This window comes from Vidua macroura, chromosome 1 (assembly GCF_024509145.1).
Source record: "Vidua macroura isolate BioBank_ID:100142 chromosome 1, ASM2450914v1, whole genome shotgun sequence".
Lineage (NCBI taxonomy): Eukaryota > Metazoa > Chordata > Aves > Passeriformes > Viduidae > Vidua > Vidua macroura.
Window position 1 is genome coordinate 149,220,474 of NC_071571.1, and position 143,195 is coordinate 149,363,668.

A 143,195-nucleotide genomic window follows, 5' to 3' on the forward strand; every position below is an offset into this window, starting at 1 on the left:
ATTTTCATTCATTCATTCATTTGCCCCCACATAAACAGCAGGGACAGTGTTACTGAAGTCTTCGCCACTTGAAATCTTGGCCCAACTTGAAAGTTAAAAAAAAAAACTGTATTCATGGTCTGAGCCACTTAAAGAATTACCTTCATGTTTCCCACCTGCAATAAGTTAAAAAGAGATCTCAATTTCTTTCCCAAGTCACAGGCAAAATCCTCTCCTTATCATCTTCCCCACTGGAGGATCCTAAGCTTCTGTGAATGCTGCTGGGGCAAACCTGCCCCTCAGAGAACAAAAACTGTCATTAGAGAGAAGAGTGGTCTTAGCTGTAAGGAACTGGCCAGGGTTTGAGAGCAGTGTGAATGTTTCCCAGACGTGTGATAGGGATGCATCTTTCAGAAATGCCATGTAATTTGTGATTTTCTAAAATTATTATTCCAATATACTTATTTTAATGTCCATTTTGTTTATTTCCCCACGCAGATTATAACAAGGAAATATTTTTCTATCTAAAGGCTTAGGACTTCAATGCATACTACTACCACCACTACCACCACCAGATCACTACACATTTTTTCACTGTTACTGGAGAAAACAATCCAATGCCTGTTATAACTCTGCTCCTCTGATTCACTGATTCTATTCTACACCCTTCCCTGAATCAGTGAGTCTGTATAAATCAACTTTCACCATGTCCTGTTCCAGGCACAAGGCTGGACTGGATGGTCTCCTAAGGTCCCGAACAAAGTGAATTATCATATGATCCTGTTATATTGCTCAACTGGCTAATGATGCTTGGGTGACACATTTTATCTGAAGAGGTGACACATTTCTGGTTGTTGTGGTATCAAAGACCTCCAATTACTGAAGTAAACAGTAAATACAGAGCTCAGTCAGGTGCATTCTGATGTGTCAGCCAAGGGCAACGTTAAATCTGAGGAGAAGGGAGCAGTGGAGAAATTTGGCTTTCCTACTTATTATAAAAAAAAAAAAATCTATGAAGCAGAATGATCTGCAAAAGGATGCAACAAAAGTAGGATAATTTAATTTACCTTTCCTACAGACTAGGCAAAATATACAGAGTGAAAGGAAAAAGGAAGCTTCTTGAAGTGCCCATGACAAGGAAACATAAAATAATGGAACAATTTAGAGTAGAAATGGAACTTGATCATCTAACCTCTGAATAAAGCAGAGCCAACTTCAAAATTAGATCAAGCTGTTGAAGAGCTTTTCCAGTCAGACTTTGATTATTTCAAGGTTAGCACTGGAGCAACCTGTTCCAGGACTTGGCCATTCTCCTTGTGATGCCTTTTTCCCTGGATTTCACTTTCTGCTGTTCATATCTGTTTCTGCTCATCCTTTTGCTGCACAGCTCCAGCTGGAGTCTGGCTCCATCCAACCACCCATTCCATGTGGGAATGGTCCCATCTTTTTAGTGCTGGCACATCTCTACTGAAAATCAATTGAATTGCCCTGGGCTAAAATAAAGGGACAAATGTACCTTTTCCTTTTGTGGATTCACAGGGTGTTGAAATTTTCTCCTCCTCTGTGTAATAATTCTACAGTGTCCCCTTGTCATTCCCAGCTCGCTTTTCTTTACGCATCGATCTCAGCATTGCCTTTCATGATGCAGAGAGAAAGAACTGTTTAATACCTCATATCCCAGCATCTACTCTTGGTACCTCACTGGGATATTGCCATGGAAACAGGGGAAGTTTGAAATAAAAGCGAATACACTCACTTTTCTTATTTTTCAGTAGGGACTTCAAAATTTACTGCAGTGTAAAAAAAGCCGTGTGCCATCTGCTTATTCAAAATTGAATGCAAATATTTCTTTTCTTTCTTCTAGAGCAATAAATCACTGCCACGGTGTATCCCTTCAGAATTATCCCTAGAGGTGGTGATGAGTTTTTGTGTAACTTCCTGTCCAGAAGTTAAGGTAATAAGAAGCATCCTTGTCCTTCAGCCAGGGATGGAACAGATAGAGAACAGACTGAACCCAAATGGAAGGCAACATGTACTGGAGACAAGCAGAACTGTGAAAACAGCTGCTGGAACAGAATTTAGGCTCTATAAGTCACACAACCTCCCAGCTATTTTAGGGGAAAGGTAATTTTTTACCTATGACAGGACTATGTAGGAGAATCTTCACAAACACACCAGTATAATTTTTCCTTCTGTGGTCATTTTTTCTGTGGATCAATTGAGACACCACTGAACTGGAGGGCTGAATCTTCTGTTTGCAGCAGCGTGAGGCTCTCAGCTCTTGTGACTGTGATTTATTCACACTGCCTTCTAATAAGAGGCACCAGAGAATGGTTCTTGATAAAGTCAATGGAGATAAGGAGCTATAACATTTAATTCAGCTAGCTGGAGAAGATGATGGGTCTGTGTAAGGCACCATTTCTTGCTGCTGACATCTGTACAGGATCTCAGATTCCCTTCATGTTAGTGCCACAGCAGAGACCTAAATCCATGTCAGGAGGTGGCTAGAAAGAAGATCATCTCTTTTCACATTCTTGATCTCTCTTCTTGTATTGAGATTTCTGCTGAAGAAATTTTTGTCAAAATTTTGCATATTGGTTTTATGACCCAGACACTTGCCTGTCAACAACCTGTCTCTCTGAGGTGGGGTTTTGCTCTCTGCACTGTCATCAGTGTTTTGCTATACAAGGAAACTTCCTGTCACTGGGGGAGATAGTCCAGACACACCACTGAACCTCTGACAGCTTTCCAGGGGAGAGAAAAGATGTGGCAATGCTGATGAGTGCAGTTGTTTCTTTGCCCCTGATCTCAACAGCCCTTTCTCCAGTCAGTGGTTAAAGATATAAAGATATAAAGTTATATAAGTGGTTAAAGATATAAAGGTTATATCTCTTTATGTATTTCCATGGGCTCAGGTTGGCCAGGAGAGGCTGACTTACAACTTTTCTTTAGGTACAGGGTCACCACTTCCTCTAGAAGCAGAGGAAGCAGCACAGCCTCCTGGGTCTTGCACTCTGCACATAACTGCTTCACAAGCAGCTCACGGGGCTGCAGCCTTTGCAGGGCCATCCATCTCCTGTCTGACTTTGCCTCTCCCAGAGCTATTTCTGGGAAAAGGAAGCAGTTGCAACCAGACTGTGTCTTCTGTTGCTGTTTCTCTGGTAATCAGACAGCTACACCAATAATCATGTCCTTACAACCCTGGCTCCTGCTTATCACAGGCTTGTCTGGGAAGGAAAGCCTGCTGTGCCCTGTTCACTCAGCCATCCGTCACCTGGCTGTCCTCAGTGATTAATGTCTGCCTACCTGAGCCTGCACAGCTCTCCCTGGGAGGCACTGAAGCTGCTGCATTTGCAATGTTTTGGGCCCACTGGAAGACGGGTATGAATAATCATTACTAGGTAAGTCCAGGGTGCTATGAAAATGTCCATAAATGACTGAGGTTTACACAAGATTTAAGTGTGCTTAGATTATGCTTTGTTTAAGCTTCCTCCTCATTCACGGATGCCAGGTCAAATCTTCCACTGTGTCCATTTGGAGAGACAGATCCATTGTGTCTGGAGAAGTGTTGTTGATACTGAGAGACTATATTTAAGTCACTGCTGTTATATCTATGGGGTAAGTCTTGATTGCAGGTGTCTGCTTTGTGTTACACTGATTCAAACACAGAGTTGCAGTCTTGTTCAGGCTGGGAGGTACTTCAAGAGGTTTCTAGCCCAGATTCCCGCTTAAAATTGGAACAACACTTAAATCAGACCAAGTTGTTTACAGCTGTTCCCACGTGGGTGCTGTGGTGGGTTAACCTTAACTAAGAGAAAAGCTCCCACTCATTTGCTCTTCCACTTCTCAACACAACACGGTGGGGGGAAAAAAAAGCCAAAACCAAGGTCCAGAAGTCTTGTGGATTGAAATGAAGACAGAGAGATCACTTATCTCTTACTGTCATGAGCAAAATAGATTCAAAACAAGGTAACTAATTTCTTGCAAGTTAAAAGTAAATTTGGATTATGAGAAACAAACTGAAACAGCACCTTCCCCCCATACTTTTTCCAGTCCTGCCTTCACCTCTTCATTCCCTGCTCCTGAGGAGAGGAATGGGAATGAGGCTGAGGTCAGTCCTTCACAGCCCCTTTTAGTGACCCTTCACTCCTCACATCTCCCTGTTAGGAACCTGCTGGGTTGGCTAAACTGTCTTTAGGTTTTCAGCCTGTGTAAGGATGGACACTGTGAAAAGGTCTTTGAAGAAATATAATTTCTTATACACCAATTTCCTGCAGAGGATTAGCTGGAGTAGTGAAGGTCATGTAGCTCCCTAGTAAATCTGAGGTAGAATAAATGCCTCTATGTATTTGTCCAGAAACACACACTCCATCAGAACTGACTGGAAACTCCATGCAGCAGCACAGCCATGGGCTGACGAGAGACCTGAGTCCCAGTTTACAGCTGACCTGCTACACAGCAGCTTGGTAGAACCCTGACCTCATGGTGGATGCGAACCCTTGTGCTGTCTCTCTGGCTGTGGGACATCTGGAGGGAGCTCAGAAACATCTCCTGATCATCACTTCCTTCAGCTGTTCCACTAAAGGCCAAGATATACAAAATATGATGATTTTTATTTTTACTGCAAGATGACTGAATCCTTCTGTCTCTCCGACTCATTCAGCCCTGGATGATGTCAGATTATCTAATGAAGCACAGGGAAAAAATAGCAAATTTGAAAATTCATCTGCTAAAAGAAACTACATGGTCACTCAAAGGTGAGACCCTTGCTCCCACTGTCAACATGGGATGGATTTAAATTATCAAAGGCAGGCCAAAATCATCTTCAAATTATCCAAGTGCAATCAATTGTGTTTGGGGTGCCACTGCCCAAGGGGTCTCCCAGAGCTCCCTCTTTCACTTAAACAGCATCTGGTCACCTCTTACTCTTCTTGTTAGCAGATCTGCAAGACTTGACTGACTTGTTTGCATTAGGACTCCTGACAAAACCAAGTCTGGCAAAGCCCTTTTGGCCTACAGGCTGCTGCAAGCAGGTGGAGAATGTCCAAAGGACAACAAACACTTTGTGATTTGTGTTCTAGATTCCTCCCGCTCTCTCTCCATCCCTCTCCCTCGGGGGAGCAGACACTAATCGTTGCCTGCAGCTCTGGGTGATTAATTTAAATGATTTAGCACCTGGGGATTAACCTTCACACAGAGATCGATGTTTTGGCTGTTTCCTACATTATTACCCTTACAGCAATTACCTCCCACAGATACTTGCTCTTGTGCTAATGAGCCAGAAGCTATTAGCATCCACATCCATTATCTACATATTTTATAGTTGCAGGAGGGTTCTTGCTTGGAGACCACAACTTCTGGACAGGTCAATTTACAACATGAATAGAAAAGACTTTTCTGAAGACATTTCTGGAAGGAAAAAAGAATAGGGATAGGGAAAATTGTATTAGCATTATGAAGAGAATGTGTCGTGAACATGAAATGAGAGCCAAGGAGAAGAGAATCAGATCCTGTTAATTGCTGCCCTAGCATCCCCTTTCTTTTTTAGCACATTGTATTCAGCTGAGTCCTATCTCAGTGGTGTTGGCTTTTACACTACCACCCATCCATTTGTCCCATAGCACCCCACAGGCTCTTGCACCAAAATATGGATTATCTTAACTCATCAGTCCAAATATTCCTCTTGTTTACAGTAAAATAAATTCAGAATAGTTGTGAAATGCAGAGCCCATACCATGTCAGTCAGAGCCCATGCACAGCACAGGACAGACTAACAGACAAATACAAACTGGATTCACTTCTACTGTGCAGTGTTTCACAATGGCAACATGAATCTAGACTTGAGGGACATTGTCTTCCTGCTTCAGCTCTGCTCCTTGTCTCCTTTTATCTCTTGGTAAAATTATTTCAACTGTCTTAGCAGCTCCCTTTTTATGAATGGAATTTCTTACATTTTATGAAGTAGAAATAACAAAAGAAAAGCACAGCAATAGTTGTGGTCACTAAATATGAGCCATCAAGAGGCATAACTCATAGTTTGTGATCAAAGTCACTTGGGTTGTGAGTTGGACTTTTTCCCTCTCATTTCTGTGTATAACAGAGCAAACCTCTTGTCCTAAAACTCCACAGATGTCATCATCTTGCAGTTTGCCTCTGCATCCAACTATTCAAAATGCAGCTGGTAACACTCAGCAGTGAAACAGATAAAAGCTGTTGCTCCCAATCCACTGGGCAGCACAGGACACCAGAGGATGGAGTAAACTCTTCCTTGAAAAATCAGCTGCTGGCTTTTGTAGAGAGAAGGACCATGACATATGTTCTCCTTTTACTCAAACCTAACTTTGAATATTGCAGCTGTTGGTTGCTCCCTTTGGAAATACCAAGTTCATTCATTTGACCTGAATTTCCAGAGTAAAATTGGGGTCTGTTGTGACACAAGACCATTACTGTAGGAGGTATGTCGAAGCAATATTGATATTAAAGTAGAGGGTTTTCTCCTGCCTCTCAACCTTGACTAGAAGGTAGAAGAGAAAGATTAACTCAGTATAGACTGGGGTGGTATAGGTTAGTAGTTTCTATCTCTAGCATTGCCACCTTCTTAGAAACCAAGTGACACATTCCTACCTTAGCCAGACCTGGGAGAAGTAGCACTAGACCTAAGTCAGGACAGGAATCCATGACAAGAGTTAAAGCCAAGAGCTTTCATCAACAGCCACTATGAATGGCACAGTGCATTGGCTTCTTCTACAAGGATATTTTCTTCCTTCTCTTCAACAGTCAGCATTTCCCAACAGTAAAATGCTGGAGGCCAGGATAGTGTGAATATAAAGTAATGAAATGGTTTGGTTTGAAGGCACCATAAAGATCACCTAATTCCATCCCTTCCTGACATGGACAGGGACACTTTCCCCTATCCCAGGTTCCTCCAAGCCCCATCCAACCTGGCCTTGAACACTTCCAGGGATGGGACATCCAGAGCTTCTCTGGGCAACCTGTTATGAACTGGTTTAAATCCAGAAGAGCAAAGAAAGCTAAGCCTCTGTGAATAAAATGGATCAGACCCAGAAAGGTTTGAAATATACCCAAAAAATGTGATTAAAACCAAATGAGGTTAGATGTTGGTGCCAAAAAAATGAATATATTTGATTTAATAGTAAAAGAGGCAAAGAGAAAGAAAGAGAAAAAAATAAAAAAAGAAATTGGGAAATAAGTGTGCATGGGGGGTGGGGGCACAAGGAGAGAGTGATAGGGGTTAGGTGGAAGCATGTCACCCATCTGAGGGTCCCAGCAACCTCTCGTTTCTCCTCTCCATCTGGTCTTGGTGGTGGTGAGGGTCCCCTGTCACCACGGGTGCACCATGCTGTGAAGTATAGAATCCCATGGATTGATATTCATTTTGGGCAGGCAGGAACACCCAGGTGCCTCCCTTAAGGGGGCTGGGTTTGACACTGTGAAAAATGCATATTGTATGGCTCTACGCAGATATTTACTATATGTATTATGCTAGGTTGGAAAGTTATGCTGTATTAACATTTTGATAATATAGTAAATGTAGTTTTGTAATCAAAATTAAGCATTAGTAGTTAAAATAGAAACTATGTGTATGAGATATTCTTTTTATTAAAAAAGGAAAAGATAATCAAGGAATTCTTCACACCGAGATAACAATTACAAAAACCCCTAAATTTTCCAGAGAAGAGGAATTTATGGTTTTCCTTATTAACAGAAACGAAGTTCTTCAAGCCTGATTTAGACTCGAAGGCGCCTGGGGATTAACAGAAACTTTTTGACAAGTACCATATTAATTTCTTGTTTTAAATAAAATATATGCATAATCATGAAGTGTTTTGTATATGCAACAGGTTACCCCTCTTAAGGAGTAAATTCTCTTTTAACGGGGTCCTTTTTCTGGCTCGTTTTTGTCCAGAGAGAGGTACCCAGCCCGGGCTGTAACTCTTTGCTGTTATTGTCTCATTAATTGTCCTAACTCTAATTGTCTAACTTTTATTACTATACTTGTATTACTATTTTTATAACCATTTTATTTTTATTAAACTTTTATAAATTCATAAAACAAGTGATTGGCGTTTTTCACAACACTGTCCCTTGCAACGCTGAGGGTCTGTTTCATCATCTGCAGTGCTCTGGTGCAGGGTCTGGGGACTCCTTTGGAGGGGCCTTTGATGGACCATGACACCCCCTCTGCTGTGGATAAGCAGATAAGGGGAAGGGACCCCTGCAGCTGAGCTGGTCTGCACAGCAGAGGATGAGAGGCCCTGGGCCTCTGACCAGGGGCTTTTCCACCACACACCCCAAACCTCTGCCCTCCACCCTTTGATGGAGGGTTTGTGGGAGCCTGGCAGCTGATCGCCCCAGGGCTGTGGTCTCCACCCCGAAGGTGCTAAGATTGTGCTCTGTGAATGCATTCTTCTCCCCCAGCCCTGAGTTGTTGCTTTATCTTATCTCCATCAACCAGCAGTTCTCAGTCAGAAGGCCTGTTCAGGGTGCAGTGGTCTTCTCTGCAGCTTTTGCAGTGCAGTTTTGCTATAATAGGCAAAGGTCCTTCATGAAGATGTTTAAGCCACAAATTACAACATTCAGTCTCTGACACAACCTCTGCTATGGCCTCACCACCCTCATGGTAAAAGGTTTCTTCCTGATATCAATTTAAATCTCTTTCAGTTTAAAGCCATTCCTCCTTGTCCTATCACCCCCTTGCTGCTCTCCAGCTCTCCTGGTAGTCCCTTTAGTTCTAGAAGAGGCACTAAAGTCTCCTGGGAGCCTTTTCTTCTCCAGCTGATCCACCCCGAGTCCTTAACCTGAATTCACAGCAGAGGTGTTCCAGCCCTTTGCTCATCTTTGTGTCCTCTGGACTCACTCCAGCAGGTCCATGTCCTTATGCTGGGGGCTCCAGAGCTGGACACAGTGCTCTAGGTGGGGTCCATGAGAGCAGAGTACAGGGGCAGAATCATGTCCCAGCAGCAAAATAATCTTTTATACCTCTTTCAGTGGCTGAATTTGGACTGACACACTGATTCCAGGTCTTCCAGAGCTTTTGTTTTCTGCCTTTTAATCAAATAACCAGTTTTTTCCTGGCTCTGAAGATCCTAGAAATATGGGGGGTTTTTTTTTGTTTGTTTGTTTGGTTTTTTTTATTCCTAAACTTATTTTTTTAATAACAGAAATAAAAATATTTTCTTCTCTCAGTTCTTAATGTTTTAGTTTTTGTTCAATTGGATATTGCTTTGTCCTGGGAGAACAAGAGAGCACAACAGGGAAGAGCTCATTTATCTCTTCTGTACTACTCATTATTTTGTATACTTCCAGCACAATTCCCTCATTTGTTGCCTCTTAAAAGTCACTGTTTTTACAGTGGACAAGCTGAACTAAAGATATTGCCTTAGGTGAGAAAGATGCAGAGATTTGGTCACAGCATGATTACAGACACAAACTTGTTTTCAGTGACTGAAATGTGTGGTTTGCTGTCAACAAAACAAAATATGTACTGAGCAGGCTCATGCATTTTGCTGCAGGATGCTTAATTCCTTCCCTCCTCTGAGACAGGACCCATGCACATGGCAGCAGCCAAACCCTAAAAAATCAGACTTTTATTCAAATATATAAAGATATCTATAGATTAAAGATTGAAGGTTTTTTTCCTTCATTTTTACTCCCATCCCCTGAAGTCTGACATTCCTGTAGTTGCTAAGCTCAACATGCAAAGTCCTCTTCAAATTCTCCTGCACTACCTGGAGCCCTATAAAATGTTGTCTTCTAGTCTATATTATTGATTGCTTAATTAATTAATCAGAAAGTTTTTTTTGAGAAGGAGCAAATGGGGTTCAACACCAAAAGCACTTCAGCTTTTCTGTACATGATAAAATATGCTTTCAAATACCACTCCAAAAAGAAAGAAATAGTTGATCTTAACAGCTAATAGAAATGTTCCTAGATTGAAAAGGACCCTAAAGGTCACCTAGTTCCAACCCCCTGCCATGGGCAGGGATGCCACTCTCTAGGCAGGGTTGCTCAGAGCCCCATCCAATCTGGCCTTGAACATTTCCAGGGATGGGACATCCAGAGCCTCTCTGGGCAACCTGTACCACTCACTACTCTCCCAGTAAAGAATGTTATCTGATGCAGCCGAAAAATCATGTGAGATTGCTTGGGTATCTTTCTCTCTGTAGTTACTGCTGGTTTTCTCCTTTCTGTGCCATAAGTACTCCTGTCTTCACTAGAAAAATGAAGATGTCACATGCATTTTTTTTAATTGTTTTAATGAAGGCCAGGCACTAAATAAAAATGTGTAGAACACTGACTGTGTACCAACACACAGGACTTCTTGGCTCTTCACTCATTTGTAAGTGAGACTCATAAACAGCAAGAGCAGATGAAGGCTATGACAACAAACTCATCTCACTGTCGCTGTAATGTCTCATTATGGTTGGTGGGGAGGCCCTGGCCCTGCCCAGAGAAGCTGTGGATGTCCCATCCCTGGAAGTGTTCAAAGCCAGGCTAGATGAGTCCTGGAGCAGCCTGGTCATGTGGAAGGTGTCTGGAAGATGATCTTTAAGATCCCGTCCAATCCAAGCAGTTCCGTGATTATATCATAACACGTAGTTAGTCAGTGTTTTATCACTGCATGTTGTGGTAAATTTACTACAACCAGCTTTTTATTCTAATGGTTAACTATTCTCACTGTTCATGTAGATGTTTCCTTTCATTAAGGCTGTTGGAAGGAAATATAAAACCTCTCACTCTCTGTCACTGTGCAGCTGGGATCAGTTCTGGCCACAGCATCAGCAAGAAGGAAAAAAGAGGGAATTCTTCCCATTAGTGAGATGTTTTTTAAATGTGAAATATTAACTCTGGCAACTTTTAAAATCCTTCCATTAGTAGCAGGGTGTAGTGAAGACCGTGTAGGAGCAGTTGTGGTGGTGCCTCCTCCCCCAGACCACATTACAATCTGAGAAAAGCTCATTAGGCCTCAGTATTGATGAACAGCACCTGGGATGAGCCCCTCTTGAGTTTATCAGGAACACTGTGTGCTCCCAGGAACTTCTGCTACCTGATTAGCCCCTGCTTTTTTTTCTTTTTTCTTAATGAACAGCTCTGGAAAAGTTTCTTTGCCTAAGTGGGATGATATCTTTGTTCTCAGACTTTCAAAGAAAGCCACGGATCTGAATTACTGCCAGGATGAAATGTTGTTGTGACCAAAGGCCAAGACTTTCTTGTGGCCCAATAAAACAGCAGCCCAAAGTGAGACCCTCTGAGCTCTCCTGGCTCACAGAGGGCTGTGACCAGCACCTCCCTCTGAGTGGACACCTCTCTGAAACAGAGACTTCTCAAGTTTGCTGCACTTGGGGGATTACAGAACAATGACAGATCCTGGCCTGATACCCCAATTCCTCAACCATTCACCTGCTGAGAACATACAAAGGCATCTGAAGTGAGGATTTCGCTCCCTTCAAGGGGAATTTTTCTCAGGTACCTTGTATAGGCTCTTCATGTCCGTTTGCATGCAAGTGTGCATGTGCCATAGCAAATGTGAGAGAAATGCTGCTCTCCTGGATTCTTCGACACTTTGGATTTGTAGGTGAGGCCTGTAGGTAAGTTACTGTTGTGGCACAGTAAATCCTATGTGAATCCTTTGCTGACTTGTTTAACTTAAGGTGTTAAGGTGCTCTTAAGTTTCATTTAAGTATTGTTAAGCTTAAATACTGTTAGGTGCTGTTGGGCCTTCAGCCATATTCCTTTTTACCCTTACCCTTTCTATCCTTTTGTGTCACCCCCACCCCACCTCCACAAGGATAGTTTTGGGTTTATTTTGGTTTGGATTGATTAACTCTGTTTTTTTGTTTGCTTTCCCTTGGTGTACCTTAACCATCTAGGAAGTGGCAGAGTGAGTCTTGCCAATGAACTTTGTCGTGTTGTCATTTTATCTCAATCCTGTCTTTACTGATAGCTTTGATGGTGATTTTTTAAGTGATCTTAAAACATTTGTTCACAACAAAATCACATCATTAGGACAAAGTGAGGGCCTGTCCCTTGCTTCCCTTGTGACTTACCTGGATGGCAACAACAGCACGAGCTGTCCAATGCTCCATCCCAAACAAGGAGTCATGCCTGTGCCTCAAGGCAATATCTGCCAGCTAAAATTATCACTGAGACCCACTTCCCCTCCTTTATTAGGCAGCACAGGATTAATGGTTTCGTGAGTGGAACACTGATCTCCTCAAGTCAGGAGAAGTCACACTTTTCAGTTTGACGTCCTAAGATCCTGCCTTTTAGCTCCACAAAGTTAAGATGGGGGGAGTCTCAACAGCTGACTCCAGCCCACCTTGCACTGACTCTGCCCTTATGCCTCCTCTAAGCCGTTTATTTTTGCTTATTCTGAACTGCAGTCATATGGGAACAGCATCATTGGGTATTTGATGAAGGTTCATACTTCACTCTGCACGTACTTTTGTCAAAAAAGCTTTTATTGCAATGCAAAATATCTTCTGTATATGACATCTTTCTGCCCCCCAACCCCCTTAAATTTAATGAGTAATCCTTTCTGGGTTTGTACATTGTGATTCTTGTGTGTATGTATGAATATATATACATATCTATATATCTATCAATCTATAGATATTATATTAATACAGTCATATATAAATCTGGACCTATATCATTTTATATATACATATATCACTGGATGTATGTGTGTGTGTGCATATACATACATTACATACACACTATATACACATATATGCACACACATACATACTGTATAATCATAAACATCTGTTGGTTGTCAAGGGACTTTTCTTTAACAAAATAAGTTCCATCAGTGGATTTTACTTCTGTAGTGCAATTTTACAGGAAGTTAACATTTCCACATTCAATATAAAAGAAACAATATACATTTGAAAACGTGCCATAGGATTTTTAATGAAAAAATTAGAAAAGTGCATTATTTTACAACACTACAGTAAATGATTCTTTTTTTTTTTTCTCTGTAAAGACATTGTAAAATATATACAGGGTTGCGTAGTGCATTCATTACAAAAAAAAGATGCAATCCCTTGCATAAATTACATATTGTACAGGGGTTCGCTGTCTACTTGGACTTGTAAACATTTGTGTGATACAGTTTTCATTCTTTAAGTAAGCTGCAATACATCTTATTTTCATTTGACTGTTGTTGCATTCTGACTCCAGTACGGCATTCTAAGGCCATGTGTGAAGGCATCCTCTCCCATGACGGAGAAGGCCAGGAAAAGAAATGAAAACACAAAAGAGTCTTTAATTTGGTTCTTTGTAATCAAGTTATCACTAGTTTGACAAATCACATCTCGATGCCTTATGACCTGATCGCTCTCATTTGCTAGGACCAGCTCAACAACTATGGTGAAGTTTAGAGGTCTGAAATGAGCAGAGAAAACAGCTTCCAGGAGGTAAATTCCAAGTGCAGTCTCCACAGCCAAGCAGCTCCTCTTTCTAGATGACCATGCCCCTAATGCTCTGTGTGCTGCACAGAAAATGTATCAACCAGGATAGAAATTTAGATTTTTGCTCTATCTCAGGCTGTTGAGGGCCTTTAGAATGCCGTCAATACACTGTCGGTAAGTCCGCATATGCACATTCAAAGAAGTACAAAAATGCACCAAAAAGTGTCAAGAGATCCAAAAGAGACACAGCATCAACACACACTCACAAACACACGCATACACGCACGCTTCTGTCTGAGCAGGAAGGCTCAGTCTCCAAAGTAGGATTCACAATTTAATTTCAACATGTATGTGTGTTTGGAAGAAATCCAAGAATTTCCATATAAACTCCTTAGGTCCCAAATTGAACACTTTTATCCCTGTTTCTCATAGATGAACAGTTGAAGTAAGAAATTGCACCTTGAAGAGACAGTATCCACATTCTTTTGGCCTACTGGAAACAACTGTTAAGCCCCCCTCCCTTTCCCCATTGACCTATCCAGCTCCAATTCATTTCCTTTGCCATCATGTCACTAGGATCAAAAGTTTTACTTGATACTCCTTAATGGCAACAAACAACCACACAAATCTTAACAAGTCAAGGGAAGAGGAAAAATAAAACATTTTTTTTTCTTCCACAGTTCACTCCTTACCTTGCCAAAAAAAAAAAAAAAAAAAAGAAAAAAGAACAGATGGATTATTGGTTGTATTATAGGCAATGTGCATTCTGTAAAAGAAAGACAGATTAGGTTTGCATTCTAAAGAAAGAGCCATTGCCTCATAATTTCTGCTTATTTCTAAATTGTCAAAGGTTTGTAGTAGATAGGATTATTTCTGAAGCATATATTAGGTTGGTTTTTTTTTTTTTCAGACAAGGTCAACCCAACAGTACTTACACCCAAATGAACTTTGTGTGCATTAACCAAATTTGTCAAAGTCCTAAAAAGCAGTGTTCAGAGTGGTAACCAAGAAATTACTTAATAAACCCAACTTCTAGATTAACTGTCTTAAACCTCTTATGACGTGGACACTGGGATCCCTCTCTTGTCCTCCAATCAGCTGAATAATATTCCCGCACTAAGAATTTATACAGAAACTATCTGCCACAGTGTAAATGCTGTTGAACAGCTGAAAAGGAGGTAAATTGCCATGAGAAGATCATTAAGTTGTGTTGAGCAAACCAGTTGTGTTGGTCAATGGTGACCACACAGGATTTTGCTCTTCCCAAGAGAATAAAAAGGGCACAATATCAACAATCAAGAGGAATTTCCCGCTGCTGCCTCTGACTGCAGTGCCTCTCCAGGTTGGGCATTGAGAAGATAGGCTAGAAAGGATATTTTCTGGTAAACATACATGGCAGTAATGCATTCTTCAAAGAAAAGAGAACTTGCATGGAAATATCAGGCACCACAGAGCAGCTGGAGCTTCAATGCTGAAGAACTTGAAAGGACTGTACAGTGAAGATAAAAAACCCAACTAATTGCCTTGCTAGAAGGATCTCACATACATATCTTTTGCCCCACTTGGCCAACCTTTTAGGAAGACAGCAGCTGCTAGAGAAATTGGAAGAATTTGGAAAAGTTTTAGTGGTCACAACCAGAATGAATTGCTGTGACCTGGCGCCCAGAACCATTGGGATGACTGCCATAATGAAGACAATGGTATGTGCCACTGCTGCATGCTGAAGAAGAAACTTCACCCACTTCACCATTCAGAAGGGGTTCTGAGAAGTGCTTCAAATCAGAGAGGTGAGATAAAGGTGGTGGATACTTCACAGGAAGCATTAAAAGAAACAGCTGTAGACCTATCTGAAGGCACTGCCACACAAGTTCCATGTCTTGGTTTCTAAGGAGAAACCTTAAGGAGAAACCAGCCCTGAGCTCTTGCCCAGTGTGCAAGTTGAGATTTCAGCCCTGAATTCAGTGGGAATTAAGAGTCTCACTGCATTGGTGCTGAGCTAAAATCCCTTCTCCAGATTCTTCCAACACCAGCTCCAGTCAAGATGCCAAGATGATACCTGTCAGTAGGGCAGCTGAGGCATGACCCCCATGTCAGAAGTGATATTATAAAATAGGCCGTTTGGAAATCGTTTTGTAGAGTTGCAGTTTCAGACTCCAGGAGGCCAAAATCACTTACACAGTCTACTTCAGATAATCTAATTAAATACTTTTATCAGATTAATTATCCTCTGAACAATAATTATGATTAAGGAGCTTCATACCCCCTCTGCAGGGAGAGGCAGCGATAATGAATAAATGTTACTTCTCTAAAGGTCAGTTTTGATGACATTTTGACATGTAGAAACTATCCAAGTGCGGTCAATACAAAGAGGTTTCTTTGCTATATTGTGACCTCCTGAACTCAGCTAGAGAAGATTAGAATTTCCCACATATTCCTATGGCTCTGGGGAGGTGCTATCAAAGACAGACAGGGATACCACAATTCAGGTCTTTTGGATTTGCTGCAGGCAGCAGGAGGGTTGGTGTAACTGATCTCTTCCATGAAATAGGAGAGAGAAGGTGCTCTAGGAGGCACAGTTTTCCCTACTTTTCCTTTGACACTGGTGTTGGTAAGGTGGTCTCACCACAACAATCCACTCCACTATGAACCAGCCCTGGTCCATCCTTCCCACAACTCCTGCCACTTCTGTGTGGGAGGATGCCTGCAGACGACTGGAAAACTAACAAAAGCCAGAAGGCCATGGCTCTTTCTTAATCTGAAACTATGCCATGAAATTCACCAATGACCTAGAGACAATGAGCCAAACCACTGTGGCTCTTTACCTGCTCATATAATTTGTGCTGGCCATTCTCCTGAGGGCCTTCTCCCAAACAAACACACTCCAAAGTTCTCCTCGTAGGCTAATGCATTGCATCCCAGCCAGGGTAGAAATGGATCTCACCCATTCAAGGTTATCCACGTTGTGTTTCTGCTTAATTCCTTACATATTGCTTTTAATCAATCTGTAGATTTCTTTTGTCAGTCGTAATTAGAGAGGAACATTTCCTTCTCCAGGGTGTAGTTGTGTAGCATAACGCTTTTCATTAATAGATGAGGGGGCAGAGCACAGAATGTGGTGATCTTGGGCCTGAACATACGTCCATGAAATGGCAAGCTAATGAATTAATGTCTGAGTGGGAAAGGGGGGAGAGGGTGTAGAGAAAGCCAGAGGGTGGCTGTCTGTGAAATGGATCTCTCTTCTAGCCTCAAGTGTAGTGCTCTGGATACAGCAATTACTGCAAGCTGTTCCACAGGCCAGATAAACAATGAATCAAAGCCAGGATGGTGGTATCAGAACTCATGCATGAGGAAGATGCATTATGGAGCATAGTTTCAATTATTATATTTGCCAGCTCCACTTGTGAATTTGCCAGCTATGATAAATGTTATCATCCTGTTGTTTGCTCTGCATTTCTCAAAGTGAACTAAAAGACAACGCAGCTTGGAACTGTGAATATTAATTACCAATAAAATTGCAGCATTAATCTTTCCCCTGCTACCCCTCCCTTTTTTTTCCCCAATCTGTTGTGGGTGTTAATACATGGCAGCACTCCTTACCCTGTCAGAAAGCAAGGTGAAGGAGGGCTTTGGGATACTTATTAATTACAATATTCATGGAAGGAGAGACAAATGAAAGCTGAAGGCTCCAGGGATAGTATTTCCAGCCTAAAATTAGCAGGCAGCTTTGAATTGACTGGATTCCATAAAGCAAAATACAGCTGCATAAAATATACAGGTTGACTGCTTACCCTTTGGTTTAGGAAAGATTGTTCATGGTGAGCAGTAGTTGGAGGCACTGATGAGTATCTAGCAATAAACAGAAAAAGGGTTCACATTCCAGTATCAGGAAAAGGATATAAATCAGGACTCATTGCATGGCACCCAAATCAGTTGGCTTTAGAGGAAGGCCCTGCCTACCCAGGCTTTAGAGGAGGAGAGAATTTGCTCATGTTCTCTTGTACTTGGGAGCACCAGGAGGAGGAAATAGCATCACTAATATAACATTGGTTATATTGAGACCAGCACCGCTTACGATGGGCTGGCTGAATAAAATCTTGGTTTAAATGGAGACAGCAACAAAAACCTGACTGGAGAGACAGGAACTCCATGAATCTCCCCATCAGCAGGTATCAGAGGAACACTGGCGTAGGCCTCGACTGAGCAGAGGACAGTCAGTCTCCCAGACTGATTCTACACAGATGAAAGCTCAACAGTCCTTCAGCATCACCTCACAGCCATTTCAACTAGAAATAACAGAACTACTCCTGCTTCTGAGAACAATTTCTTGTTTTCCCAACTTTCTTTTTGCCTTCCTACTACTTTTTTGGGAGTGAAAGTTGCTTTGCCATATTCATAACATGCATCTTAAATAACTGAAAACTGCATTTTGGCAAAGGATTTCATCAGCTTTTCATGGTTTTAATTCAGCCTCTGAGCTCAGACTAACTGGCATAAGAGTCCCAGGGCACCTTCCATCCATAATAAATTTCTCTGTGTCCAATGTCATTATTCCATTTGCTTCAATTTTGTTGAATTGTTATGATAGCCAATCCTTTTTCTACAATTTATCTTGCTGAAGTTCCCAAAATAAAGTTTTATATAAAAGTCAGATGACAGCAGGCTGGTCAGAAAGGCATTATTTTCTTTTTCAGTTCTGTGAGTGTTACACATCTCTGGCTGATGAAAGTAGCAGTGGTGTGATTCTCATGGTAATTTGTGCAATATTCCAGTCAGTAATAGTGTCTTGTTGAAATATGCATGAAAAAGTCCATAACATTAGTGTAATGGACACACTCCAACACATCTCTCTCATCCAGCTTCCTCATAAAGATTTTAAATTACTGTCTTAATTAGATCTTAATATTAACGGGAATATTACATAAAGCTAAATGAGGACATAAACTTCAGCTGAAAGCTAATTCTACCCAAACCCCTGCCCTCTGGTCTGCACACACGAAAAGGTTTTGGAACATTTTCATGCTCCATCTTGGTTCTACTGACTGCTTCTTTTTAAGCTTTTAACAACAAATCAAGCTTTATTTTTTCCTTAACAAAAACTTCCAAATCTGTCAGAGAAAACAAGGAATTACCTTGCTTAGGTCAGATTCACAATAATCTTGATTACTGCCCTGGCATTTCATTGATCAAAGCACTAGGGAACTAATGAGAAAATGTACAATACAGTAGATTAACGTGGTCACTTAATTCTTTTCTTTTTCTTCTTTTCTTTTCTTTTCTTTTCTTTTCTTTTCTTTTCTTTTCTTTTCTTTTCTTTTCTTTTCTTTTCTTTTCTTTTCTTTTCTTTTCTTTTCTTTTCTTTTCTTTTCTTTTCTTTTCTTTTCTTTTCTTTTCTTTTCTTTTCTTTTCTTTTCTTTTCTTTTCTTTTCTTTTCTTTTCTTTTCTTTTCTTTTCTTTTCTTTTCTTTTCTTTTCTTTTCTTTTCTTGTCTATTTCCACCTAATGAGCTGTTACAGAGAGTTCAAACAGAAGTTTATTGCTGGAGGTCACTGCACATCTTCTCCATTCACTAACAACCAATAAGCTATTTTGAACTCTTCCAGGAACATCCAAACACCCCTTCTGGGGCTGCCCCACTACAGGATCCCTGTAAAGCAGGTGCATGTACAAAGTTCTGGCAAATCAGTGCCTGTTAGATCTGTCAGGATATTCCTTACACAGTAATGAAGACCAAGTGAAGATTTGTGCCTGCATTGTTCTATTAAGTTCCTCTTGTTTCCATATCACAGCACGTGCAGTCAAAGCTATTTTGGTGCTTCACTGATCAAACTGATTTTTCCCTTTGATGATAATATGAAATATTATAGCATAATAGGGTTGTTATATAATCAAAGTCGACAGCAGGGAGCTAAATTTGTGTTGTTTTGATGAAGAGCACATTAGTGTGACATAAATAGACTAATCTGATTTATTATTATTATTTCTAATGCTTAATAATAGGGAATGGTAGGGGAAATGAGACTCTGGGGAATGAGAGTGCATCACAAAGTGATAGCAGACATTAGGATGTCTAGTCATAAGCAGTACCACTACTACCTGCTCATAGCTGAATTTCAAAAGAGCGAGTAGTGAGCAAGAGAAATTGTTCTGAAAGAGATAATATCTTAAGTGGAATAAACCCAATGATGTACTAGCCAAAATATTCTGTGAAAAGCAGTGTTGTGAGAAGAAATCATGTAGGGCAATAAGAAGTCAGAGACAGAACCGACAAAAGTCAGCTCACCTTTCACTGACTGGTTTTTCATGTTTAACTGAAAAGCTGGGATTAACCTTGGACAAAAGCATCCCTTTCACGATTCAGTCTGTTCCAGTTCCAGACAGCCCAAGCCATTATTCACACATCAGTCAAGAACCATAAAGACAACTAAAGAGAAAGGCAGATTTGGCTCTTGTTCTGATGTGCACATGTGAGGATTCTTGTGTCTGGCTGCTCACAAAGCAAAGTCCTGCTAAGAGTTTCCTTGCAAAAGAAACATCCTGCTATTTCAAAATCCCTTGTGTGGCAAAAATATAGGTTGGACAGAATTGTGGGCTCTTCAGCCAGAAACTAAAACAAATAAGCTTATTTTGAAAATCATTAATGCAGATACATTCAGACAAAACATTTTCAAACATACACACTCATTATAGCTTTTAAATTTAAAAGTATTTTTACGGACATCTACTCTGGCCCCTTCATATCAACATACACAGATTTCTTGAACTACATCTACAAACTTCAACTAAGCTAAAGCAGAGCTATTATAAAGCCATTAAGTTTAAATGCAAAGATTCTAAGTGGCAGATAACCCATGATATGCTGAGGTAAGTTTCTCCCTTGGTTAAACACCCTGTGTATTAAAATTGACTTTTCATTTATGGTTCCAGATAGAAAATTTAGTAACAAATCAGCTAGAGTATGTTAAGTTTTCAACCTCTCCAGTTCAACATGTTTTATAGGACATTTAAAGACGATTTTTATATGCAGCAGAAATAATATTTTCTTCCTTTCTTAAAGGAAAAGAAAAAAATTCTATGCAATGTTTTATAAGACACAACTGCTTTTTTTCTTTTTAAAGATTTTTCTAAATGTCCTGTTACCAAAATTCTCCTTTGCCAGGCACAGAATTCAACTCCAAAACTCCAAAATTTTCCTGCTTCTCTGCAGTGTCAAATACACCCAGCAGCTGTACATGATATAGAGGTGCATATTCCAGGCATACTTCTTATCTCCATAGCAGGAAAAGAGACATAGTTTTTTTTTTTTTTTTCACTTCTGGGATAACAAACAAAGATGAAAAAAGTGAATTTGGAGAGCACTGTGAACCCTATTGGCTGTCGGGGGAAGCAGCTTCGAGGTGTCAAACACTGAGGTGGTTTAACACATCCTGAAACTGCTTTTTTAGGTATTCTTGCTTTGATCCTTCTGCCATCAGCATTTGCCCTAGGACATGGTACTGGCAGCACAGCGCTGATGCACCCAGCTTGCCCCACACATTACTCTGAAAAAGTCCATCCTCATCCACCCTCGTTAAGAATCCTGTTAGTTCTTCACCAATCTTAATGGAGGATTTCATGCCACAGCAATTTCTACACCCAAAGGAAGCTGCATAACGGAGTCAAAGTCATGGATAACTTGCTTGTCATTTACTTATTGAAAGACAGATGTGGAGAACATGAGCATATTTGATAGTTAATCATGTAAAGCCAAGGAGAAGAAAACAAAGGAGGAATGACACTCCTTATTTCTTCCTATTAATGCTCTTTATAAATGTCTCTTTGAGAAGGTATCAACATCCATCAGCACACAGAGCTCAGAGCTGGGCACACACCATCTAGTTTTAAGAGTAAAAAAAGGATTATTGCTTTTACACTGAGAGCACAAAATGGTAGAATCAGCAGGAGGTGATTAGTGCCAAAAAGAAATGGGTTTTGTATGGCAAATTAACACAGAAAGTGATTTAAAAGATAGAATTAAATCAGAGACAGAGGTGCAGGCTCATAAAACTCCCAGTCCTACCCTTGTAAAATCAAAGATAAATCTCCAAAAGCACTAAATCCCATGTAATCACTGGAAATTCCTATTCTCTTAAAAGGGAGCTGGATTAGGCCTCTAATTAAGTTCTGTAAAGTCTGTTTGGTCCAGATGAACAACTGAGAGATGGACAATGTCCAAGGAACAACTTTATGACATGGTCTCAACATCCTCCACTACAACTTGCCAACACAACTGCTCCTGCTGTTACCCTTCAAACACTGGAGTAAAACTATTTTTGCCTGTTACTGCTAAATGCATTTTGCGTTTGCCTAGCAAAAAAAGCAATATCACATCTAATCTCACAAGTTCCCAGTGAGCCAAACACAAGATACTGTCCCTTGAATTCTTCCTGAGACCAACAAAGGCTTTCCATTATTTACAAATCAAAAGCATTTAGAGACAATCATCTGTATTTTTTTATTTAAAACAAGGAATGCCCTGTCACTATTATATAAGAAAAAAATATACATCCTCCTATTTATACCCATCTTAACCAAGCATTCCAAAAAATATAAATCCTATTCATGCAGGTAATTGCTGCACAAAATAATAATAATAATAATAATAATAATAATAATAATAATAATAATAATAATAATAATAATAATAATAATAATAATAATAATTTAGAAATAAAATTAAAATAACAAAATACACTTTCCTGTTCCAACAATTTTTCCAATTTATCCTAGGAATTCTCCTTGCAAATTGTTGGAACAGTTGAAAATTATAAAATTAAATATATTTAAATTAATATGGTTATTTGCTTTTGATTATTAGTTCCGTTGCTAGTTTTTCTTGTGTTTTTGTTATGCATACCAGTTTTACAAAGTGCATGCTTTATTTATTTTTTTTTAAATTTTGAACTGGCAAGCTAAAATGATCCTTCTCCTGCCTTTTTTTTTTAATGTTAATACAATCTAAAATCTAGCATTAAAAAATTTACCATGATACACCTGGTATATTGACTGCTTATGGCGCATGCTTCTCTTGGCAAAAAAAAAAAAAAAAAAAAAAAAAAAAAATTGGCTCCCCTCCCACCCTCCCCGTTCCTTTTGGAAGCAATCTAAAAAAGCAGGCTGGAACACAATTGCTTCAAGGGCAGAAGAAAAAAATAATTCCTGATGCTTTAATTTTTGTCACATGGCACTGGTTGTGGAATTGCACGCGCACGCACACGCACACGCACCCGGCACTCACACAGGCACACGCACACACACTGCAACCTGCTCGTGAGGAAAAAAGTTTGTTAGGTCAGGAGTGCCAGCGGCACATGAAGGCTCCCAGCTGTGTGTGCAACTTTGGATTTGGTACCCACTTCACGTCACCTTGAATCCTCTGACATCCACCAAGGGGGTAATGTAAGGCATACTTTGCTGGAACAGTAATAATCCATGCTTCATGCTCAAGAGCTGAGTCTCAGAGGAGGACTGGCTTGCTCTACTCCCTTTGGCCTCGCTCCGTCTCACTCAAGGAACAAAAAACCCAAAACAACAAAGAACTGGGAAAAACAAGGAAAGCAAAATAAGACAAATCCCTTTAAATGGACTTTCGCCGTTTCATCAGCCTGTGGTTATCTGTAAAGCTGTGCAACCCAGGTGAGATGGAGCTGACAGGAGATGGGAAAAGGCTGTTTTTTAATGTGCTTGGTGAGATCTCCTCTATCTTGTAAGAGATGGAGTGAAAGTACTGGGGGTTCAGCTTCGAGCTGAACGAATTTTGGTGGGACACCACCCGGCTGGTGTACTCGTGGGACCTGTAACACATGCAGGAACAAACTGACTGAAGGTCTGTTACTTCGGCCTTGTACCGTGGCCGGCCATGCTGGGAGTCCTCTTGGATGTGGATAATCATGCTGTTGCGGTTCCCTGCCAGGGACGCCCGTTCCTCGGCATCCCTCCTCTCATCCTCACTGTTCATGGTCAAGAACCTGAGAACAACCAGATTTAGAAATGCCCCAATGACTGTCAACCCCACTAGAATGTACATAAAGCTAAAAGCCACATAGAGAGGCTTCTTTTGAAGGGCCCCTTTGGTCTGCAGGGCCACATAGTCTCCAAACCCTATCGTAGTCAATGTTATAAAGCAGTAATAGTAAGCATGGAAAAAGCTCCATTCCTCGTACTGGGAAAAGGCTGCTGCTCCAATGCAGAGTGTCCCCATGCAGGAGAAGAAACCCACAGTGACCATGTTTTCCATGGAGACCTCGGTGCTCCTCATGCCGCAGCACTTTTTGATGCGTTTCAAGAGGTACTTGACAAAGGTGTTCATGCGCTCGCCCAGGCTCTGGAACATGACGAGTGTCAGTGGGATCCCCAGAACTGCGTAGAACATGCAGAAGGCCTTCCCCGCATCCGTCCCTGGGGCAGCATGTCCGTAACCTGGGAGGGGGGATGGAAACACACCACAGTCAGCAAGGCAGGTGATTGTCACTAGATGACACAATAACCAAGGCTACAGGTGATGGTCACGGTTCCCCCATCACGCAAGCCACGCAAATTGCTCTGACGCCACAGCCAGATCCAGAGCTGAAGGGACGCTGCAGTCACACCATCTCCCCATAGCTCCTCACCCACACCCTGTGTCTGAAGTAAACAAGGCACAGAACAACAACATTCACGCATTTGTGGGAAAGGTGAAAGAATGAGCAATGCATTCTACCTCAATGTTATACCTCAACAATGTTGAGTCTCCTAAACAAGGTTATATCGCATTGATTAAATTTCATGTCTGTTCAGTGTCACAGGCAAAAGTGGAAACTTTGGAAATAGATGGACTTTCCCAGTGTTTTTGAGAGTAGTTAGTGTTGCTCTGTCCCAAAACCAGAGTATTGTGATGGCATTCAAATGTTGTGTCTGCTGACAGCATGGAGTTAACAACATCCACAGGCCCACCAGCCAAAGAAATTCCTTTTCAAACTCTCCCATACTGAATAAAGCTTTCTCCTAGACACATAATGAAAGTGACTAATTTCTGGAACACCATAGGAATTTAGGGATTTAATGTCCATTCTGCCTTTACTTACTGAAAGAATAAACAACTTACCAGCTTGTGCCATAGTTTTACAGCTTTGACAGTTAGTATGGCAAAGGCAATTTCATCAGGATGTTAAACTAATCCAAGAATAGATGATGTACCACATTTCATAACATAGTCTTCAGACAGTAAAATCATGGCTAAGCCTTTATTCTAAATCAAACCATAAGCAAGGGGCTGTTTTGATTTTATAATTATACCTATTCAGATTACATTGCTTTAAAAATCTACATTTCTTACAGCTGAGATTTTAAGAGACTGTAGCAAAGTCTCCAAAATGAGATGGCTGGGACACACTTGGCCTTTCTGTCCATTCACCATGTGGGTACCACTATCTAAAGCCCCTTTACAGTCAGTGAGTACAACTATGTACTTCACAAGGGCAGTTCCTGTCGTGAGATGGCAGAGATGTCTAAAACAGGTCAGTGAGTTATTCTCAGGCGACAGCTATTTCTCTACAATCATTATAATAGAAATCTTGGGACAGAACTCTATTCAAGATTGATATACCTACATTTATGTATCTGCATGTGTTCAATGTGTCCAAACTCCTGTTATAGTCAATAAAAAATCTATGAAAACAGGCAGTAGTGAGTTATTTCACTGACCATCCCAAGTCTGGCAAGATGAAATGACAATTTTGACTGTTCATTGATCATGTTCATTAGGTCCCCATTAGACTGACTAGACATCTGTTGACTGCAGAAGAATTTAGGCACCCACAGCACTGGCAGACAGCTACCTGTAAACAGCCAAATGAAGATATCCTAATCATGATAGTCACCTTGAATGACTGTCTCCAGTGGAGTTGCCCGCATTGGAGATATTGAGGGTTTCAATCAGTCTGCCAGAAAGAATCATGTAGCTTTATACGAGACCCCTGAGACATCAGGATACCCATAGGTGGCTGGCAGATAAAACACAGGGCATTCAGCAGACCCACACTCATACAGATCTGAAGCTGGAGGACAGACCTGACATGAGATACCACTGAGGCAGGACCACTGAGGAGCCCTGCCCATTATCTTTAGACTCAGGTCATAGACCTGCTGCTCTTAATTTGTCTAATTATTTTTCTAAACTGTTGACACTGCACACCTCCTCAATCTCCTGTGGCAACAAATTCCAGAAGTTCACTGTTATGTAAAAAAGGTATATTTTAATTTCATGGATATCTCCTTGTTTCAGCTAGAACACCTTAGTTACAGAATTGAAGTTCTAAATCTTCTTTATCTACCACCTTCATGTTTTCAGCTAAACTCAGCTTTATCTCTGCTCTCAGCTTTTTCCTGTCTAAACTGAAGCCACAACCTTTTTAACTCATATAGCAGAAGTCACTTTTCCTTGATCATTTCAGTGTCCTTCTCTGGACCTTCTGTAGCTCTGCTACACCAGTGCTGAGGTGCAGAACCCAGAATTCGACCTTCCTCTCAGGATGGGGCTGCATCTCAGTGTCTGCACTTTCACTTGAACTAAAATACGAACACCAGGCAACCTTCAAAATGTAAAGCAAGAGTAGACAAGGAAAATAAAACAAGAAAATCAGCAAGAATCCCCTTCAAAAAGCAAAAGATTTATTCTCGGTCACTTGGTATTTGTTGATGGATAGGTTGTAAAAACCACTTTACAAAAGAAGCACAAAACTCAAAATAGGAGGTTCTTTTGCAAAGAGATTCACCTGTTGTATTGAGCCAGGTAGTCTGTTCATCATAAAAAGCAGTTTCCAAATTACCTGGAAAGGGAAGTGTCTTCACCAGATTGATGCTGGGTTAGTTCCACCTGATGGTCCCTCAATAAAGGCTATAATTGCCTCTCATTACTAAGATCAGCTTTTGAACTATAGGGGTGTTAATTAAACCAGGGACGTCTTTCTATTTTATAGCTTTAGTTACAGATGATAAAGAGAAGGAAAGCTTCCAAAAATGTGATTTTCCAGATGGTTGCAGAGATGGCAGTTGGTGGAAACAACTTTTACTTTGGGTTCTAAAAAAATATTTGGGGTGAAAAAAAGTTTCTTTTGCTCTCGCTAAATCCTTCTCATTAAATATATCCTCAAGAAACAGTTTAGGGACATAATAAAACATTAATATTATGTGTTTGCATGTTATCTCACAGTTTAATTTCTAAGATTTGTCACAGACTTTGTAATTATTTATCCTATAAGATACAAATATATCCATATCCCTGTTTTACAGATAGGGAAGCACAGACACCAGCAGGCTTTAGTTTCCCTCCAATTCACATATGGAGATAGAATATCCAGAAATTCTGACTTCTATTCCGCCCCAAGTCATACTCACATTCCCCAACATCAGATAAACGTTTCTTACTGCATTTTCACCATGAATCTGGGGTAAAGAAAGGACATTATTCATGAAGCTGGAATAAGACTCTACAAATAGATTAATGTATAGAGGATTAGAGTCACATATTTATCCTATACAACATGGCTTTAAGGAATTGCCAGTGCCTCAAACACTCTGAAATGAGGGGTATGAAAATACACCAAAGACAGACCTAACTCTCCATTACTTAAGCATTGCAGAACCTACCCAGCACTGTACAGAATAATACATGGAAAGCAAACTGCAGCAGTGCATGTTCTCTGAAATTCAGTATTCTTCAAATCTAAAACAAGTCGTTGTCTTCTTAACATCAGAGACTGCCTCTAGGAAAAAGGGGAAGGTGAATAATTGCCAGAGGAAGAGGGGCACAAAGGAGCAATAATGCTGGAAAAGGACACAGGGCACAGAGTCAGTATCCAGCTAGTTGGGCTTTACTTGCATCAAGTAAAGGCAGAAGCAGAAGCAGTTGCTGCCTTGGTAGCAGATTCCAGCTACCAAAATTGTTCCTGATCTCCTCTACACGAATGTCACTGCCCTTAGCAGAGTACGAAGACATGACTTTGTGTCATCATTAAGAAACACAAGGCTTAAAGAAAAACAGAAATGTTAATGATGACATCAGGGCTTCTGTGGTGAAGAACAAAGGTCAAACAGAAGACCTTAGTACTGGGTACAGGAAATGCATGCCTTAACAAGCCACAGAGCTGAGGTAAGAGTAAGAAAGGTATAGATGGAGCTTTACACTGGACCACACCTGAACAAACTGCCCATCCTAGTCTAGTATAGTAACTGGTTTGCTGGGGTACCACAGTGCAGCAACATGACCACAGCAGGCAGCTTTGTCAGGTGTTTAATGAGATTTCATTTGAATGATCAAGGAAAGTCTAAATAACTCTCACTCTGATTGGAAGCAATGTCATTAGTACTCTCCCTCACTCAAAACCCCTCCCAGCTGCTTAGGCTTTCGAGACAGAGCTCATCTGGGCTGGCACCAAGAAGAATAGCTTGGCACAAAGAAATGTCACATTTCAGTGTCACTCCAGTTCTGGACCATGAAGCATCAATACACCACAAAACCCATCTCCTCCCAGTCATGGAGCAGCTGGGCCACAGACACCAAGCAGAACTGCAGGAAGGTGTAGGAAAGAGAAGAAAATAATCACACTGTAAGGGGTATCTCCAAATCAGTACTATGTTTGGATCTTCCCTGCCTTTGCTTTTTCCAGGCCTTGTCCATTCCCTGATGAAAAAGTCTCAAAGAACATGTGCACCTACATGGAATTCTAGAAGAAAAAAGGAATTTTATTTTCTTCTTTGCCAGAGTGTAGTTGTAAAGGTCTGAAGAAAAACCTCTTAGAGCTTCTTCAATACTAATTTTTCTATGGTGCCTTTCAGATGAGACACAGAGAGAAACTACTCATTACAATCTCTGTGAGGTCCAGCTGGGGACAACCCCAGTATTTTTCTATGGATTTTAAAGAGACATTGTCCTGGTGTACCAGCCCACAACCAGAACATGCAGAGGAACTCTATGCACAGCTACCCTGAATCCAACAGCGACCACAAGCAGATGGCTGAGGAAGAGCAGCATAGGAATGCTATAATTGCATGTGAGTTTTCCCCCAAGAATTCATGTACCCAGCTTCATTATTTGGTGCTCAGGGATTTCTTAAGCCAGTTTTTGCTGGGTTTAGTAACACAAAATGGATTTCTTTTCCATGAGCTTGGGCATTGTCCCTTCCATGTCTCTAACATCCTGTGGCAAGAAGGTTCATAGAACAATCATGTGCTCTCTAAAAAAATTGCCGTTGCTCCTTTACTTCCCTTTCATTGTTATCATTTGATGGCAATGGTATCTCCTCCTTTTTGGAAGAGAAGAGGAACAATCATTCCCCATTCCCCTTCTTTGTGTCACTCATGACTTTATAGACCTTTCATCCACAAAAATGCCATGTTGCATTCAGGCCCCAAGCAAGTACCTCTGACACTTTGCAGCCTCATGTGGAGCAGCTTGCTTAGATCTAGATCAGTGATTTCTGCACCACACTCAGTTGCAGGGTACAGACAGGTCTGTAACATCTGTCATGTCCTCCAACATGAATTCCCTGAAATAACACTGTTTCTAGAGCAAAAAGAGTCTTAAACAAATTCATGCTATTGTAATGATACAGACTGCTTGGAAGAAGTAAATCCATAACAAAAAGAAAACATTATGGGAAAAATCCTGAATATATTCAGTGTGTTGCATCTACATAGTAGCCATCTCCAACACTGCAAGGCAGTATTTACTCTAGCAAACTAAACTGGGCTCAAGTTCGGCCAGGGTAGCTTTAGCTTAGATATTAAGGAAAAAAATCAATGAAAAGGAATGAAAAGCATTGGAACAGGTTGCCCAGGGAAGCAGTCGAGTCTACAGAAAACATGGGAATTTGGCACCTGGGGACATGGTTTAATGGTAAACATGGTACTGGTGCTGGGTTGACCATTGGACTTGATCTTAAACATCTTTTACAACTTTAACAATTCTGTGATTCTGAGGATGAATTCCACCAGCAGCCCATGATGTCCACGCTTTATGATCAGCCCAGCCCATTATGGCTTCCCCTGGAATAACCAGCACTGTCCTAGGCAAAGTCCATGCCTGGTCCACACATGGAGGTTAACACTGGCCAGGGTCCACTGGAATTACGCAGTGGTGCAGTACCTGTGTTTATCTATTTCTGGCACTCAGTGTGACATCTCTGCACAGATAGAGCCTGCATGGGTTTTCTGAGTGTTTTTCTGTGTTGGGCTCTGTCAGAGATTGAGAGAGGTTTGTCTCTAGATGTGCATTGGTACCAGGCCAAGTACGCGGCCAGTGTTAAAAAATAAAACCTGTGGCAGTGGTGAGTTAGTTATAGGTTGTGCTCAGGCCAGAGTGTATCTGAAGAGCAGCTGAGCCTCATTCACATTCGCACTCACTGTGCAACAAGTCTTAGATGTCTTGAATCTCAAAGCAATGCTCTACATTATTCATGAGGGACGCTCTATTTCTCTTAGGAGGAGGTTTCTCTCCTCATTCATCTACACATCATTCATCCCCATGATGGGCATTTGGGCCAGGAAAGGGATTAACTTCTCCATCCCTGTGACTCAAACCCTTCTTACTCATACTGGCATCAGCCCAGGGCAGGAGATAATGAAGAGAGGATAATGGCACCTGTTCTTCAGATGGGCAAGTGTAATTCAGATTAAAACATCTTCCTGATGTCACACACTTCACTTCAGAAGTTCATCTACGTCAAAGAAACCGCCACAAGGATCAGGCTGTGTGTCTGACGGATTTGCTGCTTGTGCTTTCAGCAGAGAGAAGAAACAACGTGGCCTTTGTGGTGCAGATGAAAGAGATTTTCAGGAGGGATCAGAGAGATACTTCATCTAGCTAACTGGTAGTAACTCATTCACCAGGACAAAGACTTTCTCCTGTAAGGTAATCAAGAGCTGCTGTTACCTGGATGAGAGCTGCTGTGTAACTACACCACCCTCCTGGCACATGGGCACTGCTGACTGCTCCCTCTTCTCTCTCCCATGTCTGGTCTCTCCCTGAATCCTGCTGCCTTTCTCTTCAAACATCTCCAGGACCTCTTTTTTCTTTTATTCCCTTGTCGGCTGGTCTCACTGTAGACTTCAGCTGAACAATCTCTCTTAGTTTTGCACATCCCCTTCCAACCTCAAAGACATCATCCCCTTCCATGCTCAAAAGACAGACTCTAATGTCAGGATAAAGCATGGCACATGTCTCCCTACAGGAACACATAGCAATACGTGATAACATCATCTCCTGTTGTGAAGACGGGGACATCACAGGAGAGGAAAAAGAATCTGACATGTCCAGATGCAACCTCAAATCCTAAATCCTTCAACAAGCTTGGCATGGCCTCTCATCCTGGCTCATCCCTGGTTTGTTACAATTGCTTCCATGTCCTGGCTGCAGAAGTAAGGTCACACCACCTTGGAGATTGCAGTCACTGCTTTGTTTTACATCAAACCTGCAGAAGATCTGCTATTCTGGGTGGCGGGGATGCAACAGGCTTCCACTGATGTTTTTCTCCCTACCACAAGGACAGACTTCTTTTATTCTTGATCTTGAACTCAAACTTCCAAGATGTTCAGGGAAAACAGCTTCAAAATCACTATTATAGGAGAAGCAGGCACAGGCAACATGCAGCAAGGAAATGAGGAGGAAAAAGAAGAAATGTCATCTCTCTGTGATCTCTGGGAACTGCTGAGCAGCAGGTGAAGACAAGGCAAAGCCAGTCTTGCAGGTGGAAGGCCCTTCATGCACATCATGAGGTGGGACAGACAAGAGTTTGGCCTCAGGGACTGCTTCTGCAGCAGTGCTTCCTGTGAGCTCACCGGGGATGCTGAATCTGCTGCCTGTCAGCACAGCCAGCAGCAGACCTGCAGGACTCACCCAAAACTGATGAGACTGATAACTACTGCTGCCACTCATTCTTCTGCCACATTTCCTCACTCCCTCTACTATTCTGGTCTGCAGCCATCCCACATTATCTTCTTCCTTACAGAACCTGAACCTCCTGCTCTGGAGCATTCGTGGTAGCAATTTTTTCCCATAGCTTCTCTTCCAGCCACACCAAGTTGCAGTAAATACTGGCATGGTAGATGCTCTGCAGCACCGTAAATGCTGTTGGCATCAGTTCCTAGCCCTGACCATTACCAGATGTGGCTAAACCATGTTCCATTGGAAGACTTAACTATAGGAAAAGTACCAAGGGTGCTTGGCAACTGCTTAAGAACACAGCCCTGAATTCTTACAGCCTTGATGGAGCAGGAACTGAAGCTATCAACTGCATTCTGGGCAGTCCTCTTTGAGGGTGGAACTTGGGAAGACTGTTATGTTTCTCACACTGACTGACTATAGGGATCCAAAGGCAGAAATTTAGTGAAACACAGCCATGCTCATTTCTGATTCAGGGTAGGAATTAGGACTTCTGGTTTGGCTGGTTTCAGCTTAAGATCACATCAATACAGTCAGGTGTTCTCTGTAAACAGTCGACCCTCTTGAAGAGATTTCCTTTGGATTCTCAAAGAATCAAGGCAAATAATGTATCCCAGTCCCTGCAAAGCTCTCAGTAAGGTCATGTTCATCAGACACTTTGGAAAATTGTGTTTCAGAGGTTCTCAGACTGCTTAGACTGAACTTCCCCCCTTGTTCCCTGCCTGGACTCCACCACTAGCATGCACAATGGATGGCCTCTCCTCTTCCCTGCTGGATGCCTCCCTGGTGAGGTGAGGACACAAATCTATTCAGTTCCTTGGGGCAGAGCAGTTGGAGGTGCTGCTTATTCAGCACTCCTCTTGTCAGAGACTTGTGCTCAGGTAGTTTCAACATTCCCCAGGTGGAAAGACCTAGGGACTTCTTTTCTTCCCCTGGAAAAGATCTTGTATTCCTCCTGGACTTAGACTCCAGCAGGACACAGCGCCCCTCCTTTGAGACCTATTGTTTCTACAGAATGCAAAAACATATATTTGGTCACATTTGGGCCTTTGAAATACCCACTGGGTTATGGCAGTAAGGAATAGGTTTATGGGTTTAAACCAAGGCTTAAAAAACTTTCATTTTTCTAATTAGTTCAGTGTTTTTCTCATTTCTTGGTAAGGATGAGCCATCTATATCCATATCTCTGCCCATCTGTTTTTCTTCCACAATAACTTTGAAGCTGCTCACCAATTTCCACCACTTAGAAGAAACTGTAATATGAACTTGCTAGTGATCGGTTCTGCTGGGCCTGCCATCTGGCCAATCTGTGAATACACATAAAAGGGCCTAAAAATCAACACACATATAGTGCAGGCTCAGCTGCAGCTGGGATCAGCTCCTTCTCTGGCCAGTTACTGCAAAGAAACAGGAGTTGGAAGTCCTGCAAGGTGGGGTGAGATGTAGAGGCATGGGAGAGAATGCAGGAATAAGATGTCTCCATCACCTTATAAAACAGCCTGTGATGGAAATCTACCTGCAAGGATGAAGATGCAAGTCAGGGTTCAAGAGAACTGGGGATGTTTTTGAGTTTACAGGAAACCACACTTGACTACTGCTGCTCATCAAGGAACATCTTGTTTCTCGCAAAAGAAAAAATTTGGAAGATGATGCCTTAAAAAAACCACAAATATTTGAGACATTGTTTGCTTGTGTTTGTTATTGTTTTACCTTTGAATGTGAATATTTCCCATTTTCTTTTCTGTTTAAAATTTACACTATAAAGGGGTTTACTAAAAAAGTAAGTAAGAGAAAGTGGAAAACTTCAAATGGTCCCATGAAATCACAATCTTCTTGCTCATCTATCTGACACAGAAGATCTGATTATCTCAAACCTCCTCTTGTTGAACTTAGCCTCTATTTTTACTGCTTAGATAGGAGATGTCTGCAGTCCCTGGCAATTCTTTTGAATAAGGTAACAGAGCAGTTGAGGTAATTTCCACCTGGTTTACCACCTTCCAAGAAATCAAAGATGCCAACACTCTCCAGTTCATTTTGTAACAGATAGAACAGTATCTCAGCTCATCCCTAAAATATCCCCTGCTTCAGAAAAGAGGCTGGAAAGAGAGAAGAGGTTCCTGTGCAGCTCTGTGAGGAGGCAGCCATTTAAGCAGCAGTGATTCTGGTATACCAGATTTGTGTCTGGTGTACCATTCCTGACTCCTCCCAAAATCAACAGCAGCTCTGTGCTGGATTTCCAGCTGGGCAGCAGTTGACAGTTGACTTCTGAGTCAATATTTTCCCATGAGCTCTATTTTTGACTGTCCCTGCACTCTTTTTCTCCCCTTCCTCCTCTCTGTTTGGTTCTCTGAATCAATCAGAGGACTGACCTGAGGCTCACATCATATCTAGTCCCAATACAAATCATGCCCAGAACAAGCTCTCAATCTGAAAAGAATTGTTGCAACCACTAGGAAAAGACTTTATCAGGTCATGTTATCCATTCCCAGGGGGATGGCATATGATTGTTCCTTACAATATATTCTCCAGGGCTTTGTCCAGTTTTGTTTAAATGATTGAAATAACAGGGTTTTTGCTCTTTCCCTTAGGAAAATGTTGCCCTGTCCAGTAGATCCAGCTATTAGGAAGTTCTTTTTTGATACACAGCCTGTACTTTTCTTGTTCTATGCTGCCTTTTATGACATTGTTCTTTTGTAGCCCTCAATCCAACAGCCCCATTTCTCTCCATCATTGCTCACTCCTTTATACTTCTTGGAGGTAGTCACAGCTTCATTCCATAGTTGCTATGAGTTATAAACAGAGCTCTTGGAGGCAGAGTCCTGCAGCAAGAAAGACAAGAGGCATTCTACAACACATACACATGTATATATACGATTCAGATCTTTTCTCTTTAGAAGCAGCTCCTTATATGATCACTTTATTGTTCTTGTCTGCGACCACTCTTGCTCTTCAAAAACTTTCAGGATCTTTGCTAGAGCTGTGTGCAGCCTTTCTAGCTGCAGAATTGTGGTATCAGGGTTATCAGTTCCCTGGACTGCAAAATATTATCCATTTTGCATAAGTAGATGTGACTGACCATCACTGTAACATTATGTCCTCACTGCATAGCAAACTTTACTTGATGCTGTTATTTCTTTACATCACAAAGGCTTTTTGCACTCCATGGATGTGATTGCAATAAGCATTTTTTCCTTATCCACCTATATAAATTGACTTCCTGGGCAATTTTAATCGTTTTCTGTAACTGATTTTTGTTGCTCACAGTTTATTGGCAATGATCTGAGTCTTCTCCATGATGGGGGAAGATGAAGGACTCACCACCTGCAGAGCTGGGAGGATGATCCAAACAGCACTCTGAGGGATCCGGGGGAAATACATCAGGAAGAAGCACAAGGAATCATATCTTAACAAAAGACCAAAAATTAATGGGTTTCTTCTATGTTCTGGTGATAAAAAAGAAGCATGAGAAACTTCTGCTTCCACTTTATTCAAATAATTAGTTCTTTTCAAACTACCAGGTCTGACTCTTAGCAGGGTTAACAGGATCCTGCTCTCAGCTCTCAGTCTGACACTGCCGGGGCTTGAGAAGCTGTATCTGAACAAAAACCCTATTAAAAAAATATTACCAAAGGCCAGCACAGAGCAGTGATTGAGATCATTAATGACGTAGCACCCACGTCCTCTGAAGCTGTGATGTCATTGTCCAGTGCAGTTCACAGAGTAATGTTCATAAATCCATGTGACATCAAATGCTGCCAGGTCTGGTAAAACACAGCACACCCAGCAAGAGACATGGGGTGACATTCAGGAAAGTGGTTCAGATATGTTTGCACTGAAGTAAAAATGTGCATTTTTCCCTCTACAACTTTCCCCTTTGTGCAGCTAAGAGACACACAAGAGCACAGACAACTTGCCATGAGCTTGCTCATGGACCTGTTTCAATTTTGTGCTGTTTCTACTGCAGATTTTTCCCATGCAGAAGATAAAAAAGGAGTATTTTTCCAACTTTAAAAAAATATTAATAGGTCCATGGTATTTTAAACAGATTCTCCTTTTTGCTTTTGAGAAACCAGGACTTTCCCCATCCTAAAGGGAAGCTAAAGGGAGGGTTAGTTATTCCCACTGTGCTTGGGTTCAGTCCCTGCTAGAAAAACATGCCAGCAAATCAATTTGGAGACACAACTTTGTCTAGATCAGAGCTTTCTCTATTTTAGTCAAAGTTATCCAGATACAAAATTGCTTCTTCCAGGGAAGTCTCTGTGTCGGCAGATGAAACAGCCAAGTCTGAAAGAACCAAAAATTCCTCTTCCCTCTCCTTTGCTTGTGATTCTCTGTTCCTTAATGACCACAATAAGAAATTAGCCAGAATGACACAAGTTTTTCTGCTTCTAGAACTTTGCAATCATAGACTTCTTTACATCAGTTACAGCATTTATTGTACCCTTCTCTGAAGAAAAGCATCCCCAAACATATCTTCTGAATCTGGTTGGCTACAGTTTTGGCCAAGATTATCTTCCCTGCAGACACACTAATTTTGCAGCAGTTTTATTAATTGAAACCTGGCTTTAATGATCTAAGAGCAAAAGTCAGTGGAATCTGTTGTAATTTCATCACATATAGGCTGAGCAGTGATTCAATTTGATTTATAGATAGATTTCATTGAAAGCACTACATGGATTTCATTAAAAATAAAGAAAAAATAATGCTCAAATGCTTTGGGTCCAGTTTCTTTTACCAATGTACATGTTTTTGGTTTTTTTTTTTTCTCTTGCTATTTTTCCCCACCAAAAAACCTTATGCTTGAAAATACAAGCAAAGAGAGATGCTTCAATTATCCTCTACAAATTTTAAAGTCTGTTCTGTCAGTTATCTTTGAAAAAATGAAATCATTCAATCAAAACTTCTGTGAAGGAAGAAGTTCAATTCTGATTGAGAAAGCATTTTTGAAGCTGAAACCAAGAAAGTTAATGGAAATATATTGCCCAATGGTACAGTCCTGTCCAGCTTTCCACTGAGCCAGTACTAACTTTGAGACTCACCTGCTCTTGTACATTAAAGACAGAAGAGGTGAGCTAAAACATGAAGGTCAAAGTTTTGCAACGTTGTTCAGCTTTGGCTATGGGAAGATTTGCTGGAACTGCTGTATCAGGGTAACTACACCAGCCTAACTCACTGGGCTGGCACTTTCAAATGAAGCAACCTCATACATTTTTCTGATAGCAACTTTGATCTCACAGAAGCAAGGACACACCAGGAGCATAGAGACCTTGGTACCTTTCCCCAACAAGACAAAGCCAAAAGCAGTTCTCATGGGATGCTGTTCCAGGCATCAGAAACTGCCCAACTAAAGTCAGGAAATTGATCCTAAGAGATATTAAACCCAGAACTTGAGCTCATTGTGCATTGAAAATCTCCTTCCTAAAAAGACAGAGGTACAGCTCAGTTAGGGTTCCCATCTCCACTAATCAAACTGTAAGGCTGTCCCTAAACTCACTGCTCTTACAGCTAAAAGCTTTCCTGTTTTCAATCCAAACTTGTTCAAGGTCTGATTCTTCTCATGAAAGTTTTCAGCTCAAACAGCAACCCACCCAATTTGCCTTTCCTACTGACTAATAAAGATGAGCCATAGCTCACCAGCCTCGTGTTTATTTGTTTTTTCCAATGAGGAATAAACCAGTCACAGCTAGTCTGTTGCATTAGACAGGGTCACTTTGATAGCATTTTGCACCTTTCCAGCTTGAATTCAATTTTCTTGGACATCAACAACCCAAATTTAGATACAGAGCCACAGAAATTCAATGCTGCATTTGTACAGACTTCAAATTGTATTTCATACAACTTTAGACAGCTCTTGTATACAGCACTGACACAAAACCTAAAATGAAGTACTGCATCTCAAACCTACCTGTCCTTGGTTTGTAGCTAAAAATCCTAGGATCTTATTTTGTCTTATTTTGTCTTACAGTGATGAAAATAGAGTAATTCTTCTCGGTGTCTGTGAACTCACAGCACTGTAACTCAAGTACACATGACTTCATGATTTAACCAGAGGCAAGCATGAGCTAAGTGAGCTAAACTCCATGTAGCATTAAACAGATGGATGCTAAAAAGAAACTTTCCATATACTGCAAGCATCTCTCCCATGAAATGACCCATGAAAAGCAGGATGGGGTTCATGTGTGATACCGAGTCCTGAAGCTGATAGACACATCCTAATTAGTTATTCTAAACGTGGATCTGTTCAAACTCCTCAACACATTTCCAGTGCCCAGAAAATCCTTTTCTGAGACCAATCTGAGCTCTTTCACCTCCCCTTTTACTTCGTTGTTGTTTGCAGACATCTACCTTTTCCCCACCAGACCTGATAAGCACAGCAAGCGGCGAGATTGCAGGAGCAGTAGAGTGAGACACCATTTAATGCACCTGACTAGGCATAATCAGAGCCATCCATCACTTCAGTTTTCTATTCCCAGCCAATGGGAATAGTAAAACTGAGTGGGAAGAAATGGGAAGTCACTTAGAAAAATTTCTTCAAACCCCTCACCATTTATCTTCTGCTGGGTGGAAAACAATGACCAACTATATTATTTTAATATCATAACCAGTGTTTTTTATTTTATTTCATCTCTGAACTCCTCCATACAAGGTGGCTCAATAAATCAGACTGACAAAGTACTTCATGGAAGATTTCTGAGCAGTCATAAACATCATTTGCACAGTTTTTATACCTGAGAACTTCCATTGTGATCCAAGCCCCTGCAGTGGCAGGGGCTATATAAATGACACATGAGATGGTCCCTAACTATTCACAATTCTGCTCTGATGCACAGAATTACCATCTGCACTTTCCAAGAATGGATACCAGTGAGGGAGAAGGCTTAGTCATGAAGAATACAGATCAGTCTAAGAGTTTAATATCCCCACAAAGAAGGGTTTTGCAATGAGAGAAGTTATTAGTCTATTCAACATGAGAGGAAAAAAACACTTAGAAGGGTTATTTCATAAAATCACAGAATGGTTTTGGGCGGGAAGGGACCTTAAATATCATCTTGTTCCAACCCCCTGCCTTGGTCAGGGACACCTTCCACCAACCTTCCACCAACCTAGATCAAGTTCCACAGGACCTCAACAAACCTGGCCTTCAACACTTCCAGGGATGGGCATCCACAGCTTGTGTGGGCAACCTCTTCCAATGCCTCATCACTCTCACAGTGAAAACTTTCTTACTAATATCTAATCTAATCTACCCTCTTCCAGTTTAAAGCCATTCCCTCTTGTCCTATTTAAAACTTCTTTGACTAAAACATTCTCCAGAACTATACCTGTTGTGATTTAAATCTCTATTTCAGCCTCATTTGTGGGCTTTGAAGCTTATATAAATAAGGAGCAGCACTGCTGAGAGTCTACTGGAGACCTAAAAGACATAATGTCCCTCCACTTGTCCCATGCATCTCCAAGGGGCCTGTATTTACAGTGGGATTTATCATCTCACTCTTGTCAGTCTGGGATTTGAGCTGCAAACACATGCTCAATTTTGGACTATCTGTAAGTTTATTAGAACAGTTTTGTGAAAGTCAAGCTTCCTCAACTGCACATTTCTGGGAATCAGTATATATTATCATGTGGTGGGTTGACCTTGGCTGGCCACAAAGTTGCTTTCTCACTTCTCCTCAACAGAATACGGGAAAAAAAATAGGATTGAAAAATCTGTGGCTTGTGAGGACAAGTTGATTGATCCACAGTTACATTCATGGGCAAAACATGCTCAGCTTGGGGAAGAGTAATTTCATTTGTTGCCATTTACTCTCTCACAAGGTCAGTGAGAAAAAAGGTAAATCCAAAACCCCCTTATCCCTACTTCTTCCTTCTTCCCATTCTCAACTTCAGTCCTTCATTCTCAACTCTTCTCTCTCCTCCTCCTCTTCTCCCAGTTTGACAGAAGGGATGGGGATTGGGGGTTGTCATTGGGGGTTGTTGTCTTGGGGTCAGTCCATAACACTTTGTCCCTGCCACTCCTTCTTGTTTACACTCTTGCCCTAGCCCAGGGTCACTCCCATGGGATATGGTCCTTACCAAACTGCTCCAGTGGGGGTCGTTTCTCTGGGCTGCAGTTCAAGAACTGCTACAATGTGGGTGCTTTCCACAGGGCACAGTCCTTCAGGAACAGACTGCTCCAATGTGGGTCCCCCATGGGCCACAGGTCCTGCCAGCAAACCTGCTCCAGTGTGGGCTCCTTTCCATGCCATTCCTGCCAGGAATTCCTGCTCCTGTGTGTGCCTGCCAAGGGCTACAGCTTCCTTCAGGGCAGATACTTCTGCTCCAGCACAGAGTCCTCCAAAGCCTTCAGGGTGGGTTATCTGCTCTGGGGTGGTTCTCCAAGGGCTGCAGGTGGATCTCTGCTCCCCCATGGACATGCATGGTCTGCACCAGGGGAATGTCAGCTCTGGGACCTGGAGCACCTCCTCTCCATCCTTCTGCACTGACCTTGGTGTCTGCAGAGTTGCTCCTCTCTCATATTCTCACTCCTCTCTCAGAGATGCTGTCTGACATTTTTTACCCTTTCTTATACCAAGGAGATGTCACCAGCATTGCTGATGGGCTCAGCTTTGGCCATGGTGGGCTCTATGTTAGACCTGGCTGGAGCTGACTCTGTCCAGCATGGGGACAGCTCCCCATGTTTTCTCACAGAAGCCACCCCTGTAGCCAAAACCTTTCCACATAAACCAAATACAGATCAATAGCTATTTTATATTTACTTGGTTGGTTGCTTGCAACTCTTGGAAGTAACAACTTCACTTTCAGACTTGCTACCTCATTCATTGATGGGTTTCAATTTGCCTTGCAAAGCCATAAACAGTTTGATAGAGCTGTTGTCAGCAGCTTCAAGTGCTCACACTGAGTCTGAAGCTGTTCCTGAGTCCTGAAGACCTCTGACTCCCCGGCTGTGTAGCAGCAGCAGCAGCAGCAGCATTATTATAAACCTGGCAAGGTTTCATTTATCTCTGCAGAGGACCAGCTCTCAGCTTCAAAGAACCTGTCCCAGGGAGAAGACTCCAGTAAGCACCAGCACAGCTACTGGGTAACCAAGCTGCTTTTCTTACCAGGCAGACAAGGACATGGCCTAAAGACACAAGCTGAACATTTCCTTCAAAACAACATCAAAAAAGTATTTGACTACACTGAATCTCAGACTTCTGTACTCATTGGCCTGATTCTCCCATCAGTTCCTTTCAATTTAATTTCCACACTTCACCCATTTTGTTGGTCATATCCATTCCTCTTCCTTGCCCGCTCCATCAATAGATCACTCCATTGCTGTTCTATTGCCTTCACCCTACTTGTTTTAATTTGCTGTATCACCTTTTTTTGGTTCTGTTTTCCTCCTCTCTGTCACCTACTTACTTTCATTCCCATCTGCCCCTTTTTCATTCTCCTCTGTTTAACTACAGCAAACACCTGCTTCCAAAGGCAATGCACAATATTTAAGAGAACTCCATAACCTGTGACCACCCTATGCAACAGTTCTCCTGTGATGATAAAAATTGCCAACTATAAACCATCAGCCTTATCTCAGCCGTCAAGTTAATTCTGGCGTGGGGTATTATGGAATTAGCCCTTCTTGGCAAAGCTGCTGGCCTTTAACTTCCACAAGAACACAATTAAATGGTATTTGTGCAGTCAAGCTACAGCAAAGCTAAAAGGAGACAGACATCATGAAGTTATTAGATTAGGAAGTAAAACAACTACTTCTTGGTTAGATCAAGCATTCAAACACATTATATAATATTTCAAAGGCAATACAGGCAAAACAAAACCTCTCAGGCACTTTGCCTCCTTCCCTCCCTACTAATCTAGGCTGTGAGGAAGCACATATCATAATAGCAAATGAGGAAAGTCATTACCAGACCTCCAGATTTTGGGTTTGTTCACAAGGTTACTTGTGCCATGCTGGGTTAACTCAGTGGGGACTCCAGAGCACAGACACAGCTTGAAGTCCTTCCTAATTAAATACACACACATACACCATAATCAGAGCTCTTTCTTCACCCCGGGGCAGGATCTTTGGCTCATATAAGTCAGCAGAATGCCCTGAGGAGCTACTTTGATTTATATTGGCTAAAAATCCAGTCCTAGAGCCTCTGGGCATAAGAAGATATTTTAGAATAACTGGTGAGTATCTGAGCTTAAAGAAGCCTTCTCACACACAGATTTACACCCTGCAGACAGGCACTTGTATGTGCATCAGTGGTAGCTCATGTTTTACCCCTTCTTGATATCAGCTTTTGATTAGAGATGGGCAATGCTCTGAAGCTGGTGTCCACAAGCTTCATCCTGCTGGGGCAACCACCCCCTCATGCAGTGATACAGTCCAAAGGAAACAAAATCAAGCAAATTTGCTGTGCATGCCCTACTTTGTCTTCACAGATGTCCCCCTAATCATTGCATTTGGCATGATTTTCGAGGAAAGCTATAAAACACAAACCAGTTTCTACTCCTGTATTTTTTCCCCCAGAACCTGTGACGGGATTTGCTCATGTAAATTAGAAAAGTTAAACAATTGCTCAGCACCTTCAAAACACCTGTGCCATGTCAAAAGTCAAGCAGTAATATCACCATCAGGGAAACAGGGATCCTAATGAAGTTCTTCTTTAGAGGAAAGGAGGTGAGAGACACCAGCTTTAGGGTAGGATCTGCAGTCCTTTGGAGTCTGTCAAGGCCAAGTGTCCCAGGCACTCAAATCATTACCCAGTGAAAACACATCCTCTGGGAACCAGGTTCAACTTCTGACAACCCACACAAGGTTTACGTGTGAATCCTGCTCAGCACAGCTCTGTTTCTCCACCCACCCACGGCCAAAGGAGCAGACAGGCTTAATTTACTGCTCTTTAAAAACAGATGCTGGCCTTCAATTTATCTCCATCAAGAGAAAAAAATACCCAAGCTCCTCAAATGAAGTGCCCTGCAGGATTTTGCCTGAGTAAATGTGAAATGGAGATTTGACAATAAAAAAGACATTTCATTTGTCTTATTAGTGGCTGACTACTGTGGAAGGTGTTCAATCAATTAGACTGATCTTGGCCGCCTGAATTATTGATAGAGAGAGCTGGATTACGCTCTAAAATGCTTTTAGTTTAATTGTCCAACCCATCATTGCTTCATTTTCCTTTTCTTATGTATATAAATTTTTTGTTGTTGTTGTTTTGTTATTTAACCAAAGCAGTTTGCCAGCAGCTGACTCTGGCACTTTGCTGCTGTTGGAGGGAGCAAGCGCCGAGGGTGCAGCAGGCAGGGAAAGGTGCCAGCATCTCCAGAGACCAGTGGGACCTGGGGGGCGAACAGTGGCTTCCCATGATGACAGAGACACACAGGGGAGTCAGGGGGGCCCCTCCTTCACCTCATGCCCATTCTGTGCATATTATAACTCTTGGTCCTTTCCCATTCCTTTATCTTCGTACACTGGCTCCTCTTCACTTTCTGCCCACTTTCCTTCCCTTGCCTTGCATGCAGAATCATAAAATCACTGATCTTGGAAAAGATCAAGTCCTACCTTCAAGTAAATACCACAACACCCAGTAAATCCTATCACAAAGTGACGCATCTATTTGTTTTTTGAACACTTCCAGGAATGGTGACTCCACCACTTCCCTGGGCAGCCTGTTCCACTGCTTAACTACTCTTTTAGTGAAGAAATTTACACGAATATCCAACTTGAACCTCCCCCTGGTGCAACTTGAAGCAACTTCCCCTCATCCTATTGCTGGTTGCGTGGGAGAAAAGTCCAACTCCACCAAGTCCCATCAGGAATGCAATTGAGCACAGGACTGTCTTGGCCATGGCACTATCCCCAGCACCATTTGGGTGCCAAAATGGCTCTTACCCCATCCTGACCATCATGGTTCCCTCAAAAATTCTTAATTTTCTTTGCTCATTACCCCTTTCCACCCTCAACATCTTCCAGCCTCTTCTTGTGCCCCATTCCTCATCAGCTCTTAGACACTGTCCTCCATTTCCTAGGCTGTGCACATCATCTCTTGCTGAGGCACCAGGACATGAGAAGAGACAGAATCGCTGTGTTCAAGAGTGCTCCATACTTTATAGACTAAGAAGAGGTTAAATGCCTTTAAAGCATGATTCCCTGTTAATCTTTTACAGGCTAATGTAAAGTAGCAAGCGAAGCACAAATGGAGTTATAAAAACATGGAAGTTTTTTCACAGTGAGAGAGGAAAAAGGGAAAGGAGGGTGGGGAAAGAGGAAAATGAGATGGGAAAGGGTATAAAAAAGAGATTAAATGGCCAGAGCAAAAAGGGGAGAAAGAGAAAGGAGGATATGAAGAAACAGGAAAAAAAGGGAAAGTAAGAAGGAAATAAAAGATAAGGGAACCTTGCCCAGTGAAAATGGCAGATATGCAATGGGGATGTTTGGAAGAACAAGAATTCTGGGTACCAGATGTGAAAGAGCATTTTTGCGACAACAGGAACATGATATGGTCAGTACACAGGCTGAGGGATATGATCTGAGAGGGAAATAAAGGCAGTAACCACAAAGCTGCAGAGCAGGTGAATAACACAGGTGAATAAACCTCATATGGGTTTAAAAGATGAGACCATGCACATAACAGGATCCATCTGGATATAATTCCTTTACCAGGAAGTCATTGCAGATCTCTGACACTGGATCCAGACATGACATGAGATCTCTTGGAAGCCATTCAGAAGATAAATTCTGGAAAATGTGTAATTTTGTGTTTTTCTAGATGGCAAGTGAAGAATTACTGTTATGAGTGATACTTTAGCTCAGCCCTTTCTGGATGTAATAGGCAATAGATATTTTCCCCCTAAAATAGCATCAGAACCAGCAAAAAGCAATTTTATTTTAGACTTGGTTTAGATCAACAGGGAGGACATTATGGAAAAGTGTTTGATCAGATGTTCACTACTATTGTTGAAATTAAAGGAAGGATAATTAAAACCAGGTATCAAAGTCCTTAATTTCTGAAGCACAAGGGTGAAGAATTAAAGGGATTAGTAACTGAGTCACTTGGTTTAAGAATGCAGAGATGGTAACAAAGGAGCATGAGATTTCTCCATGACAAATTCACAAAGAATACCAAGATTAGAGTATAATAATGCTTATTGCAATACATCTTGCAATTTATTGAAAGATTACAGTAATACTTATTGCAAGGGAAGAATTGTCAGAGACATTTAAGAGGAGTGGGAATAGGATAAATCAACAAATCCATGTCCAAGTCTTTATATGTAGGAAAAATATGACAATGGTCCAAGAAACATTAAAACAACAGAAGAGGGCTCTTTAGATATGTAAGGAAAGAAAGCATCTGGGTGACAAGGGTAGGATGAGTATGAGCTATACATAAGAATAAAGTGTTACCCTTTCTGTTTCCAGCAGAAAGAAATTTAATTATTGCTGGAAACTGGTAACAAGCTCTGAAAAACTCCCCATGTTCTCAAATGTATAACCTAAATATCCCTATGAAAGAAGAAAAGGAAGGAAGGTGCGAAAGAAAGAAAGAAAGAAAGAAAGAAAGAAAGAAAGAAAGAAAGAAAGAAAGAAAGAAAGAAAAAGAAAGAAAGAAAGAAAGAAAGAGAGAGAGAAAAGAAAGAAAGAGAAAATTGCAGGTGTGTTTCTTATTGTACTTCAGTGAGATTAATTAACATGCTCCACAGGGAATCCCTCATGAAAATGAGGAATCTCAGATCTCAGCAGGCTGCAGACAAGGGACGGTGGTTGGGCTACTGGCAGAAGTGCCAAAGCCTTGCAGGAAAGAGGTCCCAGCCCTTCAAGCACATGTGGAGTTACTCACAGTGGGGCTGATTTTAATTAATATTTCCATTACTGGGACAGAAGCAGGAAGCCAGGGATGAGATGAGCCAGATAGCAAGCCACGAATACTTGTGCAGTAAAGGAAGGGTCTGCGGCTAATATCACCAAAAAGGGGAGTTGGAGCACTGGGGAAGTTTGCCTGATCACCAAACACCCCTGCCCCTACAGAAGGTGTCTTTGGGGTGCTGCTAGCCCCTTTCCAGTGGGCTCCCACAAAGAGACAAATCGTATGGAAACAAGCAGATGCTTTGCTTACATCAAAACATCCCAGAGAAGGATTTAATTCACAGTAAATCTCCCTTCTCAGCACTGGCAATTGCAAGGGCCTGGGCTGTTCTCACATTTAATCCCCCTGATTGCCATTATCCCATTTTACCATGTTTTAAGCAGAGAACTGAGTTCAAATGTCCTTTGAAACTACTGCAGTGTCTCTTCCTGTCTAAACTTGTCTCTGCCTGAGTTTGATCAGTGCTAGGACACATCCTGAGAGATTCAGTCTCACACTGCACTGACCTTGGCCATTGCCTTGGGCCAAGGAACATGCACCCTGGCAACACCACCAGACTTGGGTTAGCCTCAGTCTTTGTGGTCCTGTTATACCCGAGGTCTCAGATCCTGGTGTATTCCCAGTTTTGTATATTCTTCATGGCAGAAGTGCAGAGATGCCAATTGCCTTGTCATGATGAAGCTTCCTGGAAGCAGAGCAGTGTCTGCATTCTGAATTTGAGGGGGGAGTGCAGGTATCTGAGGGACTCAAGCCATTTGAAATTTTTGGGGAATATTACATTATAATATATCATATATATAACATACATATAATATATTGCATATCATATCTATTATATATAATAGATAATGTATTAGTATATATTTGGGCATAGTATATCACAGCTTGGACAGGTGTGCTCTTTTCTGGGTAGAAAATTGACCAGATGGCTGGGCCCAGAGAGCAGTGGTGAATGGAATCACATCCAGTTGGAATCTGGTCACTAGTGGGGTTCCTCGAGGCTCAGAACTGGGGCCAGTCCTGTTTAATATCTTTATCAATGATCTGGACAAGGAGATGGAGTGTACCCTCAGTAGGTTTGCACTCCCATTGGGCAGGAGTGTTGATGTGCTGGAGGGTAGGAAGGATCTGCAGAGAGATCTGGACAGGCTGGATCAATGGGTCGAGGGCAACAGGATGAGGTTCTGTCCTTGTTTCAGCTGGGATAGAGTTCATTTTCTTTCTAATAGCTGGGACAGTGCTGTGTTTTGGATTTAGTACAAGAATATAATGTTTATAACACGCTGATGTTTCAGTTGCTGTTAAACAGTGTTTGTCCCAAGTCAAGGACTTTTCAGTGTGTCGTGCTCTGCCAGGAGCAGGTGCACAAGAAGCTGGGAGGGACCATAATCAGGACAGGTGACCTGAACTGGCCAGAGGAATATTCCACACCATAGAACATCAGGCCCAGTTTATTAATTGGGGGATATTGGCTGTGAGGCACTGGTTGCTGCTCAAGCACTGGCTGGGCATCACTCAGTGGGTGGTGAGCAATGTTGTTGTGCATCACTTATTGATACTGAGTGCTATTTCTCTCTTCCTCTCCATTTCATTACAATTACAATTGCAATAATTGCAACTTCATTACAATTTTTATTATTATTGTAGTTGTTCTTATGATTTGTGCAATTATTTTGTTTTATTTTATTTCAATTACTGAAGTGTTCTTATCTCAACCCATGAGGTTTACCTTTTTTCCTTGATTCTCCTCCCCACTGGGGTGGCAGGAGCAGGGGTTAATGAGCACCTGTGTGGTACTTAGTTGCCAGATGGGGTTGAACCATGACAAGGTTCAACAAGGCCAATGCCAGGTCCTTCACTTCGGTTACAAGAAGCCCCTGCAGTGCCCCAGGCTGGGGCAGAGTGGCTGGAAATCTGCCCAGCAGGAAAGGCCCTGGGGTGCTGGCCAACAGTGGCCAAACGTGAGCCAGGGTGTGCCCAGGTGGGCAAGAAAGCCAGTGGCATCCTGGCCTCCTGTGTCAGCAATAGTATGGCCAGCAGGGCCAGGGCAGGGATTGTCCCTCTGTGCTGGTCACTGGGGAGGCCACACCTCGAATTCTTGGTTCAGTTTTGGGCACCTCACAAGAAGAAGGACATTGAGGTGCTGGAGCATGTCCAGAGAAGGGAACAGAGCTGGGAAGGGTCTGGAGCACAGGTCTGATAAGGAGCAGCTGAGGAAGATGGGGTTGTTCCACCCAGAGTAAAGGAGGCTCAGGAAGGACCTTCTGACTCTCTACAACTCTCTGACAGGAGGCTGTAGCTGTAGGTTGGTCTCTTCTTCCACCTAACAAGTGTAAGGACAAGAGGACATAGTCTCAAGCTGTGCCAGGGAAGGTTTAGGTTGGGTATTAGGAAACATTTCTTCACTGAAAGGGTGGTGAGGCATTGGAAGAGACTGCCCAGGGCAGTGGTTGAGTCACCATGCCTGGAGGTATTTAAAAGACATGTAGATGTGGCACGTGGGGACATGGTTTGGTGTTGGGACTTGGCAGTGTTGGGTTAACAGACTGGATGATGGTAGAGGTCTTTTCCAACTTAAATGACTCTATGATTCTATTAATCTAGTGATAAAGGAGAACCTGAATGAATAAATGCATATTTGGTTAAAAATTACATAAGTTTTCTTTTTTTTTAATTTAATTGGGATTTAAAGAAAGTTAACTACATTCCCCCAAGCATCTTTCAAAATTGAGTATGACTCCCTTCTTACTGGTTGAATTATTTTGTATCATGGGGGAATCCACACACAAATATAAATTCTTTTTTTTAGCATTTAATTTGCAAATTGAAACCCCGATCTTGGCACAGTGCTCCAGCAGAGTTCACTAAAGGATCCCTCTGCAAAGCCAGGTGTAATGAATGCAGCTTGGTGTCACCACAGGGCAGTGCAGCCCTGTCACTGTGACACCTCCTTACAGATGGAGCACCCCGAACACCCATAGCCACACTCTTACCCTGAAAGAAGCTGACACAGACCTAAACTCCTCCTTGTGCTTGAAATATCAGGACAGACATGCAGGAGAGGTTTTCTTACACAGAGCTACTGCCAAGCATTTTCCAACACATATCTTCATATTACTTTAACTATTATGGCCACGACCCAAGGCTTTTCTTGGGGATCAGAGAACAGCTGAATGTACTGAGCACACAGACCATTTATCCCAGACTGATAATGGTCAGTTTGAGCATCACAGCATACAAGATTCCCCACATCCTTGGTTAGGGTCTCCAGGTGCTACCACAGTATATATAAATACTAAAAAAGCTCCTTTTGCATGAGCAAACACAGAAAAAAATATATATATAAAAAAAAAAAGAAAACAAATGAGCATCCTCTACTCCTTGTGGGGAAAATGAGGGATACACAACAGATTGGCATTGGGGAAATGGTGTAAAGTGACGTCAGGACTCTGAGGAGGGCCCAGGATTTCTTTCAACATCCATCCTCTGCTCTCTCACAGCTTTGTGCTTCGCCCTCCCGGGATGCTGAGGGAAGCAGGCGTGTGCCATGAATGGAAACCACCTGGGACCATGCTGGGCTGTGCTCCTTCAGCTTAATAGTCCCTGTCACTGCACTGCCTGGATGGGAAAGCTGAGTTTGATAAAGTCCCAGTGGCTGAGAGGAGGTCTTCTCCTGCCAGCCTTGGATTTTTCACTTACCATCAAAGTAGATGAGAGGAAATATCAGAGAAGTGAATCTCTTACCTGCACTGCTCAATGAGGCTTTTATGATATTCCCTGTTCCCCTTGGAGAGATGCTTACTACACTCTAGGGTGTTGAGGTATATTCATTTCCATTTCCAATTCTCTTTTATTTCCCATCCATCTCCTGGCTGCTATAAGCACACACTCTTTTCTTTCTGCAAACTAAAACCTTCCTTCCCAGCCATTTCTTCACAAAATGCCTTCCAGTGACCCCCAGCTGGCTGCTCCAAGTTTCATCAGCACCCTGGGGTAGGAATGTAACTTTTCAGATTCCTCTTCCTCTCCTCCATCACCTCGAACAACCTTGCACCTACTCGTACTCGAGCACCTTGTGTCTCCAGAAAACTCTGCTTCCAGCCCCCTTTTCAACACAGACATGGTTTATTGTCCCCTAAGTAGCCCTTCACAGTTCCTCTTCTCAATCAGCACTGGGTAATGGTTTCCTAGGGATCATAATACTTAGCAGCACAGTAATTGAATGATATTATTAACAGCAGTAGCATCTGTGTTGTCTGTTTAATTAACTGGAGAGCAAATGAGGCCCTAAGAGTCATTAGTCTGATCCTTTATTGTTTTTCTAATGATGTGCTGCTTCTTACTTGATTATTGGCTAAGGATCCCCTTTACCAAAAAATTCACTTTTAATAAAATAATAACAGAACAACTCTCTACACTCCTGAATGACATATATTACTTTTTTCAAACTACAGATAAAATAACTGTAAACTTCTGCTCTAAATACTCCAAGTCCACCACCTCTACTACTCCCTGAGCAGCAGAAAGGAAAGAGGAGGCACCATCCCGTGTTTCAAGGAATGAAAGAACAAAGCTCTAAAACACATTTTACTGCTGAGAAGCTGATAACCAAAGCAAAGCTCACCCTGTGGTCATGCCTGGGGACTCTGTAGGGGCTGAAGGAGGAAAGACCAGTTTTGGAGACTGCTGGACACAGGAAAAAAAAAAGAAGAAGAAAAGCCACAATATGCCAGAATTGACCACAACATTTCATTCCACCTCTGCACTGAAAGGGATGAGGACCAAAGGAAGCAGACATCCTCTCTATCCACAATTGGGCTGAATTAATGGGCAATCTGGCAGCAGCAGTTCCCATTTCTCCACTTGGAAGCTTCTTGCATAGGTGGGGCAGCCACTCCACAGCAGCCCCAGCACTCATGCAACCCTGCAATCCTGCCCCCACAGAGAAGCAGGAGTTGGATATGGATGTGGAGTCATCATTCCCTCCACACCCATCTAACAGCCATCCTGTTTGGGCTGAGGTTCATTGCTTGACAGCTGGTTATTGGCTTCTCTGCAAGGGGCACATGGAAATTTCCATGAAGATTATCCCAACTGCAGTTATTCAGCTAATCAGGAAGCACGGGCAACTGGCTTTAACCAAATTAGGAAAAAATCCCATCTCAGACAGGAAGGAGATCTTGCTCCTTGCATGCCTAAGATATTTGCTCCTGCAAAGTCTGTAGGTTAAGCTGAGCAGTAAAGGATGTCAGATTCAGCCATATAGAGGTCTGGGGACATACAGATGTGTGTTACAGATCCTCTTCAACAGCCAGGTGTGAGAGTCTTAACATTACGTAGCTTTTCTTTAACTTTACCTTGTGTAGCTGGCTAAACTCTGCTCTGGTGGCCACAACACCAACCACCAACCCCCCCTCTGCAGCAGGTGGCTCATGGAGGCTGCAACTGAATGTCTGACAAAGCCTATCTTCACACCAGCACCACACTAACCTAGCACCTTTGTATCCTCATGGACTTGGGGCCCTGGCTCTCCAGCTGCTAATTTGGAGACCATTGTGCTCAAACATGGGCTTTATGGAAGACAGATACTGCCTCCTTTGATGTCATCAATCAGCTCTACCCAGATGGAGAGGAAGGACTTGGCTCTGTGGTTTAGTTCAGGTTTAGGTGTGGTGTTTAGGAGGTACTTTTCTACTGACTTTTGTGGGTCTGGGAACCAACATGGGACCTCTGAACATCAAGTCTGTGCTTGGTTCCTAGTCCCAAGTGCATCTCAGTGCACAACACCACCAGTACCAAGAGGACAAAGCTCATGAACGTCACACGCCAGTGTCCCTCACCGTGCAAAGTGCTCCAAGAAGACCCCACTTGAGCAGGGAGGGTGGACCAGATGATACCACTGGGGTTCCTTTCAACATCCATCACTCTGCAATTCTATGTTTAGGACCAAGGATGAGGCTTTGAGTGCAGCTATAGAAGAACTGCCTGTAACTCCATGATCTCAATGCAAAAATCCTCCAAGAGTCATTGCCTACTTATCTGAATTGTCATTAAGGAGAAAAATAAATGCCTTTGCTCCTCTGATGGCCGCATTCAGTTCAGTAGTATGTTTCATCAACCAACTTCTTCTTGCATATATTAAATAAATACAGAATGAAGAATGAGCAGAAATGGATCCTGGGGCGTTAGAGAGATTGGGAAAATGACTGTGGCTAAGAATAAATAGGCACATCAAATGAGAGAGGAAAGAAAAGAAAATGTAATGTCTCTTGTCACCACTGGACCTATCCATCTCAGGACAAATTCACAGCTACTCCAAGATTTGCTGATTTAAAATGGTTTTGTGTCTCAGGAAATTTCTCTGGAGCTCTAGGCTGACTCTTCATGAAACCAACTTCTTAGTTAGGAACTACTTTTTTTAACAGTTACAGATATTTCTGTCTCTGACTTGTTCACCTGGAAATTTTGTTTCTTGTTCACAAGGGACTTATTTGTAATCCCTGATTTGCTGCTGTTCTCTCAGTCCCTGAATCCTGGTGCAACAGCTGTTGGCTGACTGCTTCTCAGTGCATGAATGAAAAATAAATGAATGAACACATGAACTTGTGGCTTGCTGTAAATTTAGAATACAGCAACTCCTTCATACTGATTTTAACAACAGGCACCATAAGAAGCTAAGAAATCTGCTGTTTGGTTGGAGCTGCTGAAGTGACTGCTGAAGAGACCTTAGACATTTCTTCCTTTGGGTCTGAAGAACCATTACAATGTCAAATATTTTTGAAAAAGTGTGAAAAATCTCCAAAGCTGTGAAGTAAATTTGACAGGTACAATATGTCTTGTGATTCAGATGGAGATAAGAGACCCCCAACCATGAGATAGCTTCCGAGCACTTCCCAGTACTTTGGGTACAGCAGGTTTCAGTACTCATTGGAGAAGGATAAAAAGGAAAAGGATATAAATTGTATATGTATATATGAGCTGCAGAGATGGTACACTTCAGACAAAAGCCTAATGATAAGAATAATTTATTTCAAGTCTGTCACTAACAAACTAAGTGACTACAGAGAGTCTTGCCTTTCCAAATCTTCTCTTTATTGTCTCCATAAATTTAGAAGAGTAGTGTCTGTCCATCAGTTAGTGAAAATAGTTGTGGGATCTCTGAACAGCAAGCACTAGACATAAAAATGTTCAGATAAACCCTGCTGATTTGTGATTTTTCTCATAAGAATCTTCCTTGTGATAGCTGCTTGGAAAGCCATCCCACTGGATTCTCCCAGCTCCTCTGTTCATATTATTTATGGACAAAGTACCCAGGGGTCCTCACAACACAGCTTCACATGCATTCATATCCCACCAGCCTTGCTCACACAGGTTTCTTTCTCCAGATGTCCATTTGCCTTCATCCCTTCTGTGCACTTACCTAGTCACAAACTGCCAACCAAGTGCCACACATCTCCATGGGAGCTTTTTCTCCCAAGTAACACATCTGACTGCAGATTTCTCCTGTACTCAGCCTGGTTTTGTTTGAAATCTTCCATAACTCTCCTCCCTACCCCCATTACTGCTAAGCCAAATCATTCTCCCCTTTGTTTGGTTTTTACATCCACTAACTTTTTGTAGCTAGATAGCACAAGCCCTTTAGCTCATCCCTTGGACATGCTCTCCAGATTTAATCCTTAACTAATTTTACAGTGCCTTCCCACTGGGTTTTTTGTGCATTTCCTGGTATTTCCCTGCAATTCCAGGGTTTTTTTATGGCAATGACAAAAGAAGGTCCAAATATCTGCCCTTACTAGAACTATAAGTGAGGAACTCCCTTTCTTAATAGGGTACAACACCTTCAGTCTCATCCTTTTTTATTCCCAGTGCCTGTACCGGTGGTTTCATCTCCCCATTCTGCTTGTCCCTGCAGGGAATGTAGCACATTTTATATCCTGATCTGAAGCCATCTACTTCTTTCCCAGCACCTACAGCATAGCTGGAAGTCATGCCAAGAGTCCAGGGGGATTCACATACAAGCTGGAACCTCTAAATTCATCTATGTATCACCTTTCCATTTGCATTCTGCAGAGTTTAAGGCTAAAGCATGTAATGAAAGGAAAGGAATAAACAGGAAATAATCCAGCTCTGTGGGAGGGATCCAGGACAGTCCCTTAGGAAGGTGCATTCAAAGGAAGCCCCAGTTTCCTACCAAATAATGAAACAGGTGGCCATGCCACAGACTGTGGAATAGCCCAGCCGTTGCCAACAGGCAGTGCAGGGAACCAGAAAACCTGGCTCTCAGTCTCTGCTCTCCACATGAAGCCACTGAGCAAAACTACATAATCCACTTAAGCACAAGTCTCATTTTATGATCTCTGAATGTAACAAGGTAGAGATCAGTGGCCTCATTGCCCATTTTTGAAAGGTGCATGGGGAAGAGCTGACTGACAGAGTTTTAAAGGGTGTTCCTTGCTGCATTTGTTAAAAGTGGTCAAAATAAAAATGAGAAAAGAGCAATTCGCAACACAAGAAATACATTAGGCACTATAAACACTATACTGGAATCTGCAGGACTTTACTCAGCTGGAGGTTGAATTTTAGGTAATTGATTTCCTGAAAACCTGTTCTTTGCCAAAATTACTATTTCACTGGCTGTTATAGGCAAACAGATAATTCAGCATATTTAGCAGATCTACTCAGGTGCGCCTGTGGGCAAGGGGACCAGTAGGAAATAACCACCCACTGATGCAGATCAGGGCTGAGCCCCTAACAATGACTGTGCCACAGGGTGTCACCTCCCATTCCTCACGTCACCAGAGCTCTTCCCAACTGACAAATTAGGGACAGTGCTCTCACATTTTCTTGTGTTTCATCTGGAGGGCCGTGTCACATTTCTTGCTGCTCCTGGCCATGCAGGACATGGCTGTCACAGCCTGTCAAGCCCTTCACTCTCTGGCTCCTGGCAGTCTGATCTTCTCTGGCCTATCTCAGAGAGGGGCTCCAAACCAAGCGAGGACAAAGTCTGACTCAGGGTAGGAAGGTCAGCCTCTGTCGTGCCATGCTGATGACACTGTGTTGAAGGCTTCTGGGATGACATTAAATCAGTCAGATTCCTATCTGTCTTTCCAGAGAGAAATGTCTGGCAAGGAACAGCAAGGATGTTTTGATGGCTGAGCATGATCTCTGCTTCTTCCTGGCATGTTCTGGCGAGCAGGTTTGGCCACCACTGATTCCAAGTCTGGCCTGCATTTGCCCTATCCATTTTCTCACTCCCGCCTCTTTCTTTCCCATCTGTCCCTCACTTTCCCTTCCCCTTTTCAAAGCAAGCTGTGTGCTCCTAGAATGCTTTCTATGCACACAAGACAAGCACAAGTGACTTTGAAGTTCCTGAGGTAATTGTCCAAAAGGTTTCAGCCCCTCCAAGGTGCTGCAGGAAAACTGGCCACTTCCAAAGACCAGTTCTAGCCCCTGTGCCCCTGAGCTGTACTGGCTACTGGGCTTGCACGGACAAATCCTGAATCTCCTCACATGCAGAACACTGAGATACTTTGGCATAAAACCTTGAGGCAAATACTGCCTTTTGAGTAGATCTGACAGACTGAACTATTGATTGATTGATCTATTGATCAATCTATTGATTGATCTATTGATATAATAGATTGATCTATTTTCCCAATAGGGGTATGTCATGTTCCAGGTGATTTCAAAAGGACCACCATTCTGCTAGATGGGCTGGTTCCTCTACCCAAAAGATCACCAACTCCTTGTTTACAACAGTTTGCTTTTACAAAGCAGGCACTCTCAGCTTTTGCTTTAGCTTGTTGGAGACCCTGGTGCAGCTTCCCCCATGTTCTCTCCATGGCCAGCCAAAGACACCAGGAGAGATCAGGGTGGAGAAGATCAGGCTACAGCTACATTCCTATTCCTGCCTCCTCTACCACCTCCAAAAAAGCACTTTCAAGTCTGTGGTAACCAGAGACAAAGATGACAACCTTACAGTTACACATACATACACAATACCTACATTCATAGCTATGTAAATACATATATATATATATATGCATAAATAGCTATAGATACTGTAGGAACCAGCCCTGCCACCAGCATCCTTCTCTCAACAAAGACATGACTGGTGTTGCAATGAGCTCAAAGTCTACAGTAAAACATTTTGCTGCCCATACAGCCACCCCTGTATCTCAGCAGCTGTGAAGCAGGAACAAGGCTGTGTAGGGGGGAGCACTGTCAGTGAATGAAGGAGTCTGAGAGCCTGTGGCCAAGTCAGGAGCAGAACCCAATCTGACAATTTTGCTGGCATTTAAATCACACAAGCCTTTCCTTCTGTTCAGCCACAGCCTAATTGTCTACTAAGCTGGTTAGCCTTGTTTTTTGCCCATGTCCTGACTCCAGATGACTGTCTCTTGCACAAAGCAACAGCATCTATCCAGCTTGTACTCAGCTTGCCTCCTCTGTGCTGTTCTTTAGGCTGCTCTCAGTGACTGCTGATCTCATTCAGATTTACCAAATCATTTCGTAATGCTGGGAGCTCTTTGCTTGGTAACCTCACAGCTGTCTTGGTGGGAACACATTCAGGTCCTTCATCTTTGCTGATATACAAGCAGTATTTTTCTAAGCCCAATGCAATGAACCCTGTTGTCAGGTACCAGCCACCAGGTTCTTTATAACAGAAGAAATGTCTCTCCAGTGAAAAGAAATCAGTTTACACATAAAGTCCCCCCAAAAAACTTAGCTGTATGTTACCATAAGGTAGACTTGGATTTCTACTCTGCCTCTACACAGGAAAAGCTGTAATCACTCTCTCCAGCTCTACCTGCTTAGGTACCTGTTAGCACTATCTGTGCCATGTACCACATCAAGGGTGGCCATTAAACAAAACTCTCAATGTTCAGCATTCTTGCCAAATCTGCCAAATATTGGCATCAACAGCCATGGAGGGCTATGGCATACATGCTGTCACTTTTAGTCATTTGTTTAGCAATGGTCTCCAAAAGCGACAGGCATAAACCAAGGTCCTTTAGGCCTGGGGCTTTGTGGGTGCTAAAGCATGGCATGCTTTGGATTAAAACACATAAACTGTGACTGGCACACACTGACAGATGTTGGCAGATGAGTAAAGAAATGACTACTGTTTTCAGAGGAGGAAATACATTTTCCTGCTTTTAGAAAACTTGGGCCAGCTAAATCAGTCACCAACAGCTCTGTGTGTGAACTTTCATCACAGAATCACAGATTCACAGAATGATTTGGGTTGGAAAGGGCCTTAAAGATCATCTTGTTCCAACTCCCATGTCCTGGGCAGGGACATCTTCCACTAGACCAAGATGATCCACTCCTCATTAGCCTGGCCTTGAACAGCTCCATCATTAAATGCATAAGAAGGGTTTGGGGAACAGTATTACTGACTGAATGTTAAGCACAGAACTTAACCTGCCTGGGCTAACACATTCCCATCACAGTCCCATGTTTTTGGACTTTGAAAAGTGCTGTCACATGTTCACAAGGAAGTAGAGACACAGTATTCATGTATTGGCACAGTAAATGACATGTAAGGAGGATAAGCCCCACTAGGCTGTAAACTGGGTGACCTCTCCTGAAACCCATGGAAATCAAAATTTTGCACAAACAGGAAAAAAAAAAAAAAAAAAAGGCAGGTCTGCTTCATTAACATACTTCTAGTAGCACCATTATCTGATAGTACTGAGAAGCTGTCTTTATGTAAAAACACTTCCATAATGGGTAATCAATATTCTGTCTGGTAAGCTGTTTATCTGTGGAGAAAGCATTTTATGTTCCAAAATTGAGTTTTGGATGCCCCATGCCTTGAAGTGTTCAAGGGCCAGGTTGGACAGGGCTCTGAGAAACGTGGTCTAGTGGAAGGTGTCCCTGCCCATGGCAGGGGGCTGGAACTAGATGATCTTTAAGGTCCTTTCCACCCCAAATCATTCTATGATTTTATGATAGATTCATAGCCAGAAATGTTATTGCTGACCTGGAAATTAGTCAGCTATAACTCTCAAACCTGACCTCATCCACTGAGCAACAAGCTGTTCTGCATGCCCAGCAAAAGATGTAACAGGAGGTAACAGATCGATTGCAGCCCCTACCATGACAAGAGGACAACATTTAATTTCCCTGACCTCTGATGAGCCAGGTTTCTTTCCCTGTCATATAATCTGCAATAAATAACCCATCATTCCTTTTGCTGGGTGGCTGCTGTGGAGCTGCCCAGTTTAACATAAGCACTTTACTGTCCCTGTTGTATCATTTCACATTAGTCCACATTTAAAACCATATTTTCCATTGAAAATCTCACTTGGAAAAAAATCCTTCACATCTCAAAATCTACATTAGCCACCGTCACCACTGACTCATCCCCCTGCGGCAAACACAAACTTGTCCTGGATAATCCTGTCTCATCTCCCTTTCATCTCCATCACTGTGCTCCACTGCCCTTCTTTTTAACCACTTCACTGCTGCCCTCGGAGTTAATTTTTGAGTGTTAGCTTGAACAGTCTCTCAAAACTAGTTGAAGGGTGGCATGAGTCAAAACAAAAGTCAAAATTTAGTATTTCAGCAGAAGGAAGGAGTATCATACCAGCCCACTTTAGAACTATAGAATGGTTTGGGGTTGGAAGGGTCATTAAAGACGACTTAGTTCCAACACACCTGCCAAGGGCAGGGACACCTTCCACTAAACCAGATTGCTCAGAACCCCATCCAGTCTGGCCTTGAACACTTCCAGGGATGTCATCAAAGCAAAACCAGAAGCAGCTGCTCTAAGCACTGCTCTAGGCAGTGCATAAGGAGAGCTGTGCTTGTCTTGACCAGGGAAAAGAAACAGACTTTTTTTTTGCCACCTTTGAGCAGTTCTCAGGACACAAACATTTGGGATCAGCATTTGGGAATCCACAACTCATTGTTGCATTTCTATCACCTTTGATTTTATAAAATATTATTGTTTTATTAGAATAGAAGTATAGAATGAAATTGATAAATGATCAGAAATAGAGATATTTAACTTTTGAAACAGAGAAGGTACTATTTTATAACTAGCACTTAGCAATTTAAACTTATCAGCGCTAAGAGTAAGCCAGGTTCCCTGCCAGGCAACCCACTGAATTTGCCTCTAAACACAATCTAATTTCATACCAAAATTAAATATGACTTGACCACTTCCATGCCTGCAACAGATGAGGAGAAAGTGGTGGATGAGCAGCTCTACCTCCCATAGACCCCTTCAACAGATCACTTATCTCACACTGCATGGAAGACAAAGATGGCAAAGTACTCACATTTCCCTGCAGGCATCAGATGCCTCCTCCAGCCCCTGGAGCTCTCCCTGGGCAGAGCAAGGAGGTGGGGAGGAGTGGGAAGATGTGCTCTCCTTTTTGGAATGGGCATAAACTGAAAAAAGCCTCCTGGCAGATGAGTACATTAGTGAAGCACAACTTAGCAAGCAGGGGAAATGCTTCACTGAGACAAATGCAATGTCCCTGAACCCTCCCTGAGAGTAAAGCAGCCAGCACCAGGAACAGCTGTTCACACCAAAATGTTTTTCACCTTTACCCTGGGTAACCTCTGGGTGATCACTGAATCTTGCCTTGATGCTGAGAGAGGATGTCAAGGCCAGGTCCAGTACATTGTGCTCTACATGACTGATAAGAGACTTCCAAATTGTCTAAAGTAGTAATTTGATGATAAAAATCCTAATAATATCCTGCTCCCTTCAACCTCAATACACTATAATCTTATTTAACACATTGGGGGGAGGGAAAAAAAAGAAAGAAATCTCATAGTGAGCAGGCACCAGCGGGAATGTGGGCTAGGAAAGGATATTACAGTATCACTTCAGAGAGCACCATAAATAAATCTTCACCCGAGATGGGTGGGCAGATGAGCGCAGTGCTCCACACAAAATTGCACTGCTCTACACGACAGTGACTCATCAACTTCTCCACTTCTGATAATCATTCCGACCAGGCTTTCACTGCAGCAAGGAAGAGAAGCCAGAGAAGGGAACCATCTCTGAGCCTGGCTAGAAAGCATGGTCTGGCTGTCAGAGCCGAGAGCCGGGACACACAGATCTGGATCCTGCCTCCTTTGATCATTTTCTGATGCACAATGTGGATGGTGTCCAAAGGACAATGCCTGTGGCCAAGCTGTCCAAGGCTGGGCTCCACAATACGAGAGAGACATGAAGAAGACTGGAGTGAGTCCAGCAAAGGGCCATAAAGGATGGGAGTATCAGGCACAGAAGAGGCTGGGAGAGCTGCGACTCTTCAGCTTTCAAGAAGAGAAGGGTCAGGGGGAATTTTATCTATGTGTATCAATATTTGACAGGAGAATGCAAAGAAGACAAAGACAGATTCTTCTAAGTGGTTCCCACTCAGAGGGCAATGGGCACAAAGTGGCATACAGGAAATGCCATTTTAACATGAAGAACTTATCTACTATGAGAATGGTCACTCCTAGAACACTCCTTCCTTGGAGGTATTTAACTTCTACCTGGATGTGGCACTCAGGAACCACTGTCTAGCTGGCCCTGCTTGAGCTGGGGACTAGGTGGTCTCCCAAGGTCCCTTCAAGCCTCCATGACTCTGATTTCATGAGTTTCACCCCAGTTCATTGGTTGTTCAAGATTCTTAGTATCAGCTACATATGGAATTAGCTGCTTAAAAGCAGATACGAGTTCAAATACCTTGTGGGCCTCACTAAATACAAAATCCAGTGTATTTACTCAGGTGTCCATAAGTTTCTGAGTCAATGTCTAGCCAGCAAAGCTACAGAGGCTGGATGTGTAGAGCTCATTTTATTTCTCTCAAAAGATATTAATTCAACCTGTGAATCAAAGGTTTCCAGTGAGGACCCATTAGTCCCTGTAGGGGTGTTCTCTGGAGGCTCTCCATATGGCAGAGACACCCTCTCAGACCATCACTCTCCCCACTGGATTGGAAATTGTCAAGGATTCCATATGAACACTTTCTATAGTGCCTATCACCATAGTAACCAGGCATTGTTCAGGAATACATATGCAAAGCAACACCCTCATGTACATCACGGACCACTCTGATTTTCTACTGTAGTTATAGAATGCACCAGGTATAAGATACATTCACAGAGAACGAGATAGATTGAAGAGTCCCAAGACAACCTGTTTGTTTTTAATTTATTGCCAACTTGGGTTTTCTCCCTTCTATACAGTTCTAACAGGTCTCAGTTTTTTGACTCTACACTAGGAAGTTTTTAGTTGTTTTTTTATTTATTCTCCTTTACCTTTTGGCTAATGAATCTACCATCTCCTTGTAGAACTGGGGCTGCCTCCTCTGCTCCTCCTTGTACTATTTCACATTGCTTTTAAATTCAGGTTTGGTTAGGACTGCAACAGGCAGAACCAAGCCTTTAATCCTCCTCCTTTGCAGACTCCTCCATGCAATTCCCCTGAATGCATTATTTGGGTTGGTTTGTTTGTCTGTTTGTTTAAGTCATTTCCCTTAAGAGAAACATCACTGTTTTGTCTCTCCACAAGCCTAGACAGGTAATTGCATCTCCACAGAGCCCAGGATAAATGTGCATTCTGAGCTTTGCTATCATTTTGTTTTCCTATTTCCACAATCTTCTGTTTGCTTAGAACAAGGAGACACTGAAGCCAGTTGGAGGCTTCCTATTGATTTCCAAAGCCACTGGGTTAGGCCTCCATTTCCCAATAAACTCCACACTCCAACTGTGCACCTCCTCCAGCTGAGAGCAAAATCCACCCAGCCTTTCCCCATTTGTCTTTTCTACTTTTTTCTCCCCCAAGATGACAACTTTGCAATTAGCCTGATAACACATAAACCAGAAAAGGACATCAGGCAGCCAGCCCCTTAATTGGCAGCTTTTCTTCCCCAGAAGCAGCATTGACCCCAAGGCTCAGGAGGTTCCTGGGAGAAGCAGTGCTGTGTGGATTAAGGGGAAAGCTACAGCTAGGGGCCATCCACCCTGTTTATAAGCATCTGCTGGCTAAATCCCAGCACCATAGCAGGGTGAGTGACTTTTGTGTTATCCATGCTCCCCTTGAAATGTCTCTCTGTATTCACCACCTAGAACCAACCTGTGGGGTGTTTTATGGCAGCAGGACCAAAAACCATGACTTTGGCTGCAGCGAATCCTCTGAGCTCGGCTGAGGTCACACAGTTACACCACCCCACGCCAGCTGAAAACAGAGCTTAGATTTTAGCGTGGCTTTAAAAATAATTGCTCTACTCCACACCGGGGAAATTATTTCCCTGTGATGAGAGTTACCAGGATAACACTGAGGCATACAAGAACATAGATACATTGTGATGTTACCCCTCCACCACCTTATCTGGACACCTCCAGTGACTACCATTGATTATAGGTTTTTATATTTTCCACACAGTTTCCTTCCTTTTTTTCTGTCTCTCACACAGCATTTCTTCTCTCTTGCCCACTTTACACCTTCTACTAAGTGGAGAAGGGGAATTTGACCAGACAGAAGTACGTACGTAACACAAACCCTGCCACTCCTGCTGCTGTGCTCTTCAGCAGAAGAATGGGGTAATTAATACCCAGGGAAAGAAAGAGCTATGCACAGCAATACATATCACTTGCTCTGGAAATTAGGAGTAGCATTTATACATGCAGAACAGCTATTTAAGGATGTTCACAGAAGCTTTATAGTTGTCTCCAAACTCTGGAGAGCTCAAGTCATGATAAGTAAAGCACCTGGATTTCCAGGTGGGAGGACGCTAACCTAAATCCAATTTTAATACCTTACAGCTCTCTATAGTGTTTGCAGAACAATTTCTCTGTAAGAAAGCATGTACAGAATGAAATTTAGATTACTGGATACAAATTCCTCAGCAGACATTTACCTTCTGCAACTCTAAGCCCCATGCAGTACTTAACCCATGGCTCCCACAGTGTTGCTGTCTCTTTCATTCTGTAGAACCACCTTGGATCTTGCATGACATCCAAATTAGGATTATCAAAGGATAAGTTTCAGTCAAATTACTCCACCAACTCTGCTAATTAAAGGTTCTCTTTGGCAAAGGCAGAGAGAAAACAGGTAGAGAGAAGACCCAGGCAGAGAACCCACATGAACCCCAGGGACAGCAATACAAGGCAAGGGGAACTGAGCCACAAGAGGACAGAGACAAGAACAGGAATGATCTACAGGCTCTGTGCAGCATGAAAAAGCACATGGAAAGCCAAGGAGCTGCTGCTGTTTAGCTGCAGCAAACCACTGCAACATCAGTTGGGTTGTCCCAGGGGATATGGGGAAGGAGGACAACCATCCTGGTACACTGATGTTGAAGGGGGCAGTTTCACGTCACATCATCAGAGATAAAGTTTAAAAGATTTCCACACCTCCATCACATATTTCTGCCTGCCTGCCTCCATCCCTTTTCCTGCTACAAGATACACCATGGTTCCTCTGTTCTAGCACCCACGCTTTTAGGAGGATAAGTAAACAAACATGTTTATAAAAACAAGTCAATCATACCACATGATTTCACCATAACCTACTTACCTTTCCCTCACCTTTAAGCACAGGCATATACATTTTTTAAGCTAGCTTTAGATAAAAGCTAAAAGCCAAAGCTATAAAAAAAAGCTATATATTAAAAGCTAAAGCTATGTAAGCTTTCCTATATCTTATTTATTAAAAACTACCAGTTCCAGTGATCCAAGCACTGCGACCACATCCAACCAACACTGGACAGGCTAGAAAAGCAGTAAATTTCCAAATTCAGCTCTTGGTTTGGATGTTCACTTGCCTCACACCCCTTGCTTTTGAATGGTGTCTATCTAGATCAGCTTTTCAGAAAAGGAGCTTTCTCTTCACATCACCATGAAACTTGCTTGCCCTTCAGCAGGGGCACAAAGCGAAGCTCTAACTCTCAGCTATGACTCTGCAACACGAGGCCATGTCCCCCCTGTTGACATTCTTGTAAATGCAAGAGAGAACTGTACATTACCACAGAGCAAGAGCTCAACCCTAATGCTGCATTGCCTTGGAGGGATCTTGCTTCTGTCTGTGGGACAACCTTGGAAACTGAAGGAAAAGCCAGAGTCAGCTGCTCATGCTGGATATTTAGTGCAATCATGCTGCAGGAGCAGGAAGTTTTGCATCCTTGGCCCTGGGTCTAGGGCACTGCACACTGGGACAAGCTCTCAATTCCTGGTGAAACACATTTCAAGAAGGAATAAAGGTTTTCTCTTGGTAGTTGCACACCTTCCTACTTCTGACTTACCAAACATAAGTTGGTAAAATAACTACTGCACAGGTGCTCAGGGCATCCTATGGGAGAAGTATGACTCAAAGTGCCAGGAACTCCTGAGGGTAACTGTGCCTCCCTGAAATAGAACTGAGCATTCACAATGTCAGCACTCTAAGGAAACTACTTTTTTTTAAATCTCTAGATTGGCAGAATGAAAGATTAGGAGATAGTAAGGAAAGACCAATATTAGCTGAAAGTTTTACATTCCTGGCAGTGAGGGCACATGCACATGTGGCACATGTGTGACTGCTCTTGTCTCTCTGGTCTGGCTCACCCCCTCTCAGAGTCCAAGCACTTTGAGGCCAAACAATATCTGAGTCCAGATATTTCCTGGATCCCTCCACTCACTACACAGTGCCTCTAGGACAGACTCTGCTCCTCCTTTTTCTTCTAGGCTTATTCAGTAGGCCCACAGCAGCTTTATGCCCAATTAGCAAAGCAATACCTCTGGCAAGGCAATGTGGTCCAGCACAACCTCCCCTGGCTTTCTGGTTTTGCACAATTCCCTGCAGTTTAGAGTTGTCCTTCAGAGTAGTTCAAAGGCCAGGGGTATGCTGAAAGTCCCTGCCCAAGGTGTTTCCAGGGTGCTCTGTGGTGGGTACAAATTCACTGTGTCCTGGCCAACTCTGGCTGCCCCAGAAACCCCCCAAAGGTGCAGCAGAGTGGATGGAGAGGTGCAGTTTCAAAATGCCCAAAATCGCCCAGTGACCCATCATCCGTGGTCACTGACATGGTCTTTACAGCTTATCAAGTCAGTGCATGCCTAAGGAAAGGTCTGAGCCACACATCCACACACACCAGTGAAATCTGCAGACAAAAACCATCTTGATGTGATTAAGGCTGAAGTGCAGTGACTGCCTTCAACCAGACTCCTTTTTTCCTAAGGTTTTCAAATTACACACAATATTTCCAAAGTGGTTTTATTAAAAGGAGAGACTGATGCCTTTTAAAAACATATTTAGGGACATTAGAAAGTCCTTATCATTATTAAGAGAAACGTTCATTGGAAAAGAATGTGCTTGATTCATTTTAGAAATTATCCATGATTAAGGATTACTATTTTTGGATCATTGCTGGTATGAATTTGCATAAAAGCCCTGAAGTAAAGCTTATTCCCTACAGAGCACCCCAGAAACACCTGACCTGTCCACAGCACATGTGGATGTTCATTTTAAGCACGACACAGTGAGACACAGTGGCAAACAGGCAGGAGGGGGAAAAAAAAAGCCTCTTTGAAGGGTCAGGTTTCTGCTTTACAGCTGGGGCTGGACTCCAGGAAAGCTGGAATCAGCTGCTTCCATTGAATTTCTTCACGGTGTGACCAGGAAATTTTCTGTGCCTCAGGTCCCCAGTGACAATTGAAGGCTGGAGCACTTCCCTGCCTTCTCAAGCAAAGGGGAGATGTGATCCCTGTGTCACATTTAATCAGTCTTAAGTGCTTATCTAGCATCCAGATAGCTCTTCCTTGTCCTGTTTGCTACCTCTGCCATTAAGAGTGCTGTGGAAAAAGGAGGTAAGGCAGGAAGACAGCAGGTGACTTAGCACCAGCTGGAGGACTCCAATTAGTGTAGGGCTAGGCCAGCAAGCACCATTATGGGAAAACAGGCAGATCAGGTGCCTCAGGTGATCACATCTTAACATGCACATCAAGTGACTTCAGCAAAAAAGAGAAAAATAGAGAGCACATGTTCAGTTCTCCAGGAACTGATCCCCACTGACGGCACAGGGCCCTGACACCTCGCTCACAGCAGCAGCCCTACCCATCAGCAAGCACCTCACAGCTGCCTGGAGCTTGCTGCCTCTCCCAGACCAGCCCATGTGTGTGCACAGCAACATCCCAGCCTGTGTCACCACACCCAGGAGTGTCAGGTCACAGGCAATTTCTCATGGCATTCTTCAGCTTTGCAGAGATTTCACTTCGCAGTTCTTAAAAAAAATATATTAAAAAAAAAAATCTGAAGTTTTGCTGCCTAAGAGATGGGATGAATAGACCTGCCCATGTTTTATTCCCAGCTTCAAATGCTTCACACTGGATGAAGACTGCAGTCACAGACAGGCAAAGCCTCACACCCCTGCCCAAGCATTTCAGATTGGTCTGGGACACCACACTGGGCAACTTCAAGACAGCCTGACCTAGAGCCCCAAACTGCCAACAAATCTGAACCCTGTGCAGTTTGGAAGGAGACAACCCATGTTACAATCACTGCAGAGTGAAAATGATTTTGTGCAGAGCAGCACTCGTGAGCAGGGTGGTATTTCCATGGCATGACATCCCTTTCCATTCCCAGTCTGAGATCAGTTTGTAGCTTAAATGTTCACAGCCCAAGACATTTCCTTTCCTTTCAAGTACTAAAATTGTAGATCCTGAAAGTACTAAATCCTTAATGAAAAAAAAAAAATACATATATATATATATATTATATTATTATATATAGGCATACATTACAAAAGTATACAGCTGCCACCAAGAAAGACTTCCCTCACTGAGGTCCACAAACTTAAAATACAGCCTCTGTATGCAGCTTCTGAACAGTTCTGTGAAACAAACTGCCTTTTACTGTCTTTGTAGTTTTCTGTACTCATTACTTCATAAAAAGGATTAAAATACAAAAAGCAAAACCAGAAAGTGGCAGACAAGCTCTTCCCTTTGAGTATTAACCCTAGAAAATACATCAGGTCAAACTTATCTTCTTTCCCATGGATTAAATTGCAACCTCAAGCCTGTAAAGAAAAACAACATGTTGCTGATCACTGTCATTTTTTTCCTATTTACACTACCAATCACTTTTAATCATTTACCAGCAATTCTGGCTAACTGGAGAGATCCCAGTTTGCTGGAGGTTAGCAAATGTGCCCATTTATGTGAAGGGGCAGAAGCAGGATCCAGGGAATGTCAGGCCTGTCAACCTGACTTCAGTGCCAGGGAAGATTATGGAGAAGTCCATCTGGAGTGCCATCATGTGACATGTACAGGACAACCAGGTGATCAGGACCAGCCAGCGTGGGTTAATGGAAGGCAGGTCCTGCTTGACCAACCTGATCTCCTTCTATGACCAAGTGACCACCTGGTGGCTGAGGGAAGGGCTGTGGATGTGTCTGCCTGGACTTAGTAAAGCCTTTGACACCATTTCCCACAGCATAGTCCTGCATAGTCCCGCAGAAACTGAATTCCCATGGCTGGGATGGTCATGGTCTTCACTGGGTAAAAAATTGGCTGGGTAGTCAAGCCCGGAGAATGGTGGTGAACGGTGCTACACCCAGTTGGCAGCCACTCACTACTGGTTCCTGCTCCCAGGGCTCAGTGCTGGGACCAGTTTGTTTAATATCATTTTGGTGATCTGGACCAGGGGATCAAGGGCACCTTCAGAAAGTTCACAGATGGCACCCAGCTGGACAAGAGTGTCAATGTGCTGGAGGGTAGGAAGGATCTGCAGGGGCAGGGGACAGGCTGGATGGATGGTATGAGGGCAGCAGGGTGAGGTACAAGAAGAGCCAGGCCTGGGTCCTGCCCTCATGTCCCAGCAAGCCCCTGCAGTGCCCCAGGCTGGGGCAGAGTGGCTGGAAATCTGCCCAGCAGGAAAGGCCCTGGGGTGCTGGCCAACAGTGGCCAAACGTGAGCCAGGGTGTGCCCAGGTGGGCAAGAAAGCCAGTGGCATCCTGGCCTCCTGTGTCAGCAATAGTGTGGCCAGCAGGGCCAGGGCAGAGATTGTCCCTGTGTGCTGGTCACTGGGGAGGCCACACCTCGAATTCTTGGTTCAGTTTTGGGCACCTCACAAGAAGAAGGACATTGAGGTGCTGGAGCATGTCCAGAGAAGGGAACAGAGCTGGGAAGGCTCTGGAGCACAGGTCTGATGAGGAGCAGCTGAGGAAGATGGGGTTGTTCCACCCAGAGTAAAGGAGGCTCAGGAAGGACCTTCTGACTCTCTACAACTCTCTGACAGGAGGCTGTAGCTGTAGGTTGGTCTCTTCTTCCACCTAACAAGTGTAAGGACAAGAGGACATAGTCTCAAGCTGTGCCAGGGAAGGTTTAGGTTGGGTATTAGGAAACATTTCTTCACTGAAAGGGTGGTGAGGCATTGGAAGAGGCTGCCCAGGGCAGTGGTTGAGTCACCATGCCTGGAGGTATTTAAAAGACATGTAGATGTGGCACTTGGGGACATGGTTTGGTGTTGGGACTTGGCAGTTCTGGGTTAACCGTTGGACTCAGTGCTCTCAAAGGTCTTCTCCAGCCTTAACAATTTCATGATTCTTTGATTCTACCATTCTTTTTCTCAACAAAAGGACGATCAGACTCAATACAGCAGGTGGCACAGATGAAGCATTAGTTCATCGGATTATTATTAGACACATCATTATTATTGGACACAGCTTCCTCCACCCATTCCTTAACTCAGCTGAGCAGGCTTTTCACTGTTGCAAGCCCTGCTGAGTGCTGCCTGAATCCCTTCTTTCAGTTGCTAGCAATTATGTCCCTATGTCTAGAGGGTTAAATTGAATGCAAAATTCATCAGCGTTTATGGAACCTTTAAATTAGTCCTTTTGAGCAGAACTGCCTTCCGCTTGGTTGTACTGAAATTCACGTTGGCAATTTTAATGGTTTGTTAGGCTTTTATGGAGTTGCTTTTATTCCTCACAAATCTTCATGAACCTGATTCTGGGTGGAACTTGTTATTAACCTCTTCCCATGCTGAGAATTGAACTCTTGGCCCTTGTCTTTCTGTCCCTCCTCTTCACCACTGCTGAAGCTATGCCTCTGCCTTCCTTCCTCCTCTATACTCACCAAATCCCATTAATAGCTTCTTGTAATGCATTTTTTTTTCAAAAGCATCTTGAAAATCTAAATTAACTGTATCCATTATCTGCTCGGCTCTTAATCTTCCCAAAGAAATTGAGGGGTTACTAACATCAGATATGTAACACTATTTGCATTCAGGTGCTGCAGCCTTCTAAGACATCACCAAAGATTAGGTGGCAAGGTGCTAAGCTCTGCTTACACCATGTGAAAGCCCACATCTCCGTTCATGATCTTAGTAGATACAGAAATGCCAGTGAAAGGAGTAATCCCTACCTTCACCAGGAAATGGGAATGAAAGAATGTGTGATTTTACCCTTAAAATCCATGGAGTTTTGCCCCTTTCAACTTATATTTACCCTGGTGTTTTACTGCCTGTTCTTTAATTAATTTCTCAGTTATTCTTTCAGCAGCTGAAATAAGACTAAGAAGTCTATGATTCTCTGGATCACCCATAGTTTGTATTAAATAGATGGATACACTGGCCTCTCTCCAGTTCTTCCTGGTCAAATTATTCATCATAAATAGTATTTATTATGAATAAAGCCCAATTTTGGTTAGCAGAATGTTTGGGAGCCATCCTGATTTTCTTTAAATGTATTGATTTTTTTTATAAGCACTTGGCAAATAGACTTAGAGACATTTGAAAATAATTTCCTTTTACTCTTTTAATGCTTGGTTCCTAGTTGGTTCCCAGTGTCCACAATCTTTTGTAACAGTTTTATCAGAGAAGCAACAAACTACAGTGGAAAATCATTGATCAATGATAAATTGATTGAAAATAATTTAAACTGATAAATTGAAGTCTGGAAGATATCTTCCCAAATCCTTTGGGGCTCTCAGCATACTTGCAAACAACATTAAGTGAACTAAGAAAAGCATAGTGAAATCAGAGCTCAGTCACAAAAACCCAAGCCCAATATTTTAACTGCAGCATTATTCTGTTTCTCCAGCTGCCTTTGATGCATGGTTGTACATTTTCCATGTGATACTGAATGGCTCAGCTCTTTCAGAATACCTCGATTTTCTCCACTGCCCTGATCTGTGCCTCTTTTCTGGGACCTGGTCCTTAGGAACCAAAGCTACACCCAGCCAACTTCACCAGGGTACAAGAGAGAAATGCCCATGATGTGCTCCCTACTGAGCAGCAGCCTTAAAATCCCAATTTGTCCCAGTGCCATATTGATTTTGGCTCCCTTTCTCAGTCTCTCTGTTGTCCTCCCCCTCTAATTATCCTATTGGCAAAGCACGAGCAAAGAAGGAAAAATTCTCCAAAATGGGATCCTGGATTACCTGCAGCCCCAGTGTCAGGAAAGCCTTTTAGTTGCTCTGATGTGATGCACTCACAGGGGAGACACTGTGTCAGAAACACTCTGCCTCACAGAGCTCTGCTTGTGGAATAGTTCAATGACACTCAGAAATTAAAACTCAGAAGAGGAAAGGGATTCCCTCCCACACATCTCTTCTCACCCTGTCGCCCAAACCCTTTCCAATATGAACACAGCTTTGGAGTGAAGATTGATGCAAACAAGTGATTGAGCTCCTCTGCAGTCTGTGCATGGCCCATGATTGCCTCCCTTTCACCTTGACTGTCTAGTATTTAGTGTCACCACAACCAGTCTGTGACTGGGAAGAAGGAGATGAATCAAGTGTTTATTAACCCAAGCAGGAAATTAATTTGAAGGCTTCTCTTGGAAGAAGAGAGATCAGAGGTGATCAGGCTTCTTTATGAGAAGCCTGATCACCTCTGCATGAATGAAGCCAGTAGGAGGGGTCCCCACTGCAGTGGAAAGGGGATCTGTTGTTTCTGGCTGCCTTGCAACAACACTCCAAGTCAGCAGCAGGAAGGTTGGATTTCACATTCATTTTTATACATGAATTCACCGATAAATTGGGGAGCACATTACCACCTTCAATTTATTGTTATCGTAAATTTTGTGGCTGCAGAATGGAACAAAACACAACAGTTAGGGACTTCATCTTAGGAAAAGTGATGTTGTGCAGCCTCCCTCAGTACTCCCTTATGGCAAAGCACAAAAGCTGAAGGGAGTGGGGGAGAGAAAGAAATATGGAAGAAGGGGAAATACTTGATACTGTTTGCATGCTGTTCACTGCCCCATTAAATCTGAAAACCTTTCAGGCTCTGATTTATTGCCATTTTATGTACCCAAGTTTTCCCCTGACTTCTAGCAGTATAGTCGCTGAGGTTTCTGGTGGCACAGTTCAACAGGAGCCAGACAATCCAAGCTTTTATTAGCCAATACTCAATCAGCATGTGTTAGGAGAATTATATTATGGATATCTCACAACTAGCTGTCTGATTTACCCTGCAAGCAGATGCTCCATCTTTCACAAGAGAAACAGCTGCCTGACCATTCTGAGGGTTGGAGACCACTAATCAGACCCCAGCTGGCTTGGGCTGTATGATTTTCACCCATTTACCCTTCTGTCAGGCAGCATGGCCCAAATCTCCAGTGCTAGTGCCTTGCACACAGTTGAAGGACACCAAATTCTCAGCAACTTTAATTGGCCCCAAAGCATTGTCTGGATTTGGCTTTTTGTGTCCCAGCTTGGTGATGCACAGGTGAGACAGCACATGATGGAGAGGATACTGGATCTCAGAGAGGGGGAAACAACCTGTGTCTCCAAGAGTACAGGAAGAGGTGGGCCCAGAGATGTAGGACAAGGAGGTCCCATTGCTGCTACTTTCATTTTATCAGGGAGAAAAGGGCTGCCCAGGGGCCAATCTCTGAAAAGCCTGCTCAGGTTTTACTCTTTACTTACTTACATTGTCTTCAAACTGGAAATCTAGGCAAGTATGTGGGGGGGTCAGCTCTCCTCATCTCTCTCTCTGCTTTTGTATAAGCAAATTTGTATCAGATTAGGTTTAAAATAAGACTGACATATGGCTGTCATGGGGGTTACAGCTCACACAGGATGATGGGTTGTTAAAGGAGTGAAATAGCACTCAGCCTTTCACTGGAGGAATTCCAATTTCTATAAACACCAGGCAACCAGACCTTCTGACACCAGGGAAGGCAGTGAGCTACTTTGGAGGGGGAGAAAAGCACCTCTACAACTATCAGGGCAAGTCAGTATCAGAAGTGAGAGGAAGACACAGCTGAGAGAAGTTTTAGCCTGGTGCTACAACCAGTCTTTCCTCTTTGGGACTGGGGAGACTCCCAGTTTTCCACTGGGCACATAATGCAGGGCTTAGAGAACCATGCAGGGCATGGTATAAAACCTGTAACCTCACATGAATTTTTGAAGTCTTTAGGTTAGTATTACCTAATGGAGAAGAGCTAGAATATTCCCTTCCTTCAAACAAAAAGAAGCAAACTCAGGAATTTTATGAAGAAGGAAAAGCATCAATGAAGAGAATGAAATGCTGAACAGTTACAAGGGCACTGCTATGCCAAAGAGACCCCCACCTGATATGAAACTAGACAGATTAAGGACCTTTTAAGATTAGATGTATTCTTCATGTTTCCAGTGAAGCCCACAGCTCAGCACAGAGCCCAGCCAGCCCCCAACCTCCTGCCAACCCTCCAGTGAGGCCTCAGCTCTGCATTTTCAGAGCAAACAGATCTAACACCCAGACATATTCGGGATGACATCGAGTGCGTGCAGAGATCAGCAGATCCTAAAAGAACACTGCAGGGAAAGCTGACTGACCATCAGCACACAATCTCATCTTCTGCAGAGACTCAGTGTCCCCTGCCTGGCCATGGCATGACAGGCCTAGAGGACTGAGGTCAATGTTTTGCAGTCTGACAGTGGCTCAGGATGTCAGCTTGTAAATTTTCCATGGCCTATCAGCACCTCCACCAGCAACACTTCACTGGCCTGGTCTGCATTAACCTCTTGACCTAGAAGGGACTTTTGTCTTTACTCTTACCCTCCCTCCCATCAAAACTCATTTCCCATTATTCCACTGCACTACATGGTGTCAGCAGTTCAGATCTCTCCAGGAGACATCACTGGAATTGCAGATATTATTAAGCCACTGCTGGGTCAACTGCAACCCTGCACAGTGTTTCAGTGGTGCAGCAAATGAGTCAGACATGTTGTGCTGCTATTTTGGGTACTCTGCAAAGCTCCAAGCAAGTCCACACGGGATGGAGGTTGAGAGTCTGTCCCTCGGATAAGGACATTGCCACTACCCAACACGAGGTGCTGCCAGGTTCCCTCACTGCAGGAAACTTCCTCTGTCAAAGCCCATTTACAGGAGCAAAGCACAGTGAAACATCACTTCATAGAGCCTGTAGCTCATCTCCAGCCTGCACATCCTTGTCTTGTAGTCTGGACTAGCTTCATATTTCCATGTGGAGCTCTGGAACCTGAGATATCCTCTACCAGAGACTTCTTGTACAGGAAAATATTGGCGTGGCCATACACACCTGTGGTTAGATAGATGTAATTCCTTTTGGTAAACTGAACCCTTAGTTTTACAAAGAATCATGGAATGGTGGAGGTGGAAAAGGACCTCTGCAGGTCATCCTGCCTCCCCCCCTCACAGGACCACCCAGAGCCAGCTGCCAAGTCAAATGGCTTTTGAACATTGCCAAGGAAGTTGGCAACTCTACAACCACCCAGGCAGCACTTTGTCAGCATCACAGTAAAAAAGGTATTTCCTGATGGTCCTGTCACTGGGTACCACTGAAAAGAGCCTGGCTCCGCTCTCTCTGTATCCTCCCTTGCTGTGTTTATACACCTTGATGAGATTCCCCCTGAGCTCCCAGCTTTCTCAGCTTCCTCATAGGAAAGAAGCTCCAGTCCCTTAATCACAATTGTGGTCCTTCTCTGGACTCTCTCCAGTATGTCTGTGCCTCTTCTGTACCAGGGACACCAAAAATAGGACCCCTGAAACTACCCCCAACTCAAGATCAGCCCCGTTTGATTACCAAGCAGGGCAAAATGAGCAACTGACCTCTAAGAAACTAGCATTATCTCCCACTGTAAAATATACCAAAATCTTCCCATCCCTTCATCTCTTAGAGACAATGTTGTATCCTGTGGCTCACAGGCTTTGCAGAACAATTTGGTATGTGAGTCAGAGGATTAGAAAATTCTCTTGCCCCCATCCTGCAGCTCCAAGAGAAGTTGAAGTTTCTGAGGCAGATTCAGGCATCTTTGTGCTTTGCATTTACCAGTTTCTTAGGCTCACTTTAATTTTGCTGGCTGAGACCTTGGCTTTGATGTGGGTACCAATTCTTGCACAGATGCTTCTTTTAAATAAAAGGGCACCCAAGACATTGGCAAGTCTATAATTCTGTCATCTGACATTTAAATCAAAATCAATCTTTATACTCGTTAAACAAAGATAAACAGAAAAGTCCAAAGGTTCTCCAAGTCTCTAACCTAGGTGGGAGGAGGAAAAACCATGACTGTCCTTGCTTTCAGGAGCATCAACTAACATTTCCCCCTCCAGTCCTGGCAAGCTTCCCTCTACCCGAGGAGGCAGAGGCATGACTTTAATACTGAACCCACCCAAGGCACTGCCCAGAGCCACAGGCAAGGCTGAACATATGGACTGGATGCTTTTTCCACGTTAGCACACATGAGAATTAACCTCAGCAAGGTCACAGAGAGCCTCAGCTCCAGCAATCATCTCCATGCAGTTAATTGATGGGATACCTAAAGCACCAGGAGGAATAACAGCACAACAGGACACCGGGCCTCCTATGGGAGAGGCAAACCCTTCCCAGAGCTGTTTCAGCATAAGAAGGGGTGAGGCATCCACAAGCTTCAGTCACAGATATCAGTCTGTTCATATTTGCACTGGATTTGGTTCAAGTTTTGGTATGGATGAAGCTATGTCTGGTTTAGACTCCTCTCATTTTGTTATGTAAGAGAAAGGCAAAAGAATTAAGACCTAGGACTGTGCAATGAAATCCCAGTCAGAGGACCAAAAACAGTATAGCTGCCATGGTGGCTGCTTTCACTGTTTCCTGTCCAGAACATTGGTAAAATGCTATTAAAACAAATCAGCTTTGTGATTTATACCACCTTTTGTGCCTGTGAAAATCATGGCACAAGATGAGAACCAGATTACTTTGCACTGACTCAGAAAGAATTCTCCCTTGATTGCACAAAAGATGGGAAGCTGCTCACAAACATTGCACTAATCAACACCCATCAGATTTATTAGTGTCTCTGAAGGGTCTCTCATTTTCCCTCACCATGCATTTCACATTTCCCTTTTTCCTGGAATCCTAAAGCCTCCAAGAATATTACCTGTCACTCACCTCACATCTATTTCCCCATAATTCATGGCTTCCTCTGTCCTTTCCTGTAACCCCAGGCAGTTCAAGGTTGAATTCTGTAATAACTCTTCTCTAGTTTAAACATGTCTGACACCTTAATGTTGGTCTCAGGTTGGTTGTGTCTGAGTAAAAATGTGTTCAGGCACATTACAAAAAGGGAGGATTTGTGAAAAACACATGAAGTCTAGAACAATGACGTTTGGGGGTATGTTAATCAACTGATCTGATAGCAGGAGATCCCTCTGAATTCTTGTGAAATCCATTAAAATAATCATGTTATTGCAGAAATATCTTCTCAGCAAGCACCTCTCTTAAGTAATAAAACGTGACACTTTTCGTATTCCCAGAAGTTTGAGGCCCACCAATATCCTGTAGTTCTACCCCTTACTCAGGCACCTGACCCTCCTGGAATTTTAAGAGATTTTCATTATTTCTTTTCTCATGTGAAAAACATTACAGATCCTAAACAAAAACACTGTTTCACAGAACTACCCAAATTCTCCTGTCCAAAAAGCACAGACAAACCCAAGGTAGCAGATGACAGTCTGCATAAATATTTCCTTCCATGAAAGCAGTTTCTGACATATTCTTAAAGATATTGTGGGGTCTCTGAGGCTCAGGACTAAATCTGTCTGTCTCCAGAGGATCCCACAATGGACTCCTGGCTGCTGAGGATGTCTTTGTCAGACCTACCAACAGAAACACAGGGCTGAAGGTGTTTTTTAAAAGTCATTTTAAGAGGTGTTTATGAGCAGAAATCCAGGTGAATTGATTCCAAGAAACTGGCACAAGATTTGTGCCTTAGGATCTCAAATTGTGCAATCCTTACAGAGATGGACTAACCAGGTACCTCTGGCAGTAAGAAGGCTGAAAAAATGGCCTGAGACCCATAACATGCTAGAACTTCAGTATTTATTTATCCAAGAGTAAAATCCAGGAGTAAAAAATGTAGGGTCCTACTACAAATCTCCACAGTCTGCTCCAAAATTAATACATGTGTCATACTTACATTATTAAGGAAAGCAGATAAACTATTCTCTCCTGGTCTGTCTCCTCTCACATATGCTATTTCTTCTTACATGATTACAGGGAATAATCTTATTATGACATTTCGACTGAGAGTCTGCAAATCTCACAATCTCTAGTTACGGAGTGTCAGCAATTAAAAAATGGCATTCAGTTTCTCTGGATATCTTTTACACATGCTGAACAGAGAATAAAATAATTTATTTGGTTGTAGGAAACAGCCCCTTTCTCAGCACCAACTCTGCTCTGGACTGTCTCAGAGCTGGTCCTGGGTCGATATGGCACCACTCAGGGAAGACAAGGATCAGGAGAATTTCTTTATGGCAGACCTTGTTCTCCATGAGCAAAAGATTTAATTCAGCTTCAAGCCTTCCCTTGGAGCTCAATTAAATCTTCACAGCCTGAAGCAGATGAACTGCTCCATTTGCCCACGAGTGTAGCTGTGACAACATCCTTAAAATCTTTACAGCAACAGTTCTTGAAAGAACAGACCATGTTCCTCAGATTACCAGGGGGGATCAGCTGTGGGCCTAATCCCCCTTTTGTAGCAGCAGCCAGAGGGCTGAGACTGCAGAAGCCCCATCACAGGGGTCACCTCACAGTGGCTGGAAAAGGCTGCTACTGAGAAACCCAACCGTGCAGGTTCCTCTGGTCAGGAGCCAAGCTGGAGCTCTTCCAAAGAGCACTGTGCAGAAAGCTGGGGCAAGATGGGAGTAAGGAGGAAAATTTTGGAGGAAAAGGCGACAGACCAACCTTGCTACTCTTACCACATGCCAATGACAGAGGTGGTTGGTGTTGCTGAGTACACTAAACCCCTGAAGACAGTCAAAACCCCAAGTCCCAAACCCCTGCCCTGTCTTCAAAGGACAATTAATCCCACCTTCAAGCTGGAACAACCTCTACCCATGCCTGACACTGCTTACAGCCATGCATCCAGAGGAATGAGAGCTGGAGACGTGATGGCAAAGCCACTTAAATAGAATAAATATCGTTAATATGCAAAGGAAATGGTTGGCAGGCTCCGAACAGGAGAGGCGTTCTCGCGTGGTAATTGGGCTTGGCTGCAGCTCACAGCATCACACCCAGCCTGCCTTGCTAACAGAGGCTTTGCTGGTGCAGATATAATGCCTTCACTGTGCAACACTTAACAATACCCCAGGCTCATAATTCAATGGCTGATAAACCTTAAACCCAGCTAAGCAGGGCCTTGGAGTCAATTGTTCTGAACATCAGCTGATTTTGCCACTGGCCAATTCATCCAAATGCAAAATTTTTGTGCACAATTATTGTACACACAACAGCATTTCATTACTTGAGTTAGCAGCTAGCACTTCTGGAGGTATTTCTTCACTCCCAGCAATAACAATCATTAACAATCCTCAGCAAGGATTCAGGAAGGCAGGCAGTGGGTACTGTCACAATTAGAGAAGGAAACAGACAGCAGTTTTAAGGCAGTTGCCTGGAATGACCCAACAAAACAAAGGAAAGAAGGAGCTAAACTAAAAGGATTTCCATCCCAAATCTACCCACTGAACCAGACTGTGAGGTCAGAGTCTGACCTTTCAGAAAGGTTTGCCTGTCCCTCTAAATGTTTATAGAGAGAAAGATAAAGACAGGATAACATCAGTATGGCTACTCTGGCAGTTCTGACTTCTCCCATGGCTTCCACGAGAAACCTCCTCCTTTCAGCTTTTGAGAATAAGTTTTAATTTTGTTGCAGGTGCCGGAGGCTCTTTTTATAGGGAGGGACAGATTTACTGGAGCACAGAGCTGCTCTGGCTGCCCCCAGTCTCCTTTCCTAGTCCTCCAGTCCTGAGAGAGGACTCCATGGGATGCAGCTGTAAGGCCTGTGAGGCTTCCTGATCTTGGCATGTAGTGCCAAAAATGAAGATGATAAGGTAACAATGAATGAGTCACTCATTTGTGTAAGAAGTCATTGTTATTATAAATATAAATTAGGAAGCTGGGGAGCAGCTCTGCAGAAAGAGATTTGGGCTGGTGGCAAATTGAATGTGAGTCAGCACTGAGTCCTGGGAGTTCTTCATGGACAGGGTGGTCAGTCACGGAACAGGTTTCCCAGGGAAGTGGTCATGGCACCAACATGTCAGAGTTCAAGGAGTGTCTGGACAATGATCTTTCCTCATATGGTTCAGTTTTTGATCGTCCTGAGAGGAGCAAGGAGTTGGAATCAATGGCCTTTATGAGTCCTTTCATAACTGAGAGTCTTGAGTTTATTCTAAGATTTTGTGTCAGTGCAGGTCCTTCTAGGATTACTGATTCCATGTGTGGGACTGGTTCCTACTGAGAACTTGGGGTGGGAGTTAGCACATGACTCACTAATACTGCTAATTGAAAATGCAAACTGCAAGATTGATTTCAATTTCAAACATATCATAATTTTCACCTAACATTGTAGTAGCACCCTTACTAGAAAGAGAAAAAAAAAAAGAAAAATATCAAAACTCTTTGTTTGTCTTTGCTAGGATTCACTATTTAATTTCCTCTTCCCACCAAACATCATTTTGCTGAGGATACTAAAAGTGGTCTCTTATGATTATGATAAAGTAGCAGCACTTCTGAATAGTCAAATCAAAAGAGAAAAGGGAAGAGAAATGAATCTGTTGATGAAAAACTGAATGATTCAGACAAGGGAATTGATTATTTAAGTCAATTCCATCAGAATGTGAATGTCACTGTTGTTCTTCAATTTTGCTTTCTTTTATTGAAACCTTATTGTCTGTAAAGTAAAAAGAAAATCATTATCTTAACAAAATATCAATAGAGACTTAATTCTGCATCATTCCTGTGGAATTCTTTGGTAATTTTGAACACTTTTTTACTACATATTTGAAAGAAGTACTTCAACATATATTTTCTCATGATTCTTATACTAAAACCTCCTTGAGTTAGAAGCAGTGTATCTATGTAAAACATGTATTTTTCACAGTGTTTTATGGTTTTTACAGTCTTTGAGATGAAAAGTACTAAAGCATCATTTTCTTATCCTGTTTTATTAAACATTTTTAACTGGAATAAAATATGATTTGTACTTACACATTCAATGAGGTACAGGAGTTGGGAGGTTTTATTCATAGTCATTACACAGGCCAAGTTTAACTAGATACTGGCTAACAAACAGCACTTTGTGAAGGTAATATATTATCATGAGATCCATATATACTGAAATGTTTGACTTGGTATCATTGTCCTTTTAATCTAACACAACATTGTTGATTATGATATGTGGGTGTTGTCACCATAACCTATTTATTTCTTGTTTACACATCACTGCCTGAAAGTCTGTTAATTTTTTATCATTTACCAAAAATTTAGAAAATATACTTTAAAGATGAAAAAGCAAGGCACTCCAACTCCATCCCCACTGAGCTCCATGGTTACAGAGGAGGTGGATAGGAAATGCCAGACCAGCCAATTTCAGATCAGTTCTGCTCCAGTAGATATTTTTCTGCAACAGATGTCAAAGGCTCTCTGATGTCCACCAGCATTATTCTGCTGTCCAGTAGCTGCAGTGACCCCAGGGCACAGCCTTCAGGGGGCTGAACTGACATCAAAAGTAGTGGCTGAAGAACACGCTCCAGCACTCAAAATTCCTACATAACTCCCACTGATTGGAAGAACATAATGTGCCTACTCTCTCCTCTCATGCTGATGGAGAACCTCCCAAGAGCATCTTGGAGATTTGCCTTGGGTGGCACGCACAGCATGGAGCTCCACCAGAAAATATCTGCTTGCCACATGGAACATGCAAGTGTCCTTAGAACATTTTCACTGACAGGGTTGCTCATCACAGCTTGAACTCAGACTCCCCAGATTGTCTCACACTGGCTTCCACCCTCCCTCAAATTTAGATTAAACAAATTTACTATCAAGCGAAGAAACTCTTCACTGGACAAGAAGAAAACACCCCAAATGCTACTCCCTGCCCATTAAAAGCATTTAAGTGACTTAAATCATATTGGGTGAGAGATTTCAAGCCTTTGCTCAAGCAGGACAGGCACAGTCAGACTGCATAAAATGGAGAGGGAAATACAAGAAAATAAACCTTGGTAAGTACACAGTCCATTGTAAAAATCTAGCCCAGGTGCCAAAAACAAATCCAATAGAGAATCCATCAGTCTGTGCACGTCCCAGCTGAATACATAGCACATTAAAAAGGAGGAAAGACTGTGTCTACGGCAAAGCAAATAGAAGCTGAGAAAGGAAAATGCCACCATTCTGAAATGGGAGCTCTTTACAAATAAATTGACACTCCCACAGCTTCTCAGCTGCACTTTTCTGTCTGCTCACTGATGTACCAGGGCTTGGCCAAGGCCTTGCTGAAAACACAGAGATTTCTGTTTTCTCCTTCATCTCAGCAAGGCCAGTGACACCATCTAAATGTCACTCTAAAGTTAACCAAACACAGTAACACAGGCTTGGGAGATGAGTTCTGACAATGAACTAGCTCCTACTCCTATAATCCTTCACATGAAACATGTAATTTGAAGACCTACAAAACACCAGTTTTGTGGCTGTGTCATCCCTCTCCTCCACAGCACCCACTGGGTTGCCCAAAAAAACCCTCAAGGCTGACCCCACAGTCCTCACACTGCAGTGTAACTGATGTTGCTATTCTCTGCAGCTCGTTTTTCTTTATCAAAATAACCCACCCTTTTGGGGAAGAAGGAAAGAGGAGTGGGATGAAAGGAGGAATTGATCCAAAATTCCCCAGCAAATCTAGAAGAAAAACACAGGCTTAATCAATCATATCCCTCAAACCTGCAGAAATCCTAACAACCCAGCCAGAAATAAGCGTTACCTAGAAACATGAGAATGCACTCCCAAGAAGTGGGAGTTTGGTTTGGCCGCGAATCCAGAGTTAATAGGAACATCCAACAGGAGGATGCACAAAAGGACTAAGCACAAGTGTCCCTCCTGCCTTCTATACCCTCCCTTCAGTGATGGCTTGTACTGAACCAGGCAGCCTAAATGACAAGTGTCTCAGCCACTCTCAGCCACTGGCAAATCTCTTTTAACCTGAAGCTTCTCCTAAAAAAGCCAACACCAAAAATAAAGCAGATAAAATTGTTTAAGATACAGTTTGAGGCGTCCTCTTTTTGTTTGTTTGGGTTTTTTTCCCGTTATCCCAGAGTCCACAACAGATTTAACCACTGTTTGACAGAGAGTACCTGGCACTGCAGGTTTTTTGCATTGCGGTAATGGACACCTTATTCTGCAAATAAAGCCCAAAATAATCAACAAAAAAAATTCTACAAAGCACCCATAGAGAGGGGAAACGGAGGAAGTGGCACATTTGTGGTGATGATCAGAGAATCTTTACTTACCTATGGCTTTACTGGCGAGAGAAAAGGAGGGAAAAGAGGTGGAAAAATAAGAAAAGGGACTTTGAGAGGCTGCCGGTGCGGGCAGGGAGCGGGATGCCGGCGAGCCTCTGGGGGGAGCTCGGGAACCGCGGTTCCCCCCCCACGGGGCCGTCTCTGCCGTGAAATTAGGAAAGGAGGGGAACCTTCTGCCCCTTCCCCTCTTGCTCGATTAAAAAAAGCGTCCTCTTCCCCTGGAAATTCACTTTGCAAACGCAGGTATCTGTTTGACAGGGTTTTGTCAACTTGCTTCAAAAAAAAATAGAAAAAGGAGGGCTAAGCAAACCCCAGGCAGCCCCTACAATGTTGCTCTCAACAACAGGGTCTCTTTTGGGTTGTACCAATTGTGCCTGTGACTGAGATCATGCACAAGGGGACTAAGGCACCCCACGGCACCTCAAAGCACCCCAGGGCACCCCGAGGCACCTCAAGGCATCCCAAGCACTGCCATGAGTACCAGCAGTGATAGTGAAGTTGGTGGCACATTATCCATCAGCTCCTGTGTCATCTCTCAGGGCCTCAGGAATTTTGAACAGCTTCTGAATTAATCAATCTCAAAATCTTCTTCCCTCATCCCTCGGCACCCATCCCATCTAATTCCATCAGTATTCTCACTGAGGACTAGAGGAGTGTGTTCATTTGCCTCAGTGACACAAAGTTCCTTGAACACCTCTTGCTCAGAAATTCTACAGGGAATATGCATTAAGCATCCCCTCGCAGAAGGGAGGAGGTAAACCTGTGACCCTCCTATCTCCAAAGTCCTTGCCAGTCTGTGGGATTTAACTGTGATGGTCCTTGATGCTAGTTAAACTGAGTTTGGGAAAATCCATGCTTCCCAAAAGCAGAGGAAAACAGGAGGTTACAGGCCAGTCGTTCCTTCTCCACTTCAGCCTCAGCTACAGACGTGGCTTTTGGTTCCAGAAGCCCTCCATTCATTGTGGCACTTTCTGATGTAATTGCACCACTCTTGCACTCACACTTTCATCAGGAAAGGCAAAATTAAAAACTTAAATCACTGATGAAATATAACCAGCATGAATGTCCTGGTGAAAAAATGAGAGGCTAAATGCTCATTTGTGATTGTTTAGCCAGAGTACTCCCTGGCCCAGAAACGGAGGATAACAAATTGAATGAGATAAGGATCTCCAAAGAAAGGCATGAGAAATTATTTCAGCGCTGGAAAGAACTGGCTAACAAGGGGAGATTAAATCAGCCAATTACACATATTCTTGGATTAAATATAACCTATGCTGAGGACTTTACAGCAGTCTCTAAATGTTGGAAACATGCAAACAACTTTACTAGAGACAGTAAAACTACCAAGAACTGATGGAATTTATGAAATACAAAAGGCCAGATAAAAATTAGGAGCTGCCTCCCAGCTCTGGGTTTATGCATCAGTGGAACAGTCTGTCGAGGAAAGCGATCTTTCCCAGCAGAAGCAAAGATTTAATTTAATGAAAACGTAGTCTCCAAGAACAGTCTGACATCTGCGAGGATTCAGCCGGAATCAGCGGAGGAACCTTCAGACTCCGGCGTGCAGCTTCACACTCGCTGCTTAACATAGCATGTTTGCAAATTGTAATGCTGCTGTTACAACTGATACTGTGCAATTCTTCAGCAGCTCTACACTAAGGGAGGGAAAAAATATCGCTCCAGCTACAAAAGGAAGCATCAGTGACAGATCCCTCACTGAAGGCTTTTCATTCCTTTATTCTAATATTCATCCAGAAGGATTCACAGTCCCATTCTCCTGCCCTTATGATCCTCTGGAAGGGAAAGGGTTGGAGACAGTCATTAGGGATCTGAAAACTATCATGGCTGGATAGGAGGCAGCTTTGCAGAAAAGGGTCTGGGGTCCTGGTGGACAGCAAGTTGAAGAGGAGCCAGCAGCCTGCCCTTGCAGCAACTAAGGTTGACCACACCAGCTGCATTAGTGAGAGAGCATAAGGGACAGGTCTGGAGAAGGGAGAGCTGTGTACCCAGAGGTGCACTGCAAAACAGGAGGCAATGGTGACAAATTGCAGACAGAGAAACTCAAGTTTAAGGATCAAAATCTTTACGACAAACACTTGACAGGGGCAGAGAAGCTGTGCCATTTCAGCTGGGTAAAACTCTGCCTTGGAGATGATCAAAACACAACCAGATAAGGCTCCAACCTACCTCAGGATTTGGGCTAATTGGAGGAGAGGCTTGGACTGATGCCCAACAGAGGGACCTTCCATTTTAAGCCATTCTATGGCTCTACATAAGGAGCTCACTCGAACCAAAACAGAGCAAAATCAGGAGCAATTGCACTCAGAAGCACTAAATGGATTTAGAACTGCATCAGAAACAACCCTAAGAAATCATTCTCCTTCCCCTCCCCATGAGACTGTTAAAGACCCCAATATCCACCCAAAATCTCAGAGGCACAAATGGAAATCTAATGCCACCTTTGCATGCTTACCTTTGAGAATCACTCTCTGAGCTGCTGCCTTCAGGACACAGCACTTCCCAGCCTAAAGATTCTGTATCATATGAGTGGGAATTCCATACAACTCTCCAAAGAGAGGAATAATACCTACAGACATACAAACAGGAGCTTGCCTTCTTCTTCACCACAAAATAGGCACAGATGCATCAGCATCGATGATCCACCATGGTGATTTTTAAATATGAGTGCAGGAACCAGGAAAAAGCAGGTAAGCCAACAGTTACCACCATGTCAAAGTTAAAAACAATCCTTTTCTCAAAATGGCAATTCATTCTGATTTTGTTCAGAGGGACAGGTTTTTACTATCCTTAGCAGAGTAAGGTCACTGGGCGGGGGGGGGGGGGGGAATCAACTGGGATCTAAGCTGGCTCACATATCACCAATAAAGATGCTTCCCATGTGCTGATTGCAGGATATTACTGGAGGCAACAGTTGTGAGGGAGAAAGCACTGCTTTATTTCCAGAACCCAGCTAAGTTTATGTGGTTGGCAGTAGGGAAAAATAGCATCACTCCTGTTGACTTGAAAACAGAACAAACCCAGCCTCTAGAAGTCATTGAGAGGGAATAAACTTGGAGTCCCAAGATGCCTTTTAGAGAAGCACTTTATAATGGATAAATACACTTTGGAATGAGGCACTTTTTCCACTCCACCTTCTTTGTGTCGATGTTATGTTTCTACCAAGGATAAGGAGCTTCTCACGGCTTTTTTTTTTTTTTTTGGTCAGTTAGAGAAGAACCAGCTTTTGCTGCGTGCCCTCATCCCTACCTTGCCAGGGACATTTCTGGAGTCCTTATGGATTGAAAGCCAACTAAGAGTAAATGACTCCGTATCATAACCTGGTCCCAACCCATCAGAGAGACGAACTGTCAGGCTCGTTCAAGTTGGCTGAGTCACAACATCATTGCTTTCATCTTTGTGATGAATATCAGGGATAAAAGAAAAAGCACTACAGTTACATTATTCCTGCTCACAGAAATTGGAAAATGTATTACATTACTTCACACTGGCTGAAACAGAGTACTTGGCTCCCTGAAGATTTTTGTAATGAAGTTCCTACTTCAATAGCCACGGGTATGTTCTGGGGGAGTCCTCATCTGCTCATCAGGTCCCACCTGCCAGCTGCCTTCCCTCATGTCCAGGATCCCTACCACTGATCCACAGCTTTTAAAACAATTTCTCAGGCTCTTTTCAGGGTTGCCCGGGCTTGCAAGAGGACATAAAAGGTAACTTCCTCGAGCAGATGTAATAATGAGACATATTCAGATTACCTTGTGGGGCTGCCCAGCAGTAACAACTCTTCCAGGAGCAGTCATTGTCCTGCCTATACACATCTAAAGCAAATTTGTAGGGACAGACCTGTTTCCATCACTTGAGCTGTACAAGACATTCACTCTTTTCTCTTTCTCTCTGCCTGCTTAGATTTTACCAAAGAATGCAGAACTCACGGTGCACTTCTGAATTCCCATTGCATTTTCAGGCACATATTAAGGAGCCTTCACTCATTTTGGGAACAAAATTGACTGCATTGGGTTTGTACTTAACTTTAGCTCTAGAAAAAGTTGCTGCTTCTGCTAGGAGACACACAGGACACACAGCTGGATTCCCTTGCAGCAACAAGGACAGATATTGAATATACAGCCATTTCACAGTATTTTTTAGTTAAACTCTCCATTCAGTCCTTGCCCCCCCTGCTTAGGAACACACCATTTTTGTCACAGAGCATTCCTTTGGACCAGGATGAAATGTCAGGCTGAAAAGCACCATCATTAGATTGAATTCCATTGACAAAGGACTTGATCCCACCATCAAGCTTCCAAAAATACTATTTCCTTCCCTATCCCTTGAACTTGTTCCTCACTTTGCATCTTACTGAGCCATTAGCAGAGTGATAACATGAATCTCACCCAAGTCTGTCTTTACTACCAGACTGGTCCATCCACTCCTGTTCTCTTTGGAACAATGACAGGTACAAAGAAGGACCATGCCAGAAAAAGAGACTGACATGAAAACCAAGAGAAACTCATGCAAACACTCATCACAACTGTGCTGTTAAACACAAGCAGACACATTCTGCCACAGTCCTATTAAAGCACTACTTTAGGAAAATAGATCTTCATTATTCAGGAATAAAAAGTCATAGGGCAGGAAAAGCATTCTCTTATGTTAGGATTAAATACTCTCAGTTGTCTGTGAAACCTGAAGCCCAAGTTTTTCTGGGAATATTATGAATGTCTCAGGCTAGTGGCCAATTTTAGAGGCTATTGAATAGTTCAAGCAAGCATTAATTGGCACCACTGTTCACCTACTATGTGCTCTATTAACCCTTCAGCATCAGAGCCCAGGTAGAAATTCTATGAGATTCATGAAACATAGGCTAAGGATCAAAAAGGCAGACTGGGTTGGTGGAGGGTTTGGAGGGTTAGAAGGGGAGCAGTTGGCTTGAGATATAGTTTGAGAAAAAAAAAAAACCAAAAAACAAAAAGAAAAAAAAAACAAAACAAAACAAAACAAAACAAAACAAAAAAAAAAAAAAAAAAAAAAAAACAAAACAGAAAAAAAAAAAACCAATGGAGTTATGCATGGGGAATGAGCCTGATAGTGAATGCTACAGAAAGAAAAAACAGCCTGCAGACCACAAGGCTACATTTTTTCCAGGACTGGCTCAGACCACTCTGCCTCCTACTCTACAAACTACAGATTCTTTCCTTCATGCTTTGTTAAGTACAATGATTTTTATGCTGTTTTCTTCCTGAACCACAAGCCAGCATAAAGAATAACTGATAATAAGCTATCTTTTTGATTATTCTGTTGTATGAGCTGGAGATACTATTAAATAAATGCCATTTATAACCTGTTTGTGGCCACATGAGAGACCAGGCATTTCTCTCATGCAAGAGAGCTTCCACCATGCTCTCATGCAGAAGACCCCCATTACTGCTTAGCACATAATGGGGCATTTCTGGCTCTACCTGATACCAATCAGCTGCACTATTCCAGACCAGCTGCTTCCTCACAGCTCAAAGCACTTTGTAGTGTAAGCACTAACACAGTAGAGCAATAACTTGAGATGATAATTTAGGTTGCTGCTCTTTCTTAAGTGTCTGGATTTTTACAGGCTGTCTACCTTAATTCTCTCTTTCCCATTAAAACCTCTTTAGGGAGAATGAGCATGAATTTGTAAAAGAAAAAAAAAAAATCCAGGAATTTGGAGAACAGTAACAGGTGCATACAGAAATTGAAATAACACATTAGTTCACTGGATTTGAGTTGGACTTCTAAATCCCCAGCCAAGCATCTATATATTATGTGCTCCAAAAATGTAGCAAAAGACAAGGAAAGGATTCATTCTAAGGGTAGACTGCACATGCAGGGGGAGAAGGAGGCACAAATAACTATATCACTTGTAGGAAACTCAAATTATGGGTAGAAGGCACCAAATTATGTGGCACCAGGTACAGAAATGTACATACTTTTTGTCAAGTTTAGAGAGTAAAACTCAAAACCTTTTCTCAGGGGCTTGAAAGATGTGGTTGCCATGACTGTCACAGTATTTTATTCAAATTTTAAAAATCAAGAACCAGTTCAGGGTACAAAAAACCATCAAAGGCTTCCTCCTCATCTGATCACCATTCTACAGCATCCCTGCTCCCTCCCTTCTCCCCTCTCTTGCTGGATCCTTGCTGATAGAATGGCTCATTTTTAACAGCAGAGAAAGTGCTCATTCCCCACCTTCTCCTGCTCCAAGTAACCTCTATTTATGATCCTGGGGATGCCTAATGCGTGTTAAGTGTTGAGTTGAAAAAAGAGTGTTGGTTTGGCTCTGCACACATGCCAAACTGCAGCTGTTGTGACTGGAAGAGCTCAAAAATACATGAAAATTCAAGGAAAAAGAAATTAAACAGCAGAGGCACCAGAAGAGTGCCTCTTGAGCAGCAAAGAGAGCCAGCCCCAAACATGGAGACACATCACCTACAACTCAAATCAGCAACTGCAAGGACACATTGATTTGTCTTTATGGCAGATGGGAGCTGGGAAAGGGAACTTGTTGGGAATACCCTCCTTTTCCTGGGGTATTATGCCCCAGTTCTGGACCCAGGCTCCCAGAGAGTTGTGCCACCTGTTCCAGACCTACTCAATCCCCAGGGCTGAATTGAGTATTGAATTTGATTGTGCTGTTCCACCCACAGCATCTCCAAGTCTAGGAGAAGAGCAAGCACACACCTTGCCCAAGTTCTCAATGAGTCCTGTAACTAACGTGTTCTCTAAAAAGTCCCTTTTCCCTTCACACTTCCATTGCAGTTGGCCATGAGCCACGACAGGGAAAAGCAGCACAGGCAGCAGCACAGAGCCTGTGACAAATCACTGCAGAAGCAACGCAGCCCTGAGATGCCAGTCAGCTCTGCCATCTCCAGACAAAAGCAACAAGGAAGACAAGCACTGAGATACTTCTGTTCCACTTTTGAGTTTGCCCTGGGCACTGCAGACTTTTCATGGACTCACAGAGATTGTTCTCTCCCTTACCAGCAACAGGACTCATCTTTCCAAGCTAGTCAGCCTGGTGTGCCTTTTGCAAAAATAACACCACTAGAGCAACTAACATTTCCTCTTTAACTTTTTGAGTCAAGGTAAAAGCATTCAGCCTGAGGAGTGTGGCTGCCATCATAAAAGGCTGTTGTGCTTTTCAAGGGGCAAAGAGGATCCTTGAAATAGCTGAATACACATAAGCATAGCAAAAGATTTGTAAGTAACTCACACAGTGAGATTTAGAAGGCAGCACATAAACAGGACCAGATTGAGGATCCTGGCAATGCACATCCTAAAAAAAGGTGAAGGGGGCCAGCAGCAAGCCATGGATTTTCCACCCAGGAGCTGAAAAGGAAATTGTAAAGTCCAGGCAGTACAAATTAACCATCTATTTTTGAGCTGCTAAATTTGTTGCAAGCCCTAAAGCTTTTTGCCTGTAACAAAACAGAGCCAGGTGTAGAAAAGGTGAAGAAGCATTGTGCTACAACACCCCAGATGAATTCCAGGGTCCTGATACATTTGGCAGAGCAGCCCCAGGAGAGGTGTGTGTCAGCACATCCAAGACAGCGGCCATGCCATGGTCCTGTCAGGAGACACTGCTGTGCCTTCTAGCTGGCCTCTTTTCAGCATGATGAAAAGATGATGCCACATGCCAGGCAAAACCAGTCATGTGGATGGCTAAAAGTGTCTAACACATGGGGATCACGTGGAGTGAGATGCAAAAGAGCAGCTACACTGGGGAGAATCAAGAACACAGCCAACCCTACCCTCCACCTGCAGGGCTGACAGTGCCCAGCCCAGAAGGCACTCGGTGGAGCATGAGGAACTCTCCATCTCTGCAGAAGATGCTAAGGCAGGTGGGATCATATGAGGAATAGATAAAGAGCCCTTGGCACGAGCCCTGGAGGGGGGCTGGGTGAGAGGGTGACTTTGAGCAATGTGAAAACCTGTCTGCCAGAAGTTGGACTGAGATCCACCAACTCATTCCACACAGCTTCCCAAACAGACACACTTCCTTTTCTTAGAAGCACAGATGCCTATATATATTTAAATCACTGCTCTAGTCAGGGGTTGTACTAGCTGTAAATTTTGAAACTGGGGGGAGGGGAAAGGCACTGAATATTCCAGTATGTAATTTTCTTTTTTTTCCTCTTATTAGATTATACCCTTGTTTAAGAACTAACTGTTCTTTTACTTGGTGTCCTTTTGGCAACCATCTCTACCTAGCAAGACGTGGGTGTGTGCACTCCCTCAAGTTCGCCTGTACTTGCATAGCAAGTTCAGATGAAATACAGCACAGAAATTGTACTCCTGCAGTCCAGGAGCAGGAGTATTTAGAGCAATTAATCACTAAAATGAAGAAAAGGCAATGACTGGCACTGTAGAGGAAGAGAAAAAAAATGTTAACTTAGAGCACTACTGAAACGTGCTCAAAATACACAATCCAGGGAGGAAGCAGCACGTCTGCCTCAGCACTGCACTGATGGCAGCTGAACATCACAGGCACTTTGGAATTGTGTGCTCACCATCAAAATTCTTCTCCGAGGCGGTGCGGCCGCGAGAGCGGATTTGGCCGGTTCCTTCCTCCCCAAGGTAATTCAGCTTTCTCCAGTCACACAAGAAATAGTGACAACATTTAGTGCTCCCCGAGTGTGGTTTAACCTAGAGAACAGCTCCAGAAAGGTTTGTGTGGCCCTGCCCCAGGCTGAAGATAGAAGCATCAGCATGTCTGCTGCACATTGCAGCAGCAGCGCTTCCCTCCTTAGAGGTCTGTTTCGAAACACCCAGAGCTGGAAGGTGGCCACAAATTCAGGTGAAGTCATTAAGAAACCTCTGAGGTTGGAAAATTAGTATTGCAGATTATTGATCAATGGCTTTAATGACATAGGTCTAGAATTTCCATATTATCTAATCCTGCTGAGGCATAACTGTTCCCAAAGCCAAATACCTCTACAGGTCAGAACAGCACAAAGAGTTTTATGACTCTCTTCATCAGAGTTTTAACCCCAAAGATTGCTAGTGTTGGTAATCATTAAAAAGAACTTTGCTACTAATGAGGCTGATGCTAAAAGCAGAGAGCACACAAAACCTATGGGTTCAGGCAAAACACTGCTGGGGTGCTTTGATCCTGCCTGTATTGGAACTTTGTGAGCTGTGTGAACCTCTTATGTTTTATGAGGCCATAATACAGATAGCTGTGCAGTGCAAACAGCCTGGGGACATATGGTAGTGCTTATCTCTGGAGGCTTAAAAAATAAAATACATAGCTTCAGACTCTTTCAGAAAGGACAGTGCATCCTGCATCCAGATCCCTACAATCATACATGACATAAAGAAAACCCTCAGCCAAGTCAAATTACCACCACCAGGGAAGGTCAGTCAAGTTGTGACTGTTCTAAATTGTACTTGCATAAGCTGGGATGTTCTATACCTGCAGGCTACTCCGTCCAGGGGGGATATCTTGGAAAAATCTTTAAAGCAAACCAAGGTCAAGACTTCAATTTTGAGCAGCACAAAACCTCAAGAATGTTCCCCTTTCCTCTCTACTAACTTTTCCTTTTCCCACATCTCCAAGCTTTTTATGACCACACAACCCTGTCCCATCTTTCCCAGTTCTCTTTTCTCATCACCCACTTTCCCATCTGCAATGCCATTTGTGCCAGCTGTGACTACAACTTTTCGGTTTCTTCAAAACACATCTCCAGGCATTTTTTCCCACAGTATCTTGGATGCAAAACATGTCCCTGAACTAACCCACAAGCACAGTATCTTTCTTGGGATAAATTCTTCATCTGATCAGTGATGGTGGCAACTAAGAGCAATTAGCAGAATATAACTATTATTATTTTTTTCTCCCTTCATCCTACTACTTGTTACACTCATTTGTGACCTGCCTCAAAGTAACAGAAATTTTTCTAAAGCATAGACTTACTCCTGTGTTTTACAGGTATTCATCAAGAGAAAATCAATGTGAGTTGGTACCTCATGAGTCAGCAGGCAGAAAGAGCAGTTTCAATGTCTATGTACAAGAGACAGTAGCTTTCATTAATACTCCACTTGCTGACTTACTTCCTCAGGTGTAATAGGAGAGAAAAATCTTCCCAGGGATGTTTGTGTGACAGATAGCTGAAGAAGTAGATTACCAAAGGATCTGGAGTTACCAGGTACCTGTGCTCCTTTTTTTTTATAAACTGTCCTGAAAGTAATATTTTTGTCATGTTCTTTAATGACTTCACACTCCAACCAACCTGTTTTCTAAACCCATATTTGGCAGGTATGAGGTTCCTTGGCTTGGAAAGCAGCCTCCTAAGTGCAAGAGCTACTTTTGAAAATGGAGCTTTAGTTCTGTGGTCTTCTAGACAATATTCAATATACTTTTTCAAAATTACTCTGAATTTTGTCCTGGTAGGGAGCCCAGTGCAGCAGGGCTTGAATCCAAGAACAGGACCAATCATCATGACTGGCTCTCAGTTTCAGTGAGTGGCAAATCAGAAGAAAACTGACATCAAATCCAATTGCACATATATCTGTGCTATTGTCACTGCCAAGTGGTGAGGCACATGATTCAGCACATAGAACTTCACCTTCATCCCAGGTGGGTCTTACAGTCTGTGCTGAATGTGAACCACACCAGCAGCAACCCACTTCAGAGGGCTACATCTAGCAGAGGAATGGCTGCAGCAGGTTGTGATTTTGGAGTGCAAATGCACTCTGGCACCTGGAAGGCCTTAGAAGAGAGCACACAGATACAAAGGACAAGGTTGCATGTAAGGTGGGTGCCTGCACTGAGTTCCCCATGTCAGTGGCCCCCAAACTTTTTGAAGGAACCATCAGTGATGCCAGATTTGGTGTGACTGTCTCACCTCTCCCAACCCATGCTAAACTCCAGTCCATTGCACCACTGCTTCCCTACCCTTTCCTGAAACTACTGTGTTGAAGGGGTCTCACAGCTTGAGCTCAGATGAAACCAGTGGTGGGTGAGAAAGAGGTGGCACTTACACACATAGCAAGGTGACAGCTTCTGCCCTGACATGCCCTGCCATTATTGCTGTCATGGCCATGGCCATTAGCCATGTTGCCACCATGCGACAGCTGGCCTCTGACTCCAATTTCTGTTGCACTGGGACCAAAGGAAAACCAGCAGCCAAAACTGTACCACCTCCATATCCCGAGTGCTGTCATCTCTCTGCCAGGCCCTTGTGCCCAACACAGCCCCCAGACACCTGGAGGCCTGAGCCTTGTGACTGTGCTCAGCTCCAGTTCTCCCAAATCCAAGCCAAGTCCCTCGTACACTATCCATGACTACCTCCTCACTCCCAAACTTAGGAAACATTCTCAACAAATTTTCCCAAATGAATGTCTTGCAGTCTCAGTGAAATGGCATCTTCTAACAAAAAATATTTCATCCCCAGACCTCCATCCAGCTCTGAAAAGCAGCTGTGAAAAGCAGCAACTGATTACATGTGCTGTTGTCCAGCTGGATATATAGAGCAGGTTGATCTTGGCATATGATTTTTCCCCTTGCTAGGACACATGTTTCAGATTGGTAAGTGGACTCAGTCACCAGCCCATTCTCCCTGGCCCCTGCTTTGTTTTTTTCTAGTTATTTTGATCCTCTGCTTCAGTACAACAAAGTAAGAGAGTGGAAATTTTCCACTACCCCAGTGTCTGATCCTGAGCTTGAAGTCTTCATGTGACATGAAGATTGGAGGATGCTTTGCAGCTGAACAGAGACCTCTGTTCAAGCAAAGGTTGGTCCTTCATTAGATCAGCCCACGGGTGAAATGAAAGTGTGGTGACATTAGTGAACACCCTACTAGAAGCAAAGAAAAGACTGCAGACCCACAGATGAGTCACAAAAACTGTCTGTTCCAGTGCTCTAATTACATTGCTCATCCAAGAAAAGCCTCTTTTGGAGCCATTAGGTCAGAATCTGTTCTCCCCTAGCTGTAAATCCCTCATAACTCAGTGAAGTCAATCGATTTGTATTGGTGTAAGCAAAATCAAGCACAGTGCACTTGCATAGCCTTTGATCTTTCTGTCTCTCTCTCTGAACACAAGCCCATAGAATGCCATTAAAGAGACAAGAAACCCAGGCCCCTGGGTCTCGTGCATGCTGCAGGCACTCTGAGTAGTGAGATCAACATCAAGCACTGCAGGGAGGTGGAATAGAAAGCAGAGGAGAGACAAGAACCCTCTGTATCCCCTTCAGGATGAAAGGCTGTGGACCTCCCAGAGGGCCTATGGACACTTGTTAAAGGGTTGGAGCACATCACATTAAAAGAAAATAAATTATCTACCCATCTATCAATCAATCAATCAATCAATCTATATTTCAAGTAATGTTATCTTTCTAGAGGAAAAGCAAACACAGGGAGGCACAGGGAGGAGCTCCTGTGGCTCTCCAGTACATTCAGCACAGCTTTGCTGATACATGGCACTAAAACTCCAGAAGACCAAAGACCGCCAAAACCAAACATTTCTCTTTCAGGAAATCACCTGAGTGTAGGATTCCAAGCAATGGTCCATTTTGTCCTAATAGTTGTTTCCAGCTTCTTCCTCTTCTTCAAAGTCTCTACCAATGTCATGTGCAGGAAATCTTGCCAGCCCCTCCTTGCCAAAGAGCTCTGCACTGTGAATGGAAGCAAAAGTCACCATCCAAAAGACACAGGATGTTCCCTCAATATTAAGTGTATTAGACAGGCAACCAAAGAATGACACTGGGTCACAGGAGCATTTCCTCCTGTTAAATCTCACACAGCTTCTACTGAGATGTGCTCTTCTGGTTAGGAAGAGCATCAACCACCTGCTTAGTCTGCAACCTCAACTCTTGCTTCCTGGATAAATAAGAGTACCAAGTCCTCAGGGGAACAGGAGAAGAGGGAATGCTTACAGCAGCCAAGGGCAGCTTGGCTTGAAGGAATTCAATAAGGAAGCCCACAAGAATAGCTTGAACACTACTGATTGTTTTGGAAGACATGAACAGCAAAGGAAGGCTGTGAGGCAAAGCCTGGAAAACATTAGGATATTTCTGTCTCTCGGATTCCCTCCAAGCAGAAGAGCACGTAAAGAAGACAAAGCTTTTAGAATGCAGAAAGCTGAAAGGCTGTCCCTTCCTCTTGGACATCCTGAACCTAACATTAGTTCTCACAAAATGATTTCTTTAAGTTAGTGGAGGTCACTTAAAAAAAAGGAGTTTTCAAGGAGTTTTTTTCTATTAATGTTGTAACATCAATTAATATATATCGATTTTGTAGATATATTTGTATTTCTTTGGCTCATTTAATGCTCTTTTGGGTTCAAGGGGAAAATCTCTTCTGTTATTTAACATAAATTTCTTCCAGGCCTTCTATCCCAGGCCTTTCCTTCAATACACCATCTCCAAGTTCTGAAATTAGGTCCCCTGGGTTCTACATTTTCCACGGCACTGAAATGTCCACAGTATGATGTAGACAGAGATATCTGTAATGGCTAATATGGAACTGTATTGATTTTGCTGGTTATATGATCTTTGTTTACTTTTTTAAGCCCTGTTTGAGAACATTTTCTATTCCTTTCAGGCTACTGACATATTTTCCATTTGCTACAAGAGCTAATATCGATGCTACACCATGTGTGTGTAAATTTGTTGGGTGAGTAGGAGGAGATGCTTCCTTCAAAATACAGGCTCTCCAGACCACATTTTGCACACATTTATCTTACTTTAAAGTCAACAAATACACCAAAACAACCAAGTTTTGCAGGATTTACAGAGAAAAACTGATTGGAATCTGTTCCAGTCTGTCAGGATCCACCATTTTTTGTCTGTTGGGAAAGCCGTGGGTGTTCTCTCCCACTCCCTGTTGTTGGAAGGGGGTGGGAACACAATACCACATGGGAATAAAAAAGCAGCTTTACGGTGAACTGATATATGAACAGGAATTAACAGGGTGGTGGGAAGGGGATGAATCAGCCAGTCCCAGGGAAGACAAAGAAATTTTTCAGACACTACCCTGGATCTCACCCACTCAGACACAGCATCTTTTCTTGGCCTCTGTGATACATCACTTCTTCCTCTCACAAAAACCTAGTATTGCAGGATCAAGAAAACCTATGAAAATGGCCCTGCTAGGAGCAAATCAACTGATCCTACACCCAGCCAGTGGTGCACAGTCAGTCCATGAGTGCCAAGTCAGCCCAAGGTGTCCAGAACTGCTTCTGCATAAATGAAGTTCAGCCCAGTGCTGAAGTCTAGAAAATATGGAACCCAACAAAAGTTTGGGCATCTGCACTTCCAGAATTAGGGAAGCATTAATTCCAAGCTATGGAAGATAGAAAAAATACATGGTCATTATCTTTGAGGTTGTCTCAACAGCAGGTATCTATGTCACTCTTCTGGTAAAAGACCCAGACTTGAAGGCCATGGAGGGGGAAACAGATTTTGAAATGTGTTGCGGCGCAAATGGAGGCTCTACAAAGGCTTAGAGGGTTCTTCTGGGGAAAAAAAAGTGCATTTGGGCTGAAATCTGTGTGGTAAATTATCTGTTCTCCCCCTGGTGCAGGCAAGTAATTCCTCTCACTTTAATGGACAATTTTATGGCTGCTAATAACATTTGTAGCTTAGATAATGACAAGGATAATCAAATCTCATGCTTGAGGGCATAAACTGATTGCTGCGGGGGTTAGCAACAAAATCGCCATTGCCATATATTGCACAGATGTATTATGGGATAGATTTCCTTCCTCCAAAGCAGAAAGGCATTGGGGTCTGCCAAGATAACAGATTGGATGATTGTCTGTGCCATGGACATTTCTAGTTTGTATGCATGGGATTTAGGGAAAGAGGAGGAACCTCTTTGTTTCAGCATTACAGAATATTCAACCCAAAATGCCAAGTGAGCAGGGCCTGCAAGATGAATATTGATGCCTGTCCTAGCAGAACAGCTCTCTTAAAGCCAAATTCAGCCTTGACCATCACAAAGTCCACTGTCAGACAGTAAATGCTGCTGGACATTCAGCACGGCATTTAGAAACATCCATTGAGTGCATAATCTCAGAAGCTGAGGGTTGGGAAAAAAACTCAATAAACCATTTTACCTGTTTCAGGATGCTCAGTCCATCACATAGGGGTTACTCAACTCAGCAGGCAGCTCCTGTAAAGCAGCTCTCAGCCACCCATTCCTAGGAACACATGGCTAGAGGGGCCTCAAAAGGTAACTGAGCCCTTTCAAAACTGAGGCAGGCTGAAGTATACCAAACCCGTGTGTTTTGGACAATTGTTTGACCACTTCTGACAAATATCCCACTACTGGCACTCAGGAGGTTCCTTACAGATCATGTTACATCTGTTTTCACAGATGCGGATCAACCTACATCTGGGTATGTATGCAGAAAAAACGAATCAATGTCCTCTTTACAACAACCTTTCCCATGTTTGAAGCTGTTATTATTCCCCTCCTTCGTGTATTTCATATAGGCTAAACAATCTCTGTTGACTTCACACTGAATACAGGTTAATTTTTCTTCCAGCATTTTGATTTTTCTCATCCTTCCTTAAAACGCTGTGTGCCCAAAACTGCACTCAGTTTCCAGGCTGAAGCCTTACCACTTTATCAGCATGATGTTGTAGTACTTGCATCTAGTCAGTTTATATAATTTTTTTATATGTGTCTTTGATATTTTCTTCTTCAGTGTAATTCTGTGCACTTGACTTTATTGAATTTCATCATATTGATTCCAGACCATTTCTCCAATCTAACAAAATTGTTTTGTATTCTGCTCCTGCCCTCGCAGTGCTAGCCACCCCTCACAATTAATGTGTGTACTCTCTGTTCTATCAGACAAGCCATTAATGGGAAACTTGAATAGTACCAGCCACAGGATAGACCCCTGTATGACTGCATATGTTATGTTCATCCAATCTGACAGAAAATCAGTGATAAATATTTCTGCATTTTTATCCTATTGTGAAATTATCTGGTGGCAGATTTAGCAGATCTGTGGGTTTGTATTTTCTGCCCCATTTACACCTGCACAGTGTATGTGTGCTTCACACATGTGATAAGCCCAGTCACTGTCCAGCCTCTGGTCCACAGTGTGTGCTCATCCAGATTTTGCACCCACGTTGCAGCTCAACCCAGTCTAGGATTTTCTACTGCAATTATGAGAACCCAGTGCTATTATCATGCCACATATGTAATAAATGTCACAACCAACTGGTTCCCCTCCATCAGCTATCAGCTGGAATAAAAACAACCCAGAGAAGTCCAGTGTGAGTTACTCAAGAAAAACTTGGGGTTGTTCCAGCTTGTCCCTTGTTATCCCCTAGGTACTTTCACACTGATTAACAGCTTGGTCAAATATCTTTCTGAAGATCAGATTTAGGTTGACTGAGCATTAACTGCCCATGTTCTCTCCTGACCCTTTTTTAAAAATAGGCAGCATGTTTGTTTTTCCCTGCAACAGCCACTGGTAGGGCTGTTCAAACAGCAGCCATAAAAAGCTGGTGACACTGCTAACACCGAACAGTTGCTGTTAGAGAAGAGGTTTGATTCTTATCCTGATATTCAGCTGGAGACAGAATTGTAGAATGCACTGATAGTCCCTCAGGGAAGCCCAAACCTTCAAAAAAAAAAAAAAAAAAGGACAAGATAAATGTACATAGATCCCAAGAAAGATCCAAGGCAAACTTCAAACAGCCTGTGTGTGTAGGGAACCATTAAAAATGCAGGACAAGGAGGCCAGTCCATACCTTGCCGCAAGGCAGGACAGAATGCACGGGTCATTCCTGACAGATGCTTGTCCATCCTGTTCTGCAAGACCTAGCAAAGAAGAGCCCAGGGCACCCCCCACCAACACATTTCTGTTTCACAAGTCTCACTGCTAGAAAGGTCTTTTTTCTCTGTCACCACTTTAATGCTTCCTCGCTGTTAACATCTCTCCTTATTCACTGTGCCACACTCAAGGTCTTCAGGAACAGACTTGGAGTTTTGATCAGATTTGAAATGCTCCACAGGCTGGATTCTTGTCAAAGAGACCACGGAAATAGTTTTGAACTCCTCATCATCCCACCTGCAGTCAGGTTCCATCTAGTTATCTAATTCAGGACCACACATGCCCAAGAGCCAGCACCTTTCACCATGCCAGCTATTGCTGGATACTCAGAGCCAAGCTTGCATCCCGTGCCTCCTCCTCTTCAATACCACCAGCCTTTACTGTGTATGATCCATCTTGGGAAAAGAAAAACCTCCTCAAACCTTTAAAAATAAATGTTACACCAAAATGCCAGCAGCATACCAACATCATAAGGATACTGATTTCAAACATCAGACAACAACAGCAATGAAGCAAGTCTGAGACTTTATAAAAATTGTCTCTGGTGCCAGTCCAGCAAGTCAAACCAGACCTGAATGCAACCCACACAGCATAAACTATGACAAGTACAGGAGTGGTACAAGGCCTTCTGAAAGAAGATATAAAAGGGGGTGGATATCTGGGGAGAAAAGAAAAAGTAAGCCATTCTGAATCATACCTCGTGCTTTTCACTCATTAAAGTAAATCTCTTGGATGGGTAGTACATTCAGTAACTGACTTGTAGCACTGCTAATCTGCCTATGTTAGCCTACATCTCTAGGTATCAGCTCATGCTCTCTCCTCTGACTGCCAGAGTGCACTCATTAAGGCAAACACATTGCTGCTGAAGTACTAATTGTTTTGAAAAGTGCCCTTTAAATAACAGGCATTTCACTACTAGGCAGGATGTGTTTTAAGAGATTAAGCCTTTGTTGCCAAAAGACTGGATGATCATTTTTTGTTTGTCAGAGAAAAATACCAGAAATGAACGAAAAAGCTGATAGGGCATCAGTACAGACTGAACAGCAACCACCTCCTTCTTCTTCTTGGGATCTTCATTCCCACATGGAACAACAAAAGAGGGGAGAAACTCCAAAGTAGAGAGGTTGGGAAGATCATTGAATTATCAATATATCAGTTGAAAGGTCAACTGAAGAGTTCACATCAAATCACTGGGATTTCCTGGTGCTTCTAATGGCACAGATCCAGTGTTGCTGTTTTAACTATCAGTTGCCTAGAACCAGCCCTATGTCATTTCTAACACCTTTAAGTAATACTGAAAAAAAATACCAAACAAGGGAAGGGAAGGGAAGGGAAGGCAAGGGAAGGGAAGGGAGAAGGGAGAAGGGAGAAGGGAGAAGGGGAGACCCCACACAAACCAAAAAACAAAGACATATTTGGTGTCCACAAGCAAGCGAACAATAGATCAGGAACTTTTTTAGAGGCCATGTCAAAGTGATGGTGAGTAGATAACTTTAATGTTGGAAGAGACTTTCACTCCCCAAATGTTGATCTCCAGACTACCACATCCCAAAATACAGGGTTTTTTTCCTCTTTGGCAGTCTGAGGCAATCCAGTTTTTTTGAAAGCTTAGTATATGTGATGATCCTGAATAATGCTGAAAGAGGATCCTTCTATTGTTCCTAGTTCTCAGCAGAAAATACAATATGTTTTATTCTGTAAGGAACTCTTCTAAAATTCATGGTTTACTCTGGAAGCCCAAGAAATCCCCAAAGGCCAGAAAAAATGTGAGCAAGCATTGAGACTTCAAGTCACCTCTAAAAGTATGAGATATTTTTCTGATGCAAGATTGTAATGGAGAGCTCAATTATCGTTATTTCATGAACTGTTTTTAAATATTCTTGATGCAGTATCTTACATGACACAGCCTGCATGCAGAGCCTTATGGTCAGGGCTCTACATCCTTCCTGGTGCTGGAATTCATTTTATTGCAGTACAGTATTTTATATGTATCCAGAGCAAAGTTAAATTAAGCACCAAACTGCAGATTTTTTAGAAATTATTACTGCTGCAAACACTGTTTGCACTGAGTGAAGTCAGCCTTGTTTCACCATAACAGTTCAAACTACTAACAACAGCAACTGTTCATTAGTTCAAGTAATGGAGATATATACCTTTGAAACAGGAATATTTGACACCTTTTCCTACTGTGTCTGGTCCTGAGAAGTTCCATATGGGTGTGAAATGCAGCAGAGTGACAAATCAAAGCTCAAGTGGTTTAGGTTTGTTACATTTAATTTCTGACACAGTTCCCATGGCCTGTGTTGGTTTAAACATAGGAGGAGGACATCCTCTCCAGAGGACATCAAAAGAAAAGAGGGTGGAAGAAATAAAATATTCTATCTCCACCCAAAACACCCCCATAATGAGTTAATGGTAGCTGAAATTGCTGACCTTGCCAATTGCCTTGGGAGTGGATCTCTTTATTTCTACCTTCCCTTCAATATGTCAAGAATATCCCTAAATTGGGAGTCTATGAGCATTTCCTTAGAGCTAATCTCCTGCACTACACAATTAGAGAGAGCTGTAGCAGATTTCATTCATCAATGTTTGCCCTCAAGCTCTCTGTGAAATTTTTCTGCTTGAGAAGGAATGTTCTCTTCTATGATGGGAAAGCAAGGAGACAATCAGCTTCCCATCAGATATATTTTAACCCCACTACTTGCCTTGCTTTTCTCTGAAGCTCTTTTTTCCTTCTGGTGCAGTGAATTGAAAGGACAAAGCAGTTTGCTCCCTCCTAATCATCCTAATAAGTAACAAATACATGAGCCCTTAATAGAGAGATTCCTTTCACTGGCATGCCCTAATCACCTCCATAATGAAAGCAGTTAAAGAGGATATTGAACCCTTTAACCAGCTGATAACTGCCTAAGCCTCCTGTGGCAATTGGCCAGGTATTAAAAAAATAGTCATTGAACTCCTTAAAAAGAAAAAAAACTGCTAAGAAACTTCAGGGATGCTTCCCCTGAAACAGAAAAAATATAACTGCACATTATACTTAAGGAAAAAAGAAGCATCTCAGTGGATCGGAAGATGATAGACCAGAAGAAGTTGTTAACTGTCTGGGAGTCATGAAAGTAAGGAAAACACACAAACAGCAAGAAAAGAACCACACACTACCAAAAAAAATAGAATAAAAACATCAACAGTCTTCCTTGATATTTCTTTTTGCTCAAGTTTGTGGTATGCAGTAGACAGGTAACTTCAGCCTTTTGCTTTCAATTAAAAATGCACGAATCGGTATAAATGTCAAGTCAACTTCATGACTAAAAATAAGTAAATCTGAAAACTGCTTTTAGATATATTTTCCATTAGTTGGTTTGCTATAGAATGTACTTCCTTGCATTGGAGAATTCTTGTCAAATAATGGCCTGATCCAAAATAACAGTGACTCAAAATATTTTCTCTGTTCCTTATAATAAACCTTGGATCAGGCTTTTGGGGTTTTCATTTTTTGGGGTTTTTTTTGGTTTTTTGTTTGTTTGTTTGTTTGGTTTTTTTTGTTTTTTTTTTTTTTTTTGCCAAATATTCTTTTATAGAGGAGGTGTCCATAGACACTCTCACTTTAATCAAAGGAAGTGCTCTAGCTACAACACCAAGAATATCAATTTTAGTTGCAGCTAATCAAGTCAGAGATACCTGGTGGGTATAGGTAGCATGGTAACTACCTAAAATCAGCAGATTCCACGGACTATAATCCTGAGAAAATAACAAATTATAGCTAATTTGCATTTGCATTGCAGCAATGCCCATGGGTGAAATTTCTGAAGGAGTCCATGACTTCATCCAAATTATCCAAAAAGAGGAGAATAGGCCTGCTACACAAAGCAAACATCTGTTGCAAGTCCACAGTAAACTCTTAGTTCAACTTACAGGCATCAAGGACTCATTAATTCTGCATCACCAGTAAATGTCCTTGCTAGTATTTGTAGAGGGGAAGGGGATCTTTCGTGTGGCCTCTAACTATATCCAGCCAAGGATCTTCAGTAAAATCCATAGCAAGTGGATACCTGATAGCCTAAAGAGCCTTTGACAGAAGACACACAGTAATAACAGAGATAATTAGCCAGAATAGCACATGAACCTTCATGAAATAAAGCTCCAGGTTCTGCTATTACTGCATGTCAGAAGACCTAGGCTGCAGGGGTTTGCCAGTATCACCTTGGACTCCTTGTGGATCTCTGCCTTTGGTTCATCTCCGCTGTTCAATCTGGCTGTAAACTCATGCCAAGTCATCCAAAAGAGAGAGAAGTGAGCAGTTTGGCAATTAGAAATAGCGCCCAACCTGAATCTTCAGAAAGTCATTTTCTCTTCTTGTTTCTAAACTGAGTATTATTTTTACACAGAAGTGTTGTGAAGATGAATCACCTAATGTCAGTACAGCATTCTGAATATAAAGTTCTGAGCAGCTCCAGCTCAAAGCCGTGAGAAAGGATTTCAGCATTTTTGGGGGAATATGCTCCGACACCAAAGGAACTGAGCATCTCAGCTCACATGGCATTCGAGGAAACACAACAGCATTCTTGGCTGTCCTTCGTGCCAGACCAGCAGCATCTGTCCCAAAACTCATGGTGTCCAACAGGGAAGCTCTCCATTAATCAGTTTTCCTTTGGTCAAGCCTCATAGTTGTGAAGCTGTCCCAAGAAAAAGCAAAAGGTTTTTATTATTTTTATTTGAAGCAGGCATAAGCCCACTGCCAACAGCTAAATTTCTTTCCTTATTAGTCAAAAAACACCTCTTTCACTCCCAGTTCTGCCCTGTGAACGTCTGCTTGCCATCCTTGTACCAGCAGGATCATCATCTCCTTCAGCTAACTTCTTTCCCAAAACACTTACCAACACGTCTAGCTTCTAACCCTGACTGTGGGCAAACACAGATATTTCTATTCTGACACTTGCAAGGGTCCATAAATGGGTTTACTGGCTAGAAAAATAATCAATAAGCAAAAAAAGTGGACATAAACAGGACAAAGAATTTCAAATATCTTGTTTTCTTTTTCCTCAAGAAAAACAAGTTAACCCAAGAACTACTAGGTCTCAAGAAGTAGGGGAAAAAAGGACGATTCAGAAAATCATAGAACATATGGCTGATAAAGACTTCAAGAGGTCAGCCAGTCCATTTTCCTTCCCAAAGTCAAAAGGAGCTGCAACTTATTCATTCCTGGGAAATTTTTGTGTTATCTCTTTTTAAAGCAGTCTCTTAGGCAGTGTCTACCTGCACACAACCCTCCTCATGACAGGGAAGAGTTTTCTTCGTGGTTCAACTAAATCTCACTTGCTTCAGGTAAAGAAAGAAGTTATGAGTAGTTAGGAGGAAGTGAAAGAGCACCAAATCCTAAAAAACTACAAGAGACTAATTTCTCCAGTGTTGTTATATTAAAGAAATCTTCAGACAACTACACCTATCTCAGTGGCCAGAGGTTTCTCAACATTTTCCCAAAACTGTTTTCCAACTCTTACTATTATGTTTACACTGCCAATAAGCCATACTGTGGGAAGTTGCAGCTCAACAAAATTCTGAGCTGTAATTTTTCTAGTTTATCAGTGATTTTTAAAAAGCTTTTGCCAAAGTGCCTCTGGCAGGAATCTGAGGTATCATTGCAAAACCAGTTTTCAAGAACTCTAGAACTTTATCCACAAACATGAGCAAAGTAGCCTCAAAGTCTCCTTTGTTGGCAGAACACTTTTCTGTATTTTTTCTAATTTTCCTCAGACAAAGAATATAGTGTGAAACAATCTTCCAGACTATTCTAGTTTTGCAGGGGAGAAAAAAATCCTACACACAGTCCATCTTCATGGGGTTCACTGTAGCAGACCTCCTTCTTGCTTTGGAGATACCACCAGCAGATAGTCAGGTCCTCATCATCCAGTATTCTCCACTAAAGCTTCAGATGGCATGAATGAAGTGATTTGTTACTTCAATGTATCTACAAGCATTTGTCTCACCAGAAAATCTGGCTCTCTGCTTTCACCTGAATTCATTAATAATTGATTGGCTCAATCTACTCTGTTCTTCTTTGGGTTTTTAACAAGATATGACCTTCATGGTCCTGACAAGTCATGAATGCCACAGTTAATTGACCAAAACATTTGTGTCTTTACTCTTAATCTCTTCCCTTACATGCCTTATATTCTTCCTTTCTTTTCTTTCTTTCTTTCCATTGCAGATTGTCCATCTGCCACAATTCCCTATTCAAACCTTTTCAATGGAATGGCTCTAAATATTACCATCCATCAAAAACAAAGAGCAGACTCAAAACACCAGAGGTTAGTATTAAAAGAGGAACAACAGATAAAATAATTCACTTGTGAGAACACTTCAATCTTTTTCTAACCCAAATTAGAAACATCACTGTCCTACCAAGTTGGTGTTTTTACACCCTTTGTATGGAAGGGTAAAATGATGCAGACAAAGAACACAGAGACTCAACCGCTATCCCAAAATGGATTTAAGCATGTGTTTGCTTAGTTCATTAATGCAGGTTCAAACTCCCTGTCAGGACACCATCTGCCAGAAGTATGAAATGTCCTCATCTGGATGCAGACAGCTCCTGAGTGTTTGGCTACTCAGCAGCCAACCAGCTGTCAATAGGTGGATGTTCCATTCACCATTACAGGTATTGCACGACATTCTTTAAAAAAGTATTTTATCTGAATAGTTCACTCACTGCTTATAACAGGTTGTGAAAACAGAGGCCTAAAAGCTAGAAAAAGAGACTCATAATTCACAGCACTGACTGCCTTAACTTTGCTCCCCTTACAGTCACTTCTCAGGAAAAAATAAATTAATAACAATTTTCAATCTGTTTGTTGTTTCAGTTCATTTTAGGGTGACACAAGCAGCTTTCAGTTCTTTACATTCTGCACAAGCCTCCAGAAATATTGAGTGTTTACTAGAGTTTGGTGATGTTAAATCAAGTACAACTATCACCCTTTAAGGCCTAAATGATAAAGTGATATCCATACCAATAACACATTTTGACAGTGTTGACACCTGCTACAGAGAAGCAGTTTAATGACCTATAGAAAAGGGCATTAAAACTTGCTAGAAATCCTAGAAATAACCCTTTATTTTTGGAAGGTTGTGTTTTCATTCATAGTATCAAGCCTTTTGATGAACTCTGTGGCATATTCTACAGCGTATCTTGTAAAAGACAAATAGCTGGATGAAGAACTTCATTAAACCACTCTTTTTCATCATTTTGACTGTGTGAGTGGAAATGGATAGGAATTCATAGTAGCTCACTCTGAAACAAGAACAATCCTGAAATGAATGCAGCACCTGGTGAGAGCCAAGAAAAGCTTATTAGCTGTTTTTTTTTTTTTTTAATCACCTAAAAACTTTTACACAATTCAAGCACAGCCAAAACTTTGTAGAACTGGGGGAGAATAAGGGGAGGGGGAGAGGATTTTCTGTTAATTGATTTTAAGAGCAGACTCATCGAGTGTTGTAGCATCTGCTGTTGTCAACTCTTCCATTGTGATGTTGGTTTAAAAGAAAAAGAAAAAGCAAAAAGAAAAGGAAGGAAAGAAAGAACAAGAACATTGCACCTGAGGAATAGAAACACATGTTTTGCCCCAGGTTAAAAAAAAAAAAAAAAAAAAAAAAAAAAAAAAAAAAAAACCTGTTTCCATATACTTGATTGGCTCTCACTTTTTTATTTAATACTCAGCTTAACAAGTGAGCAACAACCACCCACCAATAAAACCTAAATACCATAGATTAGAGGAAATGAGAGACTTGACCAAATCTCAGTGCTTTGCCTCACACAGGAGATTTTCAGGTTTTCATGGTCCCTTCCAAACAGGTCTTTAATGATATGTGTCCACGGGAAGCAACAAGCTGCAGAGCTTGACCGAGGAGGGGAGTCCGGAGCTGCAGCGACGGACGGGAGCCGAACCGTCAGCAGCACAGCCCGAGGGCTCCGCCGGAGCTGTCCCTCCAGAACCACGGACTGGGGACACTGCCGGAGCTGTCCCTCCAGCACCACGGACTGGGGACACTGCCGGAGCTGTCCCTCCAGAACCACGGACTGGGGACACTGCCGGAGCTGTCCCTCCAGCACCGCGGACTGGGGACACTGCCGGAGTTGTCCCTCCAGCACCGCGGACTGGGGACACTGCCGGAGCTGTCCCTCCAGCACCGCGGACTGGGGACACTGCCGGAGCTGTCCCTCCAGCACCACGGACTGGGGACACTGCCGGAGCTGTCCCTCCAGCACCGCGGACTGGGGACGCTGCCGGAGATGTCCCTCCAGAACGATGAACTGGAAACACTGCCGGAGCTGTCCCTCCAGAACGATGAACTGGGGACACTGCCGGAGCTGTCCCTCCACAACCACGGACTGGGGACACTGCCGGAGCTGTCCCTCCAGAACGATGAACTGGGGACACTGTCGGAGTTGTCCCGCCAGCACCGCGGACTCCGGACACTGCCGGAGCTGTCCCTCCAGAACGATGGACTGGGAACACTGCCGGAGCTGTCCCTCCAGAACGATGGACTGGGGACACTGCCGGAGCTGTCCTTCAGCACCAGAGCTGTCCCTCCAGCACCACGGACTGGGGACACTGCCGGAGCTGTCCCTCCAGCACCACGGACTGGGGACACTGCCGGAGTTGTCCCTTCAGCACCAGAGCTGTCCCTTCAGCCCCACGTCTCAGGGGCATTGGGGCACCTGTTCCATGGTCTGGGGACACTGTTGGACCAGTCTCCTGGCAGTGGAAGGGAAGCGCCAGCCTCTTCCCGGATACTGATGGGCCATAGCCAACCATAAACACCTTTGATTAAATTAAAGCCACAGTAGTTGAAATCAGCACAGCAAAGAGGTAATCGCTCCAGACATGTTGCTAGCCTGGCAATATCACAGAGTACAATTAAGTTAGACATAAATTAGTCTGCAACCATATGCATATTGCTCGACTTTGTGGTCCGCTGATTCCTATCACTGTTTTGTCTGAAGGGGCGTTTTGTGGAGATAGAGGTACCCTTCCAGATTAGGCAAGGTCTTTGTTCATTCTCTTTTAAAGGTCAGCCTGCAATGATATTTAAGACACACTTTTGCATGAGTATATATTGAGTACAGCAGGTTCACCAATGCACACCCCACTGTATGTGCTTCTGGAAGTCTGTCCAGAAGGTTTTAGAGGGAGAAAGATGTATATGAGAGCAGACACACAGATTTGAAAATAAATAACCAGCACAAAATATTAATATGAGCATTTTAGATCACTCTCCTGTACAAGAAACATAGATAAGAACTCTTATTTTTCTAAGAACTTAAATGGGGTTTTTTCCATCCATGAGACAAATTAGTTAGGATAAATAAGAAATTAAAGGAAAGTCTTCCATGCTTAATTTTACAGATTAGCAGTAAATCAGATAACATCATGAAGCCACTTTAGTACTGAAGAGATGGTACAAAAAATAGAATTGCATTTGGCAAGATGCAGAGAGCAACTATTAATAAACTTTTGAAAGATGGATCAGATATCCTCCCAGAGCACAGCTTCCCAAGTGAACAATTGTTACAGAGTGTCTGTAACTTTCTGCACCATTCTTTATTATCAGTCTTCCTCCCAGTGGTTCCCTGTTGCTATACACATTTTTAAATTTAAACAATTCATACATCCCAAAGCTCCTCTGCTTACAGAAATGCATTTTGTCCTCTGCATGCTGAGGTACTCCGAGCTTCCTAAAGAAATCCCAGCCCTCTGAAGGAGGAAATGCTACAATTTCCCATGCAGGTTGTACTTGTTTATGGGTACAATACCATCAAAACAGCAAACTACTGTACAAACATCCCTTTCTACCTGTTACCAACAGAGCTTAAGAATGCAGCAAGTATTGCAGGCAGCTCCTAGGCAGGAGTACAGGGCACCATGAGTACACAGGCATGTGTGTGGAAGACTTGTTGTAACACAGAGGAGCACAACAGAGCAGTATTCACGTAGCACACACAAGTGGCAAGAGACAGGCTGAGGAAGAGAGACTCAGTGGTCAAAGGAGGAAAGTTCTGACTTGTAACGAACAGCGGGAAATACAAATCATCAGCCAAAGTTGCATTCTACTTTATATTCTCGAACCTGATAATATATGCATTTGTATTAATAGATCTAATAACAGAAAGGAAGAGGAAATTAACCCTTAAACATCTTATCTTTGTAAGGGCAAATAGGCTTTATACTGTCAGATGGTCTTTCAAAGGAAATTTTTTACTGCCCCAGGTAGAATATAGTCAAATACAAACATAAGCAGACAATTTTCAAAGGACAGTGGACAGCATGTTCTGCTGAAAACTCAGTATCTTCCGGTGGCAGTGTGAAAATTTCTTGTAACAATCCCTACATGGCAAAAAGACCAAGTCCTTCTGTATTAATAAGAGAGCTAATTTCATGTCCTGTTATGTATAATGCACTATTCAAACAACCACTGAGTTAGAGAGGTCTTTTCAGACCTCTACAGATATTAGGAGTTCTGGGAGAAAAACATTATTAGGTGGCTTTAGTAAACCCACCTTAAGGAACACAAAACCAGCATGAGTAAACCTGCTCATCCAGCCAAAGCCAGAGTTGTAGCACAGTTCTGTGTGCACTCCACAGCCTCTAATCACCGCGGTATTTATTTTTATGGCAGAGAAGCAAACTTTGTGACAAATTCTCGGCTTTAGCTGTGGGAAGCAGGGAAGTACAAAATGACAGCCTGTGGCTTTGTCCACTGACTCCCCCTTAACTGTCCTGGTAAGCAGCACATCTGGGAAGCTGGGCAGCATGGATGTGACAGCAGGCATCATTTAGCCTGTCAGACTATGTGCCCACAAAGGGAAAATGCAGACTGTGACCTGTTGTCACATCAGATGCTCCAGTTGCAATAAAAACTCCAGGAACACATTGTCAGTGCCCAGGGTTTGAGCCCAGCTGTGGGAACCACCACCACTGCCCTTGCCAACTCCAAAACAAAGTTTGCAAAAGCAGGTCTATCCATGCCTGGCTACATTAAGGGCTTTCCCAGCTGATCCAGTTCCCATGCCCTCATCATTTTCATTCTCCTCCAGCTGCTTTTTGCCTAAGTTTTCCCCGTGTCTCTTAAGGTGGAAGAAGGAGTGCGACAACAGGGCCCTCTTCCTGAGGGGAACCCCAGGAGTGTCACTCTGCCTCTTCCCTCTTCCTCCCTCTTCCTCTCCATCCAAGCCACAGCACAATGGTAGCCACCTGGCCAGTGCCAATGCCCTTAACCAAACCAGCCCCACTCTTCTCCAGTCACACACAAGAGACAGAGGATCCATCTCCAGGAGAAGAGGTGTGGGACACCGTCAAGTCCAACAAGTGCCCAAGAAGAGCATTAAATTACGTAAAACGGGAGGGAAGAAGACTCGTCCAGCACAGACACCTTTGCATGCCAGAGCCTCCCTGCCCCTCTCCCTTTTTTCCAGCCCGGGAAGTTTTTGTCCCAGCCCCGGCCCTGGCCCTACAGGGCCTCCCCGAGGGGAGTCACTCACCGATAGTCGTGATGACCGTGATGGCAAAGTAGAAGGAGCCGGCGAATTTCCACTGGACTCCAGCGCGGTGCGGCTCGGACTGCATGATCACCAACTCCAGCTGCCGGTAGTCCTCGCTGGTGATGTTGTACTTTCCTTTGAGCCGGATCTCCTCGGCTTTGAGTTTCTCCTCCTCCCGCATCTCGTTGTCGGACTCCAGGGCATCAAAGACGGCAGCCCCGACCAGCAGGTAGGTGAACGTGCAGATGATGAGGGACAGGGTCCGCACGTTCTGCCTCTTCATGGCCGCCAGCAAGGGGCGAGTGAGGGGACCATGTCCCCCCCTGGCCGCCCGGGGTTCCGACAGGCCGCAGCAGCTACAGCAGGGGAGCAGCTGCCGGGGGGGCCGGCGGCGCCCGCCGCCGCTGCCGCTGCTCCGGGGCAGCTTGTGCTGCGGCGGCGGTCGCTCCCCGCCCGCCTGCTCGGGCTCCTGGGAAGAAGAGAGGCACAGGAGGCTGCTGGAGCGCCGGGACCAGGTGCCCTGAAGCCGGGAAACTCTGCGCAGGACCTGCCCAAACCAAGCCGTCCCAGTGCGCAGGGCCATCCAGGGCACCCCCTGCTCCTCCCCAGCACCGAGGCCAGGGGCAGGGGGTCCCCGCCGAGGGGCCGACGGCCCCGGTACGGAGTCCTGCGGCGGGCGGGTCCCCCCGCGAAGTTGGCGCGGCGGCGCGGGGAAGGGTCGCCCGCAGCCCGGGCGGGGCGCGGCGGGGAGGCGGAGGCCGCCGCCGTCCCAAGTTTCTTCAGGCGGAGCGGCGGGGCCGGGGGGAGCCGGGCGGCGGGAGCGCGCCCATCCGCGGAGGAGGAGCGGGGAGAGGGGAGGAGGGCTCCCGAGCTCCGTCCGTCGGGGACCCGACCCGCCCCGGCCCCGGCTGCCTGCGGGAGCGCCGGCCGGGAGGGTCGGGACGGGCTAGGCGCTCTATTCCTTCCGCCGCGGTGCGCGGAGGGCGGCGGGGAGCCGGGCAGCTGCTGCCTCTGCTGCTGCTGCTGCCTCTGCTGCTGCTGCTGCAGGTGGCCGCGGCGTGGGCAGCGGAGCGGCGTCCGGCGCGGCGAAGGCGGCGGCGGCGGCGGTGTCAGGCGGCGGGCGCGGGGCCGGGGGCAGCATCCCCGGGCGCGCCGGGCCGCGCCGCCGCTCGGGCGGGAGGCGGGGGCGCCGGGCCGGCGGCGTGGCCCTGGCGGCGGGGAGCCGGCGCTCCGCGAGCGGGAGAAGCGGCGCGGAGCCGCCCCGGCCGGCGGGCGGGGAGGCGGCGGCGGCAGCCGCGCACCGAGCACCTGCCCGGGGCAGCGGCGGGGCGGGACGGCGGCGGGCGCTGGCTCCGGCCGCGGACTGCCGGGAAGAGAGAAGAATCTCCGGCGGCTTCCCCGGGGAGCGCGTGAGGGCAGCTCGGCCCCAGGCGGACACAAAGACGGAGACGAGAAGAAAAATAAGACCAAAAAAAAAAAAAAAATTAAAAAAGAAAAAAAAAGAAAAGGAGGGAAAAATGGAAGGGTACTTTCACGGCTGCTACCCCGGCGGTCGGGGTCGGGGCTGCTTGATTTAGGATGGTTTTAGAACAAAGCCGTTAAGAAAAAGAGCAACCGTCCTCCTCCTCCTTCTCCCGGGCTCTTGACATCATCTCGGGGAGAAGAGAGCCCGCGCCCCGCAGCCATCGCCTGCGCGTGTGTGTGCGGGCGTGTGTGCGGGTGTGTGCGGGTGTGTGTGTGTGTATGTGCCCGTGCCCGTGCCCGCTCCGGCGCGGGAGGCGGGATGCGGGAGGCGGGATGCGGAGCCCGCCCCGGCCCGCCGCGGGGAGCGCCTTAACCCACTCGGCGCCGCCCCGGCAGGGAGCGGCCGCGGAGCTCCCCCGGTGCGGCTGCGGCTCCCGCCCCCCTTCCCCGGGCTCGGCCACGCCCCGGCCGCCGAGCGGGGCCGGGTGGCGGCGGGGAGGGCTTGTGCCGTCCCGGCAGGGACAGCCCGGAGCCGGTCCCACCCTCGAGCCGCGCGTAGCGGCCGGGACGGGTTTGTGCCACCTCCGCCGCCCCAGGGGACAGCGGCTCCGCGGCCCCACGCACAGCTCTACCGCACCGCGGCTCCGCGCACCGCCGCCCCTCCACAGACCGCCACGTACAGCCCCGCACGCCACCGACACACACAGGCAGAGCCATGCACACCCCGAGCTTCACACACCATCGCCCTGCACATCCCGCGTTGCACACCACCGAACGCGCGCACACACACACACAGCCCTACACACCCCGAGCGACACACACCGTGGCCCTCATGCACACACCTGCACAGCCCTACACACCCCAAGCGTCACACCCCACAGTCACACACACCACAGTCACTCACCACACCTGCACGTCGTGTGCTGATACTCCATGCACACAGAAATCCACACATCGCAGTTCCACTCAGGCACCCCCCACACACACTGACCTCGGCACACCACAGCCCCACACATCAAAATTCCCTCAAGGTCCCCACCCAAATGTGCCACAGCCCTCATCACACACTCCAAAACCTGCCCACACCACAGCCCTCCACACAGCAAAGCCCCTTCCCCACTCTCAGTGTCTCCCCCAAAACACAGGCACACACTCAGACCCATGTCAGAGGTGGAACTGGATGATGTTTAATGTTCCTTCCAACCGAAACCACTATGTGATTCTATGCTCATTACATACAACCTCCATACACGCAGCAAAATATTCCCAATGGTTCAGAGGAGCCAGCCTGGCTCCACACGGTCCATCTCCAGCCCCACGGCTCCTGAGTCACCACCCTGTGGAGGCTGCAATCCCTCAGGTCCTCTAGCCTGCCTTCTCATTCACCAGGTTTCCAGCAGCAGGTGTTACCACAGGAGCCTGAGGCTGCTTTTATGTACTCCCCGAGACAAAGCTGACCCTGCTGGTGTTGCCTCGCTCATAATTGTAGGCATCCTCCTGCATTAGATCTTTTCAGACTTACCCAGTGAAGGCTGAGCTGGTCCTGATTTCTCTGAGCCTCAGATTACATTCCCTGGGTTTAGGTCTTTCTCAAATCCTAGGACCACAGGGCTCATTACTGTAATTCTCCATCCATAAAAGCAACTCTGTTTGTCTCACTCCTGGCTATACATTGTCTAAAGCCTTTGGATACCCTTCCTGAGATATGAGGAGGCAAAGGGATCACCTCAGTGCCTTGTAGGTGGATCAGATCAGAAGTCAATCTCCAAGACTGAAGCCCTCTGAAATGTGCACCCCAAGCTGAATGGATGAAACTGGTCACAGGGCCCTTCGGGAGACTCCTGGATGCAGGGAGGAGGAAGAATTCATTTCATCAATTCAGCAAACAAGAGTTCACCCAGGGCAAATTCTGAATCACATCACCTGAGAGTTACCAGAATTGTTACAGCACGACATGGAGCAAGGTCTCACCTGCCAAAAGAAGTGTGTACAGATCAGCAACAAAGGAAAGGAGGGGAAAGGTGGAGAAAAGAGGAAATATCTGGTTTCGATCAACTCCTTAAATATAGAAGTCTGATTACCTTTGCCCGTTTCTGATTCCTCAAGAGACAGCAGGAGAAGAGGAATCTATAAATAGTTTGCAATGCACAGAATCCTATAGCAAAGTTGCTGGGAAAGATCAATAGCATGATTCAAGGAGGGCTCCAAATTACATCTCAGGGGAGGGAGGTGCTGAACAGAATTGATAAATGAGTTGCAAATGCTGTGTGTGTTGTGTGTATCTAATTAACAGAGGGTGACTGGGATCAATAGCAAGGAAGGAGATGGTCTAAAAATAGGACTCAGGCAGGGACTGCAACCTGCAGGCAACAGCTTGGATGGAAATGTCCCCTGGAGTAATTAACCTTTAGCTGAAAGTGATGGTTAACATGAGGCCAAAGTGGGGCCTGTGGGCAGCTGGGAAGGGATGAGGGCTCCGTGGGACTGAGGGCACAGAGCAGTGTGACATTGTGGGGGTACAGGCACAGCCAGGAGCTCAGAGCCTTCTTTTGGTCAGGTGACAGTGACGAGATGCTGACTGGTGTGGTGCTTTCTGGAGAAATATTTGGATATTGACATTTCACTGGGGTTTTGGAACAGAAAATGCATGCTGTTCTGTGTACTCATAAATTTTTCAACATTGCTTAGAGAAAAGTAACAGTCATTTTTTAAATATCTATTTACTTCCATAAGAATCTGCAGTTTTCTTCTTTTTTGCTGACCCTGTTACCAAGGAAGTACCCACCACTCTGAGGGCCAGTCTTTGCTCATCCAGACTCAACACCATATACATATTTGAGCCACAGAGAAAATAACTTGCAAAGGGGAGTGTCCTTCAATCCTTCCATCTACAACAGAGCTGTCATGCAAACTCCAGGGGAGAAGGATTGATGTTGGGCAGGATGGTCTATGGCTCAGCTTACAGGCTCTGCTGGAGTGGCAGGCTTCAGCCGACTGAGAGGCAGAGACATACCCAGGAACAGAAAGTTCATTTGCAGACTGAGTGCAGGATTTGGACCTGGGGTGTTACAGCATGACCGAAAGAAAAGGAAATTGTAAAGAATCTAGAAAGTATCTCTGGCAGGAAAAGGTTTGGGGGAGTAGGTGGTGAGTGAAGAGCTTTTCTTTAATATAGACAGAAGTGACTAAAAATTCCTGGACAATAGTTTTCTCCATAAGATTTAAAAATTAAAAAAAAAAGTCTTTTATTCTGCTGTAGAAGGAGCTACCAAAGGAGTAAACTATGTTTAGTCACCAAAAGGAAAGTTAACTCAAAGGGACAACATGTAACTTAGCTCCTTTTGGGTTAAGTCTAATTTGTGGGAGAGAACACAGGTTGGAAGATAGCTCTGAGATGTGCAGTGGATGCCCTGGCTGCTGACAGCTCTGCTATCCCCAAGTTGCACCTACTGTCTCCACAAAAAAACAAGTGGAATTTTAAATTTCACACGTTTTAGGTAAGAAGATATGGGTGCTGTTGTGTCACAGCAGCTCTCCTGTTTTACCTTGAGTTCACTCTGCAAAAAAGGCAAGAGCCAGCCTCAAGGAACCTGGATGTTGTTCTCCTGTCCATCCTTTGGACCTGACAGAGGTTCTCCTTGAGAGAAATCTAATGTCTCTCTGTGCAAGAACAGGCTGAGAGCTGCCAATCCATGAACCATCTTCCAGATGAGTCTTCCACAAGAGTCACAACAAACCAGAAAAAGAAAAAAGCCCTCATAACAAGAAAAACAACTGAAAAATATGTTCAGTACTAGAAAAAATACCTAACCTGTTTATTTTTCAGCACAGGTTATTAAGAAACCATTTTCTTTCTCTGAAAATGGTGGCATGAAGATGACCAGAACAGCAGTTCTGATTCAGGCCAAGGTTCATTGAGTCCAGAGGCCCCTCAACTGTAGAGACTGTACAGGCACAAGAGAGAAACACAAATGGAACAAGTATGTGCAGTTCTTTTTCATCTCTTAAATACTCTCCCAACCTCAGACTACCTTAAATCAGTGGATTTTCTGAGTTCTCATTTAGTTGTTCTATCCAGTAACTCATGGCAGATCTTTCTCCCAAGCACTTGTCCTCCCTTTTCCTGAATCCAGCTGAAACTTTTTGCCTCCTCAGCAAAAATTCAAGCTAAGGGCAGGTTGGATGGAGTTCTGAGCACCCTGCTGTCATTGAAGATGTCCCTGCCCATGTCAAGAGGGTTGGAATGAGATGATCTTCAAGGTTGCTTTCCAACCCAAACCATTCTATGATTCTATGAAAAATTCTCATCCTTCCCAAAGATGAATGGATTGATGGATCTGTTATTCAGAGCAGAAGAGTGCTCCCTTTTATCTGCTTTGTCCAAGTTTCCTTCAGTGGTCCCCAGGCCCCAGGCTGGAACAGAGAACCCACTGCAATTTCTCCATGCCATCAGGGCTTGGTAAAGATTTTGAATTTCAAGAAGGTAGCCCTATTTTTTGCCACTCTTCCCAGTGCAGAGCCATAACATGACATCTCCATGTAGCTCTCCCATCTCTGTTATGTAAGAGGAAGAGGTCCATGTGTACAACTGAGCAAGGCAGAGGTGTAGCCCTGGCTCACTTTGCCCTATAAAATGTCTCTGGCTCTTTGGGGGATTTCTTTAAATTACTACTATAAAAGAGTCACTGTGTTGAATTTTGCTGTGGATGTTCTTTTAAGTGATAATTCACAGAAGGTGGTCACACACAAGGAGTAGTTGTTGCCATGCTGTTCACATGAGAGGAGGGCCGCAAATCCGTAGCAATTCCAAGATCTAATGAGACTGGCAATATATAAGAAAGACGCTGCAATTTCAGTCATTAAGAATCACCAGAGGTCCCCCATAAAAATTCTTCCCTGCAATCTACAAAATTCATTCATTAAATCATCTGGCCATGAATGAAGTCTGTCCTGTACAATGCAGCTGCAACAGTGAAGTAAACGTTGCAATTTTAAGAACTGGGAAGTGGCTCAGTTAAAAATGCAGTGCCTGACTCAAAGCCTGTCATAACCATATCTATCAGTTCTGGTGGCCTCTGGATCAGGCTGTTATCAGGAATAAAAGATTATGATGACAAGTATTAGTGACTGGATTGTAAGGAGTCAGACTTCCCTTTAGTTTTACAGGCTCTCTTCGTGTCCTTTGTTTCCGCCAGCTGTGTGCATTTGCAGTCACTGAAGTGTTTGTGGACCATGGACTCAGTCAGCTGAGTGCAAGAGGAAGCTGAGCTCGGGTTACTGGGTGAATGCACCTGTGTCCTTAGAGCAGTAGCTCGGGAAAATGATGGAGGAGGGAACCTTCCCTGTGCAGCTCTCATTTTATTCTTTGTACCTTCCTCCCATTGATGTTCAAAGGAGTGCAACCTCTGTTGGACACACTCAGGCAGGACTCACATGATTCAACAGCGTTCCTTTCGCCAGGCAGTGTTTGTGCAGAGGCAGGTGGAAAAGGGGACTGGTGCTTTAATTCTGGTGCCTCCATCCCCCCTGTGCCTGCAACATGACAGTTCTCTTGAAAGTAATCAGCAGTGACAGAAAACATGCATGAAGAGTCTCATTGACTTAGGGAGAGGGTGCTTGTGTGAAGCAACTTCACACGTGGGAGAAAAAAAAGAATCAGACCTACGCTTCGTATTTTTCCCACACTTGTTTCTTTTCACAGGGAATTCGCAAATATTAAATCCACCTAGGTGGCAGGAATGTGAGCATCTGGTCCAACCTAAATAGTCTCTTCTGTTCTATTTTTATCCTCATGTATCATTTTTATTCTGCAGAGCCTGTGCGTGGCAGAAAGGGTGAGTTCACTTCTCAGTGTGCAAGCCAAAGGTCTCTTCCAGAACTGCTGTGAGGGATTTGGAAGATATTTCACTCAAGCACAGAATTTATATATAGGCACAAAGCTTTCATTAAACATGAGCAGCCACGGGGACAGCATCAGTCACTGATGGTAATGTAAGCACATCTTGTAGGCACACTATAGAGGAGGGAGCTGCTTGGAGAAATGAATGCAGCAAAGGTGTAGAGTATGGATGCATTTGTTACTGAATCGACTCCATCTAAATTTCCTGAGCCACCGTGAGTTCCAGGTCTATTTGTAGATTACCAAATGCTCATAGTGTGACTGTCACTTTTGCACTTACTGCAGCTGATGTCTCAATGTGATATTTAATGCATATTTTAAGTGAATAATTCCCATACCAAACCTGCCTGTGATGGAGAATAAGTCTTTGAGGAAAACCCTGGCAAGGTAAAAAGGAAGATCCCTCACCGTTGCCAGCAGAGGTAACTGAGCTGGAAAGATGCAGAGCTCTGGGAGAGACATCTTCCTGCAGCAATGGGTACTGTATTTTGGTGCAACAATTTCTGAATGAATTGGTGGAAAATGTGCATTTCATTAAAATCACCACTGAAGAAGGAAAGCAGTTGTGGAGGGGGCTTGCTAACTAGTGTAATAAGCTGCAACTGTTACTAATGGAATGCCACAGTAAAGGCGAAATAGGAGCTGTCATGTATATTTGCTGTGGAATTGTCCTTTTCTGTCCAGAAAAAAATTGCTTAGGATATTTAGAACAATGCTGAATGAAATGTGAATGAAATTTTCTGGTTTATCTTAATTCTCTCTTTTGATTGTTTGAGCAGCAGGATCCAGCTTTTATCTCCTTGAAATAAATGGTTCATGTATACTCATCCTTTTTATTTGGAAGAGATTGAGTGGGGTCTTCCACACCTCCTTCTATTTTTTTTTCCTATTTGAGGACACATGAATGCACTCACTTTCAGTTACCTCCATAATTTCCACAGTGCATTTTGTTCTAACATATTTTTTCTGGCCTCTATTCTCATCATTTATGACCTGACTCCCTCCCAGTAATGGAAACACTTTTCCCAGCTAACATTTTCCTCCTGCATATACCATTGTTCAGATAGGGAGCTGAGAGCTCCACCAAAGCTGTACAGAAAGCCTGTGGAAGGTGGGGTACCCAGCTGGGTAACCTTAGCCTAGATCTGACACAATCTTCCATGGCACCTGGTGGGGTGTCCCCTCTGCCTCCACTTGTAGCTCTTGCCAAGCTGCCTCAGTGGTCCATGCCCTGAATATTCCAACACAATCCCTGAATACTCCAATTGTGGATGCTACTTTGAACTCTACCTAGGATGCCTTAAGGCCAACCAAGCCAATCTGTTGTAGAACAAGCGGAAGAAAAGCTTCTTCCCTCATCTCCACAGACATGCTGAAAGTGTCAGATTTATATCTACAAATTCAGACAGTGGTTGGACTGACTAGCAATTAAAAAGCTGGTGCTAAACATTGTTATTACTGTATGTGACTGTGTTGAAATGGAAGTAAGACCATAGCAGCAGCTTAAACCTCAGCTAATTCGATTACATTTAGCTGTGCCAGGGTCTCTTATGGATATTTTCAAAAATAAATTCCAACCTGTATATACACAAAAAGCTGAACTGTTTCTTTGAAAGGAAGATTATAGTGTTACTGGTAGAGATCAGGCAGGATATTTACTACAGTGGAAACCTTTCCTGAGAAACTCAGAGTCAGGGCAAAGGCGGTACCAGCTCATGGAGACAATTTCCCACCACCTCATATTATCACTTAGTTTGAAACTGGAGGAGGGAAGGAAAGTGGACCTTTAATAACTGCCCAGATCTAAAACCAATTTCAGCACTCAAGACGGCTTGTAAACACACAACGTGCTTTAAAAAGGATTGATGCTGTGCACATTTTCCTGCTGTTGAAGTCAAACAAAGCTCTTAAACAGCTTCCATTTTTGAGGGTGTGTAGATGGCTACATTATTAAGAGCCTTCCTCTGTCTGAAGATGAGAGATTTGCTTCTTAGCTCTCTTACACACATTTAAGTCAGGAATAACCCACTGAGAATTGACCTGGTATACATTTGTTATGAGAAAAGAATAGAAAAAAGAAGTCCTGTATAAAAAAATTCTAACAAGCATATAAATTATGATGATTTACACTTTTGGGCCAGGAGTTGAGATTCCTTTTAAAACCACAATTGATTGATGAAGCCTCACAACATGCCTGTGATTCAGTAAGTACTACACTCACTTTGCAGATGGTTGCTCTGAAGCACAGCATTGTTATATGGTTACAAGCCCAACAAATGAATTAGTGGCAGAGCATGAACCAAATGCAGATTTCTATATCCTGATTATTACAGAGCACTGCTTTGGGACATCATTTCTTCCTTGTGGCTGCTCACAACACAGCAAGAATTTCTGTGGTTTTGTGTCTCTTGGCTACAAAAGTTGACAACTTAGCACGGTGCTGCTGCCTTTATATCTTCATGGTGTCACATCTCATCATCCTGAGACCCATGTGTTTTTTTTTGACAATCCACAATACCCCCAGGGTTTAATACTGGGCCTGGTATTTTTAAACTTAAACCTAAAATACTTGGATAAGGGGCAGATGCCTCCTCAGCAGGTTTGCTGATGACACAAAGCTGGGAGCAGTGGCCAATACCCAGAGAGCTGTGCAGCCATGCAGAAGGACCTCATCAGGTGGGAGAGATGGGCAGGGAAGAACTGTCTGAAATTCAACAGAGGTAAATGGATCCTGCACCTGGGAAGGAATAATCAGGCACCAGCACAGGCTGAGAGCTGATCTGATGGAAAGCCACTCTGAAGAGCAGGACCTGGGGGTCCTGGTGGACAACAGCTGTTCCTGAGCCACAGGGCCCTTGTGGCCGAGAAGGCCCATGGGATCCTGGGGTGCATTGGGAAGAGCATTGCCAGCAGGTCAAGGGAGGTGATCCTGTCCCTCTAGTCAGCCCTAGTGAGGCAGATTCAGAGTGCTGTGTCCAGTTATGGGCTCCTCAGGACAAGAGAGACATGGAGCTCCTGGATCTGGGCCACTGGAGGACAACAAAATATGATTAAAGCACTGGAGCATCTCTCTTATGAGGAAAGGCTGAGGGAGCCAGGACTGTTCAGCCTCAAGAAGATACAACTGAGAGGGGACCTCATCCCTGCCTGTCAGTGTCTGCAAGGAGGGGTCAGAGCAGGGACCAGGCTCTGCTCAGTGTGCCCAGCAATGGAGCAAGAGGAACGGGCAGGAACTGATGCCCAGGAAGTTCCACCTGGACATGAGGAATAATTTCTTTCCTGTGCAGTGACCAAGCACTGAACAGATTGCCCAGAGAGGGTGTGGGGTCTCCCTCAGGGGATATTCCAGAACTGTCTGGACACAATCCTTTGCCTGTGCTCTGGGATGGCCTTGCTTGAGCAGGGAGGTTGGACCAGATGAGCCACTGTGGTCCCTTCCAGCCTGACCCATTCTGGGATTCGATGATTCTGTCATTCTGTGATTCTATTATTCTGTGATTCTGTGTAATGCATCTAAGTCACTGAAGTAGAACTTTAAAAACTGTGCTTACTAGAAGGTTTAGAGATGCTCAACTTCCAACCAGGCTCTGTAAGTGCATCCTGAAGGACCAGTCAAGAAAAGGGATGGCTGCCACTGATGGCTCACACTATAGATGTGCAAGACAACAAAGATCAGTGGTAAGGGCAGAATGCACAAAGAAAGTGAAAAGAATGATAGCAAAGGTCATCATACAGGGATTCTAACCTAGATGGGGGCAAAAGCAGACTGGAATGAAGATGTAGGAGTCTGAGGAAGGAAATGAACAGAGAAATTGGATGCTGAGGATGTGGGGCTAGGAGGGAGATGGTACAATCAGTCATTTGACACTAGACAGAAAAAAATTGTGGTCAGAACTCAGAAAATGTTTATCAATGTCCACTTCAGCTGTGTCTGCAGCTTTTCCAGTTGTCTGGAGAGTCTGGATGAATCCTCTTGGCATTTTTTCTTGAAGGCAACAAAGTAGAAGAGGGAACAGATAGCACCCGCATTTTATTTTCCTCAGGGGGACAGGCAGTCTGTCATGCAGTATTCCAAACCCAGGGGATCTTTGGGAAAGGCACATTATGTCCAGTGAAGTTATCACTGGCATGATACTGGCATAATAAAGTGGACTCTCAGACTCAAACTCTGTCCTGAACTGTGTGCCTTGAAGATTTCTGAGCACATCTCTTGCTAAGGCTTTTTTCTTGCATGGACACCACACTGCAGAGACTTTTGCCTGTGCTTGGATGTCAAGAGAAGATATGTGAGAAGAAAGAAAAGAGCCAGATCTCCACCAGCTCTTCAGTTTTCTATTCCCAGTCTGCCTTAGTGCAGCTGAAGAACTCTTGTGTGTGCCAGTATCTGAGGGGCATTAAAGCTAAAACACCTCCCAGCCATTCTCCTGAAAAGACAGTTTAGGAGGGAAACTTGCTGTTTAAACAGACGTTCCCTGAGATTAATTTTATGTCTGCAGTGGATTCATTTCTCTACTTCTAAACTATAGTGGAAAGGCATCTTTGCAAGTGTCTGCAGATGCCTGCCTGCAAAGCAGAGCTTTGCATAAGCTCAGGAGCTTTTTCCCACCAGCAAAGCAATCTGTCTGACTGCAGACACAGCTTCTGCTGGATAGCCACACTGCTTTTAGGACTTGGTGCCAGCTTAGCTAGACAGGGACTGCTCACACCTCCCCACACCCCGGGGCAATGTTGCTTGGCCAGTGAAAAGCTTGTGGTTAGTGGTGGCCAAACAGCGTGACTGGTGCTGGCCCTGGTTCTCCAGTGTGTGCTCGGGGCACTGCTGGGCTCTTCCTCACTGAACCTGCTCTAAAGCCACAGGAAAAAACCCACAAGAGTTGCAGGTCAAAAGTTTATGAGACAATGGCAAATGATATTTCTGGCCTGCTGAGTCATGAAAAGGAGATGGGGAAGGAAGGGCTCGGGACTTTTTGGTTTTCTCCAAAGATCATGCCTTGGCAAGGTTAAATAATTTTTGGCAGATTGAAAAGACCCATTGGGCAGATTGGAAATTCTTGCAAAGGCCTTTTTTGAGCAGACTGAAAAGGCAGAAATCTGAGCTCTGAATATGAAGCTGCTTGATAGTTTCATGAGACCACTTACTATCAATCTCATCCTCTTAGCACAGCAGAGAATGAGACAGCAGGGCACATGATTGAATGTTTTTCATAAATTGTGAAATAAACTACACTCCACTTCCTACTGCAGCAAGTGTCAGGTGTGCAAGATAAAACTGGGGCTGAGGTACGCTCCAGACCGTGGCACATTCTGCATTTCAAATGTACACAGCACCATCCCTCCACAGGCTACACCAGATTGAATTAATCACAATTTCCAGCACACTGCTAAGTAAAACAGAAGACTGGTACACTACTAATAGTTAAGGCTTCTTATAGCAGCCTCATCTGTTATCACATCCTCCGCCATCATTCAGCTTCTCCTCCCACCTCGCAGTTACTCTGGCCCTCGTACTCTGTTTATCTTGCTCTTCCTCTCCTGACTTCATGCCTCTTTCCATGCTTCTCACTTTCCTGGATTCAGTTTGCCTGCTGACTCCTGATGCCACCAGCTCACACAAATCCTCACTTCTGTCATGACACAAGACAACAGCTCAGGACAACCTCCGTGTTCCTGGCTCTGTAGCATGGGACAGCTCTCTGCACTCCTCTGGGCTACAGCCTCTTCACTTATGGGAAGAAGAACCTTACAACCTTACTCAGGGCTTGATTCTCTGTGTGTCTTGAAGTCTGGAAAACCAAAGCCTGGGTTTGGTGGAAATGACTGGTTTCACTGACAGTATGCATGAGCAGAGACTGAGAATGAACGAAAAGACATTTAGGATTTAGCCCAAAGCATCTATTATGAATATGTCATTAAATCTATCCTAGCACAACTTCTGCAGTTAAGGAATAGAGTAGGAGCTCCAGGCCTGACCTGGAGCTGAATCTAGGGGATCTGAGGAGAGAGGGAGAATTTAATTCTATGTAAGATCACTATTAACTGACACACTGTCATGATGCTCTAGAGAAGAGAGAGGGGATGATTACAGAGGGAGAGCAGGAGCCACAAAATAGCACTTTTATTTTTCAAAACCTTCACATAGCTTGGCAGCACAAATGACAACAGAAGTTAAAACAGCACTTTTCAATTTTCCATTCTTTATTTCCACATGATTCTTCTGTGGAACTGCAATTAGGATATTTATTTCCCTGTCTTGTGTTTTTTCAACACAGAATGTCAAATGGTTCAGTAACAGATAGAAAAGCATGGCTCTTATCTCCCTATAAATATAAGAGTGCATCTCTGCAGGACTAAATCCAGGTATTCATGATGCTCATAGCCACCATTACCCTATTACCCAAATGCCTTGCATTAATGGATTTCTCCTTGCATCACTTGACTGAGGAGAAATTCAGTGCTGAATTACTGCCCTCATCTTACAGACAGGAAACTGCATCTTAAGAGAAATTGCAGTATTGCCCACAGGAAACCTGTGCCGATCAGAAACCTCAGCCAAAAGCAATGCAGACACAAAGGCCAAATCTGCTCCCTCAAGTACCTATTCAGCACTTACGGGAACCAGATTTCCTTGAGACTGTTCCCCAGTCAGGCCCACACAAACAAGATTTCAAACCACTACATGATAAACTCAAAGCCAAACCAAAATGTTTAGCTGATAGAAGCTGGAGAAAATGCAGCTTCAAATCTGGCAACAGTGTCGTTTACACCTGCTGGGAATTTGACCCAATCCATTCACTGCATCCAATTACGCAGACGATAAACCACTGAAATTGTCAGATATTATATACCTTTAATGGAAGAGCAAAGCAGTCCTCTATAATGTAAGATCTTGGGGGATTTCTCTCTGCTGGATTGGGAAGAACAAAAATTCTCAATGTGAGGCAAGTATTCTCTTTTTGCAATATTGCTAATAAATTTATTAGAAACAGGGAATTTCTTTTGTAAGGAAACATGTTCTCATGAGAAATTTCTGATGAAGAAACTTTCCTCCAGCTCTGAATTCCCATCAGATACCATTGAGGATCTCCTGATGAGGGTGCTGATTAACAGCAACTTTCCCAGACTCATGTTAGGTCTGTCTAGGGAATGGCAACACCAGGCCCCAGCTCTTTACCCAAAAGCTGAGAGGTGCAAGTCACCTCTCAGCTTTTGGGTAAAGGTGTTGACACAGCTCACTGCAGTCAACTTACTTCATGATAAAGACAAAAAATGGTTGAAAAGAAAAAAAATACTGGAAAATCTGGCTCTGTCATAAGATTTATAAAGCAGAAGTTCATCCACCTTCAGACATAGCCAGGCTGCTCACAGCCCCATGTCCATCCAACTTCTGAATGAGCACCAAACAGGGAATGACTGACACCCCTGACAAGTCTGGGCACCAACATCTTGGCCTCAGTGAGACCAGTGTTAAAATTTCTATGTCACAAGTTCATTTAGGGAATTTAGATGATTCATATAAAGTTCACGTACCTCATAAAGGGCTAAAGCAGACAAAGAACTCATTCGGTGGAGGAGGAGGTATTTTGGTGCGACAATGGTTTGCAATTGCTGTGCTTTGGTAATTCTGCCCTGCCCCTGGTATTGAAGGGACTGTGTAATCCTATTTTCCTTTCTCTCTTAGAAACCTGTTCTCTGCTAACAGTGTTGGAAGCCTGTTGTAGCTGTTAGCCTGTCACAGTGAAAGGATGGCTTTATTTATTTAAACAAACCAACAAACAAAAAGACAGTCTGGGTGCCTGCTTCTCTTCCTGTAGGAATTTGATCAAATTTAGCTTTACAAATGCAAAAATAATTCCATTCAGAAGAGAATCCAGAGATATTGTTGTTTGTATGATATCCAATGCTTTGTTTCAGAACTGCAGGAAATAGTGGCTCCATTTCTCAGCACCAAGATTCTTTCTGACTAAAAAAGCACATGGAACCTTTTCACTAAACTTTTCATGTTCTCCCAGCCTGAAGGTTTTTCCAGCCCTCTCTAGCTCCAGGTCATGTCCTTCTAGTGTCTTGTCAGCTTTCAGATTGTCTCACCTTTTCATTCCTATTTTTCTTTGCATTTGCTCATTATCTCTCCCTTCATTCTCAGCAATCTAGTCCTTAGTTAAAGTAAATGTCAACTTTTCTCTCTACTGGCATGAAATGATATTTTAACATTTATGCTCTTGCTTTGCCTCAACTCATAATTACAATGATCAAATTAGCTATTTCATTAAAGTCAATGGCCAGACTGCTAACAGAGCCCCTCTTTTAGTATAATTTAACATCAGCATACAGTGCAATAGAGGTGCCTAGCACTTAACACATGCCAGCTGGAATAGTTACCAGCTAGCTCTGAACCTAACTGAAATAATTTGTCACCACTGAGCCAGAAGAGAATGCTTTACACTGGTTGCTGCAGTTTAGTATCTGGGGCCCAGTATTCCAGCACCTCCATTCAACAACATCACACAATTTATCTTAGCTCCTGTTCCAGATGCCTGAATTCATCACAACTGATATGAACCAAGATTGCTTTAACCCACCTTCCTGCCCTCCTGGCCCACGTGGTGGCCCTTTGTCTGCTCACAGTTTTGGTTAAAAGAGATTCAAGGTCAGAAATTGAGATCCCACTGTCCATGAAGGGCCAGCACCCAGCACTGCTCTGCCTGTGGCCTCCTTTTCCCTGTGAGACCCATCACAGACCCCTAATGCATGATCTGGATAGAGCAGTTCATTTAAAATCACTTATTGACTCAGTGCCTTGGAGAGATCCATGAGGGTTACAGAAAGATGCTAAAACAGCTGTACTCTAATGAGAACGGGTCTGAGTAGTGACACACATGTGCCAAAAATTTCCTTGAAGGGCTAGGTTAGCACACACAGGAGAATAAGGGCTTTGGTATTTAACAGGGTTTTTTAATCTTTGCCTATGCAGAAATGAATCACTTGATTCTTGTTTTCTCAGAAATTAACATCTCAGTACTGATAGCAATAACAGAACTGAGTGTGCTTTCTGAGACATTCAGTGTCCTTTTCTGAGCATTGCCCATAAAGGGTAAAACTAATTTTACACCAACAAGTCTGAATATTAATGATGAAATTGAGGTCTTGCTGTTCCCAGTGTAGGAAAGGGGAGCTGGGACAGAGGGCTGAGAAGTCCCTTGGACAGCTAAACTTGGTGTTCAGCTGCCTTCAGGAGGATGGAAATCTACCACCCCAGTGCCCTACAGCAGCATTAGCAAACCCTGTCCCTCAGGGCTCCGGTGTCAGCCAGCAGGCACCACTGGCACTATTAAAGCCCATAACTCTGTAACTGTATATCCCCAAAGTCTGTGCTAATCACATCTGAAAAATCCTCCTTGGCAATTACAAGCATTGTAGGGACTACAGCAAACCACTCTGAAGTTATCCTGCTGTCACACTGCCTGTGCTATGGCCTGTGGAGAAGATTTGCTTCCCACAGAACAAAGGCACTGCAGTTTCAGTGGGACAGGGTGGGTTTTTGCTTCTTTGTCTGTGATGGTCTATATGGGAATCTTCTAATCCCATGGTAGTTTTGGAAGTTGCAGAAAGTCAAGGATATTTGAGACAGGTTCTGTGAGGATTGCATGTGCACACAGTAGTGGCATTGGGGTGAGGGTATTTTGGAGAGGAGAAGAACTTTGCTACAAGAAGAAGCTTTAGAGACAAAACTATACCGTGTATTAAATATGTCTGTTTACTCTCTTTACTTTTATGTTTTCATGTGTCCTACCACAATAGCATCTGTGCTGATGAATTTTGCCATTGGAAGCTAGGATAATATCCCAATGATTAATTTTATAAGTAGCTCTCATTCTGACATCATTTTATCCAGACAGGTATTGCTTCCAATATGAAGACTTTTATTTAGGCCAAAGACTTCATTAACTCCTGGTGTGTGCTTATAGAAAGGGTAGAGACAGATTCTTTTCAGGGGTGCAGAGTGAAAAGATGAGAAGCATCAGACACAGGTTGCAGTAAGAAAAAATTCTGCTATTTGCAAGAAAGCATTTTTCACAATGTTCCAGGTAAGCACTGGAACAGGTTGTACAGGCAGGCTGTGATTTCTCCATTCTTAGAGGGAACCTACAAGCAAACTGACTCAGATATAAAATGAGTCTTAGAGCATAGAGCAGGAGGATGAACTAGAGGCCTCCAGAGGTACTTCCTAATCGACAGTTATCCCTGATTCTAAAATATATTTATAAGAAAAATTTATTGTCCAGAGTGTTTAGGCAAAGAGCAATACTAATTTTAAATGGCATGGAAAATGGATCTGAAGGCTTCTATTCTTGAGCTCATGATTTTCTTCAGCCTTTGAGATGAAGAGTTACCAGGTTCCTTGTGAATGATGTCTTTTGGAAGGCAATGTGTAATGCACTTCAAAAAGCTTACACAACAAAATATAATTGAATCAATCAGCAGACAGACTCGGAATTTGGTTTCAGAGCTGCTTTTCCAGAAGATTTTACTCTTAGATTTCCTGCCAACCAATGATGGAAAAGAAACAATACACATAACATATGTGTGTAGGCAAAGCTGCTTGACCTTAGTCAATCATACATTCATAGAAAAGAGTTCATGATAGACACAGTGGCAGAAATTGTTCAGCTCCAGCACATAATTTTAGTCATAACCTATTAATCGACAATTTGTTTAGAAAAGAAAAAAAAAAAAGAGAAAGGAACAATTATCAGAGAAATTACTGATGGCAATTTGCTGTCCCAAAACTGCCTGTTCTATATCCTCCATTAATGTTACCCTACCTCAGAGCTTGGAGAAAGGAAGGCTGATGTATATTAGCCAGGCTACTATGTTAGCTGTCACTCAACAAATGAGGAAATCATTGTATTTGCAAACTCTGCAAGCAGATCACTGTAAGCAATCTTCAAGAACATGCACTTTGAATTCACTCTCAAGTAACTGTTGGCATGTTGGCAAATAGAACTGGCATGGTTTAATTTAAAGTTAGGTTTATCGTTGCTTTGATTGTGGACACGCATGTTTGCCTTTTATTTTTTTTTAAATAAAAAGCTAATTTATTTGCTTTTCAATTAAGTCTGGACAAATATTTATAATGGCATCATTAGGTCATTAATGCCTAAATAACAACTAAGTTCAGACAAAAACTCTAAACAAGTTTGTATTTGCACTTTAAAAGCACCTGTTCTATCTAAGCCATGATACATGAGGACGTTGTCTCACTCTGCCTTCCTCCAAAACTTGATTCTATGATTCTAATGTTGGCAGAAAATGAAGTTTTACTCTGGGACACATAGGTTGCACTGTGATTTAAAGGAGAACTGAAAACACAGTTAAAAAAGAAGATAATAAAATTTCTTCATTGGATATATGGATCAGACAAACATCTGGATGTGAACTCTTTTCAACAGAATTTCCTCACAGGATCCTGGTTATTCCTGAGCTTCGTGACATTATTGAACAGAGAACTCTCTCTCTCTCTCTCTCTCTCTCTTATCATTCACTCACAATCTGAACATCAGGGTCTTTGAATATGCCTTTAGCTGAGCTCCAAAAATTGCAGCAAAGCATCCATCTATGGGACTGTGTATTCACAATTCTGCCAAGAATTCTGAAGGGCTTGCAGTGCACTTTCTATGATTTCCAACTCAAGCAGAAGTAAGCAGTGCTCTGAGAGCTGATCTGGTACTCCTGAACGGCATTTCTCATCAGTGGATCATTGTTATCCCAGGTTAGCACCTTCTGCTCCACATTCCATGTTCAGCCTGTCCCTGTCACAGCTAGATCCCTGCACAAGTCCACTTCTTTTCAGGAGGCAGCAGCTTTTTCAGGTGGGACCCAAATTTTCTTCTGCACATTATGCTATTCCAGATATTGGACAGAAGAGGATTCCTAAGAAAGAACTGAGTCAGCATGTACTGACATTTGCCCATCCTCTGTGACTTTTCATCCAGGAATTCCTCAACAGGCATTGCGTGTCTGCATTTAATAGTCCTTAGCGTGTTTTCTTCTATGAATCTGCCTAATCACATCATGTGGTTTCTTGAACCCACATAAACTTATGCATCCCATGGGAAGAAATTTCACAGCCTAAATATATATTACACAAGGGACAGTGTCCTCTTGTTTTTGGCTCTGAACTTGTAGCCTGGTAGTTTCATTATCTCCTAGTTCTGGTATTGAAAGAGAATATGAAGTAAACTATAATTTTCTCCATACCACTCAGGTTTTAAAAGGCCTCTTTAAAATTCCTCCTCTGCTGTTCACTTTTAAGGGAGAAGATTCTTAGTCTTTTAATCATGCCTCACACAGTTATCCCTGGCTGTGTCACCCTTTCCACGAAATTCAGGCCGACTGCACCTTTTTTGAGATAGATGGGACACAACTCCACACAGTCATCAGGATGCAAATAATGTGGGGTCACACCAGTACAATGAAGTTCACTTTTATGATGTCAACTCCTTTTTCCAACACATGATTTGTAATTTTCACCCTTGTGGAGCAGCATAATTATGTTTTTATGCAAAGTATTCCTCTACTCTCAAAACGTTGCTTCTAAGTGAAATAACCAACTGTTCTGCATGCACTCAGACACTTCTGTATCTCTTTTTGTCTAAGCCCTGCACACTTTCCTTCACTTAGTTATCCTAATCCTGACCCAGCAGTTATTCCTGCATGTTGATCCCCCATAAACATAGAATCACGGAATGATTTGGATTAGAAAGGGTGTTAAAGATCATCCAGTTCCAATCCCCCTGCCATGGGCAGGAGCACCTTCCACTATCCCAGGTTTCTCAGAGTCCCATCCAGCCTGGCCTTGAACACTTCCAGGGATGGGGCAGCCACAGCTTCTCTGGGAAGCCTGTGGCTGGGGCCTCACCACCTTCACAGTAAAGAATTTCTTCTTAATCTAAACCTTCCCTCTTTTAGTTTAAAGCCATTCCCCCTTGTCCTATCACTGCAAGCCCTTGTCAAAAATCCCTCTCCAGATTTTCTGCAAGTCCTCTTTAGCTACTGAAGGAGGTAAATTGTGTCTTCTGTTCACAGTGGTGGAGGATTGCTACCTTTTTGCATCTACAGAACTCTGATGTATCTGTAGTTAGTGGAATATTTTCTTTGCGTAGAAAAAAAGTGAAAGCTTCCAGAGGTGCTGCTTCACAGAGGGGCTTAAAACTTACTGGCATGTTATAATGGAAAGGATGAAGCACCACCTGCAAAACACACAGGGAAATGTTCAGCTGTGTGAACCAGAAACTTACATTATTTCTCTCTACTGAACTTGTGTATAAATTAGGTTATTGCACACCATCCACCACATGGACATGCATTTCTGAGAAGTGCACTTGCAAGACCTGAAATGAAATCAAACTAAATTAAATAAATGAAATATGGATTGATGATTCAGTTGCCAGAATTGTGTATGGTACATAACGGAGAGGGCACAGACCAACATCATCCATGAAAGAATCAGAAAAAGCAGATGTGCAAGCAACCAACCAGAAGTATAACAAGGTCAAGCTTGTTTCTCTGTCTCCCTGCCCAATGGCAGCAGTGGGAATGAAAACATATGTGAAAATTCAAAAATGTAGAATTTTTGTGAGAAAAAAAAAAAAAAAAACAACAGTAAAGCTACCCAGGCTGAGTGAGCAGAATGGAGCTCTGGATGCTCTTGAACTGAGCTACATCTGTTATTTTCTTCAGCAACGCTGTTTAGTTCACTGCCCTGTTTTTTTGTTTTTGTTTTTGGTGTTTTTGTTTTTGTTTTTGTTTTTTGTTTTTTGTTTTTTGTTTTTTGTTTTTGGTTTTGGTTTTGGTTTTTTTGGTCAAATACTGTTAAAAAGAAGATGTGGTATAAGCAGTGATGGATTCAGTGAACCACAAAGCAAGGTGACCACCTGAGAGCCCCTTCAGTTACATGACAACTATTAATGAGGTTAATTTTGAGCCTTCTTTAAATGCATGTCACTCATCTTTTCAGAGCATCTCAGCCCTTCAGTCTATGGAAAACAATTTTTTTAATCACACTATAAAGACAGAATCCTTGAAAGGTTACATCTTAAGCTTATTATGCAGGCAGACATTTCAAAGTTTTGGAGAAGTGTGTTATGTATAAGACTCTATAAGACCTAACCTTAGTCCTATATACAAAACAGACTAGTGCTTGACCCAGAATTCATCTAAACTGGCAGATCAAAAGTGGAACTAGAATTCTTCCTGATCTCCTTGATTATCTTTGTGTACTGTTCTTCAAATCCAGTATTTGCTGAAGTATGCAGAGGTTATGACATGGCAGCCACTATGGATATGAATTTGTCATCGACCATGGGGAGTGGGGCCATTCTGCAGATGGCTCCAGCATAGACCATGCTGGCATCACATGCTGATAGTTCTGTGATCAGGAAATGGGCAAAGTTCTCTTAATTTCTAAGTGAAAAGATGATTTTTCTCCTAATAATTTTTCAATACTTCATTTAAATCATGATTTTGGATAACACTGGGGAGCCATGAATCTCAATGTTACAGAGATTGCAGACCAGCCTTCTAGATCTTTCAACAGAAAGGCTTATCATCTTTCAAAACACCTCAGATCCACAAAATATTTCTGTTTTGTGGGGTTTGTCTATTTCTAAATGTGAGGTTTTCTGTCTGCATCTGATGAATGGAGAAATTAATTTGGTGAGCTCAGAGAATACTGGAGGAAAAAATCCATGTCTTCCAAACCCCTGAGCTGGCAGAGAATTTGCTGAGGACTTCAGCAACTTGCAGCTGGCCAAAGGCCTGTTATTTATCTAATTTATTGACAACAGTAATATTTTCCTTCTTTAGGCATCAAGCTGAAAGATATCATAGTGTACTTGGGCTGTAGCCCTGTGAAAGAGAGCAAAGATTGGATTTGCTTACCCCATGTCTTCCACAAAACTCTTGACAAGAGTTTTCCACTCGCCCTAAAACCAAATAGTTCTGGTAGATATAAATACTTGGTTACCTGCTTTAATGTATGCCTGGAAGTTCCTCCACAGGTGATATTTGTGTCCTTGGAATTTCCACTGGGATCTGACAAGTAAAATTATTGCTGGATATTAGCCAGTCAGCCAGAAGAAACTGAAGTCCTGGAAAGCTCAGGCAAGTATCTCATCCAGCTATTTGGAGAGCTTACTGAATGCTGGAAGTCTGTGTTCGCTTCTCTCTTCTGCCTGAGAAAGACATGCCTGGGAGGTCATGTCTGCATAAATGTACCTTCGTGACTTCCAGTCTTTGAGTAAGGTGAGGGAGTAGCTCCATCCATCAGCTCTGTTGAAGTTTTTCATATTGTAATTTAAAAAAAATACACTCAGTACAGGGACAAGAATGAAAATGAATCACCATTGAGTGATGAGTGTATTCTACTGGGAGGGAAAGAGTTTGAAGCTCCAGCTCTTCTTCAGAAGGCTGTTTGTTTTATCTATTTGTGTGATGGACACTTCATCTCACATCCCAAGGCTTCCTCACTCCAGCACTGCACCAATTACCTGCCAATCAGACTATCAGATTAGTACACACACTTTTTTTGGATGCCACCTCTGGTTTCCATAGAAACTGTTTTAAGCCTCATCCTCTCTCTCAATTAGAACTTTTTATAATTTCTCCACCCTTATGAAATCATTTGTGGTTCCCATGGTAATCACTGAAAATTTGTTATCTCTCAAGTACTGCTTCTTAATCAGAGGCTTCACCAATGGCAATGTCCTGCTGGAGAAGTAAAAGGCACAAGAATGTTCTAATTCTGTTTTGGAGTGAGCAGTGTGTCCTTTGCTCATCGTTAAGGCCATGCACCATAAATCCCTTCTGAGCCTCCTAACTCTGACATCAAGATTTTGGTCACAGTGGAGTTCACTACATTCACTGAGCGTGCTGCTCTGTCCCCATTATATTGATTTCAAAGATGATGGGCACAGACTTGCACTCACTTTGTCCGAGGTGTTTCCATAGGTCAGGTTGTCTCAACAAAGCTTGTAGGAGAATTCAGCTCTCCTTTGCTGAACTTACCTCCCATCTAACTCTCATTTCACTGGAGCACCATGCACCCTCCTGTGAGACAGGTGCCAAAAGTCTGAATGCCCTGTGTACATTCATTTAATGTTCAGGTGTTTAACACACCAGATAGTCAATACAAACCAAATTTTATATATATATATATATATATATATATACACAAACACATACACAGACTACATTTGTAGCACATTTTATTCACTCTCCTTCAAGCCTACAGCAATTTCCATGACTGTAAATATGCTGATGCATGATAATGTCCTACCACAGTCCCAGACTGAGGTTTGCTTTGACACTAAAAGCAGAGGTGCAGCTGATCTCAGCCCATTTTTTTTTTTTTTTTTTTCAAAAATCAGCCCACGTTGATGCTTCTCTACAACAGCTCTTCTTGGAGTCGTGCTCTGAGCCTGTTATCGAGGTTCAGAAGCAAGTCTCGTGAATGTTATCCTCTGGCCTTTCTGACTCAACTCCAGCATTTCAGCAACTTCTATCTTTATCCATCTGGGATGATAGCAGACAACTTTCCATCAAATACTGGTTGTACTTGCCTCTTACAGCTGATTCTGGACTTCTCCCTGCACTGAGTCATAAAAACCAAATTAACTGTGTTTCAAATTTTGGTTTAATCTAAAATGCAGATATGTGTGTCTATATCTTCTGGATGTACAAGGCATCACTTGATGTGGTAAAATCCCATCTCCATCTGTTCTAGTGAAACCAGGACCTCACCCAGGAGTTTCAAGTTGAGAGGGCTGTAACCCTCTCAACTCAAGTTGAGGGTTAGTCCCTCAAGTTGAGGGACTGTAACCAGCTATTATCATTTCCAGCCAGCAAACATTGCATTGAATTTCTCCTTCCTCTTTGAAATACGCAATACTTTTTGGAAAGATAGCCAGTCTTGACTGAAAAAAATCAAAGTCAAAGGTCACCATTTTTCCTGTACGGTAGTTACTGTAACTACTGTAGTTACTTGCTGGAGATTGATTTTTTGTTTGCAGTAAAATATGCCACACGACACACATCCATCTTGCAGAAATCGCTATCCTGTGTATCCCTGTATATTCAATTCCCTTTTGGTTCTGCTCCCTCAGCACAGTATATCAGCCCACAGAGACATATCAGATTTTTTTTTTTTTTTTAGGAAGAATCCTATTGTGTACTTCAGATGTGGAATTCCTTTCTCAACTGACATTAGTCCAGGGTCTGAGCTGGTGGGATGTGATCTTGATGTGACTATGTGAACATCACCGTGCACTGGAGATTATGTTTGTGTTGGGACCTCGCCTCTGAAAGGGGGAATGTTGCCTGCAGCACTGTAGAAAGGGTTAATTGATAAGCAAGGTGATAAATAACAACAACCTCATGGAGAATTGCTCCATTTTGTTCATCAGATCAGGTTATTTCCTATACCCATAGAAACCCAAGGTTCACAGTCTGTTCATGTCCCATGTCAGGACACGGAGCTGTTGGAGCAAGTCCAGAGGAGGCCCCCAGGATGATCAGAGGGATGGAGCAGCTCTGCCATGAGGAAAGACTGGTTGAGTTGGGATTGTTCAGCCTGGAACAGAGAAGGCTTCAGGGTGACCTAATTTCAGGATTCCAGTACATGAAGGGAGCCAACAGAAAAGATGGAGAGGGACTTTTTACCAGGGCATGCAGTGACAGGACCAGGGGGAATAGCTTCATACTGAAAGACAGTGGATTTAGATTAGATTTTAGGAGGAAATTCTTTACCTGGATGATGGTGAGGCCTTTGCACAGGATGCCCAGAAAAGTTGTGGGTACCTCATCCCTAGAAGTGTTCAAGGCTAGGCTGGATGGGGCTCTGAGCAACCTGGTTTAGTGGAAGGTGTCCTATGGCAGGGGGATAAGAAATGGGTGATCATTAATGTCCATACCAACCCAAACAATTAAAGAATTATATGATTCCATAACTAGTACTAAGCAGGGTAGGATTTCATTTTAAAGCCATGTATAGTATTTAAAACGACTGAAACTCAGAGTTGTTAAGACACGTCAGAATTCAGAAGAAACTTCTGTAGCCTTTTGTATTCAAAAAGGCATTTGTGAAGCATTTGACATTTTGGTGTGTCAAAAAGGTTAAATGAATACCTGATAATCATGTAGCTGAACACTGGCATCCATTTGATAAAAATATAAAGGCATTTGGAAGCTATAGTAGATCAAACAGCACCAAAAAACATTTCATTTATATGTTGAAAAGCCAGTGTGATGTCACACTTTTCAAAGTCCTTGCAAACAATGTCTCAGAAGGAAAAAAAAATGTTGCAAACGCTTATTAGCAGCTTTAGTAGACACTGACAGTAACTCCAGCTTGGAAAGAAAATGAGAGTAATAAATAAAATAGAATTTTGTTGGCACTGCCTGAGAAAGTCAGTAACTCATTAGAAAGAAAATTATTTTTCCAAAAATATCAGAGTTGCATGTGGTTTCAGCTGAGTCTACTGTTTCCCCCTGAACAACACATTTTACTGAAAGAGCATGTGTCTTAAAAAAAAGAATTTAAAATCTCAAAAATCTCTCCCAAGTGCTTTGTAGGCTCCTGAGAAATACTGGAATGCTGATGGCTCAAACAATGAGGGGGTAGTTAATGAAGTACAAAGTAACCACCCAGGTGCAGAGGACGCCGCCCCACCTCAGGCTATAGCTGGGCGTTGAGCAAGGTAAGGGAAGAGGCCGATAAGAGGCAGATCCTTCAAAGATGACGATGCTTTTTATCATGCCAAATTCCTTACACAAATGGCTCAGCTGTGAAAACTTCCCCCCGTAGCCTGAAGGTTCTCTTCCCTTCTGATGGGCCACCATTGACTCAGACTCTGCTGCCTTGAGAGGCAGCTGTGGCACCTTGGAGGGTGTCATGGACTGTCAAAGACTCACAGATTGTTCCCTGATCCACAGCATTACATCATCCAGTTTGCACTCCCCGCATTCCTGGGCATTCCTTCCTGAACCTGAGTGTTTATAACCCATGGAACTTCAGTGTTCCCTTGGTTTACACCACCCCTGACAGATGGAGACTGTGACCATCACTTTGACCAGCACACTGAAACTGCAACAACCAAATCTCATTGTGAGGTCCATGGGTAGTGAGATCCTCCTATTCCTTATGTATTTCTTAAACAATATTTTTATGCTTTTATATTGCTATATTACTAGAGATAATAATAACCAAAATGGCTACATAACTGATTTTCATTGCAACCAAATTGTTCTGAAATAAACCCTACATATGTATACTTACAAGCACCAACCATTCAGTGTTTTTTCACTCTAATCCACCTCAAGGGACCTATTAACAAGAACCTGGTTTGCCCTTGCCTTCAGGGGTGGGTCACAGCAGCTCTCAAGGCCAAGCTCTCAGAAACAGAAAGTTTCATGCATTTATCAGTATCCTGGCCCTGGGAGGTGGGAAAGGGCTCTGTGAACATGCTGTTTGTGTGAGAATATGTTTCACAGACAGTGATATAAAAACAGAAATACCTTTGTAATGGAAAACCTTGAAGAGGATCAAAGGTTTGCCACATTTCCACATCTCTTTTCCACTTTCCATGTCCATCTCTTTGAAAATCATTGTCAAAATGGACCTGTTGACACAAAGGGAGCTGATTTGGGCCCACCACAGTGTGATGTGTGTAGCACAGCCATCCTGCTTCCACCCCACTGTGCACTGCTTATTTCTACCTCACCCAGGCTCAGCTTTACCCCCTCAGAAGTACAGCCCAGATGCAAAAAGGAGACAAAAAAAAAAAAAAAAAAAAAAAAAAAACCCTAGAGGTTGTAAAATCAAACTTTTAATTAACATCTCAAATTCTAGTGGAGTGCTAGCATCTTAAATTGCTGGTGCTTAACAGCATAAGCAATTTCTGGTGCCTCAGCAAGGTTTGGAAATAAGAACTGGCAGAGGCAAATAGTGCAGATGAATATGCACCTCATTGACATGAAAAAAGGATATTACAGCTATTTCTTACCTAGAGGTAAGTTTCTCCAAGGCTGAATTAACAAAATGACAGTGCTCTGATTAGATTGCCCTGTTAGTTTTGCACTAAGGTCACTTGTGAATCTCAGGATTTTTCATGAAAATTCAGGCAACAAAATACCTGCTTGATTTTCAGGATCCCAGATCCAGCAGACAGCACTGATTCCTTGTTTTCATTGGTTTTTCACTCAGCACACAGTGGTGAGGGGCTCTTCTGTCTTCTCAGAACTGAAAGCCTTGAAGCCCCCCAACCCTCCCTGAAGAAGCAACATAGTCCATCATCCAAAAGCCATGGACAGGAGGCTCTTTCCATTTTAGAGCAAAGCTGGAGCTCTCACAGATGTCATGCTCTTTAACAGAGGCATTGGAATCAGTGTTTTCCTCAAAGCAAGATTTATCTTGCCCTTTGTGTTATGTCTGTAATTACAAGCTTCAGAAGTAGAAGTCTTCACCCCTATTGTCAAAAGAAGAGGGGGCACAATCTTCATTGGCCTACTGAGGACTGGTCTGCTCTCATTTCATGAGGAAAGGGGAGGTCTGGATTCCCCTCACTGCCTCTGTGCCTGTTAAATGTAAAGTGTGTGAAAAGCCTTTGGAGGAAGATCACAACCAGATCTGGATCCCAGATGGACTTTGGTGCAGATTCCAGCAGCAGAGCAGAACCTGGAAAACATTGCTGTAAAATAGCCACTGATAGATGTGTGTGCTTCCAGGGTGAGTTGAACATGGGATTTGAAGCTCATACTTTTGGGCTTGGAATCTTGCCTTCCATGTTTATATACTTACTGCAAGAGTCAACTCCAACTCTTCACTGTCCAGTAGTACCTTCTGAAGTCAGAGAGTCTGCTGAGAGAGCAGATAACCTTTTATTCAGATCAGCTTCTGAACTGAATCACCAGGCAACAGCCGTGGAAGGGGTGAAGTAGGATTCCAGTCAACAGCCTTAAGTCAGCTTAGGTTTCACAGGTCTGATGAATTTCCCTGGAGGAAAACCCATCTCCACTGGAATCTGCATTGTCTCAGTTGTAGCTGAAATCTGAGTATTGCAAATCCCTGCAGTAAAATTCCAGTTGCAAGAATAAGTGTGCATTTACTTCTGTAGAGCATGAGAGATTCTGCTGAAGATTTTACAGGTGGTTTTATTTACATCTGTGTCAGGGAGGTCAGAATCTCATCCAAAACATTCTGGTTTTTGTGTTGACTAGCAAAAATGTTCACACTAATTAAATCTATCCTATAAATCACCTTGACAGTCCTATAATTCAACATAATAGGGTTCTTTGCAGAAAGAAATGTCTCTCAGCTGATGCAAGAGGATGGACAAAACCTAAGAGAGTTCTATGTCTATGAAAAATTAAATTCTTGACCTTTTTCTTATTCCATTGAATTCCACCCATTCAGGAGTAGTTACATCCCAATCATTAAGAAGGTTTCCCTCCATTAGCTGTCCCAATCTCTTTGCTAGTCAGTAAAGTTCTGCAATCTCCTGCTCAACATTTTCTGGCTTTATTTTCTTTGCTCCAAGAGTCATTATTCTACATTTATCTGCACTGAACTGGATTTGTCACCTATTTGCCCAATTACTTAAATGATCTAAGACCTTCTGTGTCTGACTGCATTGTTCTTCATGTTTACCTCTCATCGCCCACTCCTGTCACCCAGAAGTCTTGCTTTCAATAATTTCCAAGTCATGTCTGCAAATAAGAAAGCATTTAAAGAGCCACAGTATAACACTCATAGTGAAATGCCTTCTCACTTGAAACACAGAAAATAAACACAATTTCAGTATGTTTTACACATCTTAGTCTGATGCCTTCCTGTCACTCTCTGCTACTCACAGCCTTCAGATGCAAAAGGCAAGTTGAAGCTGCCAATGCAAACATTAATTTATGAGCTGACTACCTCAGGGTCATAAATCAAAGGAATATCTTCCACCTAACTGGACTTCCTAGGTTGCAAAATAACCCTATGGGGACATTGGTGGCTGTGAGGCTTAGTAATTATGCAGATATTTTCTGCCAACTTGAAATGGTAGGGAAAAGAAGTGATGCAGTGACTTCCTTCAGAGCTGCAATTTCCCACCCAGCTAGAGAGAACTCCTTCTCCTCACTGGTATGGCACGTTCTAGGATAAAGCCAAGTTGGTCAGGCCAAGCTTTTCCTCATTCTCAAGGTAACATCTCTGCAAATCTTCTGAGAGAGATGTTTTTGACTGCAGGAAAAAATGTTCCGATTTTTTTTCCAAAAAATGCATCAATATCATTTATATGTCGAATTATCATTTATATATTAAATATCATTTATATATTGGCCTGGAAAAACTTATTGGAATTACATTTAGCCACTCACCAACATTAGATCAGTGCAGAATTACTGCATTGCTCCTTAAGAGGACAGACTAGGACAAACTTTGGACAAACAACAAGAACCCATTAGAAAAGTTAATAAAAAGTAAAGCATCTGCCATTACAGTATCATTGCTTCTAAGGTGTTTTCTCCCTTTCCCTATAGATATTTAATAGAAAACATCCTGTAACATCTTAATTTCTAATTTTCTGCTCCAAAAATTTCCTTTCACATATGGGTCAGTGGTGGATGGATGAGCCATCAGAAGATAACTTAGCTCCAGTTTACTTCTGGATCCTGGTCTTTAGACTGTTCACAAGGCAGAGCTTACCAAGAGGAGAGACAGAGGAGGACCACTAGGTTGTGTGCCCCCACCAGAGTAAGGGTAGGTAGATAAAGAGAAGCTGAGAGCTCAGCAAATGTCTTTGGTAGCTCTGTTTGGCTGCCTCTGCCCTAAAAACCAAGCAACTGGGATGAACAGCCCATATCTGGAAACTTATCTGGCTGCAGGTTTGGAAAGTCTGGAGCATCTCTTGAGCTGAACTGTATCAAGTTAAATAAAAATGTGACCAATCACAAGAAGCTTATCAAAGTGAGAAACTTCAGGCCACAAGGCACCTGAATTTCAAGACAGAAGAGATATCTTCCTGATGTATTGCCAAGAGAACCTGTTTTTTAGTTTTAAAAGACATACTCCAGCAATTACAGCTCCTTGAAACCTTCAGGACTGACCCATAACACATTTTACAATGCCTTTTATAATAAAATAACTGGAGACCATCACCTTTCTACTAGAGTAGTTAAGATGGACATACTGGATTTGTCCACATTAGAGTTAGAATGGAGATCAGGATTTGCCTTGGAAGTGAATTTCTCAGCCACACTTGCTGCACTTCCCTACACAGAATGGAATTGCACCTGAAATTTATTTCATTTTAGATTAAACTGAACCAAAAGAACTGAATAACCTCAGGCACTTGAGCCACAAATGGTAATCTGTGAGATCAGTCTACAGACACATTGTACTGTGTGGATGTCACATATCCAGGCTGGGTTGCTTATTATTTTATTGCTGTGCTGGCAGTTTGGATCTGAATTACATTTCCTAAGAAAACACACCTGCTTACAGCTATAAGGTCATTGCCACCTCCTGATGGTTTTTATACTGACCTGCAAAAAATCCCTGTCAGAAAAGACCAGTGAGGACATGGTGGTGTGAGGACTGTGGAGTCTTGTGGACTCTGAAAAACATGTGAGAGGAGCTAGGAAAGGATGTTGCTACTGGGGGAAAAAAAGGTTTAAGGAGATATAGGGAGGGACAGTGAAGTAATGAAGAAAAATTTAGAGTGTGAAAGTGACATAAACAGTAGAAAGAGCTACAGGAAAGATCAAATGGAAGATGTAGGAACAAGTAGGCTACTAGAGAAGAGGATACATTTTAAGGTAATTTCTGTTCCCTGTGGATGGACAAAACCAATTATTTTTAGTTTCAAATGAAATATCTTGTTTTGGACATGGATAACACTATCTTCCCTTTTCAAAAGGCATGAAGAATATAGCCTGGGCTAGCCAAAGTAATTTGTTTTGGATGCCTGTTTCATGGATGGAAAGGAAGGAGTAGCACAAACACACGGACACACACACAAACACCAAACTAACTCACCACAAATTGTAAGCACACCTCCTCCTATTCTTCACTCTGCTCACTGAGCATTGTATTTAAATCAGGTTGCATAGTCTTCCAGTGTGGAAATAATTTCAAAACTATTACTTTTCTTCCCCTGAAACCCCTCAGCATATTTTTTTCAGCTTTAAAAATGAACAATCTTCACCTCTACCTGTGAACCAGAGAGCAGGCAAGTGTAGCAGAGAAGAGCAGAAGTCTGTGACACATCCTTCAGTCGTGGTGATCAATAAATGAGATCTTTCACCATCTGCAGCCGTTCACTTCAGTCTTAATTCTTCCTCAAGCTTCCAAGCTTACAATGCCATGGATGAAAGGACCTAGAAATAAAATGCGTGAGGAGATATTTTCCCTTCCTTCCTTGACACCCTGCACAAACTCTCAAAGCCATGATGATTGTTTGCATCGTTGCGAGTAGCACATTTGAATGACAAATATTATAAAGCTACGATGAACTTGAGGCTGCTGGAACTGGCCAGTGCTACTGAATCCTAAGTCAAGCCTTTTCATTTGTTTTTTTTAGGGCAAACTGTGGAGATATTGAAGGGATTGGCGAAGCCCAGCATTTATTCACAACTGAAGACTGTTTCCCTCCTTCCTTCCATCCTAATGGGAAAAGGAAGCAGGAGCAAAGCCCTTCCCCTTGGTTCCCCTCCTCCCTTTTGCAGTCAGGGCTGGTAGAACACGCAGCAGAGCCATGCTGCACCCAATTAAGGGTTGTAGCAGTAAACAGACTCTCCAGCAGCACCAGGGATTGTCATGTTCTCAAGTACAGTAGCTAACAAACAGCTGAGAAGTTTCTGGATGAGCAGTTCACAGAGGCTGCAGCAGAGGTTACCAATTTGGTCAGCACCACTGTCTGTCAGCAGAGCTCTCTTCTCCCAGGCTCTCACTGCTCTGCAGATGCTGCTCATTGAGAGCTCAGGTCCCCCAGCACTGAAATGCAGACAGATGAAAACCAAGAGAAAAGGGAGCACAAGCCATGCGTCAGGAGACCAGGGAATTTGCTGGTTGTGGAGCTGCATCCTCAGTCTCTCGCAAATTCACAGAACTGCCCATTTTTTATTGTTGTCCTTAGCAGATCTTTAGGAAGTATCTCTGTGGATTGACTGTCCTTTGCTCCTTCATTGGATTTTGGAGTGGAATATCCAACAGTTATTTCTTGTGCTGAGGGGGTAGGAGTATGTTCACCTGTAAAGAAACAGGACTTAGCAGTTCTTGCTTTCCCTGCCTTTTGGAGAAGAGAGGATCATCCTCATGCATAACTCTTTCTGGAGCTCACACAGAAACTGGGGAATGAACTGAATTCAATTTAGCAGGCTTGGAAGAAAAGGTAATGTAGAGTCTTGAGGCACAGTTGGTGCTTCACCAATTACCTCTGGAATGCCATTTCAGCCTTTTGAGCACTGGGTAATGCCCATCCTGAAAGCAGATGGGGTGGGGAAGGTCAGTGCATATGCAGAGAATGGCTACCTGCAGGCTTGTCTGCTGTTAATAAGGCACATCCAAGTTAATTTAACAAGCCTAGTAGTTCAGAGCACCAGCACAACTTGAATCTAGGAAGTCCAGAGTCACAATATAAACTGATACTTGAATTTGCTTGTCATATTCCATTTAGACATGTATTTTAACCATAGGCAATCTTACCTGAGTTTATGTGAGTCCAAGTTTTATATTTCCCCCTAGAAACAATTTCTATGAGTATTCTCAAAATATTTTAACTCTTAGCTTTTTTTTTTAAATACTTTCTTTTTTTGAGAGAGATAATTTTTATCTATCACAGAATTTTTTTTTCTATCACAGAAATATGTGTCCTTGTTTAAAGGTTTAAGCTTATATAGCATTGTGCATTTTTCTCTTAATCCTTGCACAATAAAAATTTTCCACTGGCATTTCACTGCATCTGGCTAGCTTGATGCTTTTGGAGGTTTGCAGTTTCTGTCTTCTTTTGCTTAATCCATTAAAAAAGTTGGAATTGGCCTGAAGTCCCTAGTAGCTTGAGTTAATTTGGGAAGAAATAATGTCAAAAATCCCACCCAGAAATGATGCTAAACAAATGTTCAGGCAAGAAATTGCTCCCTCTAAATATTTCATCATGACAGATTCCCAGGACATGTTCCTGCTCAATCTCTCCAGTACTGGACTAATCAGTTTCAAAATTCAGACAAAATTCATTTCCACTAAGTTTTCCTGTTCACAGTGTAGATATTTGCACCCAAGTGTTTGACCTCCCATGGAGAGCTCGGGGTTCAGGATAGCTCTGACCAAAGAAGGTCATTGCACCAAGGATAGTGAAATTTATCATGTCCTGATCTCCACTGACCATATGGGACAGCTCTGCACTACCTTCAGAGGACATGGAGCTTGCTCAGGCGGGGATGGAATGGCTGAAATGCAGATTAACATATTTAGCCACGTGTA

At 43.1% G+C, this 143,195-nt stretch overlaps 1 protein-coding gene across 1 annotated transcript; it reads right to left on the reverse strand.

Moving 5' to 3' along the window:
• Positions 1 to 23,027: 23,027 nt before the first annotated feature.
• KCNK9 (potassium two pore domain channel subfamily K member 9) lies at positions 23,028 to 109,900 on the reverse strand. The gene is made up of 2 exons (XM_053987324.1): positions 109,318 to 109,900; positions 23,028 to 23,869 (listed from the first exon to the last, which is right to left on the reverse strand). Exons 1-2 carry the CDS (start codon positions 109,898 to 109,900, stop codon positions 23,028 to 23,030), a joined length of 1,425 nt encoding a protein of 474 aa, XP_053843299.1.
• Positions 109,901 to 143,195: the final 33,295 nt, after the last annotated feature.

Bases quoted from the DNA above. Each gene is read 5' to 3' on its own strand.
- KCNK9 (XM_053987324.1), bottom strand. From the start codon at position 109,900: ATGGCCCTGCGCACTGGGACGGCTTGGTTTGGGCAGGTCCTGCGCAGA. The intron at 23,870-109,317 runs GTGAGTGACTCC...CCCCCCTCCCAG, and splicing joins CACGGTCATCACGACTATCG to GTTACGGACATGCTGCCCCA.